The following is a 140419-nucleotide window of genomic DNA, read 5'->3' as shown; positions in this document are numbered from 1 at the left end:
CACCTTACTTGCAGGTTCTTTGCGTGCTCAAACATGCAAGCGAATTCTAAATATTTTTCCAGATTTGTACTCAGTTTTGAACTCGTGCGAACAAAAAGCGTGGATATAGTCTCATATTAATCGTAATAGACTTTTTAATAACAAATAAATTGCCAATAATACGTTTTTATAATGCAAAAATGTTTTAAACGTACCGCAAGTTTGTCCAGTGAAACTAATATATAGCCAGAAGAAGTAGAGTCAACGAAAAAAAAACTTAAGTTTGTGTATCGCAAAAATGATGAATTGTTGTCTGTCCTACAATAAGTTGTTAAAATTGTCAATTACATCAAGTCGCGACCGCTGAACTCTCATCTGTTTAATGCAGTCTGTCAGGAAATGGGAACAGATCATCGGTCACTTCTTTTTCATACAGAAGTACGATGGCTTTCTCGGGGAAAAGTTCTATCTCGGATTTACGAGCCTAAAAATTAGACCCAGACGTCTACATCTACATCTACATCTACAATGTATATTTTACATCTCACATATAGATTATAGATGTACCATTTATATTCTACATCTCCTCCGCTAGGGGTTGCTCGCGCACTGAACGCGGCAGAGTGTGCGAGCGAGAAAGAGATTGGTAGCTGGTCTCTGTCAGGAGGGGGCGGAAGAACCAACAGAAAATTAATTTCTTCATTCTAGCTATAATTATGATCCGATCTAATTCAGATTCGGCAATCTGGTAGATATGGGCATTCTCTACGATACTGCGCTTCTAGTTTTATCGTATCTTTCAAAATGTGCCTGCCACAGATTTTCGTCCTTTGGCGGGGCGGAAAGAGGCGGGACGAAATTTTGAAATAAACTTGTAGCAGTGTGATATCACATGAGTCTGGAAATTAAATTTGGTTGCCCTAGCTCTTATAGTCTTTGAGATCCAGGCGTCAAACAAGACGGACAGACGGTCAGACAGACATGGCTCTATCGACTCGGCTATTGATGCTGATCAAGAATATATATACTTTATGGGGTCGGAAACGTTTCCTTCTCTGCGTTACACACATCCACTTTCACCAAAAATCTAATATACCCCTTTTTGAGTACGGGTATAATGAGTACACACTGCTTTCAAAACGGGCTGTTGCGACTATATTACCATTTGCCACAACGTACTTATGCGAACTTGGATTTTCAACTCTCACTACAATCAAATCGAAAAAAAAAAACGCCTGAGAACGATAAATGAGGAGATGCGAGCAGCCCTATCTACGATTTGCTCCAAATTTTCATCGCCTGTGCTCAGTTAAACAGGCTCACATTTCTCACTGAACATGTATAATTTTTTTGACATTTTTGAATTTTACATGTAGTAAAACTGGAATTATATATCAAGCTAGCACAGCCGCGCGCTTCGCTGCTTACTAAATGCATTTAGAAAAGTAAAAACTTTTTTTTTATGTATCTGGACGTTTATATGCAATGACTGCACCATCAAGTGGGCCATACGACACCAATCAGAAGCCTGTTACGCGCGGAACCCAGGCAGAAACGCAGCCCCTTCTCTTGCCCAACCGACCGAGGGGCGCTGCTGCATGCCGCGCGACGCGGGTTACCGAACCGATCGCGAACATGCAGGAAAGGTAGGGGTAAGACTAATATTCGAAGAAAAACACAACTAAAAGAGCTAAACATGCAAAGATAGCGAAGAAATAGTACTAATTACCGGAAAGGTATGTTTGTTTTAGTGATTTATGAAGAGGAAGGGAATTAGTAGTGGATATTATACGGTAGAGGGAATTTTAAAAGAAATCTACGAGGGTAAGATGGCAGTCTCACACGTGCATCCCAGGTAAGGCCACGCAGAGCCAAGAGTAAATAGTTTTTCTGGACTGATTCTATATGGTCCTGGTGTACTTTGTACTGGGGGCACCATACACAAGAGCCGTACTCTAAAATCGAACGAACAAGCGAGATAAAGAGAGTCTTCGTTATACAGGTGTCGTCAAATTCCTTTGACCACCTCTTTATAAACCCAAGCACGCCCATGGCCTTATTTATTTATTTTACCATGGTAGAAATGTGTTCAGAAATCTTTAACTTGGGGTCTAGTTTAACACCAAGATGATCATCAACCAAGGTAATTCTCTCAAGAAAACCGCAAGGCTGTAAGGAGCCAAAAAGGGGCTGGAGCGATGAAATGTCATTACTTTGCATTTCGAGGCATTTAGGTGTAACATATTTGCACAACACCATGACTGAAAGTTATTGAGATCGGATTGCAAGCGAGAGTGAAATGAAATGTCCTTATACTGGACACAAAGTTTAACATCATCCGCATACATGAGTGTTCGAGAGTTTGTTAATACTGGCAGGTTATTAATAAAGAGTTTGAAAAGTAGGGGGACTAGATGGCTGCCCTGTGGTACTCCAGAAGTAACCATAACAGGTGAAGAGAAGGAGTTTTGGAAGAGGACTCTTCGAGACCTAGAATGAAGGTAGCTACAAATCCATCTCAAAGATGGCTGTCACGTTTATCTGAGAGCGTTGCTAGCAAGAATGTCCAGAGTTGAGGCAAGAATTCAATCGAGAAAAGAAAATGGAAAATAGCACCAATACAAACAAAGATACTAAGAATATATATACTATAAATTTGTAGAAAACGAGAAGGAACGTGTGAGTCGCTTCTAGGGACGCGACTCTACTTATACCGGTACTCAGTCAGTATATACATTTTTGAGCATATGATTTTTTTTGAATTTTAGAAAAAAAAAAAATTTTACATTTTACATTTTTTTGCTACATCTGTTATCTACATCTACATATATTATGTATATTCTACATCTAATAGTAGATTATATATGTACCATTTAGATTCTACATCTCCTCCGTTAGGGGTTGCTCGCGCACTGAACGCGGCAGAGTGTGCGAGCGAGAAAGAGAATCAGAAGCGTCAGCAGCGCTGGAGAAGGAGAGGGAACCAACAGAAAATTAATTTCTTCATTCTGGCTATGATTATGATCCGATCTGATTCAGATTAGGCAATCTGGTAGATATGGGCATTTTCTACGATACTGCGCTTTTAGTTTTATCGTATCTTTAAAAATGTTCCTGCCACAGATTTTCGTTCTTTGTGTGGGCGGAAGGGGGCGGGGCGAAATTTTGAAATACACTTGTAGCAGTGTGATATCACATAAGTCTGGAAACCAAATTTGGTTGCCCTAGCTCTTATAGTCTCTGAGATCTAGGCGCTCAACAAGACGGACAGACAGACAGACAGACAGACGGATAGACAGACAGACGGACAGACAGACATGGCTATATCGACTCGGCTATTGATGCTGATCAAGAATATATATACTTCCTTCTCTGCGTTACACACATCCACTTTTACCACAAATCTAATATACCCCTTAACTCTTTTTTGAGTACGGGTATAAAAATCTGTGTGCAATCGGCTATGTCCGCAACGCGTGCACCAAATTGCATGTTTTTTTTTAAATGATGATGTGACATGGTTTGCACAAACAAATTTGTACTTTTCTATAAGTAATATCCTCAAGAATTAAAAATTAATCAACAAAATCTTAAATTTGGTCTAAAAGGGTCTGTTTGAACGCCTATTTCATTTTATTTTTCCGCAACGCGGGATCTACCATCTCTACTTCCCAAGATGGGACACCTACTGCTGACTGTCCACCGTAACCAATGTCCACTGTACTGGACATGACAAGACAAGGAAGGATAGACAAGGAAGGAAGACAAGGAGAGAGAGAGATAGGGATCGACATATAGCAGGAATATTTAAAAGAGCAATGACAGAATAAAGCATTACTTTTAAAACTAAAACGATACAGATGTACAGATTTGTTTCGGAAGAGTTGTGTTTATTATTTGTCATAGCAAATAACGGTAATAATACGCTCCCATAAATGGTTTACAGAATCGAATGATTTACTGAAATCAGTGTAAATAACAACCGTCTGCAAGTTACCTTGGAACCCTTTAATGATAAAAGAGGTAAACTCTAATAAATTTGTGGTTGTTTATCGTCGCTTTATAAATCCGTTCTTAGATGGAGATATAAGTGATTTGCAGAGATGTTGCAAGTGCGGAGTTAAAATTTTTTCACAAATTTTAGGAATATCGGATAACTTAGATATGTATACCTCTATAATTATTTGCATCAGACTTGCTTCTTTTCTTATGGAGCGGAATAATAAAAGATTTCTTTCAGATTGGGGGGAAGCATGAAAAGTTAATGGATAGCGTGAATGCTTTAAGCTGGGATCCACACAGAGCTTCGGCGAAGTACCTGAGTACACAGCCGGGAACTCCGTCAGGACCTGGCTTAACTACATAGTCGAAGATCATGAAGCCGTGAGCTTTCATTTAACAAGGGGCTGGAAATGCCGTTCGACCTTGGTAAACTGTATGGATACGGCAGCGATCGTTGCCCTTGGAGTAGCAAACGTAATCAACTGCTGCACTTAAAGAGTGGTCGGAGTAAGTTTTTCGGATGCTGGCGGACACAAGGCAGTCGGCACTTGCAAGTCGCGCGGAGTTGACTTCTTGCACCTCGGAGAATCTGCCAGCAGCTGTTAACTGCTGAACTGAGGGTCCTTGGCCAAGAGCCGATCATATTGCTGTTTAAAGCCCAGCTCTTTGAAGCCATTCCGCGACTGCCTCATGAACGAACGCATGTCGTTTTCCACAGCACGGCATTCCTCACACCTATAATGCAGGCAGTTGTTTTGGGAAATGGCATCTCCTACACAGTCCGAGATCCCTACACATTTTGCGTGCACTACGCTTTCGCAAAGCCATATTGGGCTGGTCATGGGTGATATGCTTCTTGGAGGTTTTTTTGGCACAGCCGACAGCAAAATCCATAATAATAAGTATTCTAATTATACCCGTACTCAAAAAAGAGTTAAGGGGTATATTAGATTTGTGGTAAAAGTGGATGTGTGTAACGCAGAGAAGGAAGTATATATATTCTTGATCAGCATCAATAGCCGAGTCGATATAGCCATGTCTGTCTGTCCGTCTGTCTGTCTATCCGTCTGTCTGTCTGTCTGTCCGTCTTGTTGAGCGCCTAGATCTCAGAGACTATAAGAGCTAGGGCAACCAAATTTGGTTTCCAGACTTATGTGATATCACACTGCTACAAGTGTATTTCAAAATTTCGCCCCGCCCCCTTCCGCCCACACAAAGAACGAAAATCTGTGGCAGGCACATTTTTAAAGATACGATAAAACTAAAAACGCAGTATCATAGAGAATTCCCATATCTACCAGATTGCTGAATCTGAATCAGATCGGATTATAAATTTAGCCAGAATAAAGAAATTAATTTTCTGTTGGTTCCTCCGTCTACTTCAGCCAGAGATCCGCTACACTATCTCTTTCTCGCTTGCACACTCTGCCGCGTTCAGTGCGCGAACAACCCCTAGCGGAGGAGATGTAGAATATACATAGTAGATGTAGATAACAGATGTAGCAAAGAAATGTAAAATGTAAAATTTTTTTATTTTTTTTTTTTTTTAATTCTAAAAAATCATAAGCTCAAAAATGTATATACTGACTGAGTACGGGTATAAGTAGAGTCGCGTCCCCAGAAGCGACTCACACGTTCCTTCTCGTTTTTTTCGCGAAAAAAAAAGTTTAAAACAATTAGCAATCAGACCAACGTGCATAGCAAATGCTTAAAGCGATGCTTAAAGCGAAATCGGAAAAACTGAGATGAGAGAGGAGAGTGGTTATACAGCTTATAAGTGAGAGCGTTACTCTACAGAAAGTTACGAGAGCGAGAGAAAAAGAACAGTTATTGAGATATAGGTGATAGAGAGAGAGTGATAGACGGCAATAGCTACGACAAAGACTGCTACAACTGTATTTCAAATACCCCACGGATTATGGGCCTTACACTACTACACAAACGACCAAAGAGGAGGTGAAGAAAACTAATGGACCACGCTTAGAACTGTATGCAGCAGGTCTCGACAGTGCATTGTACAGTCTGAAGCAGCCGGTTCAAGAGAAAAAGAATCGCGGATACCAGGACTGATACGGTCGCCTGCAATGACTTTTGATGCGCTAATTTTTCCACAAATGTCACGTGGTTTAATGAATGGTTTAACACTTTTGAAGCATATTATTACCGTATTATTACCGTTATTTGCTATGACAAATAATAAACACAACTCTTCCGAAACACATCTGTACATCTATATCGTTTTAGTGTTAAAAGTAATGCTTTATTCTGTCTTTGCTCTTTTAAATATTCCTGCTATATTTCGATCCCTAACTCTCTCCCTCCTTGTCTTCCTTCCTTCTCTATCCTTCCTTGTCTTCCTTCCTTGTCTTGTCATGTCCAGTACAGTGGACATTGGTTACGGTGGACAGTCAGCAGTAGGTGTGCCATCTTGCGAAGTAGAGATGGTAGATCCCGCGTTGCGGAGAAATAAAATGAAATAGGCGTAGCACTAGCTGCGCGCTTGACGGCAATTATTATGGTTCGCGTTTGATGATAATTTGAGCAGCGATGCGATGGGTTAACAACTGAAAATTAATTTTATTATTTTGACTATAACATTAATCCGATCTGATCCAGATTCGGCAATCTGGTAGATATGGTCATTCTCTATAGTCTCTAAGAACAAGACTGAAAAACGGACGGACGGACATGGCTATAGTATATCGACTCGGCTACTGATGCTGATCAAGAAAAAATATACTTTATGGGGTCGGAAACCTTTCCTTCTCTGCGTTACACCCAGCCACTTTTATTAGAAATACAATATACCCCATAACTCTTCGAGTACGGGTATAAAAATCTCGCACGCTGGAAGACATACATAGCAAACTGGATTTAACAGCATCTGATGGAAGGATCTTAACCTACTGTCATGGTGTAATAAAAGTAGTTAGCTGTTGCAATTTTTAAAATTTATTACATTCATTTACAAAATGAACGACGCCGAAGTCGGGTGTGTACGGTAATACGGTATATGAGTAAGTGTTGCGTATTAGCATAGTTTTAATAGTGTGTTACACAAACGTCAAGAAGGTTATCTAAAATATCATCGCTGCGTCCGAACTCAGCGGTGATAGGCAGGTAATGAAACGGCTCATCAATGCTATCCATTAGGGGTCGAAAATTTGTGTAGTCGTAATTTATAGTAATGCTACTTGGATGTACAGGACTACAGATATCAGATGTTATTAAAGTTCCATCTAGTTCCTCATGAACATCTAAATTTGCTGATGTGGAAGCAAGCACTGGTGTTATATTAGACGCAATGTTTACGCTTTCATTAAACGTGGGAATGTCGTCCTCACTGTATATCTGATGAAATAGAGACTTAGATAATACCGTTAGAATTCAAAGATATGTACATACAGCAATAGTCTTACCATGCTAGTACTTCCTAATTTGTCAGTTATAAGGCAATTCAAACCATTTGACTCGTCGATAATTTCCGTAGTGCTAATAATAATTGTGCCAAGCTCAAATTGTTGCTGACAAATGTCTTCGTCAGCAATGGTTGTCATTGGGACCATATTAGATCGAAATGAGGTAGTAACCATATCATCCACATGAGAAATAGGACCAGTAGATAACGAAAGGCCTACTTCGGTCAGTGTAAAAGATGACGACCCAAGATTCTTCGGTTCCTTCATTTCTGTTAAGGCATTTGGTTGAGGCATTTTACAACTTCTTCTGTAAGTATTTTGAATGGATTCCCCATGCTGTATTGGTTCCAGTTGAGTATATTCGCCCGAAACGCTTTGAATATTGGGGTGAGGGTTATTCCAGTGCGCCCAGCTTCTTTTTGGAGTTTGATTTATTTTTTTATGTGACAACTTTCGATTTCGTATGCGCTTCCTTTCACATTTTTTTGGGTCCACTCCCAGTTCCCAGTAACCACCTTTCCCTTTCTCCTCTCGTTTTCGATTACGAAAGCAGTGGTGAAGCGACAAGTTGTGCCGAATCGAGTTCTAAATGACAATTTCTATTATTATATTTCAGATTCCTACATAACTATGTCAATTACATATTACAACTTACATTCCACCTTTTTCGCACTCGAAAAAATGCAAACTTGGATTCAATCCATGCACATATTTGCTGCAAAGTGACCCGTCCATTTACTAGCATTGCCATTCCAATTATATGTGAATAGTTGAATGGTGGCTTTTCCGTCACGTCTGTTTCATACTTTGATGCAAACTTTTCATATTCTGACAAATCTCTAGAAAAGAAACAAAAGTAAAAAAAAATAAAGAAAATAAAATAAATATGGGATGAGTGTCGCATTACTCACCGTTTAATTTTGTTAATAAAGATTTCATATCGCTCTGCTGGAGTAGGGCGCTTCGGTAATGGTGAGGGTGGTAGCATTTTGAACTCGGAAAGTATATTCGACTTAGAGACAGGTTTTTTTTTTAGCGAGTTCTCTTCGAAGTAAATCTGTTTAATTTGTTCATTTTGAGTTCGGAAATGTATCCCTTGTGTTATTGCTTTCGAATTCGCATTTGTATTAAAATCGTCCTCGGTGATTGTGTCAATTGTTTTCGGCCATGTTAAGTTTTGATTTCGCAAGAGCCAGTTGAGATTTGTTAACTCGCGCTCTTCATCAGAGTCGTCTTGTTTTTGCACTCTAGTGCTGCATTTCATAAGAGCATTGCTCTTTCTTTGATATGTTAACATTGTGTACCTGTGTGAGCTTATTGATCTCAGTTAATATTAACCCAACCTCAAAATATGGATTTTGTATCCGAGCGTATATACGCATATACTTTTCACCATTTTATAATACCCTTTTTGCAAGTGTACACAAATTCAAGACAGCTTTAGGACGACAATGTTAGTAGTTTGACTATTTGTTTGCCAAAAAAAAATCTCAAAACCTATAGTTCATTACTTGTATAGATTAAAATAATGAATTAACCGTAATTTATTGAATTCTATCGTATTCTCCAAGAACACCATTAGCTACACCTTTATACAATTTGGAGTAAATCGAATATTCACTCATCGGCATTAAATGGATTCTATTTTTTTCTAATAGCATGAAATGCGCGGTTATTTTCACGGTGGCAAGTTTGTTTATCAATTTCAAATAACCAGAAAACCCTAAATGTTTTCTTGGAACTGCTCCTTTGTTTCTTCTATGTAAGGACAACGATGTTGTGATTGGCTCTCGCGAACTTCTATGGAACAACATGATTGGGGCCAAGGAAGAAGTTGCGATGAGTAAGCGAACTGGGGTGAAGAAGTCCCTGCGCCATTTTGAAATTAGAATTCCGAGTATACTGGTATGTATTTATGTACATATGGGCAACACGCGAGTGAGTCATGAAAGTATGAGGGAAGTAATTTTTATTTGGTCCAAATAACATGTATAAGGATGTAAGTCTGTTGTATCCACCGCTTGAATTGTTGCAAAAACATATTAATTTGGTAGCACATAATTTTACTGAAGATCTAAAGATACATGTACTATACATATATACATTCATATACGTGTATAAATATGTAAATAATATCTTTATTCACTAAACAGTAATGAATGTTCGAGTCTAGTATGACATCATACTCGTATCACCTAGTTTTGTTTTTATTCAATATACATTTTGTTTATTATTTGACCAAGTACTTTTAACGGCTGCGACGAGTTAATTTTATTTAACTGTTTCGAACGGACAGCTAGAACTGTACTGCATTGGTTGTCGTTGCCTTTACACCTGTATATCCACTTAATGGTCTACAACCAACCCTCTTTTTTCTACTATATTGGGAAAAATTGGTAGGTGTTATTGCTTGGCCACGGCCACATACAAAGGGGCAAAGTGGACGGTAGCTCAGGTGTTTCCTTTCTGCAAAACTCAGTTTAGTTTTAATACCCCAGGCTCAACATAGCGAGTTGTACGTTATACCGCAGTCTAACGTCTCCGAGTGCTTAAACTATGCCGACAATTACCGACCGACCATCGACCAACGTCCACGAACTATTTGATTACCCAAAGGTCGCAGCAGCAACCCCGTTTTCACCCCATTTGTGCCGGACATAGGCTACCAGTACGGCTACCACTACGGCTACCACTACGGCTACCACTTGTCAACGGGGTCGGTTTCCTCCCCTAGGTTTACAATCGTCCTTTTTGGCGGGTTGATGTTACATATGTTGTTTTAGGGGAATGGGAATGAGCACAGCCTGTATAGCCGATTCAAATATATCTTTGGTTATCTAATTTCGCTCCGTGAGCTATCGTTTACAAAAAGAATCCTTTTGACAGCCACCAGTACTGGTATTTATAAACAAAAAAATTCAGGATGACACATTCACAATTTAAAACAGAATTCGAGAATTGGAATAAATTGGGACACCGAGAATTCTTAATTTCCCTAAATTCTGAAATCATATTGGGATTTTAAATTCATGTTATTTAACAATGAATAATAGAAATCAATTCCACATTATACTTGACCACGTCGCCACAGTGGGGCCTCAGCCGCAAAGAGGTGGCAAAAGTTGAATTTATTCAACGCTTTGAATAAATGAAAACACAAATCCAATAGAAAATTGGCCAGAGCTTTCAAAATTTTAAGTTTCAAGAAAATTTGACTTTTGGTTCAGGATATATGAGCACACAAAGTCGAAAATTTTTGGTATTTTTTACTAGGTGTATTCAATTTGATCAATATCAATGAAAAACTGGCACGTTGCATAGACAGTTATAGAGAAAAACTTATTTTCCAAACCATCAAATTTTTGGGTAGTTTTTTAACTTTAACTTGGAATTAAAAATATATATCCTTAAATTTTCCAGAGATTTTTTTGTACATGCTCTTTTGAGTTGTTCGGCTTCTTCATCGATAACATTGACGCTACCTCCCACAACAAATGGTCGCAGCTCTATTTCCCATATAAAATTAAAATTTCGTGTAAAGATTGGAAGATTTTCCTTTCAAATGCAGTTTATTTCATGAAAATATGTTGATTTGTTCAGAAGATATGAATTTAGCAAGATGAAATGGCCGAAGGCCCCACAGTGCGTCGCCTAATCCAGAGAATATAAAATATATAAAGTATTTAAAAAAAAATTTATTTTTATTAAAAAATAGCTTTCATATTGTCATAAAAATGTTTTCAATAATTTTATAATGAATAATAACAATTTGCGTCAAAATAGAATCTATTGAATGTAATTTGCACGAAGTTAAAATTAAGTTGTCTTATAATTTGAAACCCTCAAAATCTTTAAAAATTCGACAGCCGCGATTTGGTGACTATGCGCACTCTTATAATTTTTACTCGGCATCTGAAAAGACCCATGTAATAAAAACAAACAAAAGTTTAAAGAAATGGCAAAGTCGAAGAAACATGAAAAATGTGAGAAAACTTAAACTTTGGCTCGCTATATATCAGGTATTACCATTCTTTCACCACAAAGAAAAAATCCTGGAGCATACATTTTTGTGGATGCCGAGATGCGCTGCAGATTGCGTATAAAAATTCACAAATTCGAGGTTTTATAATTAAACAACCTTTTTTAAGCATATTGCAAATTCGTCCAGGCCTATAACCCAATTTTTGTCTCGTGCAAAGCAAAAAATAAGTTTTGAACAGTGTTATAGCAGACAGCGGCATTCTGTACATTTGATAAAATATACTTATTATAATACATCGTTTATTAGAAAAATATTTTGACAAACTTATTTAAAAAAGCTGGCACAGATTACATTCGAGTACAGAAATTTTCTATATACAAATATATGTTAAGTTTCAAAAAAATGGTTTACCCTTTTTTGTACTTTTTGTATTTAAATTATGAATACAATGAATACCTAATTTATATCCTACATGATGATTAGCTCGCTGAAAGCAATTAAAAAACTTAAAATCTCAAAATATATACTCTTAGAGTACAAAGATACCTTAAGTTCCTGTATTTCTGATTTCTATAAGTATATACAAAATTCATTAATGCAAATGGCAAATGGCTTTATGATTTCGATCGATTTTGATTATTCGCGACAGCATAAAGTACGAGTATGTATATGGATAGGAGTATGTATTATATGTTATTGATTAGTATTAGCCGATATAAACAATCCCATTCTCGTTAAAATACAAGTCGGAATTGGCAAGATCGAATAAAATCGTTGAGAGCACTTGTCTGAAGCGGGGTTGGGGTTGGCTTGTAACATATGCAAATTCCCGAGTCAATTTTCTACTTATATAACAATTGCAGTGATTGCGCCAACTAATAATGACTGCTCCCAAAATAAAAAAGCGTGCGCACCGCTAGCGTAGCATCAGCTTTTTTTGATCTTCAGTGATACAGAATTCTGTTATTTTTTTCCTCCCTATTTCGTCGGCTTTTCAGGAGGAGATGTATTAACTTCCCAAATATTCCATTATATCATAGAGCTAATATAGAAAATATGCCCGAGAATGTGGTTATGCTTTTTAAAGGTGTCCCAGCATTTACACAGAATCAAATCCAGAAAACTCACTAGGTATCTAAAAGAATTAATTAAAATTAACTATTCACTTAAAATATTTTATAATTTCACAAACCTTTTCGGGCTTATATAGATGCGTATGTGGCAGCAGAAAGGTTGAGCCCAAATCTCTTTCAGCCATTGTGTTAACTTCCTAAATATTCGATTTGTGTTTCCATATATGTAAGTACATTATAAATATTTTTCTTAAGCTACAAAAAATGTACCTCATTTGTATGGTTCTCAATCTGCATGCTTAATTTGAGAAGAGCGGGGATAGTTACAGCTTCAACTGTTGTTTCGTCAAACGAACGTACGCCATTCGATCTAATAGAGACCACATACAATTGAAAAATTGTTGTTATAAATACATTTAATATGAATTTTCCTGACCAAATGTTTCACCACAGATTGATTTTCGATGATGGTTTTTTGTTATACTTAGTTTACTCACTCAGAATCTAGTTTTACATTTTGTTGTGATTTTAGTTCAACATTCATGGCTGATACGACGTTGACAGGTTCGGCGGTGGGATCGTTTACAATTGCAGATACTTCATAGCCAGCGGAAACTAGTGCACTAGTGGGTGTGATGCGTTTCTGAGCGGAACGCTCGGTTGCTTTTATAATTTGCTTCGACGTGTCCATAAAAACAGATCGATATTCCAAGCCCCCCTTTTTATGCAAATCTCCCCGAGCTTCTTTATTTTCCAAATATAGATTATTATTCAGCTGGGAATGCTTTAAAATATACGGTTGGCGGAATTTAGCACGTGGTATCATAAAGGTGAGAGAACGATCGGCTTGGTCTGTATCAGCATCAGTAACACCTTCATCCATGTTATATGATGGAAAGTCCTGTTCTTCAATTGGTTCGCTTAAATCAAGTACGTCATACATATTCCGGATTGAAGTAACTTTGTATTTTTGAGCTGCATTCGTTTTTGGCAGTACTCCTGGTTTCACCTTTGACTTTTTCACCCCATGGTCTTTCTATACTTAAGGAACGAGACAATAAGTGTATCCAAAAAAGTAATTATGGGATGTTACCTTATGCAAAACAGATCCTGAGCTATAACTTGATTCGCTATTGGAATCATTTATATATTCTACTAGTCTCGATTTTCCAGAAGACGTCAGTATGCTAGGATGTATATTTGATGCTGTAATAAATATGGAACTTGCAGGAGCGCCCTGGTTCTTACGCTTTGTGTGTATAATCAATATGCAAAACAGGAGCAAAATAAACAGCACTGTACCGATGGCAATCAGGCAGATCAAAAGTATCTTAAGATTTAGTTGGCACCTCGTTCCTGCATGCCAAGGAAAGCACTGGCATACCGTAGTTAGGCTCGGCACTTTATCCAGCGTCGTTGTAATACATTTCCCGTGGTAATTGCACTTTTCACAGCCAATTATGTTATCTGAGCATTTTCTACCCGGATAAATGGCGTTATCAGATATATCCACATAACCATCCAGGCAACTGCATGTGTAACTGCCACCCAAGTTAAAGCATTGAGCGTTGGTAGAACAGTCATGAAAATTTTCGTGACGGCATTCGTCGAAATCTGCGTAAATAGAAACAAGTTACACACATATGTAAGTACAATGTACTAGTACTAGACAAAAGTATCACCTTTAAATTCTAATGAATTAATTCCCTCTTTAGAAGTATATAACTCAGTGCCTCCAATGCTAAAATTGCTTTGCCGCAAATATTTTTTAAAAACGAATGATAGTCGCTTTTGATCGCTGTTCTCGGACAACTGAAATTAACACAGAAATCATTCAGTATTCAATATTAAAAATATGATTTTCCAAGCTAACACCGATACACCGAATTAAGTTAAGAGTTAAGGAGTATATTAGAGTTGTGGTAAAAGTGGATGTGCGTTACGCAGAGAAGGAAACGTTTCCGACCCCATAAAGTATATATATTCTTGATCAGCATCAATAGCCGAGACGATAGAGCCATGTCTGTCTGTCCGTCTGTCCGTCTTGTTTGTCGCCAGGATCTCAGAGACTATAAAAGCTAGCGCAACCAAATTTTGATTCCAGATTCATGTGATATCACACTGCTACAGGCACAATTTTAAAGATACAATAAAACTGAATCCGCAGTAACGTAGGGAATGACCAAATCTACCAGATTGCCGAATCTGAATCATATCGGATCATAATTATAGCCAGAATGAAGAAATTAATTTTCTGTTGGTTCTTCCGCTACTTATCTCTTTCTCGCTCGCACACTCTGCCGCGTTCAGTGCGCGAGCAACCCCTAGCGGAGGAGATGTAGAATCTAAATGGAACATGTACAATCTACATGTTAGATGTAGAATATACATTGTAGATGTAGATATCAGATGTAGCAACCACATGTAAAATGTAAAATTTTTGTTTTTATTCTAAAATTGTAAAAAATCATATGCTCAAAAATGTGTATACTGACTGAGTACGGGTATAAGTAGAGTCGCGTCCCCAGAAGCGACTCGCACGTTTCTTCTCTTTTTATTCTAAAATTCTAAAAAATCATAAGCTCAAAAATGTATATACTGACTGAGTACGGGTATAAGTAGAGTCGGATCCGGAGAAGCGACTCACACGTTCCTTCTCGTTTTATATATGTATGTACGTTATGAACCAATTTTGAGGTTGGTTTAAAAAAAATATATTTATAAAAAGTGCACAAGCTCAATTGCCCTTGTAATGGTATCAAATTCATGTCAATCCATCAAGCCATCTATTTTTTTTTCTTTTTCAATTAAGATTCGATTTGTTGTATAAAAAGCCGCCTACTTTTAATTTCGGTGATAAAATATGTTGCCATTTTGAAAACCGAAAAGTCTTGCGTTTTACGAGGGCGGCAGCGCCTGACTTTTCGTTTTAAAAAGTAAATCAATTTTTTTGTGTGAAAGTGAAAACCGGAGCCTGCCTCATTATGTATGTATGTGGTACAGTGGGCAGTGCAAATGACAAACAATTATTGCAATTACCACTGGCTATAATCTATGTATTACTTGCAATATCTGGCTGCGTAACCAAACAATTTTATTTGTTAAAAATCGACTAGTGGTCAACATAGTCGATTCATCCCAGAAGCAAACATTTAGCTTAAACCTAACACGTCAAAATAATGAAAAGCTCTTTAAATTAATGTCCACCTACAAAGCCAAATTTATTATACATATCTGATTTGATCATCCGATATTTGAGACGAACAGAATACAGTATTGTACAAGGCTTTATACTAGGGACACATACATTTTCAGTTTTATGGCTGAAAACTTGTCTGGACGTTGATATGCAATGACTGCACCATCAAGTCGCCCATGCGACACCAAGCCGAAGCCTGTTACGCGCGGAACCCAGGCAGGAACGCAGCCCTCCTCCCGCCCAACCGACCGAGGGGCGCTGCCGCATGACGTGCGACGCGGGTTACCGAACCGATCTCTCTTTAAATTAATGTCCACCTACAAAGCCAAATTTATTATACATATCTGATTTGATCATCAGATATTTGAGACGAACAGAATACAGTATTGTACAAGGCTTTGTACTAGGGACACATACATTTTCAGTTTTATGGCTGAAAACTTTCACAGCCCTATTATTTTTCTGCTATTACGTGCAGTGTCAGTCGGACGGAGGGGCCCACCTAAAATTTAGCTGCAATAGGAACATTGGGTTGAAAACTCACCTGGAGCAAAAATTTACTAATACTATTATCTTGCTTAACAGTAATGCTAATTAATTGCTGCAATAGGAACATTCGGTTGAAAACTCACCTGGAGCAAAAATTTACTAATAATATTATCTTGCTTGTTAGCATTAATGCTAATTAATTGTACACCGTGATAAACGTCCCGAAAGTCAGATTGCATTATCATGCGGTCGACGGCATCTAGTATAATTCCACTAAGGTGACGATATTCGTTTGACGCATTACTTTTAAGTCCATCGTTGAACTTGAGGATATAGTTTCCAACTCGGAGAGTTTCCATTTGCAATTCGTAGGTATATGTGGCTGAAATGTGAATATTGTTATTAATTGTGGCAGTACACAAACAATTGAATTTGAAACATACGCTTGCAAGGTCGGTCCGGAAACATCCGCCCAAAACTTGGTCGACACGCACAGTGGCTCACAGATTCATCTCCATTGCTCATTATAACACATATTTCATTTTTTTTTGACTTGCACCCTGGACTGCAAGAGCTATCTGAGCTTAATTTGTTGATATGCTTAGTTTTTGAAGGTGTATCAATCAGTATGCCACTTAGATGTATACTTCTGGAGTCGATTGGGGAATACATTTCCTCATCCTGTACTGGATGAGTTAATAAAATGGGCGAAATATTTTGTTGGTCCATAACAGACGTTCTTTTGGAGATTTCTATTAGCGTTAGACTGTTTATGGAATCTTTAGTCGCAATCCTTTGATACAAATCTGGTCTCGTCTTAATTACAGTGCTTACATTTATGATTTCTGGCTTGAATCCATTTAAATTTTGGGGCGGTTTGTTTGTTAATGGATTTGAAAACGTAGTCTTTATTTGCGGGAAGCTTGAAGTATATACTTTCTGAGATATTCGCGCGATATCGGGCGGCACTGTCTCATTTTTTCTAGACATCGCTAATAATGTTACCGGTTCTTTTGAACTCTTTCGGGTAGGGAAAATCCCCAAAGATGATTCAGATTTAGTTCCATTAAATATGGAAGGGTGGTTAGTTTTCGTAGCGTTAAGAATATGTGTGTTGGCAGGAATTAGTGCACTGCTCTGTATGCCCTGATCGGGATGCCTTGATCGAAAGTGCTTTTTAGTGTCAGTAAGCTGAGACAATTTTCTTAGGTCTTGCTTAATAGATATCGAATATGTTGAGCTCCAGTTATAGACACTTATTGTATAGTTTCGAGTAGGTATCAGAGTGACTTTGAAAATCTCGGATGAATCCAATGTACTCATATTTGAGAGTAACGGCACATCTACACTCAGATATTCTTTTGTTTGGCTTTTTTTTGTTTTTGTCGGCTTCAATAATAAAACATTATCTACTGTAGAGAATAATAGTTGCGTAGACTTTAAAAGAGATTTTTTCATTGTAGTGAAGCTAGTATCCGAATCCAGTTTATTTGTTAATTCAGTTGTTCTTTTTAAAATAGTTTGAGAATAGTCATGCACTAGTTCAGACGGCTCCAATCTTTTTAGATCGTGTGTAAGCGGCTGGGCGGAACTATTTTCGGAACGGTTGATTTGCAAATTTACTGTTTCTAAGTCAGAGCTGAGCTGTCGAGTGTCAAACTGTTGGACTCCTGCCGACACGAGTGGTGAAGAAATGTCAAGCGATGCATCGTGCGTCTCAATCGACATTGTAGAATTTTGGTTATGTCCTATGGTTCTGAATGGCGGAAATGTAGCTTGATAATTTTCAGCGGTATTTTCTGTAGTCGATGTTGTATTAACATTTGACCTTGGATTTGAATGTTTTAAAAGAGTCTTTGTAGTATTAACGAAAACACTCTTTTGATGCGTTGCAGTAGAAAAGGGATTCATAGAAATTGGGATATGAGTTAAAAGTGTCCTTTTAGACTTATCAAACTCAAACTGAAACTCAGATTTGGCTAAAGTTCCCAAATGAAAATGTTCTCCTGTTGCTAGAAAGATCTTATCTATTCCCCTTGTAATCATGTTCGAATATTTTCTCTCTATAACCGTAGAGCTATGAGGAGCAGTTATAATTGGTTTACTTTGGTGCATAATTAGCCACATGTCTGAGGAGCTATCAAGATTGTTCTTATAAGATGAATTGTAGAATCGAAGGGAATAGTTTGAGTAATCAGCTTTTTGATCCTGTTCTGAGGAGAAACCAATGTCGCCTTGACGGAACCCTTGAGCCGCCTTTGTTTGATTGCGGTATAACATATCTGTATATCCGAAGATCGATTCATATTTTTTCGAAAGTTCATTCGTTTTAATGGTCGAAGGCGTGTAGTTGTTTGCAAAAAGGTTTTTGTAATTTTCGGACGCTTTTTTTTCAGAATGTGATTTGTTAGCAGGTTGACCGACTGCCAAATTGCTTAGGTTTTGATTACGTTGTTTAAATTTGTTGTCAGTTGAATCTGTACTTAAGTTTTTGTCAGGTACAAGAACTACTCTGTTTATTTGGGGGGACACTCGTACATCTACTTGAGCTTCGTTGACCGGAATTTTTATCAAAGGCATTGACAAATGAACAACATGGCCTCTAATGGCAGTTGCATGCGGATACTGTTCAGCTTCTTTTCTAAATGTAAGTGGAGGTGCATGCATGTTAACTGTATGACTAAGCATTTCCTTTCTTAGATTAACTTGATGAAGTCCCGAATATGTAGAAGCAGATGATGACGATCTCTGTGTCCCAGTCGGCTTTAATGGGTATATCAGAGAATTTGGAATTTGAGAATAAAGATAGGTGTTTGATATCGCCAAATAACTAGTAATGGCTGGCAGTTTTGTACTAAATATTTCCGGTATTCGCCTTATCTCTAAGATCTCATTACTGTGCAGCTCCGAATTCAAACTGGCGATTTGTTCTGCAGCATAATAATTATCACTCGGATTCTTGTTCTGCTCAATAGGAATCGGGAGCGGGTACTTTAATCGACTTTGCGTTAAAACTGATTGTGCAAGCACAGGGGTTGGATACTGCAGAACATTTTTTGGAAATTTACTCGCTGGTTGGTTACGTATGGGCGGTGGCGGCTTTAATATGCTTCCATACTCGTCAAGAGCTCCCCGGTTCAACTTTAGAGAATCTAGGCGATCTTGGTTAGACTTAGGGGGATGTAAAAATGGAACACTGGGGTATAATGTTTTCGAACGGATTAATTGACGGTAAAACTTAGGAACTAACAAGTTATTTCTCATTTCGAGTAAGTTGTGTCGTATAGCAGTATCCCTTAGAGAATCCTTCATGCTAGGTCTGCCAATTATAACATCAGCATTGGCCGTTATAACTTCACCCGGACGTATAGGAATACCCGTCCTAAGCAAAGAGCTTCCATAAGCATCCTTCGTATCTTCTGCGTGTCGAGGAAACAAAACATTCTTCGCAGTTTGTTGGTTGGAATTGTGTTTTTGTACACTCTTTATCTTTGCTTTAATGACCGCATTAATATTAACCGAACCAGCCGTATTCTCGTTGCCATCATGAGAGTGCCCGTTTGTAAAATGGTCTTTCCCAGATTCTTGCAGAGGTATATAGACTGGTCTCTCAACAGTTCTAGTTACAATCTGAATTACATTCGTTGTTGTTATATTATTTTTAAGATTTCCTTGATTATAAGTTTGCCTGCTGTGATCTGTACGATGCTTGTTTGCAATATTTTTCTTAATTAAGTCGGCCATAACATTTAACATTGGCCTAAATCGTTCTAGAGCCAAAGGTCCAACAATTTGCGAGACATTGGAAGATACTGGCAACTTTACTAATGCAGTCTGCCCTAATGAATTGGTTTCTACATAGGGCTCTGGATATACATCAACATTTTCAGACTCCGATAAGCTGAGATCTTCGTAAGTTTGAGGATACATCTGGATTTTTTCAGTGGATTTGATTGAGATTTTATTTATTGTGGAAGATTTTTTTGTTGCAGAAACTTTAAGTTTTTCACCATGGTTTGCCATGCTGATCGGCGAATTATTAATATCGTTTACTAAATTAAAGTTCAGTTTTGATTGGATGTCTCCTAAAATGGCTTTCTGACTTGTGTCCAATTTGGTCATGGTTTTCAAAGCGGTTATTTGCATTGTTTGGCCATCTAACAAAGTGACCATCGTCACAATAACATTGCGATCATTTTTCCCCTTTTTCCGCATAAGTTCTGTGCTAAACATAGAGACTAATTCTGGCCTAAGCAACGAATCAGCCACTGTGCTGGTCACGATATTTTCTATTACTTGAGTGTGAAGCTGGGCATTGATGTACTCTTGTTTAATAAGTACCGTGGGACTTTCATTTTCATACACCGTCATGGGTATCGGAATCGGATCATGCAAACTAATTCCACTTATGCTCTTATTCAACAAAGTGGTGTAAAAAGTTAACGTAGTTAAGAGAGTTTTTGTGGCATATATGTGAACAGCACTCTGTTCTTCTTGACATATCAATGCAGTGGGGAAATCAGTGTTCAGGTCTCCGTTCAGAAACAACCCAGTTTTCTTATTATTATTTTTTATCTTTATTTTGGGATATGTCGGTGTGATATTTATGGGTGTTGGCAGTGACTCTTTAATAGTTACTTGAGTTAGAATATCTTCACTGGTGACGGTATTTATCTTTTGCAGTTCATCTTTAACTGTTTTCGTTAAGAAGATTTCACTGATATAAGTGTTTGTATTTTGGGAGGGCGTAACTTCCTCTGATGGATGCAGAAAAGTTATGTAATTATGTGGTCCACTGATTATATTTTTAAAGGAAGTCTTAGATGTAATTACTATTGGCCTCACTTGCGTCTTGTCCTTTGCAAGTGCGTTCAAAAATTGATAAGTGGTTGGTAACATTCCCACAACTAGCTCAGGCGTCTAAATATGAGTTGGAATAACAATTATTTATTTACTTTATGCAAATATTCAAATATCTCAAATACTTACTCCTGAAAATGTCAAATCTGTTGCCAATAGGGAGCTGTCAAGCAAGTAGTTTCGCTCTTCCGTATGGCTATTTGATATAACCGTTTTCTTTTTTTCAACACTGGTACTTCCATTCGCAACATAAGTCGTGCGATATGTGTAGGTGGTCAAGCATATTTTTGTAATGATCTGATTATCATTGATAGGTATCGTAAATTTTTCCTGTGACATTTCAACATATTAATATGAAACTGCTGAGCAGGATTGTAATTACCTGTTTTTCTAAAGGCATCGTCAAAATCATCTGATTTTTTAGTGTACTTGGAGCAAGAGTAAGAGGCTTATGATGAGATTGCGTTGCTGATATCGTACGACTTCGAATATTTGATAATATCTGCGATGTTATCCCTTCTTGTTCTACATACTTTCCTTTTTCGCTTGCAATTATCAATTCAACTCCATTCATTACGTGAGTGGCCAGATTATACCTCGCCTCGTCTAATGTCTTCTGCGATACAGAGCCATCTAACACGACGACTCGATTTTCATAGCTCACTATGTTCCTTGCCTCAATCGTTTCGGGGCTGATGTATTCTTTAAATTTCGTAAACTTGTTTCTATGATTGTTCCCTGCATTTACATATATTTCAAAACAGGTTTGATTAAAGGCATTTATTTCAGAATCAAAATATTGGATTTGATATTTAATACTCCACTATAAGGTACAATTTTAGGCCACGAAAATATAAATTTCGGGTAAATATAAGTAGAAGGAAAGGTTTTTGTTAGGTAATTTATCTTTATTAAGTCAAAATAATTTTATTGGCGAAAAAGTGTATAAATATTTGAAAAACGAACTAGCTAGTATGTAAATTTTTTATGAATTATTACATATATATATATATATAAAACCAGTAATTATCTCTATATGTATATGTATTTACATACTGAGAATGTAAAAATAATATACCCATAAAAAATACTCTGATATTCATACACATGTATGTATGGATGTACAATGAACATGTACATGTACATATTATGATATTCATATGTACATTTAACATAATTAATGGCTAAAATTAAAACTATGTAATTTACATATATATTTGTATACGAATTTATATTTATTTAAATTATATTTCCATACGATATACAATAAGTGTGTGATAATTGGCAAAAACTACCTTCCCTCATAAAGATATGGTTTATTTCATCAATTTATATAAAATATTAAAATGTATCAATCTTCGAATGTGGTAATTTTTTATTTTGTTTCCCTGTCATTGACTCCAGAACTGGAGACAGAAAAAAACGTTTCAATATAGAGAAACAGCAAAGCAAACGCCGAGACAGAAAATATAAGGCACATCCTCAGCTCTTTTACTTTTACTATGGACACAAGCAAAAAACCTGTGTAAATGATATTGATTCTGGGAAGTTTAGTAATTGTATTTTTCCTTAGCATTAGACTCCGTTTTTTTTATTTATTTCATTTTAATCATAAGTCTAGACACAAAATTTACAAAAATAACCAAATAAAAATGAATAAGTGTATGTACATTTTCTTATATACGAGTATGTAGGCATTCAATGTTAGGTGTAGAGGCTGTCTACCATTTCTGTGGGCATAACTGAAACATTAGTAGTTCGGCTGGATGAGATAGTCAGTGTGATATCGAAAGTTTTGGTAGTGACTCGGATAAAGGTAGAGTGCGTCTGTACTTCGTGTTGGTTGTTTTGTACGCGATCAACGACGTATGTGAAGGTGCGTGTAAGCACTTCCGTTCTAATTGTGGTAAGGGTCGATAGGTCATACACGGTCTTGGGGTTGCTTCTTTCTGAATGAGTTAATATAATTGGCTGGACCTGGCCATGATTTTCCTCTTGATTTCTCGGTGATTTATCCTCTATGTGTTTGCTAGGCATGATTTTTTTCTGGGATTTTCCCTGCCTAACGGGAGTCAGTGAAACATCACCTAGAGCGATCTGGAATGTGCCTGTTTTTTCTAATGCAAATTTTAGGGTATCTGGTAGTCTACGTTTCAATATTACAACACGAAAATTCTTTGGGTAAATAGTCTGGGATGAATGCGACTGTGGAAGAGGACTGCCTTTTGCATTTGTTGTTTTATTGACTAGTGATTGCAATTCTTCCAATGGTTTCCGGCGAACAAGTACCTTTCGCAAGAAGCGATTTGTTATATTTTTAGATGTACCAGAATCAGTGATAGAAAAGTTGGTATGAGCTCCACGTCGTGATCTTTGATTTCCTATTAAGGAAATGGAAGTGAGTTTCTGAGGATAAACTATGACAGAATATAGGTTTGTGACCTGCGACTGTAGCGGGGATAGCTCAGTGAGGTCTTTTAGGCTAAAAAATTAAACGTACTACTGTTATCAATCGCAATGGAATCTGTTGTCGAGGACAGAATCATTGATTGGCTGGAGGATTTCGAGTACCAAAGGTCTACATCACCCACAATGCTCTCTAATGATGCAGTTCGACCCCTTATATCATCACCAAAAACTTCTGTTGAGCCAACACCATGATATACATCCAACAATGTGTCGAGCGTATTTTTATCGAGCTGTGGGTGATCTTGTTTGGGTGATACAAAAAGTATGACATTTTCACTCTCTTCGGCGTCATACATATCATTGTCTTGCGTCTCTCCCAAAGCAACCGTTTGTCGTATTTGTGAATGTGCTTGTCTCTTTTGCAGGGCAGCCGAATGATCGTACCCATTCTGCACGGTTGACAATACTGTGCTAAATTCTCCGGGCCTACGGCCCGATACGTATAATGTCACTACGCTAGTGTCCTCTAGCGGAATATCCAATTTCTGTTGCTTGCTTCGTTTGTGTCCCTTACTCGCCTTTCGGGACTTCTTTCGATTGGGATTGCGATTCGTGCTCTGCATTTCACTGTGGATCGGCAATAACTCATCGTCAATGACACCCAGTGCATCCACTTGTGTTGCTGTCCGGCCAGCATCGTCCAAATCCTGAAGGTTCTCACTCAAAAACAATTGTGGGGATTGAGTATGGGATAAGCCCTGAGGCAACGAAAATGGCTCCTGCTGTTGCTGAAGAAGCAACTGCTGCAACAACAAACTGTTTACCTGCGCTACAGGTCCAATTGATTGTACATTTTGAGGAATTATAGGGGTGTTCACTATAGTATCTACACTGTATTCCGTAGCTGTTATTGTTTGTGCGGTAGTATCGTAGACAGTAGTCAGAATCTTTTTCCCTTGAAATGTCAGTGGGAGTATGGTAGACTTTCCATCGAAGATGGTAGTTACATATGTGGAGGTGTGAGTGCGGTACTCGGTCACAGGCTCAACAGAGGTGGAAACTATGGCTGATATCACACTCTGTTGCTGTCCAAGCGCACCAATTAAGGGATTGGCCGGCAAATTAAGATTGCCCAAGAGCAACTGGGAGAGCAGTATATTGGCGAGCGGAGCGTTAGCAGATATTTGAGGTTGTACTGTGGATATAAGATGCTCTACAGAGTACACAGTAGACGGAAGAATGTGGGAGAAGGATGTCTTTCGACCGCGGATGGTGGTCGGTGTAAAAGTTACTGTTGTTGTTAGAGAATCATGCAACAGATATCTAGTCAGCTCTGTAGCACCTGCATTGTTAATACTCGATTCTTCTCGCGTAAGATATGTCGACGTTTGGCCGTTTGTTCCCAAAGTCTCCGTGTATTGATTTGGTCCCAGCACCTCGGTGCTGGTCTTCGCAGTCACTATATTCTTATATTCTGTTATTTGGCCATTTATAACAGGCACCGTGACCTCGGCTGGTATAAGATGAGTAACCGTGATAGTTTGACTAACCAGCTCAATTGACTGCAAATCTGGAGCATATTCATTTCTGTTTCGGCCACGCACAGATCCTCTTCCCCTATTCAACCCATTTGAGTTTCCATTTCTTGATCGAGACGTACCTACTAAGCGCCCGCTGTCAGCATTATTGTTGCTGTTATGACCACTGTAGCTCTTCAGTCTACGACTGGTGCTAGTTCCAGCACCTATAGTGCGTCTTATAGAAGGACTTCCGGTTGATGGTTGACGTCGAAAATTTGATGATGTACCTGAACGCTTAGCTCCATTTAATGTTGCATCTTTCTCTCTTAGTGTAAACTGGGTGCGCGGCGTAGTTGGCCTTGTTGGACGAACAGTTCGATGATTTGCAGCGGTGGAACTGGGCTGAGCTTTCTGACTATGCGCCTGTTGGCCACGTGGCGATGGAAACCTTGATCCGAATCGAGAACTTTTTTTACCGCGGGAACTGGCTGTGGTTTCATTTATATCGTCACTATTCGAAGTGCTTGGCTCTTCTAGTGAAGACATCGTTGACAAGTTTGGTCGCCGAAATCGAAACCGGCTCCTATTAAGAGCATCTGCTTGCCGTCGCACCCGGGAGAGAGTTTTACTCTTTTGCGATTTAGAATTCGACCGTCTACTACGATTTACTTCGTCTAATGCGTCATCTTCCCCATCATCATCGGCATCATCGTCATCATCGTATTCAGAATCATTTTCGGACTCATTTTCGTTTTTCTTCGTTTCTTTTTGAGGTTCATCTCTTTGCTGTGTCTGAAAAAGCCCTCGTGGTGGAAAGAGGCTGTTTTGTGGCCTAGAGCGTGCCTGAAGGCTAGAAATTGTTGGTCTCTGAAAGCTGCGAGTGCGGGGCTTAGCAGTCGTTGTAGTGGTAGTGGTTGTAGATGTTGTCTTTGCCCGGGCTGACAAAGGATTTCTTCGAAGTGAAATGGCAGAAGAGCTGTTAACACTCGGACGTGGGATCGGTGTAAATCCGCTTGGCCTATTAATAGGTCGACGGAGTCGCAGCAATGGGTTCTGATTGCGTCTTGTGCTTTCTTCTTCGTCACCAATCTGTACCATTTCGTCAGTGGAATTTTCATCTTCAACACTGATATCTGAACTCAATTCTTTTGAGAATGTTTTCGTTGTCGTCCGCTCACTTGTTGGTGATCCCGATATAGTTGGCTTTACGCGAAATTTGGAACTTCCACCAAGTATTCCAGAAGCACGAAAACCTGGGCTATTAGATGGGCGATACGAAGAGTTTATGTTTTGTTTTCTGCTAGTTACAATTTGTGTAGTACGTGAAGAAGATGCAAATCGATTTCTAGGGGGTACGAATGCAACATTGGACTGGGGACTGCCACCAAGTTCGCTTAATACAGAACTACTCGATGACTTTATCGGGCGGCCAAAAGTTCGTCTCGACGACTGAGGGAATCCCAATTCATTTTGATTTATTGGTGCGTTTGAAATAACACCTCGTCTTGAGCTATATCTGCCAGATGTTTTTAGGGCAGGAGTTGCCGTAATGGTTGGTGTTATATCTGACCTTGTTATAATAGTAGCACTACTTGGACTTAACGTTTTTTGTTTTGGCGCGAAAGTAGGCCTATTCCGTGAAGCAAATGGTCTTATCACGGGGGCAAATGTGCGCGTTGATGTTTCAAATGGGTCCAAAGCTGTTGAGTAATTTCCATCATTGGTAGCTCCTGTTGTATTTTGATCGTCTTCATGCTCGATACTAGGGTCCGCAGGGACATTCAAATTAGCCGTTTGTGTTAGCATAACTGTCGGCAATAGCGCAGTATCTTCAGTTGTTTTCTCAAAGAGAAAACTAGACGTACTTTCAATAATCTGCGCGTATCGATTGTCTATTACAGTTCCAATAACCTTAGACTGGTATAAAGTAGTTGTACCGTTTCCGATTCGCGTACCTTCAATTAGACGTACCAGGCCAGTTTTGAAAGACCTAGAGCTAGATAGGCTTTCATCATTTAATATCGTCATAGCTAAACTAGACTTTTTCATTTCGTCAACATGCAAACTCGATGTACTACTTGTGATTTCTATTTCAATTCCCTCGCTGTTAAGCGTTGATGCCACTTCTGTTGTAAAGTACAATGTACTTACTTCATCCGCATCAACAATGTGTTTATAGTCAAACAAGACCAAATCAGATGGACTGGCTATTATATAATTTAGACTTCCCGTAAAGAGCTCGCTTGGCTGAGTCATCGCTGGAGTTTTCAATATAGTATCTGACATCAATGTGCTAACATCCGTCGGTGTAACCACATTAGTCACGGTTTCGAAACGAGAGTTTGTAACAGTCTCATTTACTTCATATGATGTGGTATAGTACGTATATGTTGTGTAATAAGTGGTAAAGTCAGATCGTAAGCTCTGATCAGTCATACCGGAAGTTACAATACTTTCTGTATCTGTTATACGACGTTGCTGGATATCTTCATCGCTTGGATCTAGGGAGCTATAAGAATTGCCTGCCGTCCGTAGTGTTTCGTCTTCATGAATTGACCCGTGATTTGTCGGTTCAATTATATTAGATAATGTTTCTTCTCTGCTTAGTGTAGTAATCTCACCATCCTTAGCTAACTTAGTCCAATAGGTAAATGTAGTAAAATAGGTAACAGGGAAGGTTGCTTCCTCTACGCTTAACATTTTTGTGGGCTTAAGCGTTTCAGTTGCAACGTTAGTAACTGTCTCGAGGCGACTGATAACGTTTGTTTCATCGCCGATGTACATAGTTGTGTAGAAGGTAAACGTCGTAAAGCTTGTTTGAAGAAGCAGAGTAGCTGATGGTATTATCTCATCGGTATTACTTTCCGAGCTCACTTGGTCGTCCACGGGATCTTTTTGGTTTAAAATGACTTGCTGGTTTCCATTACCATTACTTGACCGCACATCCATGACTAAGGTCACATGTTCTTCCTGTTCGACGCGATGCTCTGATGATTTAAATTTAACCAGATTTGACGTCTGCAAGTGGGTAGTGTTTTGAGTGTCTATGTAAGTTGGAGTATCGGTAAAGTAATTATTTAACGAATTTGTAGTTATATAATTTGTTACAACCTCAGTACGCGACATTACATCTGTGTCATTATCGGCGAATATCGACGTATAGTAAGTGTAAGTAGTAAACAATGTGTTAGTATACTTAGAGTCATTAAGATATTCAGTTTGCTGTTTGGTACTCATACGTTCATCAACAACTACACTTATTTCTTCCCGTTGTTCCCTTTCTGGCTGCAACAGACTGACAATCTCTTGCGGAATTGTATACTTGGAAGGCAAAACTGAAACTTTAATTTCCGATTGTGACGATATACTTGCAGTATCCAATCCAATCTCTCCAATCGAAGCGATAGCATCTGTTGGTTTTGTTATCTGATCTACTTCAGTACGAGCCGTAGAGGAAATAAGATTGGTGACAATCTCCGTATGGCTTGATACCGTAGTAGAAGTGCCTTGAAAGAAGGTCGTTAGGTATGTATAGGTTGTGTACAGAGTCTTATAAATTAGGTCAACCTCATTAGAACCATTATCAGTATCGTAATCATCATCTTCACTGTCATATTCATTATCAGTCGTTACATCAAAGTCCTCCGACTCGTGAACTGTGGATTCCTCTATCTTATTCGATATCTCTGTTAATTCTTTCTGTACCTCTGTTGTTGCATCTTCACTTACTACGCTCACTAGTTCCATTTCGGGCTTTTCGAGCTGCTGCACCTGTGTCGCCTGTATGCAATAGTATTTAGTGGTCTGAACAATATCATATGCCGAGAGTGGGTTTTCATCGCTTGATGGACTTGATGGATCTTCTTTCCCAGTATTTAGAGGCAGAGATCCCAATGACTTTGGTAATTGTGTTAGGAACACTTGAGATGTTGTGTGATCACATGTTTCTGTGACATTTTTGTTATTATCATCTATGGGCAGGGATGGTAAGGGTTCAGTAAGGGGACTATCAGACAAATCTTCGGTTAAGTTTTCAGTTGCTACCGTGGTTGTTAGACTATCTTCTTGGTCTTCTTCAATTGGCACAGTTGATACGTCTGTGCCTTCAGAGTTGTCACTGCCTTCAGTAACTGTTTCGTAATCGAGTTGATCTGTTGATAACGGAATAGAATGGGATACTCCCGTAGGATCTACAAAGTTGGCAAAAGGATCGTCATCAATATAAACGGTTGTGGCACCTCCATGTACTTGAACGCTTGATACATTTAAAATTGTATCATCGCTGTGTACTATGGCTGTGCTGTGTGATGTGTTCTCATTATCGACTATTGATTCCAATCGATCGCCAGTAGACAGTAGGCCAGAAGCCATATTAATTGTTTCTGTTGTTTTAGATTGACTTGACAAAGCCTGAACTGACGTAACGTTGATACCGTAATTCAGATTTGGTGCTATGTTTATTTCTGGAGTGGAAAACTGATTTGAATTGCTCGTCTCATCAACTAAATTTGATGAAGCTGATCTGGTTCTTGTGTCTTGGTCAAAGTTCCATTGATTAATAGTAGTGGATAAAATTGGCATTTTTTCGGAAATAATTGAACCGGAAACATTTGAAGACTCGGTTCTTAAAGTAGGCTTTCCTTTAATAGACGTAACGTGGCCATAGTTTTGACTGCTTTGAATAGTGCTAGGAGAAAAAACAATCACGCTATCACCTACAATCGTTGTGAAATCTGCAAAGCCGTAGTAGGTTACTGTCGCCAAAATTCGTTTTTTTGCTGAAAGAGCTGGAGCTTTCGAAATAGAGGTTCTTTGCTCTATCATTGGTCCACTATGTTGTTTTTGTTGAAAGTAAGATTTCGGAGTCCGCCCATCGTCCACACTATCTGCAATAATCTCAGATGAATCTCTATCAGTTGGCTTGATTCCCGAAATTTGCTGGAAACTCTGTTTACTCTGTTCGAAATAATTTTTAACTGTGATGGTTGGCAAATATCCTCCAGACAAAACATGCTGGTTAGAAAAGGTTTTTTCTCTGTTCTCAGCTTTTAGATCAGATTGCAATATAGCTGCATTGCTAGACATATGTATCGATTTCAAAGAAGAGGTAAAGATATTGTCTAGATACGAGGCGGTCTTTATTGTCTCCAACGCTATGCCTTTTGTATTTTGTAGGTTCACAAAGTCTGTGTTCCCCACAAATTCTCCTCGATGAACACCTATATTATCGTCAATATCCTGCCAGTCAGGGGCTTCAGCATTAAATAGATCGTTGTGATTCTGCAGAAACGAACGGGTTTGTAAATAATCACCACCACCACCCACCCAACTTGTAACAACAGAAGGAACGACACGGTCGTTCTCATAGAGAACCCTTGAACTTTTTTTTAAATACTGGGCATAGATGCGACCATTATGTAATGTTGTACCCACAACCTGGGTAGCGAACTCTGTTGTAATTCCATCCTGAATAAATGTTCGCGCTGTTGAAGTCAACAGTCCAACCTCTGGACGCACTGTCAAGAACCGTCCATGACTATCCCCCAATCTCCCAGCCCCATTATTCACCAAGAGCACAGTAGTAACATCTAATTGCAAAATATATAAATATACATACAACGGTACAGAGATTGCGTGAAATAAATGCGTCATATTCATTTTCAGTAGGAGTAATAGAAAGGAGTCAGATTGCCAAATATTTACATTATAAGGAACATAAATATACATTTACATTTACAGATGTAATCATTTGGTGCAGAAAAGAATTGAAAGTTTAAGTAATTAGTTCATATTTCCAGAATGTACAGCCAAAAAAGATGGTGAAATCATATACATAGAAAGATATAAAGAAAAGTAATGTAAAGAAAATTTAAGTACAAATTTTTTCATGATATAAGGATGAATATATGTTTATGTATATAAGTCCAAGCTTATTTAAATTGTGAATTTTGTCCTATTCCAAATTTTGTTTAAAACAGTAAAATAATATCAAAATAAGGAGTAATTCCCTCAGTGACTTCGTTTAAAGCCCAGTCCTTGGGCTCAGAATGTTAGGTACTAAAAAATCTTACCATCAGCGCCTACTACCGGTAATGTTGGTGTTGGATTCACTACGTAAGGTTCATCTGAAATTATAGGTTTCCATGCTAAATTAAATCTCATAATTATTTCATCTTATTTCGTAACATATCCTATTGATGTAATCTAAAAAATGCAATTGATAAACGGGACTTTATTGTGAGATACATATGAATGTAGCTTTCAACAACAATATGATTATTCCCAAAAGCTCTATTAAATTGCGAACAGGTTCGAATAAAGCTAAACTAGTTTTAGTTGGGTTTTGTACATTTTATAAAGTCTATCGAAACAGAAATACATATAAATATTTACATATGTACATACACATATGCATGGCTTTCAAAACTAAATACATAATAAATACTAATACAAAAGATTGCCAGAAAAAAATAATGGTCCCACAAGAAAGAAGAAATCAAGTCTATTATCTGTACATGGAATGAAGCAGTTTTCTTTCTGGCTTTCAGTCAGTGGAAGCTTGAGTGAATCGAATGAGATATATAAATGTAAATATGGAGAGATGTATTTATGTATATATGTATATGTATATATGTATGTATGCATACATACTTGTGCATGTGTATTTGACACTGCTTCAGACGGTAAAAGAAAAGAAAGTGGTAGAAAAACTCTAAATGTGTATGTGAAAGCCGGAATGATGTCAAGCCGACCCATCTCCCTTTTCAACACTCTCTCATCTTAATTTTAAATCAACTTTCAGCAGTGTCACTCGGAACGATGGCGATTGCCATGCACAAATACTACTATTTCGCGGGCATAAACCAACAGGTATTTTTGAAAGCTTTTACTGAGAGTCATATATGAAAATACATATGTATGCACATACATTCAGCAGGCGAAGACCTGTCTCTGTCTTCATTTTGTGTGCACTATACCAACAAAATCACATCCGCAATTAGCTTTAAAAGGATGCAATTGCTCTCACAATTGCTAGTTTTTAAGACACAGTGCCTAGCCAATTCTTGCTGTACACAATTATATTTTTGTTAAGTCCAACAGAGCATATTCTGTCAAACTTTTGCGGGCTTTTAAATGTGAAAGCTGACATAGCCGTTAAGATATGTTACGCTGATGAGCTGGGTAATTCACTTTATTTTATTCTTAACTGTGCAAGGAAAACATATGTACTATATGTGTCTGTGTTCAGTTTTCTATTTATTTGTGACATTGTTTTTTTAATTGTATACCCGGCACTCGGTATTCTTTTCGTGCATGTGTACAGAACCAAAAGCACATATAATTATCGGTGACTATACTCGTGGGAGTTAGAGTAACTGATTATCACATACTCACAAAATAAATTTTATTATTGTCTGACTCACCAACAGTTTGGGCAGCTCCAAATTGTACCAAAAACAAGAAAAACGTGGCTAACAAAGTTAGGCTCAATATTTTATCTTTTGATCGAATGACAAACGTCTCAGAAATAGAAAAAAGTCCATCCTTACGTTCCTTCCAGTACATATTATTGTTGCAGTAGGTTTGTGATTTGGTGAAGTTATCCTCGAAATGTTTTATCCTCCGTGTTATACGTGGTTGCAGCATTTTAAACTCCCTTAAAACAGAGCAGACAAGGAAATATCCACAGATAAGCTTAACACATACAGATATGCATGTTTGCAACGGCACAATGTTTACAGTTTTGTCCTTATTTCGTCGTTTTAAACTCCTATATCAGCAATATATTATATAAGCACATACACATACAATCATATGTACGTACATATATTTTTAAACATTATTTAACGATATTAATTGATCATAAGTATTGTGTTTAAAGACACACTGCAACAATTTATTGAGCGCTAGTTTCGTGTACATAAAAATGTGTACATATATACTTGCAATATTTGTGTAGGTTAGTACACCGCTTACTCTTTTAAGGAACACGCACGACCATTCATGCAAACGAAAGCCAGGGAACTGAGTTGGCCAGCATAACCACTTCGCTGGTTGTTCAAAGCCAACCCCGAAGAGCTTGAGAGAGTGGTACGATCGCATTTGCAAAGGTTGTTTGGCTAGTTTAGATGGGCCAAGCGGTACAAAATTAATTCCCACAGCTTTTCATATGAAAGAGCTTGCTGCCCGTTAACTTGAACTTACTGGCAGTCTTACCCACAGTATCATCGCTGATAGAAAACTGAACGGGTAACTTACTAAACTAAACTCAATAGTCTTTAATTCATTATCAATCGAAGATGCAAGTTTTGTAGCTCTGGAACAGTGTGTCTCTTTTGTACCTCTTGTACCAAGTTCAGGCAGGCTCTGGTTTTCACATTCACTTTGCATTATACCTTTCAGCAAAAAGTCATACTTTTCATTTCAAGGCGCTCTGGAATCCACAAAAGTCGATTTAGTTACTCCTTGTACTGTTAAGCGTAAAAGTTACTGCTTTTATACCCATGCCAGTGCCAGCTGATACAAAAAGGCCTCTGTTATGTTTTACAAAGATTTATCAATAACCAAATCGGACTGCTTCACTATTTGTTGTTGCGCTGACCAATTTTATCCGATCCAAATTTGAGGTTGAGTTAAATAAAAATTATTTATTGAAAGGGCACAAGCTCAAATACGGTTTCAAATTCATGTCAACGCATCAATTAGTCATCTATTTTTGTCTTTTGAAATTAAGATTCGTTTTGTTGTATAATAAGACGTTTGCTTTTTTTGGAAGGCGAGGAATTTTTTGCACAACACAACTTTTTGAAAACGGAAAAATTTTGCGATTTACGAATGCGGGAGCACCTAACTTTCCGTTTTCAAAAGTAAATCGGACGTTTTTTGTGAATGTGAAAACCGGAGCCTGTCTGATAGTATTATCCTGTATTGGTAGTATACTAACAATAGAGCTGACTTGTAGCTTTACCGTTTCATATTTCGATTTGAATGCAGTGCTTTTGCCCACTCATTACAAGCAACATAGACAAAGATACATACAAAATTCGCCTAGACCGTAGCTCTTGTCTTCTCCGCGATGTTTTTTTAACACGGAGAAATATGGCTAGATGGACTGGGAAACAGAATACGAGGGCCAAATTGTGTATACAAATAAACTATGACATAAATTCATAACGATTTTATTCAATCAATCGAAGCGTATCTAATCCATGAAATCATCTATATATAATACTTATTATAAAACAAATAGAATTATCTGGTAATGTGCTTTTTCCGGCCGAAATCAGAGGTAGTATATATTACAAACTATATATATATGCATATATAGCATCGCCGTACATTTTCACAACTTCGAATATAAGAACAAACTCTGCATGTATGAAAAAGATATGACAAAAAAGTAGCTTATAATAAATTCCCTACTACGAACACAACTATAATTAGTCACCTATTAATATATGTATTCCTATTTTAATTTTTGTATTCAAACACAATTATTTACAAAGAAGGATGATTAACTATTTGGATTTTGTACAATTTCATATGACTTAAACGTTACTGTTCTACAGAAGGGGTAGATGGAGGTTGTTTTATATTATGAGCATTATTATCTGATGAATCAAAAAATCCTAGGAAGGTGTTGTGTTGGGTATCAAGGCTTTGCTCAGCGCACAAGCTAACATATGTTGGCCCTCCTTCCCAATCAGTGGACTCGTGGGGCTCGTATACTTCAGTTATAGGAGGCCAGTTATCATTTGTGGTAATATTATACTCCAGGCGCATGTGTTGTTGCTTCGATGTAGTCCAGCTTTGGTCACGCCGCACTTGATATTTTTTGAATACTAGATATTCTACAAGAAAAGACTCCACAAATACATGAATAACAAAGGCTGCAGCTCCGTAAATAAGCATTACATATCGAAAACTCATCACTGGAGGCACAACCAGTTGAAAAAAATTAGCTACCCACTCGCTTGGGTACACAACCAAATAGACTATGATGACACAGTTTACAATAAATGTTAAGCATAGTGGCCAATTGGACCACAAGGGTTTCCGATAAGGAGCACCCTTCGAATATACAAAAGCGAGTATAATATACTGAAAACTGGATATTGAAAACATGGTGTAGTTCTCATAGCAACCTAGGTGATTCTCATCTGATGATTTAAACGGCTGAAACCAAGGCTGTTGCTGCAGCTGAAACCAACCTAGATCACCGTGGTATTAAAAAAAAGGTACATTTTATTATTATTTGAAAACTAGATTAAAAGTTTGTATTACTCACCAACTACCTGGAACACCGTCACCACGACTAGATGCAATAAGAGCGACGCCAATGGCGTGGGAGATATCAGCGAACTAAGCGGTACCTGCTTTACAAGGTGTCCATCAAAAGCTTCAGTTTTACCAAAGAAAAATGCAAATATTGATATCAAGCCTAGGTCAACATAAAGATACTGTTTGTCTGTTAGATTCGAGTCGATCGAGTACAGTATCATCACAGATATGAATTGTACCAGCGAATATGCAGCCATATACTTAAAAATGCCAAACGATGTGACTAAAGCAGCTCGACCTTCCTTTATAACATTTGGAACAGCCGCAATCGTGGGATTGCGCGAAGTGAACGGTGAGGCAATTGACGACTCGGTCTCACTTAACGAAATACCAGCATGTGCCACCTTCAGTGCACCGCAATCATTGGCACCATCACCGCACATGGCCACGCAGTAATCCAATTTTTGAAGTTCCATAACCAGTGCTTGCTTTTGCTCGGGCGACATACGGGCGTAAATAGCTCCACGCGTTAAAAGAATTCCTAGTTCCTCAGGAAATTGTTCCTTTATAATTTGCCACGTTTTACCATCCATTGCAAATATATAATGGCGCTTCCAGTTATCGTCTTGAGTGAATTCCGTTCCGAGCTCAACGTCGACTTCAATCGCCTCGTTGTGGGTCCATGTGTCCACGGTTTTTACACTAGCCAAGCTATCACTGTTGGGAAAAATGCTTTCGGCATAACTAGTGTTCGACCCATTAGCTAACGAATTTGTAGACATCAACCGGTAAAGCGTTGGTGGACAATTGCCACTTAAGTTACTATCTTGTGTTACAGTGTTTCCATTGCAATTAGATTTCCATTGAGATGACGTAGTGTTCCTGCTCCCCAAGTCCAGTGTGTACTGAAGTTTGTATTGCCTATGTCGATATTGTTCGGACGCGCATTTTGTATCACCAGGACTAGTTTGACTACTGTGAGCATGTGTTTGTGTAACTGCAACCACATCAACTGGATCGGCATGCACCGTAATTACCGCTTGTGAAGGAGACACTATGCCACAGTCCCGTGCAACACTCGTGGCAGTTAAAATATTGTCTCCAGTCACCATTATCGTCCTTATCTTGGCTGCGTTTAGTGCATGGATTACTGTTGTAGTATCGGGCTTGAGTCGGTTCTCTAAGATAACAAAGCCAAGGAACTCCAGATTAAGTTCAACTTCCTCGCGGGAAAATCGCTGAACTTTTGTATAATTAATCTTGGGTGCGAGAGATTTGAATGCCAAGGCTATAATTCGGTATCCCTTTTTGGCGAAAGTCGACAACTGTTGAGAATAGTTATCTGGTAGGCTCTGAGGTCTGCACAGCTGTTGTAACATTTCCGGAGAGCCTTTACAGTATACATTAAATCCTTGTGCGCTGAGACAACGAGTGATGACCGACATTCTCTGAAGACTTGAGGTAAATGGGAATTCTCGTACAATCCCATGATCAAAGCTTTTCTGGGTTTGCGAAAGGCCAACATTAGCCAATAAATCATCCACTGATGACTGTCGTCGAATCCCTGTTTTAGTATGTGACGAAGTATTAGAAGAGTCTTTTGGTTGGCGCAGAATGGTTGGATAAATAAGCCCATATTTCTCATTATCCGGTATATCTGAAGAATCCTCAAGTATCCACCCCGTTGACTGGAACATTTTAAGATCCAGTGGGTCACCCATCATCGTACCATTCAGTACAGTAATCGAGTGACACGTTACCATGCCAAAAAGAAAGTGATCATATGGCAGACGATTCACGTTCTTAAAGGGTATTTGAAATTGGTTAGTGGACGACTTAGGGACCACCCCCCACATATCCAGCCCATCCTCCGTTAAGGTACCAGTCTGAAATTAGTAAACGAAAAATAAGAACAGGAAATAATTTTATTATTTATGTGAGACAGCCCCTACGGAGTGTCATTGGAAATGTCACCCATATTCAGGACATGATTTATAATGTATGGCACGGTAATTGTAGATATAAGATATGAACAAGCAAATGTTTTATTAAATGTCAAACCTTATCAAAGCAACAGCAATTAATGCTTCCTGCCACGTTAATAGACCGTGGAGAGATACAAAAGATGTCGTTAGCCTTTAAACGCTTCTGTGCATAAAAGCGACCGACTGTCATTGCAGCTGGGAGGGCGGGAGGTACAACAATAGTAATTAGGTCCAGAGATTCAACTGCTATTTTTACCGGATCCGTTCCCCGCATTATCTGAAAGTATTATATTGAAATAATACAATTATACAAGAATAATTATATACTTTAAATATGTTTATACTATCCGTACCTTTGTTATTAGTGTGTAAATAAATCCAACACAAGCAATTAATGCCAAGAACTGAATAAATTTATATGAATCTTGTTCAAACTTATAGTCCACAGGTGGAGGATAAAGAATGGATCGAATTAGTTCTCCTTTTGCCGTTATGTTACCGGTGTTAATTACGAATGCCAATACTTTTTTAGATCCAATATACCTCGTCTGAATAACCTTTGTTCCACAAAAGAGTATGTGTCTGGCATGTTCTTTCTTGTCAAAAATCATATCACGTTTCGGAGGCAACGGAGTTTTTGTTACCGGAACACTTTCGCCCGTAAGCATCGATTCATCCAGAATACAGTTGCCTGATAATAATACTGCATCACACTGCATTGTACATCCTGATGAAGGTATTTCAATTATATCCCCCGGTACAAGAGTTTGGGTTGGAAACTCTTTGGAAACACCCTTTGAGTCCAAAACCAAAGCATTCCCAGTATTGTGCACTGTTTTTTGAAGTACATCTTGATTCTAGAAGACAGAAATCAGAGAAATTGAATAGTTGTCGGAATTAAATAAGAAAAGTAGCAAGTCCTACAGATAGCCTGTGCTATGTGTGTTATATTTATAATCTAGTAGTCCGATTTGGATGCTCTTTATTTCTGACTTATTTATCTTTAATCGCATATGTATCTTTCCTACTGCTAGGGATATCTATCGACACGGATTTTCTGTCTTGCCATTAAGATCTCGAATATATGTTGGTACCATAGTATGATATAAAATTAAATTCGAATATAAATAAATAAATTATGTATTTTTGTATTTTTCGTTTCACTGATATCAATTAAATTTTCTCTTTGTTAATATAAAAAACTCTGTTGATCATAATTATCTATTCACGTGTCGGAAGTTGCGAGAAATATTTAATTACTTTATGCGAGTTTCAGAGATTTAACTGTTTTTACGAACAATTGGACTTATACATGTTTATATTTAAATATTTATTATACAAATTTATATTTACAAAAAAGTGGACACACCCTCATTCTGTTCTTTGTTAGTAAATAAAATTACACAATTTTTTTTATCAAATTTGTATTTTTGGAGTTGGTACCAAGTAATTCGTCGGTTTTTTTAGAAATAATATAGATTTATATATGTATGTATATAGAAATTTAAAAACCAGTTAATATTGATAATAAGGTATTTTTTTTATTTACTCTTAATGAATTTACGATTAGTGAAAATCATGATGATGATATTAATGCAATTTTACTGCAGATTGAAATTAATGGAGAAAAAAACATTTTTGAAATTTTTTAGTTGAACGTTTGTTTTTAAACTCCGTAGCAACATCTAAAAAAATTTGTTGAAGTAAAAATATAAACATTGGTATTACTATCTAAACCAAGACAACAAAACAAAGGGGTGTCCCATTTAAATTAAAAAAAAATTTGTTTGGCTCAGCCTAATATATGCATACATACATCCAGCTACTGTGTTACTTAAAATACAATGGGAAAATTGTAAAAATGTAAATAGCTGACTCACTTACCTTTTTCGTTTGCAAAATGGACATGGTTATTCCAAAGATAGACATTAAGAGGATAACACAAGCATAATAGTAATAGTCGTAGGTAAACCACAGGACAACCGAGAATATTTGAAACACATAGAACGGGTTGAGCACTTCGAGGAAGAGTAACGTTTTGACATCTCGCAATGGCACAGTTATCTCATTTTCACCAAAAACTATGCGCCTGGATAGCTGCTCATTCACTGTTAAGCCACGCTGCTGATGGTAGTATGAACAAGGCACGTTAAGGTCGAGGCCATTCACTTTATTAAAGCAATTCAGTGTGCTATCCCACGCATATACCAATTGCTTGCACCGGAATATCCGAATGGACGAACAATCTAAGTAAATAGAATTGGCAAACCTTTATTTGACATCCTTTGAGATGAATTATAAATTTGAATATGAATGTATGCATGTATTTTTTATTAATTATTCGCATGAGCCAATGCAAGTATGTATAATTTCTTGTAATGTATTAATTTTGTACCATACCACATACTTTTGAACTGGGCTGATGTAAAATGCACTGAGATTTGCAAATTATTATCCTCGACTTCACTACTTTTTGGATATCCTTTTAGTAATAATGACCTGCAATTGAAGATTATTGGATGAAGAATTAATATGCAAACAGCATTATTTTCCTTAACTTACTTCAGGTGATTTATATTTAAAACGCGAACGCTCTTCACGTGATACAGCTTGTGCTTGCCTTGATAGTCTTCTACTATCAATACCTGATCTGCCTCATCTAGGGGGCACTGATGGCAGGTGGCGAACAAATACCAATGGCGCCACCAGTGTAGCACGAGTCGCAGTAGACCTCCAGTGAGGACAATGCAGACCCAGCAGAGAACACTGCGAACATAACAGCGCCGATATCCGGATAAGTTCATCTGGTCTTCCTGGTCTTGATTTAATAGACCATTGCATGGTTTCGGATCTAAGAAACAAAAAACAAACAAATATGAAATGCCTAACGCCGAAATGGCTAGCTAAGTTTTCAATGGTTTCCACTGTCTCCGTTATGATGTTATGACATCAGTGCACCTTATTTTCTTTGTTTTATTCCATACCTCTCAACACGTTGCAGTTCATCGTCAGTTTCGCCAATAATGTGACCGTGAAAACAACAAAAAACAGAATAGCCAATAGCCAAGAATTCCAAGCCAATTTCAGCGTCTGCGATAATCCATAACTCGGATCTTTTTTGATCGATTTTTGTGAATTATAGCATCCAGCTATCCAGCTACTCGAATTAAGCGACTCTTTACCGATTCATCAAGACGTACATACATATAGCTCCACTAGGTTATGTACAATCAAATATATATACAAATGCATATATGTATGCACATTAAGATGTACATTTGTAGTACATATAAGAAACCTCGTGGTCCCAGCTTCTTAAAGGTCTTTCGAAACGTTCTGTTGGAGCGTATATGTACATACACATAAGCACGTAAATGTGATAAGGTCACATACAACAGCTGATTTAATTTTTTAAAGTTGTATATTTGTATGTATTATATAGTTCATCGGCTTAACACCGGAATAAATATGTGTATGCAAATTTAACACCAAAATGACCCAAATAAGAAAGAAGCAAATATTAAGAGACATTTACGTATTCACTTTGCGATTAATCAAATAGGTAAAGCTACTCGAAGGGACGGATCAAGACAGTGAGCTGCTACAGTACCACGGTTGGCTGTTAGCTTCGAGAGTTAAACGCGTAATCGAAAAGCCAACAGCCAATATGTAGATAAAACAAAATGATAAGAGGCACGAACGTCTCGGTCGCTATTGTTTGCCAAGAGAGTACGAGTCCGCCTGGCTTTTGGGCTTTCCCGATTCGTTTATTTGTTTATAGAGCTTTAATTATACATATGTATGTATATGTAGGTTTTCACAGACGTACAAATGTTTTCATGATACTGCTCAATAGCTTTAAGAGTGGGACAGCGCATTTATGAGCAAGTGGTGTGCCAAACATAAAACAATAAACTTATACAGATGTCCAAAGTGTGTGCATTTAATGTTCTTAATGTTTAATGTTCAATCGTTTCATACAAAATCATTTATGTTCTCAATATTAAACATGGTCTTTTAACCCGATTCCCGTATTCCTGCCTTGTAATTACTGCCGACAAAATAATATTATTTGAACATTCATATTCACCAATACCACGATGGGGCACAGCAAGCGTCAATGAATAAACAAGTACATTGATAGGCATGTGTGCATGACATTGACACATTGACAAACACGCGTACGAATACCGTTTGGACAAGAATACGAGCACTCAGACGTACGTACATACATACATAGAGATGTACATATGTATGCAGAAATCTTCAATTGACGTTTATACATATGTACATATATTGTAATAATCTTTCTACGCACACATTAAATTGCAAACACCCACTTCGGAGACTGCTTCTAACTAAACCTGCTCTTTCAAATTTGTATTTACACATTAATACATTCATATGTACATACTAGATGCATCATACATGTGTATATGTATATGGACATTTCCTTCTGGCATTACGTTACATTCGTTTGATTTTAAAGAAATAAGCCAAAATATAAATATTACGTTAATAAAAACATAATTGGGGCTTGGGTTACGAAATTGCAAAACTTTGTGAATTGAGTAGGATGTCTGTAATAATAAATTAATTTAGTAATAAATTAAATATGAAAAGCTACTTTTCAAAGTTATTGAATGTAAAAACCGTTAAGAACCGTTACGTTACAAAATTAGCTATACCATTGGCCCAGACTGGGCCAATTTTTTGCGATTTTTTTTAGATAGTTTAATTTGTTAGACTTTGTCGAATAACGTTTATCAAAACGAGATTGGCTTACATACATTTTATGTTAATTTGATTTTTTTTAGTGCCTTGGAATTTTTTAAGCGTAGATATTTATCTAATAGAAATAAATACAAACTCATATGCGTATAGATATTTTTGTGTACATTTTTTTTCTCTAATAAAATAATACAGGAGAAAATTAAACTTTTTATTTACGTTTCGAACCAAACCTAATTGTTCTGATAGACTTGGCGCTTTGAATTTTTTGTTAAGAATTATGGTTTTGTTTATATGGCAGAAGTTTGTTTTAAAGAAATTAAAAAGGTATTTTTATACCCGTACTCAAAAAAGAGTTAAGGGTTATATTAGATTTGTGATAAAAGTGGATGTGTGTAACGCAGAGAAGGAAACGTTTCCGACCCCATAAAGTATATATATTCTTGATCAGCATCAATAGCCAAGTCGATATAGCCATGTCTGTCTGTCCGTCTGTCTGTCTTGTTGAGCGCCTAGATCTCAGAGACTATAAGAGCTAGGGCAACCAAATTTGGTTTCCAGACTTATGTGATATCCCACTGCTACAAGTGTATTTCAAAATTTCGCCCCGCCCCCTTCCGCCCCCACAAAAGACGAAGTATCGTAGAGAATGACCATATCTACCAGACTGCCGAATCTGAATCAGATCGGATCATAATTATAGCCAGAATGAAGAAATTAAGTTTCAGTTGCTTCCCCTCCCCCTCCCGCCCACGACAACGCAACTCATTTTCCTTCTCGCTCGCACACCCCTAGCGGAGGAGATGTAGAATATGAATGGAACATATACAATCTACATGTTAGATGTAGAATAGACATTGTATCTGTAGATGTAGATAGCAGATGTAGCAAAAAAATGTAAAATGTAAAATTTTTTTTTTTTTAATTCTAAATAATTATATGCTTAAAAATGTATATGCTGACTGAGTACGGGTATAAGTAGAGTCGCGTCCCCAGAAGCGACTCACACGTTCCTTCTCGTTTATGCTGTTTTCAGAGTAAGCCCTTTTTCACATAACTGAAGTATCGTAAATTTTGTTGTAATGAATTCTAAAAAGCTAATATGCGCAGCTATTTATTGGACCTAAGCTCTTTGGGGTTTCAGCTATCACTTTCAAATGCAAAACTTATCATTTAAGTGCGGTTCTTTTTTTTAATTCGACTTATAAACTCACGAAAAGTCGAAAAGGCATGCACATTTTAGCGGGATCTATTCTTAATAAAATAAGCTACTAATAAATTTGTCAAAAAAATGCCAACGGTACCATTTTTATAGAAAATGTGCCCCAATTTATATATCACAAAGCAATGCTTGTTTACTTGATGTGTAATTCCAATTTTGCTACATGTAAAATTAAAAATTGTCAAAACAAGCATTGTGATTACAGCCAGATTCAAAATACTTGAGTTGTGTGAAAAGCGCTACCTCTTTAAAAAGCTCTAACAGAATAACCATTTTTTTTATTCTTTAAAAAAAGTTTGACATAGAAAAAAAATATTAAATATTTGTAATGCCATCTAAATCCATTAAAAAAAAAGTTGGATTGGTACGAAGAAACTAGTAACTGAGATTAAAAGCATTGATTCAAATCCGTCCTAAATTTTTTATCTTGGGCTAAATAGTAATATTAATGTTTTTTTATTTTAAAGAATTTTTTAGAGGTTGAAAAAATTGAGTAATTTTATTTAGTTTCAAAGAACAAATACAGGGAGTGCCCGCTTGGAACGAATGGATTAATAGCCCTACCAATTTAGAACACTATACTTATATGTGTATGTGTACATCAACTATAAAAAAAACAAAAAACAATAAATAAAGCTATAAAACAGTACTGGAAGCTTCAACAGAAAAAGCTATAATTTTTCTTCAGAGGTCATGTGTAACATCTGCATATTGGTGTACATACCATAGACAAGTCGTTGAGAGTCCTTCATGTTAAATTCTTCAACGCCCGGATCAAAGGGAGTCTCGTTTTTTGTATCGCCTGTGAGCAGTTTCTGATCTCGATCGGGCTGACTTCGTTGAAGGACGGAAACTAACTTTGTTGGCGTGTTAAGGCAGCCATGAACTACGGTATTATTATTATCCACAGCATTTATTATATTTGCATGTCCATGTCCTCTTTGCTCCCTTCTCTCAGGCTGCAAGAATGCTGCTTCCACATCTTGAGGTTGTGTGGGTGAATGCCACCAATTAAGCTTTAAGCGATTGTTTTTGGTAGCAATTCGTGAAAAGGGATAATATTCCTCTGTCTCCAAATCCGGCTCTCCCGAGTTTACAGTGGCGTTTGACATAGATTGCAAGTGCAGCGTCTCTGGACGAGAGGCTGCGATGTCTGCGTCTTCACTTTGACTAACAGACATGTTTTCAACGAGGAAAGAACTCGGTAATTCAGAACTTAATTTGCAATGCGCTGATATAATATGTGGCTGTAATGTCAGCTACGAAACTGTTGCGTTTCACAATCAATCACTGTGATGCAACATGAAATCCTATAGAATCTGACTGATGACATTTTCGTTTGTCCGATAAACTGGTCAATGGAAAAGGAAAGGATAGACGTTGATGTTGGATCGCCAATTATTGAGCTCTGAAAATTTTAATCGCGATTTCTTGCGATTTCTTTGTCAGACAGCCAACTGAAGATGTTATCTATGTGAACATGTGAGCTTATAAGGATGGGTGTACGCTGCCAGGCTGATACCCCAAATCCTCTTTAATCATCCAAAGTTCGAGAAGGCGCTGGACAACCGATATTGTTTTGAAATCTCGTACGCTCCTCCGCTTCCAACACGCTTTTCAAAGAAGAACTGCTTAACGTAATCCTTCTGCAAAATGTCCAAGTTTATCCTTGTCCCGCTGGGCAGGACGCTGACGCCAGTCCACCAGTCAACTGACTTTGACACTGCTGACAAACTGTAGCACCGTTTGAGCAGCTTTCTCTTTAATACCCAATTTGTCTCCTGCTGCTTCTTTGTAGCACCTTTAACTGAATTCATTACGATATTAAAATCCCAGGGATAAACGTATTGTGTTGACTGTCCCAAGCAGCTGAGAATGCCAAGTATTGTAATCAAAGCTTGTGTGTCGTCGAGACTTTATTGCGTTTGTAAGCACAACAACCTTACAAAGATTTTCCGCAGCTTTGACATGCAGTATCAAGGATTGCGGTTGCTTTTATAAATGATTTTGAAAGTTCAATAGTGTTCACATGCCACTTTGGGAAAATAAGTCTGTGTTTGCGGTCGGTTTTTTTGTATTGGGCGATTATAGAAGCGGCTTCAGGTTCAATAGCTAACAGATAATTGATTATACATTTCAAGCTCATTTTTCGTCGAACAGCGATCAATGGCATATTCACAACGACGCATGCAAAAGCATGCCTATGTGGTTATAGATCTAGATCGACTTAAAATTGTATCTTTGGAGGTGCTTGATCAACGTATCTGTAACGAAAAAAATACTTGTTCAATACTTTTTTATTGATTTTCAATATTGTAGACAAAGATATATGCCAAGTTAGAACCAATAGTTATAGCCATAGCAAAAATGCAGCCATGCTTTTAAATGTTGACCTCTACGAGTAAAGCAGGAACAATATTTCGAAGTGTTTGTACGTATATTTGTTCAAGAATATTTTTGCAATAATTTTGTATGTTCAGTTCAGCTTTAATGGATATAATGTTTCAAGTTTTGATGCCGTGTGTGCTAGTTAAGTAAATAAGTATAAATATTCTTGATCAGCATCAATAGCCGAATCGATATAGCCACGTCCGTCTTGATGAGCGCCTAAATCTCAGAGACTATAATAGCTAGAACAGCCAAAATTTCACCCCGCCCCCACAAAAGACGAAAATCTGTGGCAGCCACAATTTAAGAGATACGATAAAACTAAAAACTAGAGAATGCCCATATCTATCAGATTGCCGAATCTGAATCAGAACGGATCATAATTATAGTCAGAATGAAGAAATTAATTTTCAGTTGCTTCCCCCGCCTAATTCAGCCAGAGACCCGCTACTCATTCTCTTTCTCGCTCGCACACTCTGCCTTGTTCAGTGCGAGAGCGCCCTCTAGCGGAGATGTAGAATATAAATGGTATATAAATCTATATAAATCAAAAGCTCAAAAATTTATATACTGACTGAGTACGGGTATAAAAGTAGAGTCGCGTCCCCAGAAGCATACTTGATGCCAAGTACGTTTACACCAGAGAACTGCAAAAATCACATTTTTATACCCGTACTCAAAAAAGAGTTAAGGGGTATATTAGATTTGTGGTAAAAGTGGATGTGTGTAACGCAGAGAAGGAAACGTTTCCGACCCCATAAAGTATATATATTCTTGATCAGCATCAATAGCCGAGTCGATATAGCCATGTCTGTCTGTCCGTCTGTCCGTCTGTCTGTCTTGTTGAGCGCCTAGATCTCAGAGACTAGAAGAGCTAGGGCAACCAAATTTGGTTTCCAGACTTATGTGGTATCCCACTGCTACAAGTGCATTTCAAAATTTCGCCCCGCCCCCTTCCGCCCCCAGAAAAGACGAAAATCTGTGGCAGGCACAGTTTTAAAGATACGATAAAACTAAAAACGCAATATCGTAGAGAATGACAATATCTACCAGACTGCCGAATCTGAATCAGATCGGATCATAATTATAGCCAGAATGAAGAAATTAATTTTCAGTTGCTTCCCCTGTCCCCCCTCCCGCAAACGACAGCGCAACTCATTTTCCTTCTCGCTCGCACACTCTGCCGCGTTCAGTGCGCGAGCAACCCCTAGCGGAGGAGATGTAGAATATGAATGGAACATGTACAATCTACATGTTAGATGTAGAATAGACATTGTATATGTAGATGTAGATAGCAGATAGCAGATGTAGCAAAAAAATGTAAAATTTTTTTTTTTTTTTTAATTCTAAAAAATCATAAGCTCAATAATGTATATACTGACTGAGTACGGGTATAAGTAGAGTCGTGTCCCCAGAAACGACTCACACGTTCCTTCTCGTTCTTGATCTACTCATGAGCTAAAGTTTTTACTCAAATGCAATCGCTCAAAAATACTCAGCGTTGAATAAACTCAACTTGCGCTGTCAGACGCTTCGTTCGAATCACTTCTTGCTTAGGGTGTTTCTTTATCACAACGGGCCGAAGCCGGCCTAGGTGTGTCGGGTTTCTGACGATCCCGACAGCCGCTTTAACCTAGGGTGTTTCTTGCTGTACTCATATATAATCACTCAAAAATACTCAGCGTTGAATAAACTCAGCTTGTGCTGGCAATCGCCTCGTTCGCATCAATTCTTACTCACTTACACAAATCGCAGCTTCGTATACAATACAATCATATCCAACATTTATGTGAAAAGGTTTACACGCATACATGCAAAGTCTATGCAGATCCAAAAACTGTTTGCTAGCAAACAAATGTCATATATTCTTCCAGCGGCCAGTTGTGTGACCAGAGATGTGCTGCTTGGTTTTGTTTAAAGTTAATAATATGCACTTCTTCGGCTGGGGTCGCTCTTCCCCAGGCATATCCTGGGCTCCCCAATATTTTATTGGCAATGTAATGTGTCCGACTATCAGCAGCCGCAGATGGCGAAGCCTCCCGTGCCTACCACCGTGAAGACAAAATGTTTTAAAAACAATATTTTTTTATATTTATGAAAATTAATAAAAATAATATATTATAATATCCATATAATTGCCCTTCATATAATGCTGCATTAGTTAGATTCTATTTGTCTTCATTATTTAAATATTTCATTTGGTTTTTTGTTCTCATATTGCAATGTTTGCTTCGTGTTTGCTGGAAAAATATATCAAGTTGATATAACTTTCGAGGGGGGTCGAAACATACCAGCAATACAAGCAAATACTTCGGATACTTTTCCAGTATATACCGACCTTTTTTTTGTTGATCTGAGTACTGCCTTCCGTACAAAGCCTAGAAAACAGTTTTGGCCCAGTTTCATACGAATTTCAAACATGATTCTGTTCGCGAGGTGTTTTTTCGGATCTGAGTACTAGGCAAAAGAGCCGAACGCTGTAAAATTCCAGCCGAAGAGGTCTTCGGACACATGTGCATGTCTGTGTGCCGACCACTTCTTCACTTGAATAAAATCATACGAGCTGAGCTTACTCATTTGCGTCTTTGCTCATAATCAATTCGCAGATGATTTTAAATCACTCAAGCAGTGCCTTCTTTTATTCTGGCTGAGTTTTATGATTAAGAGCAAAGACGCAAATGAGTAAACGCAGCTCATATGATTTTATTCAAGCCGTCGGCAGTTTTTTTTGCAGTTTTCTGGTACTCAGGCCCGTGCTTAAACTATTCACCCTATCCATTAATTCTTCATGCTTTCTTGCTTGTTCGTAAGGTACAGTACACCTCAAAGTACACCAGGACCGTATAGAATCAGTCCAGAAAAACTTTTTCTGAGTGCCCCAAACTGGGATGCAAGTATGAGACTCTTAGATTGCTTTTAATAAACGAATTTTAGCTCCAAAGTCTCTCCATAGATTTTAATGAGCGATACCTTAAACGACGCCAAATTAATGCACAAAAAAATAGAGGACACAGGATATAATTTTTTTTCGACTTTTCTGAGTTTTTAAAGTCAAAATTTCGTAAAAAATACCGCACAAAAATCATCATTTTTGCATTTCAATGCTTTATATTTCCCAGACGGTAAGCTGAAATTACAAAGTGTTTGGGCTTAACTTCTAGCTGTTTTAATTATCTTTTCAAAATAGCAAAGTTCTTTACAACCAGACGTAAGATACTAGAGTTATGTGAAAAAAACACACTAGCCATACACGACGCCGGCGAAGAGACCTTCCCACCCAGCAATAATACTTAGCTAGGGACGTACTCTAAGTAATTAAGTGTAATTAATTAAATAAATATATTAGGCTAAGATTTTTATACTTGTCGTAAGTCTCTAATAGGGAAGATTCGATAAATAAAATCCAGTAATAATAAAAATAAAAAAAAACTAGTCAACACGACATTTAGGCTGTGGCCCAAAATTACTTTTTCTTATAGATTTCGGGGTTTAAATGTTTTTAACGAATTATGGTTTTTTTTTATGGTTTAGTTTTTTTTTAAAGAATTTTTTAAAATCTGGTATTTTTTTAATGTTTTTTTCAGAGGTAGTGCTTTTATTTTTCACATAACTTAAGTATCTTATATCTGGTTTGCAGTTCTGACAAATGCAGCTATAAATCTGACCCAGACACTTTGTATCTGCAGCTTAATGCCTGGAAGATATTAAGCTTTCAAATGCAAATTTCATCATTTTTTTCCCAAAATTTTTACTTTAAAAACTCGTTAAAAGTCGAAAAAAAATAATTCTTGGCATGCATTTTTAGTTTTAGATAGACGCATTAATTAGGCGTCGTTTAAGGTATTGTTAATTAAAATCTATGCTTTAGTGTTTTAGTTTTATAGTATCTTTAAAATTGTCCCTGCCACAGATTTTCGTCCTTTGTATGGTCGGAAGGGAGCGGGGCGAAATTTCGAAATACACTTGTGATATAACATGGAAAAAAGATTTGGTTGCACTAGCTCTTATAGTCTCTGAGATAGCCTATGCTGCCTTCCGTCTTTCGTTTCATCTCGCGCGTTTTTTTTCTTTCGCTTTCGAGCGAAACGAGCTAACCAATCAACTGTCTTTTCTTGCTCTCGTCGTGAACTGAAATCGAATCGTTCGCTATTCTCTCGACTCTGTATCGCTGTAACGCCCTTTAATAAACTATATGTTCATTAAAGTGAAAAATGATCGAGTTGTTACTAAATAGATCGCAATAAATACTGTAAAAGCTTAGTAGCTCAAGAAAGCTCTATATATATATATTTACGTACATATACGTACGTTCCTATATTACGTACATAACGTACATACATATATAGATACGTACATACATATACAAAACGAGAAGGAACGTGTGAGTCGCTTCTCCGGATGCGACTCTACTTATACCCGTACTTAATCAGTATATACATTTTTGAGCTTATGATTTTTTAGAATTTTAAAATAAAAAAGAATTTTAGAATTTTACAAAGTACATTTTTTTGCTACATCTTTTATCTACATCTACTATGTATATTCTTCATCTAAAATGTAGATTATACATGTACCATTTAGATTTAACATCTCCACCGCTAGAGGGCGCTGACGTACATAACGAGGAAGAGTGTGCGAGCGAGAAAGAGAATGAGTAGCGGATCCTTGCAGGAGGAGGCGGGGGAAGCAACTGAAAATTAATTTCTTCATTCTGGCTATAATTATGATCCGATATGATTCAGATTCGGCTATCGTCTCGGGTATTGATGCTGATCAAGAATATATATACTTTATGGGGTCGGAAACGTTTCCTTCTATGCGTTGCACACATCCACTCTTAACACTTTTACGGGTATAAAAATAGCATTGGGCATGCTGGGCTGAGCCCTATGAGGCCCAGCTCATATGGTGTTGTACCTCCTAGTCTTGCGTTTGAGTATTGAGCAAAACTGTATATGTAGGCATACTTTATAATCTTTCTAAAGGATAATGATCCGAAACACACAGGAACGCACGCTAGGAATGGCGTTTCATCTGAAAATATCGACGTGTTGATATGTCCAGCTCAGTACCTGGATCTGAATCTCATAGAAAACGTATGGGGGAATGTCAAATACATTGTAGCAACTTCAAATCCGTCAATCAGAGCAAAGTTTTAGCAAGTGGTCAGAGGAGAACATAGGTTGTAAATTTATTTTCGTTATGAAAAACAAGAAAATGGAATGCAAATGCATCTCGATTTATTTTGCTTTCTATTGTTTACATTCCTGTCTATACAAAAAGGTATTACATGTATTACATGGAAGTGTCTCAAAAACAGTCCTGAAAGTGTTGAGGTGCGGCACTACTATTTCAATGACCACAGCTGTATATACGTATGTATATTAATTTGATAACATATTCCATGAGCCATGACAACGTTGAGTTTCTATGTTTTTAGATAACATATACGAATTTGTGGAAAATCCGACTATGTACACATTAGCTTTCCTCAATTAATAGTGTGTTTTTAGGTACAGCCTATTTTTGCAGCCTACATAAAATATCGAAACCGATTGTATGTAGTATATTTCTGAAAGCGAATGGGTCTTGTGTTACTTTTCGTACTCCAAAAGATCAATACGAAACAGGCTGAAACTTTCGTCCTCTAGATTCTTCCAATTTTACAGTCCAACTAGTCGTCAAACACAAAACCGAATTGACAACTGCATAACCTTCAGGAATATTGCTTAAGAACACAAGAATAAAATTAGAATACCGTGTGGAAACGGTGTAAAACAAAAGCCCTCTTTATAATTACAGCTGTATCTCACTAGTTGTATCTTGCTTCAGGGTCGTGTCCTCTCAGATGATATTTTATGAAGCTTACAAAGCAGAGACGGAAAGAAATATACACACACAATGTTGATTTTTTATTAACACCAACGCCAGGTCGATATGCACAGCCACTTCTAGTAATATTTGATGACTATATAATACCTACTTTAGGAACAGTCTACAATCTACAGCTCTGAACGATTTGACATACCCAGATATGTATGTACATATAATCCACACATTTCCAAATGCTATATATCCAGTGTTTTTTTTCCACACTATACCGGAAAAAAAATCGTTCTTTATTCTAAAAACAGTCATACTTACATATCTGAAGTACATACACTTACAAATATAAACGTATGTATGTATGTATATGCTAACAAAATGTATATGGGATTATTCACCATATGAATCTGTATATATGCCTGTGCATATGATTCATGCAGGAAAAATCAATCTTATTTAATGCTTATGTTAATGATCTAAAATATATCAGGAACATTTCTGTTAACATACATTTATGTATGTATGCAGATGTATTTATGTACATCTCTGTAGTTGCGTTAAAATTCACAGATAGTACTGAGTTGCTGTCATATGATGCTTTTGCGTACAAATATTACTGATAATTTACACAAAGTCGATTAAAAATTTACAGATTCTGCATCCAGAACTTTATAAAGCGTATTATATGTCCACTTTTACTTATGTTCATCATTATTTCTAAGATTTTTTACTTGCACGCGGTTCTGATTTTAGTGTCGTTCAGTGAGATAAAATATATCGCCAGACCCTCAGAAATATACCAAAATATACCTTGTCATAATCAAAATATACCGTAAATATTCTCACGGACACGACAAGATGTGATGCATTGCTATTCCTCGATTTTGATATTCGGTTTAATATTACTAACAAGCCAAGACTCTGAACGCTGAAGATTTGCTAACTATAAGTACTCATTTTCAATTGAATTTTTCATAAATAAGGAAATGTTCTTCTGATGGAAAATTTAATGTTTTACATAGTAACTACACGCTAACTACAGATTTGATACAAATTAACGACATTTTAATGTAATATTGGACAAAGACTCTAGCGAGGAAATGTGTACGTTTCAGATCTAATTTGGCCAATCGATATATATATAGATATCAAATTTTTCGGTGTTTTCATATTATTGTTCATGTTCAAACGCCAACTCTGAGCTGTAATCGTACTGGAACTGGCACAAAATTCACAGTAAGGAATATGTAAAATATTTATGTAAAATATTCATATGAAAAAACCAAAGCCACGAAATAAAACATCGAGCCACTATCGATAGTATCAGGTATCGAGGTTTTTTTCCGATAGTTTAATAGTGGATAAAGTGAGAAACGCAGAGATTGAAGCCTAGTACTCAGACGCGCTAGATTTTCGGTCAACCGAATCAAGGAGAATATTCGGATAGAAACGATAAAAATGCATGCCTGTTTTTCGGTCGTCCGAAAAGTTCGCAGCAGGTGACCGGTATTCAGTTCCGAAAAAGGGTCATTCGATACATACTAGAAATACAACGGATAGTATTTTCCCATCTCGAGCGGAACATAGAAAGATTCTATCTTTCGTCGTCCAAAATGCACATACACAAACACTCTCATTTAAAATGCAAGGAAGCCAGCTACAAAGTGCAATAATGAAGACAAATTAAATTAAATAAGGTAGTCAACTAAATACAGATTATATGGATATTATTATTTATTAATTTTATTTTAATTATTTAAAAGGAGATACAAAAATGTTGATGCATATCTGTCCTGCAGGATCGGATTTATCCAATATTTCAGTGTGTATTATCTTCCCCCAGCCCCACACCGCCCACAAATAACACAATTATGCTTGCTCTAATACAAAATTTGAAATTTAAACAGGTTTCTGTTTGTAAACAAACACTAACCACTTTGGTCGCACTGGGCACCGAACGGAATATAAAGCACTTTCTGAAAATTTAGCGCGTCTGAGTACTACTTTAAGCATAGGGCTCTAGTGGTGGCAAAAGGTTGCGTCGCTTTCGGATGCATGTGCGAAAATTCGATTGCTTTTGCGCTTAACAGCACATTTTTGTGCTGTAAAATACGTAAAATCATTAAATAAAATACTTGAAACTGATTGTATTATTATCATACGACATTTTTGGGATCCCTGAGACCATTAAGACATTTCTGGAGACGATAATTTGAAGAAGAACTCACACAAACTCTTCAAAGAAATGTCTGAAAATAATAAATAAATATGAGAATCAATTCTCTTTCGACCATTTGGCCGTCGTCTTTCATAATTCTGTTGATTTCCCAAAATGTGGTTACTTTCCTTGTCATCAAGCACACAAATCAGCTATTCTCAAGACGCACGTTGTCAAAGTGAACGACCGTTCTGCTTCATTTCGTCTATTCCGATATCGATAGGAACCGCGGCCAGTGTAAAAAGGCTATAAGATAATCAGGCAGTCTTTCACTTACTTTTGTCACTAACCATACAGTATACTGTATACTGTATGGTTAGTGTCTATATACTGTATGGTTAGTGCTTTTGTGTTATACGTTTTCAGCCAAAAGTCATACTTTTCACTTCAAGGAATCCACAAAAGTTTAGTTACTCCCTGTACTGTTAAGCGCACCCACGAGTTAGTGTCAGCTGATACAAAAAGGCTTCTGTTATGTATTACAGAGATTTATCGATTAACAAATCGGGCTGCCACAGCTGTTTGAATGAATCCACTATTTGTTGTTGCCCTGACCAATTTTTTCAGATCCAATTTTGGGGTTGGTTTAAATAAAAATGATTTATAGTAAGGGCACAGGCTCAGGTCATAATTCAATTTATCCGCATCAGTATAGACTCAAAACTTGCCTTGATATCTAAACAACCTCACTTATGGAGCCCGACGACAGCTCCAAGAGTAGGAGCTGGTATATATTGTACAGAGATAAGGCTTTAATATAGGCTAATGGATCAATGCACCATATTTTCGCAATAAGTAAAGTAGCAACGTTTGCTTTGCGTTCGGGAAAGGTATCCTGGCAGTGACATTTTTCCCGATGCTACTAGGCGTTGTGTCGCGTTTTCTGCATTCATTCTCAAATAACTAAGGTAGTCGTGTCGCCCACCAAATCCCACAGTAAATGCGACAGTACTTCACCCTTGGCTGTGCACCCGATACAACTTATGAGGTGCTTTATCGAGAGGTTGATTTCGGTCCTTTATTGCACTAGTAGAAACGTTTTTTTAAGTCTCCAATATATCTACAAATACTCTAAGAGCATACTTTTTGCAGTGAAGGGTTCTCTCGATTGTTCCTACAAGCGAGTGCAGTTCCGCCTCCACCGATTTCCCTTTGGTGCAAGCGTGCAGGCTGGGATAAGTCGCCACATATCATTCTAGAAGTTTAGATCCGGCAGAGTTTCCTATGTTTTGATTAGAAAGGAGCTGGAGGCTTCTCGGTCTATAGTCCTTGGTGCACATATGACTCCACTTTCCTTTTTTAGGAAGGAGGATAATTGGATAGGGATATAGGCTGTGCCTAGGCACGCAGTGTATTGGGGAAATCATGGGTTGACCCCGTATTCGTCATCCGTATGTCGGGAATATTCAGTATAATCCTGGTGCTTTTATACCCGTGATGGAGTTTATAGCCCAATGGAGTCCTTTAGATGTCATTAGATCTATTGACGGCCACTTCTCCTCGGTTGCTAGATCCCTGGTTCTTTTTAGCATCGGTGACCTCAGTGCACCTGCGAAGTAAGCTATCATATACGCTCAACTGTACGATTTATACTAAATTAAGAAATTCGCCTTTCTAGACCATGTCTTCGCTTTACATGACTTAGCTATAAAGAATCCCAATTTATTTAGGATAAGAATTAAATCTTTTCGATATTTACGAGTATAACCCACATGGCATATTCACAACAGATACATCCATTTTCGCCGTTTCAAGATCAATGTAATGTTGTTCTCTCGTTTCGATAGAAGTTTAAGAAGAATGGATTTTCATAATTTAACAATTTATTTGATTAGTATTCACATTTATCAAAATGTTTTAGAAGTTATAATAGATCGAAATATATACCAATTTATAAATGACCGTTAAGCCAATTATAAATCGGAGTTCGAATAGTCGAAATTAGAAGTTATTGCTGTATACAAATAAGAAACGAATACATTGGTAAATATGTAAATAAATAATAAATATACGATGCATCACGGGGAATTGAATCAAAACTTTAGTTGTCCTGTGTATTTCCTGTTGATCTATTTACTGATTCATCAATAACAGAATGTCCACCTATTGGAATACTTGAGGCATCTTTCTTCAACAAAATGGACTGAACTGTTAACCCCTTAGAGATTTCAGTTACATCAATTGGCTCATTGTCAAACTTATCATCCCGTGTTTTAAACGAATCATCTGTTATAGCTGCAAATCGGGAAAAACGCAAATATCTTAGATTTATTTAATAGGATTTTCTGTCTCTTATATTCTTACCTTCATTCCGTTGATGAACATATTCTTGCGCTTCTCCCAGCAACTGCATTGTGTGCTCCGACACCATTTCTTGTATGACTCTCATATCGCAGGCAGATTGAGGATTAGTTTCGTCTTCAATTGGAGTTGACGGTGGTGTGGCACAAAAATTACCTATTCATGAATTAGTACAAGGGCAGTTTCTACAATTTAATCAAGTCAGAACCACATTAACTTAGCGTTAAATGACCCTACCATCTTCCATTAGTGTTGCATCTGGGCCAGTATATGTACGGATAAGCGGAAGAGACTCATTCTTCCTCGCTGTAGTCAAATCGAGTTCCGGCTTATCAGTGACAGACTCCAAATTAGACATGCACTGATCTATAATGTCGGCACGGCCAATTCGGTTTAAAGCTTGATATAAGATTTTTGCTGCGGAGATGCCTTGTTGCTCTTCTTCCAGCCGGAGCTGCAACATCAACATGCGCTGCTCGGATGTAAGATCCCCAAGGTTCTCAGCTTTGAAAAGGTCGATGTCGGTCTCGGGTACACCCAATTCTTTCACCAGCTGTGGCCAGTCACTGCCTATGAGGCTGCATATATCCAACAACCTTATGTCGGCATGATTAGAGCGAGCCCTATTCAGGTTTTGGTTTTTTTGTTGTTCAATTATAACATTCTTATCAATTGCTGTCGTTTCTGTTGTATTTTCTTGTATATCGGTGTTTTTTAAAGCGTTACGATTTATTTCCTTGTACAAGATATTTCCATGGCCAACGTTGTCCAATATTCCATTTTCGTTATGCGTCGAAATTTTTTCATCCTGCACTGACACATTCAGAGCGCAGATTGGGGTTTGTGGAGCTTCTCTGGGTCCCACCTTTGGTTCAGTCATAAAAGAGATGCGACTGTTTGGCAGCTCTGGGTCCTTGATATGAACAATAAATGAAAGACGATTTTCCCGAAAAGCTTGAAACTTCGTATTCAATTGCTCTCCTGACTTTAAAACTGGCACAAGATTGCCAGAAAATTCTATGTAAATAGTCTGGTCCTGCAGCACCTCAATATCCCTACTTTTGGCAACCTCAGTAAAGTATTCCTGCTGCTCTAGCGTCTTGTCCTCTTTATCATCAGTCATGCAGAAGACTGAGAACTTTGCTTCCGTATAGGAAATACGTTTAGCAAAGACAACAAACTTGACAACAAATGGCACTTGAGCCATATAGGTGTACAGCTCTGTAGCCATGCGTCCCGCGTCTGCTATATTTCGGCAATCCATTAACCAGAAACGTGCAGAAACTGTTGTGGTAAATGTTACGCTATCTTTAACAAAAGCTAGCGGAGTTGATCCAGTAACGTCTTCCCATGCGGCGCGTGTCTGACCACCAGTAATAGAACATAGTAGTCTAAGTGTGGGTGGATTTCCATTTCCATTGCCATAGGACGCATTCACCATGCCCTTGGTGCATGCCTTTGGTGCAGGAATGCTCAGTGTTATCGCTTTATGAAATTTGCGACGACGTGGTTCCACAGTTACCACCGGTGATACAGCCACGCCCTGACCGAGCAGCTTGGAACAACCAACCAGGTCTACTGGCTGTGCCTGAAGACCGACTCGAATTTTCTTAGTCAAGGCATGAGGTGGAAAAATGGCTTGAACCTGTGGTACAGCTATCGAAGAAACAGTTCCGCCATCGGGCCCGATCGCATGCACCTCCTGACGCACACGCGATACAACAGCAAAAAAGTGCGGAACGTTCTGGGTAACGATACGAACTATGCGACTTGTATGTAGTTCCTCCAGCGGATTAACATCCGCATCAATACCGTCGTTCAAGGCGTCTAGAATGTGCTCTTCATTCTCATACAAGCTATGTTCTCGCCAGCTCTCGCCATTGTCCGAACGCAGTATGATAATTTCGCGCTCGTTCTCTCTAAGTGAGCCAAAATGGGGCACCTCTAGTGTAATTGGGCTTGAAAAGAAAAAAATTACATCTGTTTCGATCTCTTAAAAACGATTTTTCTACAATTCTTACCTCAAAAACTTTCCTTCCACGGGGGACATTTCCAGAATACGACTTACCAGTGCCTCGCCCTCCATCAATGGCGGAGGGTTTGCTACTCTTTGGGGTTTGACATAGCGGCAAGTTATTCGCGTTGGCTCAGAGCATGCCTTTGGGGGAACAATGATGCGCACTCCACTGTGTCGATACCCGCGCATAGATCCACCACGGGCGTCTACTAAGAACGATACGAGAAATCTGTAAATGTAGAATAAACACTTAAAATTAATTATAGTCCATTTTGATGTACAGAACAGTTTTGGATGAAACTTACCCCAAATGAACCGGTGGCCGGACAATGAGAGCATTATCGCATTGACGTCCTATCGTAGATGCATTCAGCCCTTGCTCTTTATGCATGATCATTTCTTTATACATAAAAGCATAGTTTAAAATTTTCTTAATTAATATTTTCGACAATTAAAAAATAGAATATGTATCTGTACGTAAAATACAAAAATTAAATAACTTATCTTGTAAGGCATGTGCATTTGTCCATATATTATAGCTACAAGCAATTTAATCTAAAATATAGTTCCACTGGTTGCTAACTTCGAAATGGACCGTTATACCATGGCATCAAATATGAGCGAATCGATTTGTATTTATATTTGTTACATTTTCAATATTTTCTAAATTCGAATAGTGGACTATTTTTTTTATTCTTAAGACCTCATATTAGCAACATTTGCTTACTTGAAACCCCCTAATCAATTTTCTTGAGAATGACCAACTGATATCTGGTTGAGCTTTAAAAACAGCATATAACTTATCGTATAAATTCGAAATTGAATATGATTTGTCTCTGGTCTATGACTGTAGCGCGTGTTATTACCTTTTTGTACAACCGATACATCCATTTGATCATTTCCAGGATTTGTGGTGTCGAAGTTTTGATGGTCATGGTCATGGCCATAGTTTGCTTTCAAATCATCGGTAGCCATATATTTGTATTGATTATGATCTAAAAGCTCGTCCCCGCCTTCGTCTTCGGAATCAGAGAGTAAAGTCTCATGCATAAGTTCCGGCGACACAACCTTGTATTTTTCTTCCACCACTCCAGTGCTCGTATTGGTGATGGATGTTTGGGTGACGACCTTAAGTGTCTCCACTGCTGTAACGTAGCCCAGGTTGCTTGCAATATTTAGGGCCGTTTTACCATTCTGAAATAGTTTAGTGCCACATCTAATTATCTAATTATGTTATATATATATGTATGTTAGTAATATTAATTCTTTCAAATCTATTAAACAATCTTTAGAACGTTTCAACCATTTAAACTTTTGTGCCAAAGCGAGTGTAGTGAAAATTGGAAACAAACTTTCTTACGTGATATCATGCAAATATGCAAATTAGATTTGGTAATTAACTTCTATATTCTAAAAAGATTTAATTTAAAACCAGAAACCGCTTTAAAACCGAAACAAGTGAATGTTTCCGAGCGATAATTATTGAGCTGAATAGGGCCTGCCCAAATACACAAAACAGAAAGTATACAAAACTATACAACGCCCAAATTTAATTTTTTTTTACACTATTGCTTTCACAGATGATCACAAGTCACAATATTCAGAAGTATACAATACATACACAAAATGTGGATAGCCAAAATAATTACAAGTTGCCAGAGGACAGAAAGTCGGTGAAGAGGCTAACCAGTCGAATTAACCCGTGCATTTGCACATTTCCATGTAGATTCTTTTTGGAAAACATATGGGTACATACAAACATACATATATACTCATAAATAAGTATTCATGTATCCATACCGGAAAAACTAAAATAAAATATTTAAAAATAGAACCGTTCGGTCAGTATCTATGCTACACAAACAAACATTGTTCCGGATGTTATGCCTTTGGTAAACATTTATTTACAAAACTCTGTACTTTAGAAAATGCTGCAATTAAATGCTTCGTTCAAAACTGCTCGAAGATTAAAACTATTTGTTACGGGGAACATCTTCGACCTATAAAACGTTGCTGTGTGTGACTCACAAGACACGAATCGATCTCTGAGAGTATAACAAAGAAATACAACTCTCTATGTAACAACCCTGGATATTATGTTTATTAATATATGTATTGAATAAGAACTTTCTATTACAAAATAATTGTCCCCTTTAAAGTTAAGCCACGTGCTCGGAAATTCAGTGCGTTGTGATTTTGCAGAGAGTAAATCCCTCTTTCAAAATAAAAATCTATTTAAAATAAACGGCAATAACTTTGAAGAAATATAAATATCGTTCGTACAGTTATAAAGCTTTATTTAAACCAATCAACTATTTGTAGACTGTTTTGTCGTCCAAAAATCCAAAACAACCAAATGGTCTTTTATGGTCGTTTTCATTTGACTTCTCTTAAGCTTTTAGTTGTGTTCCGCACCGATTCAGAGGTTCACATTTGTTTTGATCATAGATGCATATCTTAAGATCAAAATAAAACCTGAATTATCTGCCGTTAGCCCCCTTTCGTAACAATATGTTGATCGTAGTGCAAAAGGTACTTGTGTCTATTATTTGTTTTTTTTTTTTTTGTATTAATTGCTCTTTTATGTATTTCCTATTGTTTATCTATCCTATTGTGTTTTAAATGTCAAATTTATATTTTTATACCCATACTCAAAAAGACTTAAGGGGTAGATTGTATTTGTGGTAAAAGTGGATGTGTGCAACGCAGAGAAGGAAACGTTTTAGACCCCATAAAGTATATATATTCTTGATCAGCATCAATAGCCGAGTCGATATAGCCATGTCTGACTGTCCGTCCGTCCCGAGGAGCACCTAGTTCTCAGAGACTATAAGAGCTAGAGCAACCAAATTTTGTTTCCAGACTCATATGATTTCACACTGCTACAAGTGCATATATGAGTACAGCAAGAAACACTCTAAGCAAGAAAGTGATCTGAAAGAAGCGTCTGACAGCGCAAGCTGAGTTTATTCAATGCTGAGCATTTTTAAGCGATTGCATGTGTGTAAAAACTTTAGCTCATGAGTAAATCAAGAAAAATGTGATTTTTGCAGTTTTCTGGTACTCAGGCCCCTGCTTAAACTAATTCACCCTATCCATTAATTCTTCATGCTTTCTTGCTTGTTCGTAAGGTACAGTACACCTCAAAGTACACCAGGACTGTATATAACACTAGTCAACACGATTTTTCCTCAAGGAACAAAACGAACTTTTTCTTAAAGATTTGGGGCTAAGAAATGGTTTGATGATATTTTTTTTTTTCTATGGCAGAACTTTTTTTTGAAGAATTTTAGAAAACTGGTATTTTTTTTTAAGCTTTATTCAGAGGTAGCGCTTGTTTTTTTCATATAACTGTAGTATCTTACGTCTGGTTGTAAAGAACTTTGCTACTTTGAAAAGATAATTAAAACAGCTAGAAGTTAAGCCCAAACACTTTGTGATTACAGCTTACCGTCTGGGAAATATAAAATATAATATAAAATGAACAAAAAATACCTTTTGGAAGGTTGCGGGCCCAGGTCCAGGACCAAGGCCCTGAGGCACCGTTTAAAGATAAACGAAAAATACGTCGGATACAGTAAAATTTGACAATCGCCCAAAATCTATTGGCTCTTGTAAAGTGATGAGAGTCGATGTTGCGGTAAACAACAGCCACGGTTACCCAAGCCACGATAATCTTAACAGGTGACGAATCATGGATATATATATATATATATATATGAAACAAAACATCCATAGACTGTATGAGCGTAGGAATATCAATTCCGAATTATAAATCCACAGGCCGGTTTTGGCCGGAAGTTTTATTGAGAATGGACGGATCCTAATATCGGATTGTGTTTACTAGGACAATTTAAGCTCTCAGACATCGCGCAATAGTTTTTCGATGGCGAAAGAGGCTTATGAGATTTACTCCTTGTGAGTCATCCAAAAACGGATGACTGTTCATATATGTGAATGTACCTGAAGAAAGTGGAATGAAAAGCCTCAAACCCTGAAACTAGTTTAAATTATAAAAATAAACTTGGTTTTCCGACAGGGCTATATGTTAACTATACATATAAATATACCATGCATATAACAAATGATTCGACTAATCATCACTGGCTAACATATGCCAAATGTAAAAGCAGCTTCTGCTTTAAATGGACAGAGTAGGTATAGATTGATATGCATTAAAAGTGACTTTGACTTATAGGAATATTTAGTATATATTGACAATCAGTATAACTCACGTTTGTTAAAGCATCTGGATTCGCCTTGTGGCGCAACAAGAGATTAATGATCATTATATGACCCTGCTGTGCAGCCTGATGTAGTGGTGTATAGCCAATGTTGGTGGACATTTCAATGTCAGCATCATTTTCAAGGAGATATTTTACGAGATTGATTTGTCCGTAGTGGGCGGCAATGTGTAGCGGAGTATACCCATTTTTGGTGCGCTCTGAAATGCTAGCACCGTTTTCCAGTAGAGTCCGAGCGACAGGGACATGGCCTTCTTGGGAAGCTAAATGCAATGGTGTTAGGCCGTTCTTAGCAGCAGCACTAGTGGCGCCATTTTGTAGCAAAAGTTCGACCATAGGCAAATGTCCCTCTTGGGCAGCCAGATGAAGTGGAGAAAAGCCCGACTTGCTGATGGCCCCAACATCAGCACCATGTTGTAGAAGGTGCTGGGCCATTTCTGCGTTGTTCTTTTTTGCAACAATATGCATGGCACTGTGCCCGTTGCGGGCGCATATTTGCGGCGATGCACCCTTCTCCAGAAGTACCGCCACTACCGGCTGATGGTCATAGTGCGCCGCTACGTGCAATGGAGTCACATCGTTCTTGCCTTGACAATCAATAGAAGCACCCTTTTCGAGCAATAGGAACACTACCTTTTGTTTTCCGTATTTGCTAGCTAGATGCAATGGTGTAAACCCCTTTTGTGTGATTGCATCTAGTCGAGCGCCGCTCTCGAGCAATGCTAAGCACACTTCCTCCTGACCTTCCTTCGCCGCAATGTGAAGCGCCGTGTACTTGTCCTTAGTTGTAGCGTTTATCTCGGCTCCATGCTGCAACATTAGCATAATTATATCAATGTTGCCCAGTCGGGATGCCACGTGTAGCGGTGTTTGTCCTTCACGAGCGACTGCATCCACCTGCGCTCCGTTACGAAGCAAAATTCGAATTATGTCCGTCTGAAAGCACATAAAGGTAATAAATAATCTAATCCAGATAGAAAGATAGCAAAACATTACTTGATTGGCCCGCGCTGCTAAATGTAATGGTGTTTCTCCGCGTATTGTTGGTATATCTGGACTAGCGTCATGCTGCAGCAAGTATATGACAATGTTCATGCAGCCTGCAAATAGCCAAATTTGAAAAGGATGTCAGTATCGACTAGAATATATGTTCTATTGCTTTAATGTCTTTAATGAATCGAATTTGACGAATTAAACGCGTCGATTTGAACTTGTCTATGTACCTACCCATAAAACTAGCCACGTGCAATGGTGTAAGGCCAGATTCCGTGGTTGCACTAATGGTAGCCCCATGCTTGATGAGCAATTCAGCGACTTTGATGCGATTTTTCTTACAGGCAATATGAAGGGGGGTGAAACCGTTGAGGGCACGTGAGTTTGCATTTGCACCGTAGTCGAGCAGCAGTTTGGCCACCCTCACATGGCCACAGTGTGCGGCCACGTGGAGTGCTGTCAAATAATCAACGGTTACCTCGTCTACTGGAGCCTTATGTTCCAGAAGAAGACGCGCCGCTTCATCGTGTTCGCCTTGTGCCGACATATGCAAGGCTGACAATCCATTTTTTGTCTTTGATAATATTGGAGCATTGTGACGCAGGAGGAGCTCAATAACCTCAACATGGCCTGAGCGTGAGGCACAGTGTAGCGGTGTCAGGCCGTCACGAGTCGGTCCATCTATGCGAGCTCCATGGGACAACAATAAGCTGCAAACTGTAGACTTTCCCCACTTGCAGGCTACGTGCAACGGCGATATATTGTGTTTGGCAACATAGTTGACATCAGCACCGTGGTCCAGCAGCAAGGTGGCTATGTCCACGTTCCCATAATGAGCGGCAATGTGCAGAGGCGTAAAGCCAGACTTGGAAACAATGTCTGCATTGTGATCATGCTGCAGCAGCAGTGTGGCTGCGCTTACGTCGTTCTTCTTGGCTGCAATATGAAGTGCCGGAAGACGCACCTTGCCACGAACATCACTTTCTAGGAGCACTGCCACCACCTTGTCGTGACCTTGCTGCATTGCCACGGCCAATGGTGTAAAGCCGTCTTCTGTGGCCAGAGACGGGTTTGCTCCTTTTGCCAGGAGCAGTCGGCAACAGTTGTCGTGATTCTCCTGAGCTGCCATATACAGCGGTGTAAATCCATTTAACGATTGAACGTTTACATTTGCATTCGACTGAATAAGTTGCTTAATAACATTTTGCTGTCCCGCCAGCGACGCTATATGCAAGGCTGTATTTCCCTTTTTGGTTGCGTTGTCCACTTTGATGCCTCTCCTCAGTAACTCACTGCAAATATCGACATATCCATCCTTTGCCGCAAGGTGTAGAGCGTTTAGGCCGTTCTAAGATTATTTAAAGTTATCAATACGTATAAATGTGCCTCAATGAATTCAATTATTTACCGCATTGCAAGTATTAATATCCGATATCTCTCCACTTTCGATAAAATCAAGAAGTTTTGTTATATCTCCACTGCGGGCAGCACGTAAAAATGATATCGTTGAATCGATCTGTCAATAAACAGCACGTCATAAACAGAGATACTATAATACCTGGTACTTACTACTAGTATATGTAATCTAATTCATGTAACTTATACATTATATTATATACGTAAATGCCTGAATTAATATCGAACCCGATGAGTGCTATCTTCCACTATCTTTGGTATCCTCAAGCCCTCCGCTCAGTTCTGTAAGACCCTCAGCCAGGGTAAGACAGTAGACGAGAGACACAGGTAATAAAATCATTCACTATGATTCTAAGCTTTCCGTTTTCTTGTATCTTCAAAATTGTGGATGGCACGGATTTTCTCCTTCTGTTGGCGCGGTTTTCAATATTTAATACTCTTTGAGTACCAGGTAATTACCAAAACATACAAAGAATGTAAATATGTATATATTTAAAAAATTGAGCCAAAGCTCGCAGCTTCTGGCCCATGTAAATTGTATTATTGTTTATTTATTTTATTTATTAATATATGTTAAACTTAATTTTTTAAATAAAATAAAATATTATACTATATTTATAATACCTTGTTTTCAGGTTAAAAAATTAAATCAATACAGTGTAAAAGCCATTTCCGTACATACAAAGAGAAAATATGTTCACAAGCTTAGGGTATGTACAAATATTCAACTGTTAAACAGTATGTACTTGCATGTATATGTATATATATTTATGTTACATTACCTGCTTTTCGTATTTTGTGTTTCCATTTATTTTGTCTAGAGATATCCCGTTATCTAGAGGTTTATTATTCGTTTTTGTTGTCATTGTGTCTTCGCTTAGATTTATTTTTTCGGTTTGTATCTTGTTTTCAATTTTTAACTCTCCTAGTGTCATGATTTAGCGTCAATTTAGTGCCTGAAAGTACTAACAACACAAGGAACATGTAAGCAAAGAAAAACACACACCCATAGTTGCACATTAATGTTACGGTTCTCATATTCGTCATTCGAATGATCACAATGTTTGTTTGTATGTATGCATGTACTAGGTGTATACATACGCACGGTCAAGTGTATGTGCATTTCTCTACATGCCTTTTAATTAAAGATAATTAAAAAATTTAAAATGTTAGCTAATTGAATTGGCAATTGTAAAAACAGAGTGGCACATAGTAAAATAGCTTAGTTTCACTTTTATTTAAATATTACGATTTGTCAAGAAGGTATACAATTGTTGTCAGTATGACGTCATAATAATTTGCATTGGTATTCTATTCCCTTGTCTTTTGTTAATACAAGTGCCTAGAAATATATTTATAAATAAAGAAGACGATTCCGTTAGACAGTTCACATTATTTACATATTTAAATCTTCAAATTATAAAACTTTTTTTTACATACAACAGGCAAAAGTTATCTTCTCTTCTAATTATTTTGAGAGAAAGTTATTAGCCTAACTCAGTATTTCTTTACTTATCGCTTCCGCACCATCACTATATACATAATTTGTTAGTGAATAATAATCAAGTTCCAAACAGCACATCTATGAGAAACGGTGGGAATTTTTGACAGATGTGAAACTCCGATTCCCACTGGCACCATCCACCATCCGTAACAAATAGCTAATGCACACAATTTGGTACGGCGGAACATTTTTTTCTTTTAGCATAGTATCCAGCACTGCGAAATCGAAAAATTCCTGTCAAACTCCATATAAAAAAACTGTGACAGGAATGTTTCGTTTATGTATTTCTGGAGTGTGTATCTAGCAACACGAGCGGAATCCACAGATTTATATTGATAGCTGCCTATCGGGACCATGTGTGGACTGATGGGCTGTTTACATTGGGACTGCGTCATGCTTCTTTGCGTCTTGGCGAAGACGCAGTTTTTTTTACATAGGTTAAGCATAGGGCCCTAGTGGTGGCAAAAAGTTGCGTCAGTCTCTGATTTATTTGCGTCTATTCGATATATTCGATTGCTTTTGCGCTTAACTGCACATTTTTGCACTTTTCTGCCTATCAGCGCAACTATCACCTCTAAGAACAACAAAAACTTGTAGTTAAAAAATCAAATTTTGGCGCTAAAATGAATGGTTGTGCAAAAAGGTGAAAATATACATAAAATAATGAAATAAAATACTTGAAACTGATTGTATTATTATCATACGACATTTTTGTGATCCCCTGATGCCATTATGACACTGCTGGAGACGAACTTCGATGGTTTTCATAATTTTAAGAAGAACTCCCACAAGCTCTACAAAGAAATGTCTGAAAAAAATAAAAAAATATAAGAATCAATTCTCTTTCGTCCATATTCTTGTCGTCTTGCATAATTCTGTTGATTTCTCAAAATTTGTTTACTTTCAAGACGCGCGTCTGCCAATGTAAACGCCTTTTCTGCTTCATTGCGTCTATTCCGATATCGATAGCAGACGCGCCCAGTGTAAAAAGGCTATGAGAGAACAGCTGATATCCAGCTCAGGAATATATATTTTACAATTCTTCCTGAAGTGAATGGTGCAAGATGAAGGCAAAAACTGTCCGCAAAACCAAAAAGAGAGATGAAAATTAGTCTGTTTTGTTTTGCAGCAATATATTCCGCCACCAACACAATCACTTCATCATCAGAGTGCAATTTTTTCCTTTTTTAATTTTAGCAGAATTTTACAGTTGCATCTGTTTACAAAACACAGCTGATTCATCAACGCTGTTGTAGCTATGTTCCACACCCTCAGGGAATAACTAGCAAATTCCTTGCCGCAATTTTCCGCGGTGCTGGATAGAGGCCTTTTATAATTTAAATGTATATTAATAATATTGCAACGGTACTGAATTTGAGTCAGCACCAAAATATATTCTTGCACAATCTAATCATGTTGCTGGACATGGATGATGATAATAATGTGGTCAACATTGACGAGGAGAATTTATTGGAATGGATTTGATTTGAAAACACTGAAGTTTTGGGAGGAAGATGTACCCGAAAAGAACGAGGAGTTTTTTAAGGAAAGTTGTATAGCCATAGCATTGTATTCTTTGGGTTCTTTTTCTGAGTACAGAACAGTCGGAAGGCTGTTAGCAAACAACGTGTGCAATATACTGCATGAGTTTTGCAAATCATTCATAAAAGAGTTCCCAGAGGATAGTCCACAAACCGAGTTTTTCTGCCTGAGACAATTCTGACATATCAGATATTTTATTGTTGTTTTTACCATTTTCCTGTCTGTCATTGATTACATTTTCGTAGTAGATTCCGATTTTTTGTTGTGAATGTCAAATATTTATGGTTGCATATGACAATAATCGAAAAAATACCGCACAGAAACGTACGAATTAGGAACTTACCAGATGGATTGTGGAATAACTGGTAAATTTTCGGAACGGCAAAACCTTATAGCCTTTTCCCACATAGCACATCTATGAGGAACGGTGGGAATATTTGACAAATGTGAAACTCGGATTCCCACTGTCACCATCCACCATCCATGGAAAACAGCTGATGACAACATTGTGCTCTTGATTGTGACTTTATAATAATTTAATATGGATTATTTGACAATTTTTTTAGCCGTGGTTCGACAACAGAACATGTTGTTGCAAAAATTGTTAGTGGCGTTGGACAGAAAGCAAAGCAAAATAGATGAATTCGAGGAGGATGAGTTCATTGCAATGCTGAATTTGTTTAATACAAAAATGTCAAGAAGGGTGTGGATGGTTGTAATAATATTTGTAATCCAATCCAAGGAACGAGATTAGCGTATATCGTCGATCTTCTCCTGCCAGACATCTATAAGCAGGTTCTCCATCTCGGCAGACCACTTCAACCTGCCACCAGCTGTACTTTTATTTGTTGCATTGTTATGTAGTATTAATGATATTGTTATAAATTAAAAATACATCTATTAAACTTACCACCGCCATTTTCTGCCTTTTCCATTTTAAATTAATAATTTTTGTTTGCATGCTCGGGTTGCTCGGGTGCGAATGGGGTTTTTTGTTTTTTTTTTTTAGCATTTTCCTGTCTGTCATTGTTTACATTTTCGTAGTGAATTCCGATTTTTTTATGTGAGTGTCAAATATTTATGGTTGCATTTGACATTTATCGAAAAAATACCGCACAGAAACGTGATTCATGGCCCATGCTGTCATATGAATCGCTTATTGCTTTCCATTAAAGCTGGAAAATGTACAAAGCTTTTTTCAAAAGATTTCACCAATGAGAAGACGACAAACGTCGATGGATAATATATACAATATATTGAAGAAGAAATATTGATCATGGTGGACAATCGATGGGCACTCGTACTCTCGTCTGCAGAGCAAAACATTCACATTAATGTTGAGTTCTGCACTTCAGTGAAATCTATCTATGTCAAATCTATCTGACGAGGACCACCGAGAACAAAAATTAAATGTCTATAAAAACACATTTGCATATAATTCTTTCGTGATATTATAGTCTAAATTTATTGAACTACTACTAATTTACCCAATTAACATAAAATTTCATTAACTTTGATGTGAAAACCTAATCAACCAAGCAAAAGTTCACTTTTTCGGTTTTTTTTTTTTGGTATTTTGTTATACTCATGTTTTCTATTATTATTATCCCTTATAAAAAAGATGATTCTTGAGAAAAGTTATTGCACAAAAGCTTTGTAACATATCAACTATTTCAGAAAAAAAACGAGAAAAATGGTTCAATCCCGACTAGCGGTATATTTTGAACTGTTATTAACCTAGGAATTTTTTGTCTCGTGGGACATGCCCCGTGCGAATATGGTCTTAATTAAATTTTAACTACGAATCAGATTTGCGTATGACATCATTGCACAACATGTACAGAAATTCGCATCAGCATGTTGCTGCGAATAACTTGGTTTTTTTTTTTACAAAATCTCGAAATAGAATAGTTGCTCAAATCGACCTTGGCACCACTTATAGAGCTAGTAAAGAGGTGTATCATAAAGGTAAATTAATTTTGAAAATCCGTCCTATTTTGACCTTTCTATCACTTGTAATGCGTACGACCACTAACCATACAGTATATATATGTGCCAGTTCATACAACGAATATGGCGCAGCTGAAGTGTCAGTCCCAGGTCCTTAGGTCTTCGGATCGTGGACCTGAGATTTTCGGGTCGAGAACTGGGCCATTTGGCATTTTTTCGACATGTTCGATTCATGATAAGATGCGAAAGCAAGCCGAGAATTGCAAATGTACGTGTGTGCACAGACACCACACAATATTTGCCAATTTTTATTTTTCGGAACCGCGGTTTTGATTTTTTAGTGTTCAGGTTACGTAAATGTGTGTGTGAAACGTATTGTTACATGTGCATGTGTGGGTTCTACAATTTTTGGCCGCTTGAACCGAAATTGGGTTTTCGTTTTGTTTTGAGGGTGCCAACTGATATAGCAACATAAGATGACCTGCCGCATCATAAATGAGGAATGGGCAAGGTGGGTGGGGGTGGGCGTGGGAAATGAATAAAATATAAAAATAAAAGCTGTTATTGGTTTGATTTATTTGAAATTGCTCAATGAACAATGAATCTAACAAGGGCTGCAAATGTAATCCGATTCCATCGTTCTCAAAACGGTAGAATGTATACTTTTCTGCTATCGTAGTCCCAAAATGATGTACATACATAGGCAACACGCCTTTTCCATCTCTAAGTATTCTTTCACAAACGGCACACGTGTTTGTAATTGTTTTTTCCAATCTTGCAAAACTTGTCTATATTACTGAAATGGCATTTGGTCGACCTCGTGGTGGCGGTGGCAGTGGCGGCAGAGGATTTCGCGGCGGCGGTGGAAGCGGTGGAGGATCATTTAACAGAGGCGGTTTCAACAGGGGTGGTGGTGGTGGCTTCAACCGAGGTGGTGGTCGTGGAGGAGGAGGTCGTGGAGCATTTGATAATGGTAAGTCCGATTTTATAATTTATAATACATACATTTTCGATATAGATTGTAATATTTATTAAATTATAGGTCCGCCTGAGCGTGTCATTCCCATAGGAAACTTTGCTTATACATGCCAGAATGACTTGATTTGTAAAGTCTCGATAGAGGATGTTCCTTATTTTAATGCTCCAATATTCCTCGAAAATAAGGAACAGGTTGGCAAAATCGATGAAATATTTGGCACAGTTCGTGATTACTCCGTGTCCATTAAATTGTCGGAAAATGTCTATGCAAACAGTTTTAAACCAGATCAAACGTTATTTATTGATCCTGGCAAGCTATTGCCTATCGCAAGGTTTTTACCAAAACCCCCACAGCCAAAGGGACTTAAGAAAAAGGGCGCATCAGGTGGACCTGGTGGCCAGAGGGGCGGTTTTAATCGAGGCGGAATGGGTAATGCTTTTAAATCAAATATATTTTCTTTCATTTATATTGTAATAATCTAATACATTTATATATATTCAAATTAGGTGGACGGGGTGCACGTAACAGCTTTGGAGGCAGTGGTTTTAGAGGAGCCGGGCGTGGAAACGGAGGATTTAACAGAGGACGCGGTGGTGGTGGCGCAGCTGGAAACGGTCGTGGGCGTTGGTAGTTTTCGTTTTTAGGTTCCAATATAATATTTTGTCTAGCCATACGAGCTCATCTTTTCTACACCAGACCATAGCTTTTAAGTCGAAAAAAAACAAGGCTTTGTTCGCCATAGACGAAAAACGGCGCTGACTAATAAAGAACAATATTTTAAAAGTATGAATCATTGTTAAGTTTATAATCATAATGCTGTCCTGAAAACACAGCAAAGAGCGCAGGAGAATACATACATACATGAACATCTCCAAGAGTACAGAAGAATGCATAATATTGATTCCACAGCATCAATGGTGTAACATATTTTAAATTTAAAAAATATACATGTTTATATGTCTGTATATGACGTCTATTTATCCGATGTCTATTCTGTAAATATGTATATATGATGTAAATGCTTATAAAGACAATATTAGTTGTGATCAAACGATGAGTTCAATCATTGAAACTAGCCATGTTGTGCGGTTCATCTTGATGTAACTACATATTTATGTATGTTTACAATTTTTGCCGCTGCTGCAGAAGGGTCTTAAACTTGTGAAAACCATAATTTAAATAACTAAATTTTGGTCGAAAGACAAGAAGAAGACAAGACATGGCAATCTGATGACTTAATCCCACAAGTGAGCGCCACATCACATTCGGTTGCTTTATTATACGTATTACTATACACAGTATGTATATTACAGACTGCACAGTATATTAAATTCATGTATATAAATACATATGTATATATTCTTGATCAGCATCAAAAATCGAGGTAATATAGCCACGTCTGTCCGTCCGACCGTCTTGTTTATCGTCTAGTCCTTAGAGACTTTAAAAGCTGGAGCAACCGAGTTTGGTGTTTAAATCGCGAAAACTTGTGTCATCCACAATTTGGAAGATTTCTTTTATCTGAAGACGCAGCATAATAGGAATGATCATATCTACAGGATTGGGACTGGATCAGATCGTATCAAATGATAATGCAATGGCTGGCATGGCTCACCTCCCACGTGCTCGCTCTTTCTTTCTATTCCACGTTCGGTGGGTGCCAGAGCCCCCTGTAAGTGAGGGATAAAAATTTTCATAAATCTTAGCAAACAGAAGATTAGTACCGGATAGAATAGTGTCGCGGAAGATGTTCCTTGACTAAGCTATTGAGGCTAATCAAGAATATTTAATATATATATATATTTTTTTTTTCATTTATTATTGGGTAACAGTAGGGTAACAGTAAATGGAAGAAATCTTATAACTAAGGGTGAAAATGGGGGTGGCCAAAAACCTGCGAGACTGCCGCCAAGCTTTGCTTCGCAGGGGACTGGCAGGTCGGTTAATATAATGTACATATACAGTTGTGTTCAATGAAATAGTAGTGCCGCACCTCATCACTTTCAAAACTATTTTTGAGACACTTTCAGTTATCCAAATTGAACAAACTATACCTTTTTATATAGACTGGATTGTTAGCACTAGAAAACCGAAGAAATATCCATAAATTTGAATTTCATCTTCTTGTTTTACACGACATAAGCCGAATACCCATGAAATATGTAATAAGAATGTTATGTATTCTAAAGTATGCCACATACACAGTTTCGTTTAAAACCATACTATACTCAAACGCCAGGGCCCATAAGGCTCAGCCTAGCCCACCCTGCCCAATGCTATTTTTGTCATGATTTTCGGTGGTAATCGGATTTCTATGTATGCCAAACATATTCTTTTGAGTCTATCTTACCATATAATATAACTGATGATAGTAACATCAGTCAAAAGCATTTTTGTCACTGTGACACAGGCCTTTCCACATGTGTTTTTCCAAACTGAAGTCGTGCACCCATGTACTCTCAGACCCAAACGCGGAGCTTTGTGGGAATTCTTGCATTAAAATATTGTTTAATCAACCGTCTACGAACGGTCACATCACGGGCAGCGCGATTTAAAATTTTGTTCATAATTTTTGAGGATATTGAAGGCATGGTCTTGCCTTTGACCATCGCCGACCATCCTCTAAAAGAGAAGTTTTCGTATACAAAATCGATTTTCAGTCTACTTTATGTAGTAAAATACAATAGTGGGAGTCATACAACTTAGTTTTCAATTCCATTTTACCTCCTGCCTTAACTTTTTAGTCTAACTCTTAGGTCTCCTCTTCTGGACCGAGCAATGTCCAAAATGTTTTTTTCTACATTGAGCTGACTGGTGGTGAGTTATTTAAATTAATTGGTTTTGTTTTTCGTTTTTTTCATTTTTTAAATTAATTTAACCCACCACTACTATTTCATTGAACAGCAGATATCATGGATAGTTGTCTAAAGTCATGAAAAACAAGAAGATGGAATGCAAATGTAACGGGGTTGCTTCAAGTTTCTAGTGCTTACATTCGAGGCTTTCCGTAAAGGTATCACTTGTTCAATTTAAAAAGGCTAGAAATATCTCAAAAAGAGTAGTGAGGTGCGACACTACTATTTCATTGAATACAACTTTACATATGTAACGAGGGGGAACGTTGAGTCGCTTCTGTTGCCGCGTTGAGTCTGAAAAAAAATGTCGGCGATAGTTCTTATAGTCTCTGAGAACTAGGCGACAAACAAGACAAATATAATATAACCTTAAACTCTTCGAGTACTGGTATAAAAAGATGACAGTGGCATCGAATATGACACACATCTTAACGAATACAATATACCCCAGTACTCTATGAGTACCGGGTATAAAAAGCTTAAGACGCACATTTGGTAGAAGACAGGTAAATTGCAAACTTGAATCTGGAACCAAACTTGAAGCTTTAAGCTGTACAAGAGTGTTAAAAGAAACTCCAGTTGGTTAAAACCTGCCATCAACAACAACCAGCCCCGTCAGTTGTTTATCGTTCAGTGGGACATATTGATCAATTGGAAAGAGTTATAATACATTAAATAAATTAGAAACCCGTTTACTTAATCATGATTCGATATTCATTTAAATTTAGTTGGCTAATTACGCTTCAGTTTGCACTTCTTCGTGTTAACTTTGCGAATAGTGTTAGTTTGGTTGAATCATTTAATGCAGGCTACGGCCATGTAATGCAGCCGAGTTCTCAACAGCGTGAAAGTCAGCTAAAGATTGTAAATGAATGGAAATATTTAGACTTTGAATATCCAACTTTTGTCGAACGCCAACAAGCCATTATGAATGGGTAACGTAACCAGCAAAAAAAGTTTCATTGTAACCTTGTAGAGCTTATAATGACCTTGGTCATAAGCTTCCAAAACAGAGAAGGAGGTATCTGTGACCCATTAAAGTATATACCAGCATCAATTGCCGAGGCGATATAGCGTCTAAGGTAGACATATGTACATATCTCCCATCGTAACTCCATTCTATCTATCCGACTGTCTGTTTCTTACTGAAACTTACTTGTCCTCCGTATGTGAAAATTTTGTAGAAATAAGAGCATTCATACTTTTAACCTACAAAATATAGTGCGACAGATCAAGTATACATTTTCATACCTGCTTCTCTGTTCAAAGATTAGTTTTAAAAGTAAGCTTAATTGTTTGCATTTGATCAGCCACAACCTGTACATTTTATCTTATACGCAGAGACTTTATACCGAAAAATAACCTTCCTCTTGGCATTGACATTGACGTGCAAAAAAACCGACTATTTATTACTACGCCTCGTTGGAAAGACGGCGTACCCGCAAGTTTAAGTACGATTCCGTTCCCGACGAGGGAATTAAGTCCAGCAATTAAACCATATCCAGATTGGAAAGCTCATGGAAATCCATATAATCCAGACTGTTCTAAACTGATATCGGTATATCGCACTACCGTAGACTCATGTAACCGACTCTGGCTTATTGACTCTGGTATTGTTAATGCCACAATCAACATTAATCAAATTTGCCCGCCGAAAATAGTTGCTTTTGATCTAGACACAGACCAAATGATCGTTCGATATGATTTGCCTAAATCGCAGGTTAAAGAGGATTCTCTGCACTCCAATATCATTGTTGAAGTGGGGGAGCGCTGCGAAGACGCACATGCAATTGTAGCAGACGTATGGCGGTTTGGTCTCGTTGTTTATAGCTTGGCGAAGAATAGAAGCTGGCGAGTCACTAACTACAATTTTGCACCAAATCCAGTGGCTTCTGACTTTAAGGTATATGGATTGAACTTTCAATGGCTGGATGGTGTGTTTGGGATGAGTATAGCTTATGATCTTCAGAGTAAGCAGCGTGTGCTTTATTTTCATCCAATGGCTAGTTTTAAGGTAAGCTATTTGAGACATCCCTCTGTATCAGTATTTATACCTTTGTTGAAGCTGTTTCAGTTTTAACAAGAGAAACTACTTTGAAGAAATCATACCTTGTGAATTTTATTTATTTATTTATTTTCATTTATTTTATTTTCATTAGGAATTTATAGTATCGACCGAGCTCTTGCTAACCGAATCATTATGGGAAACTAATAGTCAGGACAACGCCCAATATTTCTTTTCAATTGGTGATCGCGGATACAATGGTCAATCCTCCACATCTGGTATTGCTAGAAATGGTGTAATGTTCTATACACAAGTTCACCGAGATAACATTGGCTGCTGGGACACAGCCAAACCATATACGAGGGCCAATTTGGGAATGGTCCTCGATCCGGATGTCTCCCCAACGCTCATTCAGTTCCCTAACGACTTGAAGGTGGACGATGAAAAAAATCAAAGCGTGTGGATAATGAGCAATCGCTTGCCCATTTACTTATATAGCCAATTGGACTATTCAGAAATAAATTTCCGCATTTTAAAGGGTGATGTCAACATGATGATTAATAGCACTATGTGCAATCCAGTCAACATATACGGTAATGGATCTAAATCTGCTATAGTTTCAATAGAGGAAGGACAATGCTATTAAACAACCTCGAGTTTAATTTAATAAAAATATAAAAGAAAACAAAATAAACGTAAATATGTACATTCTACATACATATGTTTTTACGAGATTTTATGCATTTTAAAGATGCTTCACATTATTTAGAAGGCAATTATGCAGATTTTCGTTAGTGAATTTATCTGCCTTTGATATTAAGATATGCATACATAAATATTTACTTGCTCAGATTATTTGCTTACCCGCTCGTATAAATATATTAATATTTGCATAACCATAAAAAATGTATGTGTTTAGGTTTTCCTGAAGGTACTGCCAAGACAAGATAAAATTTCAGCCTTGAACTCCACTCTCCAGTACTCTATTGTTTGGTGGTACAAATAGAGTATTATATTCATATGTATGCATACATATGCATGTACTATGAGCGTATGTACATAAGTACTCTTATATACGTACATATATATGTACGAGCGTGTGTAGGTGGCGGGGGACCTCCTACACACTCCGTTCACCCGAGGCCAAGACCGAACTATTCTTTGTTCTAGAATTTTATCTACGCTAATCCCAATATAGATGTAGCTTCAGAATCGTTGGCTGCACATGTGCTAGTGATAGTGCTAGTGCTAGTGCCAGTGTCTGAAGCAATGCGGACAAGTCTACGCGCGCAACGTTCATTCCTATTTTCCATAATTGTCTGGTCTGTTGAGGTCGTAAACAGCTTCCTAGCGCCCTATTAATTGTGACATGTTAAAGAAGTCAGTGATAGATAGAACAACACCAGTTAATATGATTACGTCGATCAAATTAGGACAAATATGGTTTATGATTTGTATATTGATGGTTTGGCACAATGCCTCAGAAACCTTGGCAAGCGGTAAGTACATTATAAATTAGTATTATTATTATTAACTCTTAGCTGCATACATTGTACTCGGTTAAATAAAACCACCAATCGGTTAACTTTACAGTACATATGTACATATGTGTGTTCATTATGGGAAATGGTGCAAAAACTCAAACACCTTGCATTAACTTCATCCAAATTTAATTCTATCTGTATGCTGCTGTATTTATGTACATTTAGTATGGTACAGATTAAGGATGATTGAACGTTTAATAAACTCTTTTCTTCCATAGAAAACATTTCCGATTATATTAGAAAATGTTGCATAAGTGGGCTACGGCATGCACGAACTATGGATTCCTGTGAAAATATTGATTCCTCCGTATCTATTATACCGCCATTGTGGCTTGGACTATGTCACTCCACCCAGGAAGTGTGCTGTTCGCGAGAATTGGAGCAAAATAATTGTGATTTGGGTCGATTAGCTGCTCTCAACAGAACGCGGTGCGACAAGGAAGTAAATTCGAACTCTAATGCCTATGCGGGCTGTTGTCGAGCGTGTCAAGTTGGCTTGGCAGTCAAGGCAAGTAAACAGAACTGCAGTGATCCATTATTTTCATTTCTTTCTGCTATTGAATCCTATCGGGCTTGCTGCTACGAAGACAGTAATTTAAATTCTAAATCTGATGAAGGATCTCATGTAAGTCGACAATTAGAAAGTGACTTGCGACCTGAAGAGGATCTTGAGAATTCATCAGATGGTACGATTGTACTAACAGACGATGGTAAGTCCTAAGTGGATGCTCATCAGTGAATGCTCGAAAAAATGTAACTGATTCTCTATTGTAAATCTAGACGACATTTGTGGAAAAATTCCAAACCTGTGCGCTCACATATGTGAGAACACATTTGATGCATATCAATGTAAGTGCCACTCCGGATTTAAACTGGACAGCAACAACGTGACATGCTCATCGGAGAAAAATAGCATATGTCCCGATGGATACTATCTGGATCAGCACCATGCCAAATGCGTTGACATTGATGAATGTAGCGAGAAGCTTCACGAGTGCTCGTTGACCCAGTACTGCCACAATACGATTGGCAGCTATCATTGTCTAAATATAAAATTGAGCAAGTGTCCATCGGGATATCACTATGCTGCTAACGAACTAAAATGCAAAGGTGAGTCTTAAGTCTTTCCTATACAGATGTACATAAATCGTATGTAATGCTGAAGGGTTAAGGCAATAGGAATGCAACACGATTTCAGTTTCACGCTTATTAAATTCATATTAATGGCATACTTATGCTTATGTATGTAGATGACAATGAATGCGAAGAGTCGCCGTCGCCATGTGAACCTGACCAACAATGCTCTAATTACGCCGGCGGCTTTAACTGTACCTCAGCCGAGAGCCAATCCTGCGACACAGGTTTTTATCTCGAAGGGGGCACTTGCTCTGATATTGACGAGTGCATGAATAACACAGCCCACACGTGCCATGCTCATCTTCAGGAGTGCCTTAACACACTGGGTAGTTTTTCCTGCCAGTGCCAGATGGGGTTCCGTCTCGATACCACTCAAAATGAGTGCGTCGGTATGTTGTACGACTCTCAGTTTATTTTTCTTATATAATTTTCTTACAATACACATACACTTGCCTACCTGAATAGACATTAATGAGTGTTCTATTAACAATCACAACTGCCTACCAACTCAAAGATGTGATAACACGATCGGTTCATATATTTGCACGGTACCTACACATACACTTATTATTTCTTAAATGTTTATTTAATTCTTCTTTGTTTTGTAGCGTCTTCAGAGTTGCGGAACGGGCTATACATTGAACGCTGAAACAGGGATTTGCGATGGTAAGTAATCTAACTTAATCTAACTAACTGAATTGAATTATAAATTGCACTATAACCCACTTACTGAGTCTAGCAAATAGTTAAAACGAGAAGGAAGCCGTGCTCAGTCAGTATATACATTTTTTTGCTTATGATTTATGTAGAATTTTAAAAATTTTAACAAAATACATGTTTTTTCTGCATCTGTTATCTACATCTACATTTGCAATGTCGATTAAACATCTAAAATGTAGATTATACATCTACAATGTAGATTTTACATCTTCTCTGCAAAGTTCGCGCATTGCACAGGGCAGAGTGTGTGCGAGCGAGAAAGACAATGAGTAGCGTCAGCATCGCCGAAGTAGGTGGGGGAAGCAACTGAAAATTAATCTCTTTATTCTGCCTATAATAATGATCCGATCTGATTAAGATTCGGCAATTTGGTAGATAAGGTCATTCTCTACAAAATGAGTCTCTGAGAACTAGGGGATCATCGGAACGGATGGACGGACAGACGGACATGGCTATCTCGACGAAAACGTTACACACATCCACTTTTACCACAAATCTAATATACCCCTATAGTGATCCGATCCTTTCGATTACGAGATATTTGAATTCGGGCAGTTAGGGCGCAAAGTTCGCGCATTGCACAGGGCAGAGTGTGTGCGAGCGAGAAAGACAATGAGTAGCGTCAGCATCGCCGAAGTAGGTGGGGGAAGCAACTGAAAATTAATCTCTTTATTCTGCCTATAATAATGAACCGATCTGATTAAGATTCGGCAATTTGGTAGATAAGGTCATTCTCTACAAAATGAGTCTCTGAGAACTAGGGGATCATCGGAACGGATGGACGGACAGACGGACATGGCTATCTGGACGAAAACGTTACACACATCCACTTTTACCACAAATCTAATATACCCCTATAGTGATCCGATCCTTTCGATTACGAGATATTTGAATTCGGGCAGTTAGGGCGGCCACTTGATTGAGTATTTATTTAGAAACTAGTCCAAATCAATAAAGAACCAAATGAATGCATACATACATATGTATGTATATGGGAATCGAAGGGATTTTTATACAATTATGTACTTAATATCAAAATACCGATATAAAATACACTGTACCCTCTATCTGTGCGAAAAAAACTTCTGTCACATATGTATATCCATGTACATGCATACATATGTATCCAACATTAAAAAAATGACATATAATAGAGTATCCGATATTAAAACCTATCTTTGAAGATGATGATGAATGCGAACTCAATACCCATAACTGCCAGCCGAATTTTGATTGCTACAACACGAAGGGATCCTTTCGCTGCTATAGGAAAACAACAACAAGTACAACGACAACGACCACAACATCAACAACTTCAACAACGGCTGCACCCACTTTCACGGAGCCAGTTTCAAGAACTCACTATTCCAAATATCCATACCCACTTTCTTCTCAGCAAGGCTACTATGGCTCCACCATATCTCGATTGCCCTGTTCCATTGGCTTTCACAGGAATAATCTTGGCGCGTGTGTCGGTAATTATACATACAAATTCCATGTTTCCCAGCATTTACAGCTTGAAGCTTAATATAATCTTTAACGAGAAGGAACGTGTGAGTCGCTTCTAAAGACGCGACTCTACTTATACCCGTACTCAGTCAGTATTTACATTTTTGAGCATATGATTTTTTAGAATTTTAGAATTAAAAAAAAAATATATTACATTTTACATTTTTTTGCTACATCTGTTATCTACATATATTATGTATATTATACATCTAACATGTAGATTATACATGTACCATTTAGATTCTACATCTCCTCCGCTAGGGGTTGCTCGCGTACTGAACGCGGCAGAGTGTGCGAGCGAGAAGGAAAATTAGTTGCGTTGTCGTTGGCAGGAGGGGGCAGGGAAAGCAACTGAAAATTCATTCTGACTATAAATATGGTAGATATGGTCATTCTCTACGATAATGCGTTTTTAGTTTTATCGTATCTTTAAAATTGTGCCTGCCACAGATTTTAGTGCTTTGTGGAGGCGGAAGGGGGCGGGGCAAAATTTTGAAATACACTTGTAGCAGTGTGATATCACATGAGTCTGGAAACCAACTTTGGTTTCTCAAGCTCTTATACTCTCTGAGATCCAGGCGCTCATCGAGACGGACAGACAGACGGACATTGCTATATCGACTCGGCTATCGATGCTGATCAAGAATATATATACTTTATGGGTTCGGAAACGTTTCCTTTTCTGCGTTGCACACATCCACAAACCACAAATCTAATATACCCCTTAACTCTTTTTTGAGTACGGGTATAATTAGTGGAGCAGGAACATGACAGGCAGCCATTCAGAAATTTAAAAATAAATTCCGCAGTTATGAAACTCTGATTTGGCATCGCCGCGATTGATGGTGGGATCATGTTGTGGGTGGGAATGCTAACTATACCCGTTTACTTTTTATTTCTTTACATATGTAGATATAAACGAATGTGTTGAAAACAATCCTTGTGGTAGCCATCAACGATGCATCAACACCAATGGTCATTTCCGCTGCGAAAGTCTTTTGCAGTGCAAGGCTGGCTTTAAGTCAACGCCAGAAGGAACATCCTGCATTGGTACGTGGGATGTTCTAAAAATCATATAGTTCAAGCCAAATTAGAATTTTATCAACACAGATATTGATGAGTGCGAGACGGGCGAACACAACTGTGGCGACAGACAAATATGCCGCAATCGGAACGGCAGCTACATCTGTGCCTGTCCGACGGGTCATGAGCTGAAACATTCATCTAAAGGCGCCAGCACCTGCCAGGATATAAACGAATGCGCACAGGATCAACGTGTGTGTCCTTCGAATGCTCATTGCTTTAATACCATTGGCTCGTATTATTGTGAATGCAAGTCAGGTTTCCAGAAGAAGACAAGCGACGGGGACGACAGTAACACGGCCTGCTTTGATGTGGATGAGTGTGAAGTCATTCCCGGTATTTGCCAGCAAAAGTGTGTTAACTTTTGGGGCGGATATCGATGCACATGCAATTCAGGATACCAATTGGGACAGGACAACCGCACGTGCAACGATATTGATGAATGTGAAGTTCACAAGCACTACAAGCTGTGTATGGGGTATGCATTCTAGACAATTCGCCTGGTCATCCTTAGGAAATTCTTCCAAATCATGTGATTTATCATTCAGAATATGTATTAACACTGCGGGATCCTACCAATGTACCTGTCCTCGTGGTTACACTCTGGCCTCAGACATGAATACATGCCGCGATACTGATGAATGTGCTGATTCCGTCAATCATGTATGCACCGGGAGGGTATGTTTGTTCTTATCCATTAACTTATACATATTAACAACACATATGGGCATTACTCTGAGGAGGTCCACCAAGACCAAAAAAATTAAATTTCTTTAAAAACACATTTCCATATAATTTTATTGCGATATAATAGTCTAAATTTAATAAACGACAACTAATTTACCCAATTGACATATAATTTCATTAATTTTGATGTGAAAATTTTCGGTGTTTTTGGTTTTAGTCATTACTATTACTAATATCTCTTTTAAACAAGTAGATTCTTGAACAAATATATTCAACAAAATCTTTCCAACATATTAGACTATCTAAAAACAATGGTTCAATCCCGGCTAACGGTATATTTGTAACTGTTATTAACATAGGAATTTTTGTCCCGTGCGACATGTCAAGTCTGAAAATGATTTTAATTAAATTTTAAAAAAAGTACGAACCATATTTGCGTAAAATTAAAACCAAAACCATTTAAAAGGAGACAAATGCACAACATTAACAGAAATTTTCATCAATATATTTCCCCAACTTTCGCTGAAAGTTAAGCTAAGTTAAGTTAAGCAAGCTAAGCTAAGTTTGAATTGATCGCCGCGAAAACCACTTCCCGTGCGAATGGCTTGGCTTTTGCTTGGCTTTTTACCAAAAATCTCGAAAACGATTGAGCACCAGTTATAGTACTAGTTAAAAGATGTGTCATAAAAGTAAACAAATTTTGAAAATTTTTGACCTTTCTATACGACTGTCGCGTTTGCCTTCAGAGAAATTCCCATATGGGCAGTTCCTTCAAAAAGTTCTACCAGGCCAAAAATCAATAAATCAAGCAATAAAATCCGATTTCCATATATGTACTTTTCCACGATCTTATTTTCTAAATATATTGAAAGATAACGAATTTAAGAAATAGACATATACAGCAATGCTCCGGCTATCGCAAATCGCAAAAAAGCGTGCTCCGGTTTTCGTAAAACGCAAGATTTTTACGATTTGAAACCGGTTGATAATGAGCTCAAAATGCTCAATGCACAAAATATAAACATATTTGCTGATGTTTTAATGTTATGTTTATATAATTAAAAATTTATTTTCGTACAGCCTAATATATTTCTTAAATTTAATTCTAATGTCACCCAAATTTTACCTCAAAATAAACCTAAACAAAAACGTCGTCTGTTCTTCGTTCACGCAATTTTGGTTTTGTTTTGCAATGATATAATGCGATTGCCAAAACGATGGTTTAACTAAAATATTTCCATTTCCAACACAAACAACGATTTTTTTCAAGATAAAAACGCAAACAAATTTTTGAATAAAATACTATTGATGGCAAAAAGTTACGAAAAATGGAGCGCACACAATTTCAATTCGTACGAATTGTTTCAAAATTGTAATCGCAAAAATTTACGAAAACCGGAGCATAGCGGAACTGAGCTGAACATTTTGAACTATCTAAGCAAATTAACAGAAAAATTACCCAGTCTGGGCTAACGGTATATTTTTAAGCTTTTATTGCCGCGGAATTTGGTAACGTCACGCCAGTAACGTTCCTCAGATGCATTCGCGGACTTAAAACAAACACCCGGAAAGGTTTTTTACATTAAATTACATTGGAAGTGAACACCACATATTTCATGTACAGTATCGGGGACACAGAAATCCGGACACTCAAAAATAACTTAATTTTTATACCCGTACTCACAAAAGAGTTAAGTATATTAGATTTGTGGTAAAAGTGTATGTGTGTAACGCAGAGAAGGAAACGTTTCCGACCCCATAAAGTATATATATTCTTGATCAGCATCAATAGCCCAGTCGATAGAGTCTGATAACGTCTGTCTTTCCGTCTGTCCGTCCGTCCGTGTTATTTGACGCCTGGATCTCAGAGACTATAAAAGCTAGAGGAACTAAATTTTGTTTCCAGACTCATGTGATCACACTGCTACAAGTGTATTTCAAAATTTCGCCCCGCCCCCTTCCGCCCCCACAAAGGACGCGTTCAGTGCGCGAGCAACCCCTAGCGGAGGAGATGTAGAATCTAAATGGTACATATATAATCTAAATGTTAGATGTAGAATATACATAATATATGTAGATGTAGATAACAGATGTAGCAAAAATAATGTAATATATATTATTTTTAATTCTAAAATTCTAAAAAATCATATGCTCAAAAATGTAAATACTGACTGAGTACGGGTGTAAGTAGAGTCGCGTCTCTAGAAGCGACTCACACGTTCCATCTCGTTTTTTTTATACAATTTTGGTATGTTTCTCAAGAATTAAAGAAGAATTATTAAACTAAGCTAACAATATGAAAGGCACGGGAAATACATAAAAAGTTTAAACCCAAGTGTCATTGCTTTCAAAAGAATCCTTAAATCAATAAATAGTTCTTTTTGTATTCACTTTAATATTTGTACAGAAAAATTCACTGTATGTTTTTGATCAGGAAATAAAACTGTTCTTGTATAACTTTTTTATCTATTTGGATTATTGAAGAGTATGTAATGAAGTAGTCATAATTTTTTTAACATCCCGTGTGTTTTAGAACTAGTTTTCTACGCGAAAGCTTGGTATATACTAAATTTCAGATAATAGTAATAAGATAATAACAACACTAGTCAACACTAGAATTAGGCTGTGGCCCAAAATTTAGATTGTTATAGATTTCGGGGTTTAAAATTTTTTAACGCATTATGTTTTTTTTTAGGGTGTAGTTTTTTTTTTTAGAATTTTTTAAAATCTGTTATTTTTTTTTTTGTTTTTTTCAGAGGTAGTGCTTCTATTTTTCACATAACTTAAGTATTTTATATCTGGTTGCATAGAACTTTGCAGTTCTGAAAAGCTGACAATCGTTAAAATGTTAAATCCCGAAATCTATCAGAAAAAGTCTTTTTGGTTCACAGCCTAAATCAAAAGTTCAATTTTGTCGAGTAGTGTAATAAGAAATAAGATTCTTCAATTCAGATAAAGTTTTGTGTGTCTGCTTTCATATAAAAACATTGATGATGTGCTTAAGATTCTCGATCGGACTGAGATCAAGACCATTTCCCCCATGCACTGTGGTAAGGAGCAGAATCTACCTAAAAGCTAAGGTCATCAGTATGCGAAAAGTACTGCCCATTAGACGGTATGAGGTTTTTTCTAAAATTTTGTTTGATCTCTATAATTAAAACGAGAAGGAACGTGTGAGTCGCTTCTCGGGCCGCGACTCTACTTATAACCGTACTCAGTCAGTATATACATTTTTGAGCTTATGATTTTTTAGAATTTTAGAATTAAAAAAAAAAAGTTTTAAATTTTACATTTTTTAGCTACATCTGTTATCTACATCTACAATGTATATTTGACATCTACAATGTATATTATACATCTAAAATGTAGAGTGTACATGTTCCATTCATATTCTACATCTCCTCCGCTAGGGGTTGCTCGCGCACTGAACGCGGCAGAGTGTGCGAGCGAGAAAGAGAATGAGTAGCGCTGTCGCTACTGGCTGGAGGGCTCGGAGGAAACAACCAAAAATCAATTTCTTCATTCTGGCTATAATTATGATCTGATTTGATTCAGATTCGGCAAATAGAAATGGTCATTCTCGATACTGCGTTTTTAGTTTTATCGTATCTTTAAAATTGTGCCTTCCACAGATTTTCGTGCTTTGTGGAGGCGGAAGGGGGTGGGGCAAAATTTTGAAATACACTTGTAGCAGTGTGATATCACATGAGTTTGGAAACCAACTTTGGTTTCCCTAGCTCTTATACTCTCTGAGATCCAGGCGCTCATCGAGACGGACAGACAGATGGACGGACATGGCTATATCGACTCGGCTATTGATGCTGATCAAGAATATATATACTTTATGGGGTCGGAAACGTTTCCTTCTCTGCGTTACACACATACACTTTTACCACAAATACAATATACCCTTTAACTCTTTTTTGAGTAAGGGTATAAAAATCTCCAGACCATCCTGCTGCCTCCATGCCACACCGTTTTTTTTGGGCACTCATCTTTAAAGCATTCACCGACTTTACGGTGGTCATTCGTCACACTATCAAAACCAAACTGGTTTATCTTGCTATTATTATAAACATTACGTTTTTTCAAACATTGACAGTCCAAGTTTTATTCATTTTGACGAATTTGAGCTTTTTCAGGATTTTTTAGTGCCAAAAGTGGTAATTTTTCTGGCTCACGACCGTTAACTCCTGTCTTCTGAAGACGTCGCGCTTAGTTTTGATGCTAAATAAACTCCGTTCTAATATCTTACGCCAATTTGAACCGATCTTCGACGCTCAAGCGTTTACAAATACGATCCTACTTTGAAGGTCCTTTTGGGTGGTCTTCCTCTTACTTCCTGCGTTTTACCGAACAGAGTTTTTCGAAGCTTTTTCACTCAGACTAATTTGCCGCTACTTTATATACACAAAAATTGTTTGTACAGATAGTATTACCCAATTCGCAGAGTTTTGCCCCAACGTCGAAAACTTATGTTTTATGTAACGAAACTTCAGGTCATATTTTAGCTATATCTTTTAAACCGTACGCTCGAATTTTACCATTTTTTTGGGTGGGCTACCCAATTAATATTCAACAAGGATAATCTTTTATTCCGAATTTTTCATTCTGTTTTCAACATTTAAAGTAAGTCCAGAATAGAACTGCCGATATGTAGAATTTTCTAAATTGTGTACAGAATTAATTTATGTAGTAATTTCATTAAATCGTGTCTGTTTTAATCTTATTATTTTCTCGGTTTTAAGAACGATATTTGCACAAATATTAAAGGAAGTTTTAAATGTACAACTATCAATTGCCCTTATGGATATACCAACGACCCAGAGCAAAAAAAGTAAGACCACAGAACAGATAAGTACACTGAAAATATAATAAAGGTATAATTAACATAGTCAAAAATTTCTTTTAATACTTGAACTTAACACTTTGACCCTCACAAACTTTGCTTGGAATGCACATACATACCTATATACCTAAAATGCACAGAACCTGTTAGATCGATATAATTTATATTTTTATTCTTTTTTACAGCCGGTGCCGTCAAAACAGCAACTTTTGCGAAGGAGAAGACTGTTACACGAAACCATCAGCTTACACATACAATTTTATAACTTTTGTATCTAAATTGATGATACCTCCAGATGGTAGAACGATATTTACTCTACGTGGTCCTATGTGGTATGACAATATCGATTTTGACCTCAGAATCGTGAGGATCCAAGCTTCCATCAACATCGAAAGAGCAACTGAGAACCATTTCGAGTTAGTATTAAATTTGATATTGTTGGCGCTGTGCTGTTAATAACTTTAAATTTACAAATAATCAAATTTATAACTAATTTTGTTTCCTTTTTAACAGCACGCTAAAAAGCAACAACCAAGTCAATGTATTACTAAAGAGATCCCTGGATGGGCCGCAGGACATTGAGATGGAACTGAGTATGACAGTGTTTACCAACGGAATGCCTCGTGGAAAGAGTGTCGCAAAGCTATTTCTCTTTGTATCCCAGCACCCATTTTGAAGTTGTCCGATACATGCTATATCAAATAGTATACAATACCAAGATCTTGCTTGAAGGACTAAAAAGCTGTTATACGGCGGTGTTTTCCGTGACGCACCGTAGGGAGAGTCTGCGCGCGGGGTTTTAATTATCCTTTCAGTTATTCTTCGTCTCTGACCGTGGCCCGCTGCATACTCAGCTTCGTTTGTTCAGCTCGTCTGGACAGTCAAGTCGGTCCCAAAATGCTACAAAAAATTCAAAGGAAATACGTACTTTTTGATCCGAAAAGTTCGAGCAACAAATAGTCTTTGGAAACGCGCAGCACTCGTCCCCTCGCAGAAGAAAATGGTTCAAAACGGAATGTCCAAAAAAATGTTTGTAAAAATACAAGAACAAGTTGTATGTTTTGGGCATGAAAAGGAATATTTTCTCCGCGCCGCCATTGACGAACAGACCAAGCAGGCTGAGATGCCGCGGTTAGAGGCGAAGGATAACCTAAAAGAGAATGTAAGTACTAGTTACCCGAGCCCTCGTATTCGTAACGTTGAACGAAAATTTAAATAGAATTAGATCCTGATGCAATTTCTTGGTAATTTTATAGTCTTTGATAATATCTACGTACACAAATAAATACATACTTATTATGAAATAAATAATTTGATTGGTTGATCTGAGACAGGAAGCTGAATTGGTTTGTAGTATGATTATTAAATATTTTTAATATATGCATTAACAATTGGTATGCACCACTTACTGTTATTTCTTGATACATTTTGTCATAAATTTAAATAAAAATTTTCCACTGAAAATATTATTGCTCCACCCAATCGTTATTGGCGCTATTTAAACGTACCTCTCCACAGTTATTTCCTAAATCACAATCATCGACAAATTCAACGTGAGTGAATGGGAAGTGGCCCTTGCGTCCATTTAGTTCCCCCTCCCATTGGCCATTTATATTAGTTTTAGTAACTTTGATAATGTCACCTATTTCCAATTTCAATGCAGTCTTGTCGTATGCATTGGGCACCCTCGATTGTTTTACCCGAGCGAACGCTGGCAGTTTGCGCTAGTTGAAAAAACGGTTAGACACAAAAGATCTACGTTGGGTTTAATCATTGAACTTACGTTTAGGTCGGTCCGTTTTAACGTGTTACCAAACAGATTGCAAGAGACTGTTGGCGGGTCAGATGAATTATTCAATCGTCCAATAGTAGAGCTCGGGTGTCCAAGAACTTGGCTATCGAATCCGTCCTCATCTGTTGCGTCCTCATACTGGCAAAAAATAAAAATGCTGAAGCTAAAACGTTTCGTATTTTTTATACGTAAATATGTACCCTTTGTACATAAGGAACCGGTATTTGTCCAACTTGTCCCGTTGAATTGCGTGCCGTCCACCACTGATCTTCATCCTTTCGGATTACAGTAAGAACTTCTCCTCTCTGGAAGGGCAAGTCGTCTTGATCCTTTGGGAAACGATGATAAGATAAAAACTACGGAAAGCTGACAAAATTTTTAAATGCTCACGCTGCCAACAAAATCAAATTTTCCAACTACTTTTTCCACTTTTTTTTGAGCGGGCCGCCTTAGTGGTGTCGTGTCCAAATAGTGCAGCTTGTAAAATGTCAAGAGTTTTGGCAGATTATCAAACGACTGATCGCCAATGCGATATACTATTTGATCCTGTTGTTGAACTTTGTTGATTATATAGTTGCTAACTTTAGTGTCTTCTCTAAATTAATATAAGTAATAATTAAGTTTCATGATATGATGCTCTTTTCTGTATATCTTTTATTAATTTACCTTACACAGAGCACGTAATCTCCTGCTATCGAGTTGCTGTCACGGACTAAAAACACTCCCCGTTCACGCTCATTCATTAATACTTCGGTAGCGTCTTGTCGGGACATTGGACCAAAGTACCAGCTGTAAAATCGAGACCAATGTAATTGTAATCGGATGTCTAAGATATACATACATCCATATGTTAAACAATTTTAAATTTAAATTAATATCTACAAAGATGCAGTTCACTTTGAAGTTCGCTGCTTACCTGCTCTTATCTGACACATCAAATGTATCCATTTTTGATTTTAAAATGGCTTATATCAAGTTAAGTCGACATCAAAAGAGACACATGAATTTGGATAACAGCTTCGAAATGCACATGTAAAATATGACTTAATTAAAGGTCCTTTGTAGTTTTTATGGTGCGAATGCGAATGTTTTATGATTGTAACATCATGTAACATTAGTTTATAAATTAAGACGAAGAATTGTTTGTTTTTTATTTGTGTGTGTATATACGCATATCATATTCTAGTGTTGTGTATTTTTAATTTTTCGGCCAAAATAGTGTTGGTTGAAACTTCGTTCTCTTTGGTTCATCATTGGAAATAGTTCATCTCTCTTTTGATATTTAGTTTGGGTATTACTAGCTAGCTAGGACCCTCAGCATTGAAAATAAAATCCGAGAAATGAATACATGCTCTATGAGATTGTCAAAAAAGGTCAAATTTCAACAAGACTGAATGGCCCCACAGCACAGAGATGAAATTCTCACGGAGCCCTCTGACGGTCAACACAAAAACAACAAACATGAACTGGATCGATACAAAGTTCACTGAAATGAATATTATATTCAGTAAGGGTGTTTCGTTCCATATTAAGCCTAGTACTCAGATCCGAAAAAACACCTCGCGAACAGAATCAGGGTTGATATTCGAATAAAACCGATACGACATTTTTTCGGGCAAAAACTGTTTTCTAGGCTCTGTAGGGAAGGCAGTGCTCAGATCAAAAAAAATGGTCGGCATATACTAGAAGTATCCGAATGTATTTGCAGATATTGCTGGTATGTTTCAACCCCCTTTGAAAGTTATATCATTTTGATATATTTTGCCAGCAAACACGAAGCACACATTGAAATACGAGAACAAAAAACCAAATGAAATATTTTAATAATGAAGAAAAATAGAATCTAATTAATGCAGCATTATATAAAGGACAATTATATGGATATTGTAATATATTATATTTATTAATTTTCATAAATATAAAACAAATATAGTTTTCAAAACATTTTTTTTTCACGGTGGTCGGCACGGTAGGCACGGTAGGCTGATGCTGATAGTTAGACACATTCCCATGCCAATAAAATATTGGGGAGCCCAGGATATGCCTGGGGAAGAGCGACACCAGCCGAAGAAGTGCATATTATTAACTTTAAACAAAACAAAGCAGCTGTCTAAGCAGTGTAACCGTACGGAATGCAGTGCGCACTCTTTTCACACCACTGTCCGTTAGAAGAATATATGACATTTGTTTGCTAGCAAACAGTTTTTGGATTTGAGTACTAGGCTTTATATTCAAAAAATGCTATTCATTTTTTGTTGTATTTATCTGTGACTCCGGTTTTTACCTTCGCAAAAATGACTTAGTAATGTATTAACGCTTAGCAGACACCATTAACGGAGCAACTTGGGGCGTTGAACAGGAAATCTATATATTTAAAAAAGTTGTGTTCGTGCCTCCAACATCTATGAAAATTACTGAACCGTTTGAGTCCAAATTTAAACACACTATAAAGTCAGCTTGATGTTATGTCAATATAAGGACGAAGCTCGGAAAATCGCGATTTAAGTATTCTTGTATAAAGCCTAGTATACGTACGCGCTAAATTTTCCGTCAATCGAATCAGGTATGATATTTGTATGGAAACGATAAAAATGCATGCCTGCTTTTCGGTCGACCGAAAATTTCGCAGCAGAAATTTCGCATACTGGTACTTAGATCGGAAAAAACATGCGAAAAACAGCGAGACGGATAGAAAGTGCCATAATGAATCAAATTAAGGCAGTTGAATGAATGTTGACTGAATGGATGTTATAATTTATTAACTTTATAATATGACAGCAGACCCGGCGACCGTTGTCTCGCCCTATTTTAACGCCTTCAGATAAACTCCAGAATGATAATAATAATAATGCGACTCTAATTTTATACCCGCACTCAGTCAGTATAAAAATTTGTGAACTTTTAATATATGTACAATTAAAAAAAAAAATTTACATTTTTAATTTTTTTTGCTAGATCTGTTAGAGAAGGATCTTATGAAAGAAGAAGTATTTTTGTATAAAGTAGGCCTTTCCAGGGCTGTCAACGTATGTTTGATTTTTGTATGGAAAGTGTTACATAAATCAAAAAATAAATTCAGTCGGCTTAGAATGAAATAGTGCAGATGAAATAATCTGTTTAGAATGATTTGGCTAAAAGTGCTGAAGAAATCGGAAAATTGCGCGGAAAATGTAGAATAAATGTTTGATCTGTTTTGAAAATTGTTTTGTGTGAGTATTATCATCAGTAATATATGTATACATATTAATGGAAAATAGCAACAGCACACAGTCCAGAAGTCGTTTCAGCTTATATTCTTTTAGAAATAATAGAAATGGAAAAGGAAGAGTATGTTAACAGCCATTAAAAAATAATAAATGGCAGGCTAACCTTGTCTGCTGAAGTGAGGAATATTTTGATTGATTTTTGGCAGAGGGACTTCGCCTCGTCAAATTCATTAATTTGTGACTCATTAATTTATTGGCATCAACATTATTAACTTGTGCAAAAAAATATGTTGCTGTTGAACGACAGCTAGGTAGAGCTGGAAAAAACATCGATGTAACATCGATAGTATCGATGTTGCTCAAAAATGTTCAGCATCGATGTTTTTTCTGCAAACATCGATTATCGTCACTTACAACCGAAAGACAGAATTCGTTATAAGGTAAGGGAATATTTTATGCGAATTTGCTTAAAAAAATTAATCTATTCTACTTACTTAAATAGAGTATAATATAATAAATACAGTTAATTTTGTACAATGTGCACACATATGTAATATGTATGCGAATAAATTTGTATACATGCATATACATACATATATGTATGTATTCTCACTTTTTCGCATACTTTTTTACATACATATGTATGTATATAAATGTGTAAAAAATTATCAAATTAACTATTTTAAACTAATTCCTTTAAAACAGTAACAGGAACTGTATTGGATGACGTTGGAAATAACGAAGAGACATCATATCTAGTCCCAAGCGACCCAAAAAGGACCTCGCTAAAACCTAAAATCAACAAAAACAGCTTCCTATCAGATCTCAATTAAAAATTTAAGCCGCAAACAAATTTTTGTATTTTTTATGTCGATAATCGATTATAATCGATGTCTTCGTCCTAAAACATCGAAAACATCGATGGTGGCAAACATCGATGTTTTTCCATCTCTACAGCTAGGACAATTGCCCATTTATTATCAATTCTTGCTTAATATACAACAACATAGTGATAGTTGCGCTGATAGGCAGAAAAATGCAAAAATGTGCAGTTAAGCGCGAAAGCAATCGAATATATCGAATAGACGCACATGAATCAGAGACTGACGCAACCTTTTGCCACCACTAGGGCCCTATGCTTAACCTATGAAAAAAAACTGCGTTTTCGCTAAGACGCAAAGAAGCAAAGACGCAAAGTCCCAATGTAATCAGCCTATTACAACAACAAAAACTTTTAGATCAAAAATTAAATTTTGGCGCTAAAAATTAATGGTTGTGCAAAAAGATGAAAATAAACATAAAATCATTTAATAAAATATTTGAAACTGATTTTATTATTATTATACGACATTTTTGTGACCCCTGATGCCATTAGCTTCGATGGTTTTCAGAATTTTAAGGAGAACTCCCATAAACTCGACAAAGAAAAGAAAGAATTAATATGAGAATCAATTCTCTTTCGTCCATTTTGTTTGTTTTTCTCTCCATTACATCAAGCCCCCAAATCGAAATTCAAGACGCACGTCTGCCAATGTAAACGCATTTTCTGCTTCATTGCGTCAATGGCGATATCGATAAATGCACATATTTTCCCTGAGTACCCATTATTTTCTATCTGATGTCTATCACCACAACGAATAAATATTTATCGATATTAACTATTGTTGAACGATTAGATATCCGCCATTTTGTGGACATTCTTGTGGAAAAGTGAAAAATCGAGACGTCACAACACAATATACATAATCTTTATTGTTTCTATGCGTCAATTGAAAAAACATTCTGATAATATCGGAGTTTCCCGACTGTGGATTTTGTTATTGACATACGGTTTATTTCGGAGTCCTATACGCCCTGTTTTACTTGCACAATTAAGTACACATATGTATGTATCTTTAATGCACATATGCATGTATATATACATATTAATACATGCATATATTTAGTTCAATGTGCATGTGTTAAAGCCAATAACTTGTTTGATGGATGCACACTCCACTCTGCCTTAGATAATGGACATTTGATCGGCATCTTTAATATCGTTCTCCTTGGAACCAATCAAAAAAATGAAACGGTAAAGAATTTTGTGCAATTGTAATATTTTATATACAAAATTACATACATACAAATGTATGTACGTACTTACAAATTTATGTACATACATACATTATTACATATGTATACAGTGAGAATGGCTTAAAGTAGCTAGTAAATACTATTAGCTTTGAGATATTTGTATACATATGTACATATATTTACGAAATCATCATGTCGACATTACATTGCAAAAGAAGAATTTTGAAGTGCCAAAAATTATATGTGGACACTGAACCTTTTTTTATTTTTGTCCACCATAATAATCAAATTTTAATCTTATCCGTCTTACTTATGTAAATATCGATGAAAGTGATATTCCTAAGAGTATAAATATATCTTGCGAAATATAGCATATCTCTCAAATATGTACATACACATATCCTTTTAAACCGTTTGTAGTGATAGTGGTGTACACAGTGCAGTGGGAGTTCCGACAGCTATAATATGTGTTTTATTTTACATAGTTTGCCACAAACTGAACTGAAACGGGCAATCAATGACAATCATTTTTAATAGAAATCGAGAAAAACACGCATTATAACGAAGCTACTGTATCGTTGTATTTGATTACTATTAAACGTCCCTCTTGCTACATATACTATTTCGTTTCAGAAGCTTTAAACAGGGTCCTAGATTTTAGATTATTTCTATGTCATTTTGTATTTTCCTTTTCTATTATCTGCACGTCTGGTGCCCCCATCTAAATGCCGTACCCCCGACTATATAAAATATTCTATTGTGCATCTACTGCTACTCCTACACCAAATCCATGTTTCATCACCCATATTAGTGGAACATTGTGTGTAATTTTTTAATATCATAAATGTGTTAATGCAGATCAAGGAAGAAGGTGGCGGGTAGATCGATTTAGGTTAAATATCGGGATTGTTCTCCACTTATTGGCTAATTGATGCTCAGGGGCTATGTCAATTTATTTTTCGCCTTTTATTGTACTACGAGTTCCATTGTGCATTCGGATCGTGGACCGAGGGCCGAAATAGGCAAGTGAAAAGGCTTTACTTCTACTAGTTCTAATAAGGCACCCAATCCGAACCATGTTTGGTATTATTGCGCGTTTTACGAATGCAGTATCACAGGAGCTAGATCAGGGATTGAGCAATGCAACCGTTTACAGATCCAGAACCTGTAACTAATGCCTTTTCTTCGAGCAAACAATTTATTTTTCTCATAACAGACCTGCAGATGGACGGGCAAACTTGGACATGTTAATGCTAATCATACCATTTGTAATTTGTCCCTTAAAGGGAAGCATCTTGAAACGAATAACGTACATACATAACACAAGGGAACAAGGGCTTTGTTGATTAAGGACTGAATGTTGTTTTTAAGGTAATCGGGGACGCTGAATGCAACTCTGTACTTGGTTTTTTCCTATCAGATCGAGCTTTCGCGGTATACCGTTATATCAAAAATTAAGGCACTTCCCTTACATATAGTGGACTAACTTGAAAACGGTTAAACGTATTCAGCTACAAAAAAAAATCCAAAACTCGCCAACAATATTGTATTTCAGCCGTGCCTACATTAGTTTTTAATTTGCCCAACAGATTCAGTGATATTAACGAAAACAAAAAATATTTTCTTGTTTAATAATTAATAAAAAAAAAGCCATAAAAATTACAGTTTTGGTCCAAAAAATTTAGTTAAACATATATTAAACGAGATAAAATTTATTTCATTCCAATCGGTAGTCCAAAAAGAAAGTTATAAGTATTATAATGTACTAATCAAAAAATTTTCTTTTATAAGCTTTTCTTAAATTATAATTATTTTGAATGATTTGAATGCTCCAGCAATAGTCCGCCATCATATGGGTATCCCAGTGACCCTGGTACCGCTCCTCAATAGTACGTATATCTTGATGAAAACGTTCACCTCATAATCAAGTAGTATTTCTATTATGTGTACAGCATTTTTTACGAGTATGTTTAAAATTGTTTCTCTCGAAATCGCAGGAGCAAATACAATATTACCATCCACCAGATTTCTCAATTGTGCTTGCGATCGGATCATTATTAAACATATTCAGAGTGAAGAAAATAACTTTCCCAGCTGAGCTTTCTTTCTCTCGCAGTTTGGCTTATCGATTTCTCGTAAAATCACCTTGGATCTGTTTGGTTTGATAGAAAAATTAGTGCATATGTATATATAGGAGATCGGGCTGATAAATAGTCGGCCTATCTAAGAAATTTTTATTCATTTTTCTTTTTCATTTGCTAACATTATCTTATTTTAGCTCTATATACTTTCTCTAGCATTTCTTCAATTTTCTGTATCCCTTCCAAAAATAGGATTTGTCCGATGTCCTCAAAAAGTTTTCATTTTTGTGAAAGACTTCATCATTGAACCCAATTCTTTTCCGCCGAGCCATTTCTTCAGGTTTGGAAACAATAAATAGTCAATAGGGACTTAATTCAAAGAATAGAGTGGAAACTTTGCAAATGAACACCCATGTTAGTTTTCTGCATATTTATGTGTAATAAATTGGACAGTACACAACACTTAAATCTTAGGACTACACATAAAAAAGCTATATACATTATATAATACATACCTTGATCTTTATTTTCCATATAGTCGTAGATTTATTTGCACAAATTTAGCCGAGTCTCAAAACAAAATGTAATAGTTTGGAGCCTGTTTATGGAGGTGGGGGAAGCAACTGAAAATTAATCTCTTTATTCTGGTAAATAATGATCCGATTTGATTCAGATTCGGCAATTTGGTAGATACGGTATCTTTAAAGTTGTGGCTGCCACAGATTTTCGTTCTTTGTGGGTTCGGAAGGGTGCGGGGCGAAATTTTGAAGTACACTTGCACCAGTGTGATATCACATGAGTCGAAACAAAGTTTGGTTGATCTAGCTCTTATAGTCTCTGAGAACTAGGCGCTCATCAGGACGGACAGACGGACAGGCAGACAGACAGACAGACAGAGGCTCGGCTATTGATGCTGATCAAGAATATGTATACTTTATGGGGTCGAAAACGTTTCCTTCTCTGCGTTACACACATCCGCTTTTACCAGAAATCTAATATACCCCTTAAATATTTTTGAGTTTCGACTCCTGAGTTTTTAAAGTCAAAATTTCATAAAAAAAATACCGCAGAAAAATCATAATTTTTGCATTTGAACGCCTTATATTTCCCAAACGGTAAACTGAAATCATAAAGTTTAGCGCCGCATTTCTTAGCTCTTCAGAATTGCAAAGTTCATTGCAACCAAATGTAACATGCTTAAGTTATGTAAAAAAAGAAGAGCTACCTCTGAAAAAAGATTAAACAAAAAATACCAGACTTCAGAAATTCTTCAAAAAGTTCATCCATAGAAAAAAACAATGATTCTTAAAAAAAAAATGTAAAGCTCAAAATCTGTCAAAAAATGTTGGCTTGTTGCGAAGCGGAAAAAAAGTTCAGTTTTGTCGAGTAGTGCTATCAGCCCGGCCACGTATGCAGTATGTATTTATACATGGCATGTATATAGAAACTTACTACCGAATATCTTAAGGCCCAGGCACAAGGTCTACAACGCTGGTATTATTACGAAAAAACTTTCAAAAATGCATACATATGTATGTACAGCTGTGAACATTGAAATAGTACTTAGTGTTTTTTTAGAAAATCGAAAAAAAAAACAACGAAACTTAATTTGGAACTTTTGTTTTAAAGTTCTTTATGTTTCTTGAGGTTGAGGTTGTCTGCGTTGCTAAGGCAATTATACGAAAAAACTTTTAAAAATGCATACATATGTATGTACAGCTGTGAACATTGAAATAGTACTTAGTGTTTTTTTAGAAAATCGAAAAAAAAAACAACGAAACTTAATTTGGAACTTTTGTTTTAAAGTTCTTTATGTTTCTTGAGGTTTAAAAAATGTTGTTTTCAGTACGGCCTTACACCGGGCTGGCATCCTGACAATTATTATTGAGTTCTATTGAAGTAAATTGTTCGCGGGCGATTTGTCTGCGTTGCTAAGGCAATTATACGAAAAAACTTTCAAAAATGCATACATATGTATGTACAGCTGTGAACATTGAAATAGTACTTAGTGTTTTTTTAGAAAATCGAAAAAAAAACAACGAAACTTAATTTGGAACTTTTGTTTTAAAGTTCTTTATGTTTCTTGAGGTTTAAAAAATGTTGTTTTCAGTTCGGCCTCACACCGGGCTGGCATCTTGACAACGTTCCAATAGGATTCGATTCAATAATCCTTTGACGACTACTTAAAATTTCGCTCTAGTTGACGGATTTGCACTTGATGCATAAGATTTCGATGAGAATAAGATTCAGTGACTAAGCTGGACATGGCAAAACGTCGATCTTTTGCGATAAAAACCAATACCCAGCAAGCTTTTGTGAGTGTTAAAGGTGAGTGTTTACTGTTGAAAGATGCTTTTAAAAACCAATTTTTAACTGGTATAGGATTGTAAAATATTCTCAAGTATATCTGCATACACATTTTTGTTCAATACTCCCACGCCAGCCTATAAGATACTAGCTCATATAAGGTGGGCCCCATAGTGCTCAAGTATGCCCAATGATTTTTATACCCGTACTCAAAAAAGAGTTAAGGGGTATATTAGATTTGTGGTAAAAGTGGATGTGTTTAACGCAGAGAAGAACACGTTTCCGACCCCATAAAGTATATATATTCTTGATCAGCCGATTCGATAGAGCCATGTCTGTCTGTCCGTCTTGTTTGTCGCCTAGATCTCAGAGACTATAAGAGCTAGGGCAACCAAATTTGGTTTCCAGACTCATGTGATATCACACTGCTACAAGTGTATTTCAAAATTTCGCCCCGCCCCTTCCGCCCCCACAAAGGATGAAAATTTTTGGCAGGCACAATTTTGAAGATACGACAAAACTAAAAACGCAGTATCGTAGAGAATGCCCATATCTACCGATTGCCGAAGCTGAATCAGATCGGATCATAATTATAGCCAGAATGAAGAAATTAATTTTCTGTTGGTTCCCCTTCTCCAACGCTGACGCTACTGATTCTCTTTCTAGCGGAGGAGATGTAGAATCTATATGGTACATGTATAATATACATGTTAGATGTATAATATACATTGTAGATGTAGATAAAAAATGTAGCAAAAAAATTTAAAAAAGACATTTTTTTTAAATTCTAAAAAATCATTAGCACCAAAAATGTATATACTGACTGAGTACGGTTATAAGTAGAGTCGCGTCCCCAGAAGCGACTCACACGTTCCTTATCGTTGCTAACTTGAGTCGCGCACTCATGTGCTCTATGACCAGTGCGTAGCTTTCTGGGGCTTCTTGTACTTAAATAATGTGTAATCAGCCGTCTACAATCTGTCACATCACTGGCAGAGCGATATATAATTTGTTTCCTAATTTTTTGAGGATACTGGGTGTGTGTTAGAGGCTATTTCCGCAACGCGTGCACCAAATTCCATGCGTTTTTTTTTTTTGTATTTTCTATAAATAAGTTCTTTAAAAATTAAAAATTAGTCAAAAAACTCTCAAATTTGGGCCAAAAATGTGTGGTTCAACGCCAATTTTATTGGTTCATTTTATGATAGATTGTGTTTTTATAACATTTTTCTGAAAAAATTTCAATTTGTGTAAGTTTATTTGTTGCTTTTGATTTATTTGTTTAATTTCGATGAATTCCTAAACATTAAATTTATTTAGTAAGCAGCGAAGCACGATGGTCAGCTAGTTTCTTATTGTTAAAATACAAAAGTGAGAGTGCATACAACTCAGTTTTAAATTCCATTATACCTCCTCCTGCCTTTAGTTTTTAGTCTAACTCTTGGGTCTCCTCTTCTGGACCGATGAATGATTTCTTTTACGCTCCAAAATTAAAAGTACCGTTTTTTCCAAAAATGCCTTTCATTCAAATATTCAATAAATGAAATAAACTTTCCGACCCCAAAAAGTATATACATTCTTGATCAGCATCAATAGCCGAGTCGATATAGCCATATCTGTCCGTCCGTCCGTCCTTCTTTCTTGTCTGTCGCCTAGATGTAAGATACTATAAGAGCTAGAGAAAATTTTTGCCCCCCCCGTCCACCCCCTCAAAAAACGAAAATCTGAGTCATCCATAATTTTGAAGAAACGACAAAACGGTAAACGCAATATCGTAGATAATGACCATCCCTAACAGATTGCCGAATCTGGTAGAGATTGGATCATTACCACAGCCAGAATAAAGAAATTAATTTTCAATTTCTTCCCCCGCCCCTCGCAGCGCTGTAGACGCTACTCATTCTCTTTCTGCCCTGTGCAGTGCGTTACCTTTCGCGAAAAGGATGTAGAAGCTACATTGTAGATGTCGAATCTAGATCAGTGGTGGGCACGCCGTGGCTCTTTCAGCTCCCGCGGCTCTTTCCACTTTGTTTTTTGGGAGGCGCCAGCAAGTCGTCCCAGACGGTCGTCGCTCGCGTTCAGCGATCCGTGAAACTTTACAAAAATAATGCCACTGAAATTTGGTGTCAAAGAGGGGGCAAAAATTCTTCGAAGCCGTGATCTCGAGATTGAAACAACACATCATGTGTCTTGGGCTACGCACATGGTGACTGTTTTTTTTTTTGTTTGTCTGGCTGCGCAGTGGCTCTTCCTGTTATATCTTGTGCCCACGGCTGATCTAGATTGTAGATGTAGAATCTAGATTGTAGATGAAGAATCTAGATTGTAGATGTAGAATCTAGATTGTATATGTAGAATCTAGATGACAGATTTATTAAAAAAATTTAAAATATACAGCCATATCCGGTAATCGCAATTCGCAAAAAGTTACGATTTGACTCCGCTTTTCGTAAATCTCAAGATTTTTACGATTTGAAACCAGTTGCTAATGAGCTCGCGATTTCAAAAGTGAATTGCACAAAATAAAAACATACATATATGTTCATATAATTGAAAATTTATTTTCGTATATCTCAATATATTTCATAAATTTAATTCTAATGACCCCCAAATTTTACCTCACCAAAAAAAAACCTAAACAAAAACGTCGTCTGTTATTAAATCAGGCACTTTTATACCCGTACTCTGGAAGAGTTAAGGGGTATATTAGATTTGTGGTAAAAGTGATGTGTGTAACGCAGAGAAGGAAACGCTTCCGACCCCATAAAGATTCGATAGAGCCATGTCTGTCTGTCCGTCTTGTTTGTCGCCTGGATCTCAGAGACTGTAAGAGCTAGAGCAACTAAATTTGGTTTCTAGACTCATGTGATATCACACTGCTACAAGTGTATTTCAAATTCGCCTCGCCCCCTTCCGCCCCCCACAAAGGACGAAAATCTGTGGCAGGAACAATTTTAAAGGTACGATTCGTAGAGAATGACTATATCTACCAGATTGTCGAATCTGAATCAGATCGGATCATAATTATAGCCAGAATGAAGAAATTAATTTTCAGTTGCTTTCCCCACCTCCTCCAGCACACTTTCTCGCTCGCACACTCTGCCTCGTTATGTACGCGAGCGCCCGCTGGCGGCGTAGATGTAGAATCTAAATGGTACATGTATAATCTACATGTTAGATGTAGAATATAAAATTCTAAAAAATCATAAGCTCAAAAATTTATATATTGTCTGAGTACGGGTATAAGTAGAGTCGCGTCCCCAGAAGCGACTCACACATTCCTTCTCGTTTGTTTTGTTTTCGAATAATATAATGCGAATGCCAAAACGATGGCATATTTAACTAAAATATTTCCATTTTCAAAACAAACAGATATTTTCCAAGAAAAATAACGCAAAACAATTTGTAAATGAAACACTATCGATAGCAACAAGTTACAAAAACCAGAGCGCACACAGTTTCAATTCAAAATTCAAATTCAAAATTGTAATCACAAAAAATTACGAAAACCGAAGCATAGCTGATAATGTAGGTTTATAGTTTCTAACCGTTCTTATTATCTTAGGCAACAAAAATAATGGTTAATTTTTAATAATTGGTTTATATTTAATTGCGGAGACGTAGATGTTTCTGTTTCTGCTAAAGGATTTACAAATAAAACTATCCTTTAAATAAGTAACATATTTTAATAAAAGATTTTGAAAGTTAGATTTATTTTTATTGCCTCCTTAACTCCTGAATAAATCATTTTCTTTTCCAATATTTTCATTTTATGTCTGCAATACGACCCATTGATTTCCGATGCGTCGAATTAAAATTTAAAGTTTATATATTTGTTTTATTATTTAATTAAACGTTATTAATATGCCTACTCGTATATTATCCATCCATTATCTGAATTGTGAAATATTATTATTTGTATGTATTCTTTCTCGATATTATATTCAGGTGAATACTGTACTGTACTCGAAAGCCAGCTATAGAGTAAGACATCGAGCTCTGGATTTGTGTTTTGGGATTGCAATTAAAACGAATAGATGAACAGAATCCCAATCGGAAGCAAAAGGACAGAGTTATGTCATCAATGAACTATGGGTACCGCATTAAAGTTAAAAAGCGAGTCAACACAGGAAGAGGCAAGTACTCTTGCAGTTAAATTCCAAACATTCTATAATCAGCATTTGCATTATTTTTATTCAGACAGCCAAGCCGTTTTCCCAACGGTTCACAATAATTTAAGGCAAAATCATAAGATGTTGAGTTCCACATGTAGTTTAAGGCGTCCCGGAATCAGGTTCCCATCAGTATTATCAAGCGCTCTGATCCCGCAGACATCCGCAGCTTCAAAGACCTGTGTTAAAATAAATAGCTACCACTATCGGTGTCGTGTGATCAGGAAAAGAATCGAAGGACCTTTGAGCGGCATTCTCTTTGATTTACTGTCTCTAATTATGCTTCAACGCCACCGTTTCCTTATGGTGTTTGTGCTACTGATAACGTCACATATTTGCTTATCGCACTCGCTGCTAGTGGAGGAATCGAAGCTGACGTCCCCTGACGAATCGTCCAAGAACAATAATATTTCTCGGGCAAAGCCAGTTGGACACGAACACGGAAGCAATAGCAACTCGACTGGAATTGGAAGCCACGCAAGTTCTGGTTCCTCTTCAGTTGCGGCCAGTGGTTACTTGGAAAAATTGGAACGTAGTGTGGGCGCCGTTCTGATAAAGGTCGCTTATGGCACATCTACAACGAAACGCAGCATACCTGACAATAGCTATGCTTCAGGCCTAACCACAGTTGCTACACCCCTCCTAACGACCCAAAGGTAAGAAATAATTAGCTATACCTACTTAGTTACTTACTACTATTTCCATGAACAGCAGCTTTTATGGGTATTTATCTTAAGTCTTAAATAACAACAAAAAGATGGAATGCAAATGCAACGGGATTTCTTCTAATGTTTTCTAATTCTTACATTCCAGTCTATACAAAAAAATATTCCATAAACAAAGCTGCACATATGTCTGGCCATCGGCTTTGCCGATTCTTTCATTTCGTTTTGCGCACTCCATCATTCTAACTTATATCATTGAATGCCGAACTCTTCCATTCGATTGCATTCTATTGGATTTGTGCTGTGAGTGGTGGAGTCACAAACGAGAAGGAACGTCAGAACATAAATTTATGAGCTTATGATTTATGTAGAGTTTTAAAATATTTTACATTTTACATTTTTTTTCTACATCTGTTATCTACATCTACAATGTCGATTACACATCTAAAATATAAATTATACACACACAATGTAGATTATACATCTTATCCGCAAAGGTCGCGGACTGCACAGGGCAAGTGTGTGCGAGCGAGAAAGAGAATAAGCAGAATAAGAATAGCGTCAGCAGACCCGGAGAAAATGGGGGAAGCAACTGAAAATTAATTTCTTTATTCTGGCTATAATAACAATTCAATCTGATTCATATTTATTCGTAATTTGTCCGATATTTTCATAGTTTATTTTTGCTTTATTATTATCTTCAATAAGAAATATTCCGTATAAAGCGTTTCTGAATACGATATTACTTTGGGGTGATCTTCATCTTACGTTTGAGGCGCTTGGACATTTTTTCGTACTGTATATACTAAAATTCTTTATAAAACTGCTTAAAGAGTATTTCCGCAACCTAACTTTGGTTCAAACAGCGCGAATGTATTGTTATGTTTATGTTTATGTTTATGTTTTTTGAGCGTCAAGCTAATAATGCAGCCTTCGTCAGACAGACGTCAGTCATTTTCGACCATTGTCAATTTGGTATTATCAATTTTTTATTTTGCTTGTAATTAAATCCCATAAGTAAAAAAGTTAGTTAACAAGAATGTCCCACATTAGCAGTCCGCTACTGCCCAGGAAATGTGTATATGTGTACTTTTCCTACTGATATATATATTTTGGACGTTGATATACAATGACTGCACCGTGGTCCTTGCGAACCTAAGCCGGAGACAGTTAAGCAGCCCTCCCCCGCCCAACAAACCGAAAGACGCGTCCGCATGACGCGTTTAAACGAAAGATACATGTTCTATAATATATCACAGGAAAATTTAAACTAAACATAACTTAAGAGTTAAACACCCATTCAAAATTACAAACAAAATAAAACTAATTACGGGTAAGGTACTATATGATTAATTTAAGAAGAGGTAAGGAATTAGTAGTATATATAATATGGTAAATGGAATAATAACTTAAGCATAAGACCCTAAACGGTTGATGCATGTAATAATTTGATCTACAAAGCGAAAGGAACAAAGGCATATAGAATCGTGAAGTTTATGCGGCACAACAAGTCAGGGCTAAACATTTTTTTTTTTACTTATGCTGGACGGTCCTGTTGTACTTTTTATCGATGCATCCATACATAAGGCAATACTCAAGAGAACCACCGCAGAGGTAGTAAGGAGGCAACACAGGGCTGGAACAAAGACAATATAAGTATAAGATGCGTAACGCTCATACATTTCAATTGCCATATGCAAGACAATTTTTCGGCCAGCGCCGAAATTCGCGCCATCTCGCTCGCCCAAATTTGAGAGCGTACGAATCTAAAAATAGAATCCGCTTGCATGTATGAGTACACACAGAACCAGAAAGTGCGTATGTGTGCGTACTTGTGCTAAGCGGACGATTTTCGAGACGGAAACCTTTTTATGAGTTGAGAAACGAAATTATTTACCGGGTTTGAATACGTTGCATGCTAAATACCCTAATGAAAATTATTCCAATGTGAAGTCATGTATTAAATATATATTACATATGTATTTGTATATATTGGGGTGGTAAGCGTCCTGCAAAATTAACTTACACTTATAAAGTGAAGGGTATATTCGACAGCGCTGTAAAAAATGTATGCATGTGCACACATACAGTCGTCGCGACGACTCGGCTCGGCTTTCGCATCGGCAAAGAACTAACTTCGTGTGCCTTCGTATGCTGTGTGCATACAAGAGAGCGGCTGGCTCTAGATCGCTCTCTCTCTAAAAAATTTCAAGAGAGCCTGGAGCCAGCTCTAGAGCCAGCATTCAAAATTCGTGTGCAGAAATTTCGTATGGCGTTACGCATCTTATACTTATATTGTCTTTGGCTGGAACGATGTGTACCATATTTGCACAACACCATGATGGAAAGTTATTGAGATCTGAATGAAATCGAGAGTGAAATGAAATGTCTTTATACTGGACACAGAGTTTATCATCATCCGCATACATAAGTACTCGAGACTTTTTTAATACTGAAGGCAGGTTATTAACAAAGAGTGGGAAAAGTAAAAGGTCCTAGATCGCTGCCGACTTACTTAGACTCCAGAAGTAACCTTAACAGCTAAAGAGAAGGAATTTTCGAAAAGGACCATCTCAAAAGATTGGGTGGAAACCCTAAAATCCAGTTTTCGTGCTAGAAGAAAGTGGTATACGGAGTCTAATGCTTTACTGAAATCAGAGTTAATAACATCCGTCTAAAAGTTACCTTGGAAGCCTTATATGATGAAAGAGGTAAACTCTAATAAATTTGTGGCTGTTGATCGTCGCCTTATATATCCGTGCTCAGCTGGAGATATGTATAAGTGATTTGCAGAGATGTTGCAAGAGCGGAGTTAAAAATGTTTTAAACATTTTGGAATAGCGGATAACTTATACATTAGAGCTGCAAAAACATCGAGCCAGTATCGATAGTATCTACATCACTGACTCGACTATTGAGGTTTTTGTTTCCGATAGTGGTAAAAGTGAGAAACGCAGAGCTTTAGATGCAAATCATGCCGACATGCAAAAATTGTAATAAGGAACGAATGGATTTTTTATATATAAGCCAGATAATGTTTTTTTTTTTCCTTTTTTAAAGCAAAAATATGAAATATTGCTGCTATTTTTATACCCGTACTCGAAGAGTTAAGGGGTATATTAGATTTGTGGTAAAAGTGGATATGTGTAACGCAGACTGCTGTGATATCACACTGCTACAAGTGTATTTCTTTATATACTGACTGGGTACGGTTATAAAAGTAGACTCGCTCCCACAGAAGCGTTCGTTCTCGTTATAATTATACGCGTACTCAAAAAAGAGTTAAGGGGTATATTGTATTTGTGGTAAAAGTGGATGTCTGCAACGCAAATAAGGAAACGTTTCCGACCCCATAAAGTATATATATTCTTGATCAGCATCAACAGCCGAGTCGATATAGCCATGTCCGTCTGTCCGTCCGTCTGTTTTCTGTTGGTTCCCTCGCCTTCTCCAGCGCTGCTGACGCTACTGATTCTCTTTCTCGCTCGCACACTCTGCCGCGTTCAGTGCGCGAGCAACCCCTAGCGGAGATGATGTAGAATCTAAATGGTACATGTATAATCTACATATTAGATGTAGAATAAACATTGTAGATGTGGATGTAGCTAACAGATGTAGCAAAAAAATGTAAAATGTAAAATTTTTTTTCTTTTTAATTCTAAAAAATCATAAGCTCAGAAATGTATATACAGACTGAGTACGGGTATAAGTAGAGTCGCGTCCCCAGAAGCGACTCACACGTTCCTTCTCGTTATAAATAATTTAACAAACCTCAAAAAAATAAATAAACAAATTTAAAGAAATTTTTTTTATTTTCGAACCTATTCTTAAAACACAAAATATATTAATTAATTAATATACTAATAATATATTATAATATATATATTATAAATAGGTTCGTCAAAAATGAAAAATTAATCAAAAAAATCTTAAATTTGTTCCATTTCATTTCTCCGCAACGCGTGCACCAAATTGCAGGCCGTTTTTTTTTTTTATGATAGCCGGAGTATGTGGCTTTGTTTCTAATTTTTTTTTATATATTATTTCTTTTTACTTTTCTACAAATAAGTTCCTCGAAAATTAAAAATGTATCAAAAAAAAAAATCTCAAATTTGGTCAAAAATGTGTGTTTGAACGCTTGTTTCACTTCATTTTGTTACATTCTGTAGAACAGAAAATTGTATGACAGATTTTGTTTCTATACCTTTTTGTATGAAAAATTGTTTTTTTTTTAAATTTAAATTTGTGTAAGTGTATTTGTTGCTTTTAATTAGCAGTGTTTAATTTCGATGAATATTCGAGCTTAACACAACTCAAAGAGCTAAGAATGCAAATATATCTAAGAAATAGTACTAATTACGGAAAAGGTATGTTAGTATTAGTGATTTAAGAAGAGGAAGGGAATTAGTGGTGGATATTATATGGTAGAGGGAATTGAAGTTCGAGCATAGGACCTTAAATGGTTTGTGCAAGGAATAATTTGATCTACAAAGCGAAGGAAACAAAGGAATACATTTTCTAGTTGATCTAATAGGAATCGTAAAGGTTATGCGGCTCAACAAGCCAGGGCTATCTACGTCACCCATGATCAGGTTGTGCATAAAATCACCCCAAGCATTTTTCTACGACTAACTAAGGTTGGTTTTATTTATTAAAAGCAATCTACGAGGGTAAGATGGCAGTCTCACACCTGCATCCTAGTTAAGGCCACGCAAAACAACTATTCTTTGAGTTCCTTATGTTCTTTGTACTTAAATAACATAAATAGATTTCAAAATTTTTGGTTTTAAAAACACTCGGCTCTTAATGGGTTAAAAGAATTTCCAAGTGTCAAATTTTAAAAATTTTGTATGGTCAAAACTGAAATTTTTAAATTTGCTTAAAAAAATCATTTTTGTCCGAGAAACTATCAACAGTTTCTTTTTTTTTTTTGTGAACTTCACAATGTGAAGGAATACGACTCTTGATTTACACATATACCCAAATTTTGGCTTACTTGGCCAAAAGAAAATTTTTTTTACCTCTATGCGAAAGGGCCAAACATTAACCGATAAAAAAAATTTTTGGCCTCGCTTAAGATGAAAAAATTTTGGATTTTCAGCCCACTCTATTGTACATGGATAGTATATCTGATTCTGAGTCTGACCTACATTTCTTCCACAATTTCTTTATTCCAATTAGATATCAGTCCGTTCATCAACAACAGATCACAAGTGGTCGTCAGAGAAACTACGAACTAGACTTGGAAAGAGATCATGCACTGCCCACCTCTGCGCCAAATGCTGACATATTGAAAAGTAACAATAATCCCACTTACCCCAATCCAAATCGTCACCACTCGCATGACAGAGATCGTCATCGTCACACAATGCAGTATAATTCCACACCAGTCCCGCCATCAAGTGAGTTTTGTTCCTTTTCCTGCTATACATAGCATATCTGTATATTATGTATGCACATGCAAGTGCAGTAGAGCTTACTGATAAAATAAATTTATTTGCAGTACCTAACCTATTGAAAAAAACAATTGGAGCTCACTCACCGACAATACCAATGTATCCGGGCGATATTCCACTATACTCTCCGCCATCGCGAACCTTTTTCACGCCACCACTGCCACCGGAATATCAAAACCCGTTTGCGGACAAGCCAACATTACGCGGCTCCAATAATGAGGGCCTCATAGCCATTAATAGGCGACCCATTCCACCTCCCAGCCTAATGCCCAGCCAGGACAGGATTCCCATTCGACCCCCCGAATTGGGGAGCAACAGCAATGAGGCCAACGGCATTTTGATAGCGAATGTAAGTTATGATAATGGTGTGGATACCAAGAGTCCTGTTGTGTCCACAAGCACTCAGGACGCGGTGTTCGATACGGTCGGTATTGATCGAAAAAAAGCCCTTAATACACCGGCCCGACAGCCATCCAGTAACGAAGATTATTTAAGCGAACAGATTGGCTCAAAAAGACAGGGTGCGCAGAGCGTGGATTACAGTGGACCCAATAAGAAGCAAGAGGTGCTTCCAAATATAAGACGCATTCTTGGATCAAATGGTAAAAAAAGTGACATTCCAGCAGTTCTATTGAAGCAGGTGACCCCGAGACCGGTCACTAGCTTCCATCACCCACCGTCCTCTCCAATTGTTCTAATCGAAAACTCTTCCGCAAACGAAGACAACACCGAAGGGGATGGTTCCTCTGCCAGTCCAAACATCAACCAAAGCAAACATCTGTCAGGTCAGCTTGATTTTTATGATAACGCGAACCAGTCCGCACTGACCACACCGGCGGCTGCAGCTGCTATTGGAGATGTGGCGGCAACATCGTTCTCATACGCAACCACAAACGCTGGCCAATCTGGGCAGATGACAGGCAGGACGACAACGACATTTGCTTCGACTATTCAGGGCCAGGGTCAGGGTCCAAGCGGCGGGGCTCGCGACGAGATTGCTGCTGCGGCAGCGGCATCAGCGCACACCACCTGGACTTGGGCCTGGAACATACATATATACCTGTCGGTGGTACTTTTCACAATATTATCAGTGTACTCACTCTACAAACTTCTCACTTATAATAAGCTAACACATCTTTTCGCACAGTCGTATTTTGTTTGCATTCATCTCATACTGATAACGATTTGCATAATGCGAATATTTTTTCTCTGCTACGATGCCTATAATATCCATGGGACCTTTAATATATTTGTCGCAGAGCTTCTCCTGAATCTCCCCTCCACATTTTTGACAGTTGCCTTTTCTGTGCTAATATTATTTCTCTTTCTGAAGTCGTTGAATCACAAGAACAATCGTTACTCGGCTTTAATAAGACCTCTCACAGTCGTCGTGGGCTGTGGCGTTCACGTTGTGCTGTGTATAACCCTGCACTACGTCGAATCGTATACGCTTAAGAACCATCACTTGTACTTCCAGCAGCAGCAGCAACAGCAGTATTTTCGACGTCAGCAGGTGCATTATCAGCAAAGTCAAATTGCTGCGACGATCTCATCATCGGCCAGTCTGGCAAGTCCACCTCCACCTCCACGCGTCCTAACGCTCATTTGTCAGATCATCTACATATTCATATGCCTCAGTCTGGGATTTCTGTATCTCTATTTATATCGAATATTGAAGCGCATCTTGCGCAGCAAGTCCCAGAACTATATACACGGCTATCAGAACCTATCCTACGCCATACACATCACGATTGCTACGGCTCTGCTTTTTGTGCTTCTAGCTGCTCTACAGATATTTGGAGCCATTTGCATTTCGTCGTCGCGTCAAGCGAACATAGTCGAGGTGGACTGGTTGCAATGGGGATACCAGTTTTCCCTGCGACTTATAGAGATCGCGATAATAACCCTAATATCGTGGGTGACTGGCCTAAAGACTAGCGTCGATCCAAATTCACCAAATACTCCAGCTGGCCTAAATGGGGACGTACGCATCGTTGGGCCCGTGGTTTCTCTGGGTGCGTATGGCCAAACTAGCGGCGGTAGCACTGCCAATGCAGTTAGGGAAAAGCATGGCGGAAATGGCGTTCACAACTCTAATGTTACAAACTTCTTTTTACCCTGTACATCGAGCTCCAGCCAGGAGCAGTTTGAAACTGATTATCCGGCTATTTGCAATGCCAACACAAATCTCCATACGTATACCATGCGAACAGGAAAACTCATATACGACGACAGCTATGCTCTCAATCCCATAGGGCCCAATGCTGCATCCCCGAGTGGGCGCAACTGCGAGTACCAGTTGCAGGAGCCGATGTACCAGAGGCCGTATGATACCGGATCAGTTAGAAGCGCTGTTAACCATAATATGGCAGAATACGGATCTCAAGCTGCACAAAGCTATCATCAGCAGCAACAACAGCATCCGAATTTGCATCAGCATCAACATCATATGCGAGTTCATGAACAGACCACATACATGAGCACGGACTATATGACGGATGCTACAACAGATCATTATGAAAACCCAAACTTTGATTTGCGTACGAGCTCATCAGTTGTAGCGGTGGAAAGTATGCAAAAACTGGACAAAAATGTTGTTAGTTCTAAGTCTGGTTCTGGCTCTGCCTCTGGCTCGGGCTCTTCACAACAGCAAATTATGCTGTTGCAAAGCGACACATGTTACTCGGAACCACTAGAGGAGGATAACTCTAGATTTGAATTCAACAACTTTGAACGTCCCGTGTTTAAAGAAAAATCTATAAATAATGTCCAACTGCAACCCAACATTGAGTGCTGGCCGGAGCGCGATCATGACCGGCTCAAGATAGCTAAAAGTCGGGAGAGGAAACTAAACGCCTCGCTCGAGCGTAACGGCTTTGAGAATACCGAGCGTCGCAGTTCCAACTCGACAAACTCTTGCTCCTCATCGAATGGTGGGGGCGGGCGTTATGCCAGCTATAATTCATATGAGCGTGGATTTTTTAACGGTGTGCGCAAAAGTGGAACCTTGAACAGTATTGTTAACGGAGGCATGACATTGGGGGGGCCTACGCCGAGTCGAGCTATGGCTGTGCCATTATCTTCTGTTGTCGGCCAGCGAATGACGGCCAACGGAGTACAGACCTTAGCTCTCTCGGAGAGAGCCCACTATTATCAGAGAAGTAAGCGCTCCTCCAATGGTAGATCATTGCAAGTTGGTACAGATTTAACACCATTTCAAGCTGATCCAATAAATGGTATTCCTCTTAAGGAGCATCAGCTCCAGCAGTTACCGTACGATCATAATTCCGAAGAAGAAGATGAGGAGGAAGACGACATGATATCGGGAAGCAATGTGGAGTGCACAAACTTAATTAACAACGAGAACAGTTTGGCCACTCCGTCCGAAATCAACACTCAAAACTCAATTGGCAATAACAAATCGCAAGCTGCACTTGTTGCAATCGCAAAAAATCGTACCCATGACGCACACTCGCAACACCCCCATTCACATCTAAATTCGCACCTGCAACATCCACATCTGCATGTACAAAATAATGGAAAGCTTCGTTCCGAATTGAGTGCTGCTTCGTCAGCTTCGGTTGCCTCAGCCTCATCCAATTCATGCACGACTTCGAGTGCCTCGGACAGCATGTTAGTGACCGAGCAAGGATTTCTACGTTTTCGGGCTATTGAAGATCCCAATAATTCGCAAATTGACTCCATACCAGATAGAAGCGATAGCAGCGGTGTCGTTGTGCCGTCTCTTCGCCATCCAAGTTGCAGTGCAACTCTAAATGGCATCGATTGCTAAGCATTTTTGCTTTATACGTACGTATGAACATGCTACGTTGCTTTGTATGCCATAACGATAATCATCTTGTTTCGGTTAAAGCCAATTGAATCAATCTGTTTTAATTGTCGGTTTATGCCAATAGTAGTAAAATCACCACTTTCTACTCTCTTCAAACTTGTGATATACATATAAAAAAACTAGCAAAACAAAAACATATATATACAAATTATTGTCAGTCGGTAAAGCATAAACATATTTACGATCCAATACATTATAGCATATATACGTATTTAATATACATATATCAATCTTATTTATTTCATAAAACTCATAATTTAGAGTCAAAACTTATATAAACAATTTCTGTCCATGCAAGGATAGCAGCCCATATACCTTACAAATTTCAATACATACGTAGCGAGTGTCTGGTCTACATTTCGTCGGCCCAAATAATTTGATGTACATATTAAATATGTATTTAAAGGTATTCAGGAACCAGGATCTTTCAAAAGCATTAGAAATAATTGTTTTATTTCCGTATTTTCTTTTTGTACTTATTTGGTTTAGCCTCAAAGTATATTTTCATATATATGGCCGTTGTTGCTTTGTACATACATATATACTTAAATTATACATTTTGGGGCTCCACTAGCCATTGATATTAAATTAGACTACGATTTTTATTTTTCTACTTTTATCTGCGTACAAACTCATATATCCCTTAAATTCAGTTTCACACGGTCCATTTTTGTTATTCCGTTTAGTATCAATTCTTTATTTCTGACAGTCAAAATATGTACAAAAGTTTGGACAGAAATAAAAAAAAGAAAAATACAATTTTTAATTGAACTTAAATAAAATCTCTTCCGTGAATTTAGTTAATTGGCACTATGCATATACACATATGTTTGTATGTGTCTTGTGTAAATACATAATGTGTAATTGGCTTTAGGACTAACCTAACCCCTACATAAAAACATACAAGGGATTTTGCTTTCTTGGTCTTGCTAAGTGCTCAGCAAAATGAATTTTTACTATGTTGAAGAAAATGATTTCATTCAAATTAAGACTAACATTTAAAATAAGAAATATACACAAATGTAATGCTCTTAAGAAAATAAGTAATTAATAGCCTGTTAAAATGACACGTTAATATACATAGTACTGATTAGTTAAGGCTTTTGCATTTTCGAATGTTAAATTGATCAAACATAAATGTATTCTTAACTAACTTATACTGCTCTATTAAGTACGATCAATTTGAGAACTTAATAAGGAAAAGGTTATAGTATTAATCAGACTATGCACACTAAGCACTATACCAACACATCAAAAATAATTATGTGGTTAGACTACCATTAATTAATTTCCATTATAATACAAATTAAATATGTATACTTATAATTCAATAATGTATATGAACAAATTTCGCATGTACGAGTATATGGAATTACCAATTCCCACAATAAAATGACAAAAATATTACTGAACAATATACTATGCTTTGATTCCTACTCTGCGCAATACAAAACAGATTTATGCGGAACGCGTGCCTAAAAGTAACAAAAAAATTAATATCTTCAAAATCCTGATTTTACAATTCCCCTTCGGTATTATCATTTAAATCCATTAACGCCATGTGTATCCTCAGGTGCAGTCGGGACTCTAAAGCGTAATGCGAAAACTTTTTCCTGTGAATGATGCTTGATAATAATGTTTATGGAATTGATCAAGTTACGCATACTTGGTATCCTGTAGCATGGATATGGCTTCATTTTTGTTTAAAGGTACGCAACAAAGGGCGGACTCAACATAAGCATATGGCATTAAAAATAGGTCCTCCTTAATTCCACTTTGTGTTAAGCAATCTTGCAAGTCCCTGAAAAAAATATGTTGTTAGAATTGGATGTATTTTTCTGCTCAAGTCACGCTTACTGAAGAGCTAAATTTGGTTGCTCCATTTGCCTGTAGTACGCCCCACGAAGCAAGAGACAAAGGGCTCGATTGTCTGCGTAGTATAATTGTGTAGTTTCATTGGAGTCCTTGAGCAGGGCTAGCTCCTTATTAATTTTCTGTAGAATACCTTCCGCGATGAGTGAGTTCGCTTTAAACAGTTTAAATATGTTCCAATGATACATTAGCTCGATAAGCGGGAGCACGAGATTGCCGTTTTGGGCGCCATAACGAATGGCTCGCTTAATCATAAACTTCTCCATTGGTAGCGATTTCCCAGATATCTTCTGCCTAAATGCGGGAACTTCAAGCATTAGAGCCTCTATATCAGGGTCGCTACCAGTACCAGCAGCGGTCCTTCTCTGTTGCATACATGCCAATTTCACCGCGGCTAAATGATATGTGTAAATGGTTCGGGACCAACTACTATTTTTCAATAAATATGTTGCATATAGTTCAGCTTCTGCCCAATTCCCCATTAGACTGTTCAACCAAAGAAGTTCCCAAAAGCTCAAGTGATGAAGTTGCGGCCAGGCGATTTGTGAATGCACTGATTTTAAATACCACGACTCGGCTGCAAATAAATTTCCTTTGATTAGCTCAAGTCGTCCCTTTAGAAAAAGTATCCATCCTCCCTTTGGATATTTGGCAAGCTGGGATGTTAGTATTTCATCGCACAACTGTATATCGGAGTCCGAATGCCGATCGCTTAGCATAGCGATTACCATAAGATGATATCCAAGCAAAGACAATCCGCAAAGAACCTGGCGCAATCCTTTTTCTCGGTTTCCTTTCTTTAGATAATCTAGGCCCGCACTCTAAAATAAAAACAGCATGCTTTAGCTGGGAGGTTGACCAAAAAACGTACCTTGCTGCCCGAAAATCCAATGAATTTAAGAATTTTTAGTATACGTCCGGGTAATATAGATATCATAAGGTTGAACGTTCCAATTCCCATATACACTCCACTGTCAAAATGGGTCCTTAACTTTGTGGAGTCCTTGTCCGCGTCCAAGATCCATACACGAGACTTCATTATTTGCTCACATGCTCTGTTGCATAGATACATACCGCTAATACAAATAGTAATCGCAATAAAAGTCACTCTCACCTGAAACCACTATAGCATTGCCGTACTTTGAGGCTACCGCGAATCAGTCCACTAAGATTATCATCCTCAATGAATGTTAAGAGAGCGTTCATTAATAAAGCCTCTGCTAAACACAGCTCAGCATGGCATTCCTGGTCTGTCAGCTGGGAATAGTTTTTCTGAGGAACACTTAGGAAATGAAACATTGGGTCCTCGACTGGATAGCTACCTTCTTGAAAGTGCTGGTGATGGATTCAGTTATAGTGTTCTTTTTCCTGAATAATTGGCAAAGGTCTATACACTTTTTTATTTTCGCTGACGCACCTTCGACATTTTCGAAAGTTAGCACAGCCTCAAGAAAAGAAAATACTGCATATCCCAATGAGTGATAAAAGCTTGTATCGGCTAATGGTTGCAAAATATTTCGTGCTTCGTCAAATTGGTTATTAAAAAAATACTGCAACGCCAATTCTGCGTGCTGTAAAGATGTCTTGAAATCAGTTTCATTGGTTTTCATATCGAATTGATCAGAGCACGCATCATAATATTCCTGGAAAATTTTTATCAATTCAGCTTTCAACTAACAATGAAAAAATAATAAAAGTTGGATGCATGCACATACCTCGGAATCTGACTCTTCTTCATTTGAATCCCGTTTGCGAACATCTTTAAACGCTGCGTGTGTGAGCGACATCTTGGGAAAGTCTAAACTGGTAGATTTTTATATTTATACTATATTTGTAATAAGTATAATAATTGAAATAATTTCGAAAGACAATCGTACAGTTACTTAGACTGAAGCAGTCCGAGCTAGGCACTAGGCTTAGAACAGAACCGGAATGGGAAAATCTAATTTTAATTGGTGATACAATTATAATAGAAATTGTACGTATATTTACGTATACGAGTATATGTCCATATGTATGTATTTAAATACTTTTATATACATACAATAAATAGTTAAAGTTCTAACGCTACGTATTTCGACTATCATAACCCCTACAATATGATTATTTTACAAAATATTTTCAGTTTATATATACACGTGTCCATGTTCCGTAGTATTTCGTCCATACCATGAGAAGCCATCTGATTATTTTACTCTTCAGATAATTTGTTTGTCATAGAATTACATACATACACAAAAATATACCCTACTTTCCACCCTTTTGGGTGTTGAATTTTCAAAGTCGTCTAAAAGAATTGACAACCTAAAGCACAAAACAGCTGATTAAGAATACAATACATGCATACATACGTACATATTATGTACATTTGAATGCAAACATCTGCTCAAAACCATATACCCAGAAAGGGTAGATCAATATACATACGTATACGTCTGTATGTATATATACACATATATATATGTGCACAAAGCTATGTGCATATGTATGTACATTAAGCTTTAAGCTTTTCTGTGGTTCGGTCGTGTTTTTATTGTGTTCCGCATGCATGCAATGCCTATCACATTGTATTAACAGACGCGATTTGTTCTATTTTATACTATTGTTCATATTTTCTTGTAGATTTACAATATTATAAACAAAAAAACGTTCGTCAAACTGATATTTTATCCGTGCCCGCCCCCGCTGTCGTTGGTAAAGTGTGAATCATTTGTGAGGAAGATAATATACGATTACGCCTTAAGCAAATGTGTTGTTGTTCGGTAGTGTTTTATTGGGCTCGTTCTGCATCCATGGTATGCCTCTTACATGCATACATACATATACATACCTGTGTACATAGATACACAACAAATACCAGCCAGGACATTATAATAATATTTGACATGCATAAATATGTACATATAATCACCTAAATAAAAAAACACAAATGTTTCGTTAAGCTTTAACCGAGCGTTTCTAAAATTTGCGATTTCCTGTGCATACGTACATACATACATATGCACGTACATGTACATTAAATTGTTGCATTAATATGAATTTGCAGTATTTATTATAAAAGCTGTTCTATGATATTGTTTTATTTTCCGCAATAGTTTACCTTGTTTTGTTTGTACGTACGTATTTATCTGTCAATATATATATATATATATCCATGTACATATATAAGTACGTACAAAAGTATGAAGTTCGTAAGCTTTGAAAAAAAAGTTAATGTCACAACGTGGGTACAAACATGCATACACATTCACTAACATATGTACATACATGTAGATGTATGTAGATATACTTATGATATAATTAAACAAGACAGCTGATCGGGCAGCCAGAAAAGTGCAGCTTTATTTTGTTATCTGCACTGTACTGACTTTGTATGGACTTAGTAATTTGAACATCAACCATATACAAATTAGTTGCTGAAAACGCAGAAAAGTTTATGTGACATACATATGTAGACATATCTCATGCCTATTATTCCAAAGTTCATATCGGTTAATAATTAGAAGTGGAAACAGTCTAAGCAGATTACACAAGATTCAAAGTCCTCTTGCAATTGATAATCTATCAACTTCCGTCAGCTAATCTGGATTTATGATTGCTACCATCCACCATCCATAGCTGTGTGGCGAGCCGCGCTGTGTTAGATACGTTATCGAATAGGCATTTCATTGGAAACCAAACCAGTTTGCCTCTACAAACTTTATAATGTCGAAAATTCTTGCATTTTTCACCTTATTATATATATTCAGTAAATATATGTATGAATACATAAATAAATATTTATGAAATAAATGTACATAAAGTTGTACATAAATAATATACGAAAATTGCAATCCGTTTTTACTACTACGACCTGTACAATAAAATGTAGATAGTCTGTATATGTATATATAAATGACGAAACTTCCTTCTTACGAACAAATTAAAACCGCTCAGCAGATCAATTAAAAAAAATCTTCCGCCGGCCAAATTATAAGTACATTTTTAAGATATCCGCGATGGTTAATTTATAGTAGCTCTTATCAATTGTTGAAGCAAATCAAAAGTATTTTTTAACGTGGCCTTAAGCAAGAAATTCGAAACGCTATAGACTAGTTCTGCTTCAAACCGCGACGGAACCGAATGACAGCGACGGCTCTTGATTTGTACTATTAAATGCTACTTTGAAAATCTGTTTTTATATCCGTACTCAAAAAGATCTAAGGGGTATATTAGAAGTGTGTAATGTACAGAGGGAAACGTTTCCGACCAGCATCAATAGCCGAGTCTATGTCTGTCTGTCTGTCTGTTAGTCTGTCCGTCTTGTTTGTCGCCTAGTTCTCAGAGACTATAAGAGCTAGAGCAACTAAATTTTGTTTCTAGACTCATGTGATATCACACTGCTACAAGTGTATTTCAAACTTTCGCCCCGCCCCTATAAAGGACGAACATCTGTGGCAGCCACAATTTTAAAGATACCAGAAAACTAAAAACGGAGTATTCTCTTTCTCGCTCGCACACACTCTGCCCTATGCAGTGCGCGATCTTTCGCAGAGAAGATGTGAAATATACATTGTAGAATAAACATGTTAGATGTAGATGACAGATGTAGCAAAAAAAATGTAAAATATTTTACGCGTATAAAAGCAGAGTCGCGTCCACAGAAGCGACTCACACGTTCCTTCTCGTTTCTTACAATATCCTTACTCGTATGAAGTTTGGGTTATCATAGAAACGTGCCGGGTTCTGACGTGTACCACCTACCAAATCCCACTTTTCGCCAATATTTCTGATCGGAAAAAGTGGAACGCTATATTCGATATTCTCTCATATAAAAACCATACATATAGTCAAGAATTAAACTCTAAGATACTCAGATTTATAATATGTGCACTTTTATATACATAAATGTGTATGACGATATTCTGATCAGCCAAATCCGAGTTTTTTGTGCGTTGTAAATTTTCCAAATGTTATTAAATTCCCACGAATTGATATACAAATTTTGGTTAACATCGGCTATACTCTTTGTTAAATTTTATTTTGCATAGGAACCGGAACCGAACCGGTTAATACTTGATAAACAATTCAGTAAAGTGACCTTTTTTGGAAAAAAAATATGCGCTTCTGAAAAATACGCTTAAAACTAAAAAATATGAAAGGAATTAACCCAAATTTACCACAAAAGTTTGGTCAATTTCCTTAGCAGAAGGTGCAGACAGATGATACAGAAGTCCTGATCATCGTCAGATATGCCTTCCGTCCACGCTTATTTTGGGGAGAAGCATCTTTCTGAGCTGCCTTTTCCTTCAAAGAAAGAATGCATTCAGTAGAAGTAAGCACAGAGCTTTCCATCGGCTTACTAACAACAAAGAAGCCTTCGTCTTTGTGTAGCCGTACAACAAAACCAAGGTGTCCACAACGTGTCACCACTAGGTCCCTGTCCACAACCAGGCCCTCTCCCTTACCTATTTTGCTTCTCTGTTTCTGTGCAAAGTAGACCCTCAATTCGAAGATATTTGGTCGTTATTTTCCACAGATCCAAAATTTTGCAGTATAGATACATACATATACAGTAAGCCAGAACCACCAAGATCGGACTATGTACAAATCAATTGTACGCCATAGGAACAATCGAAAAAATTGTTTCAAAATTAATGTTTTATACCTAAGCACTGAAGGGATTTTCTATAAGAATTATCGGGTGGAAAACAAGTCTGTCTGGAAAAAGCTTGTTTGAAGATAATTAAATTTTTATAGCTACGCCTGGCATAGGAAGTTATTAGAAAGCTTCGGAATCCGAAGCGAGCTTCCCTAGCTTGTGCTTATTTTCTAAAAATATTGTTTTCTTACATTTATTTCGATACATTTTTAACAGACGCACCAGGCATACTATATATTGTGTAAATATGACCGTTCTATCCAAATACGTTGACCGTATAGCGGACAAATGTGAACAGAATGGACTTACAAAGCACGCTTTTAGCTGCGTGCTCGTGACCAGTGCTATAGTAGCTCTTACTATTAAAATCACAATTCCGTATGTAATAAATACGCAATCACAATCCCCAAGAAAGATTCTAACGGGAAAAACAAAAAGCAACACAGGGGGACTAACTCCATCACCAACAGATGGCTCCGATGAAGATTTGAAGCTCGCAGAAGCAGAAAAATTATTGGTCGCACAGAAATTAAAAAATAAAACCAATAAGCAGATGATCGAGCCTGGTTTAAACAAAGAGTTTTTGAAGCAACTGGGAATGCTGGTCAAGATTATGATACCTAATTCCCTGTGCTATGAGACAGGCTTGCTCAGCATACACACGTTTTGCCTCATTTCCCGCACCTTCCTCAGTATTTATGTGGCCGCATTAGAGGGCGCACTTGTTAAGTTTATAGTGCGGAAGGACGTTAAGCAGTTTTCCCTCGTTCTGCTTAAATGGTTTGGTATTGCTATCCCCGCTACATTTGTGAATTCAATGATACGTTTTCTAGAAAGTAAACTGGCACTCGCTTTCCGGTAAATAATAAAATTGTGTATTGAGAGTTTAACTCCACTCTTAACTCTACTTAACTTTTTAATTATAGAACGCGTTTGGTACGTCACTCCTACCGATTATATTTCAAGAATCAAAATTACTATAGAGTATCAAATTTGGACGGACGTATCGAAAATGCGGATCATAGGTGAGCTTAAATGTCTATAAAATTATACAGGAATTGTCATTTCATTTAAAACAAAGATACTGGCTGTGTGTATTTTCATTATTATTGATACATTTTTTAACCTACCTAAGTGTAACCGTGTCTAAATTCCTGGGCCAGAAATACATGTGTGTATACGTGCGGCTATTAACTGGCTGAATCCCTTAGATGACAAATGAGTACCTTTGTCTTTCATTAGCTACAAAACAAACCTGAATATAAATATTGAGTTCGCTAAAATATACAAGATAATATCTGCAAATATAATTTTTATAATCTTTATAGGCTCACTGAAGATATTTCCGTTTTTGCCAGTTCTGTGGCTCATTTGTACAGTAGCCTGACTAAGCCTTGTTTCGACTTGATGCTAATTGGGTTAGCATTGATGAGATCGTCCAGAAAAATGAAAGCTAATATCCTAACAGGTTAATGGATTATATATGCGTTAATGCTCTTATAACGTATTATATCCCACTATTCAGGGCCGGCTTTGTCTGTAAGTGTTATTGCCCTAACCGCGCACATCTTACGGATTGTCTCACCAAAGTTTGGACAGCTGGTATCGGAAGAGGCAAACCGCTATGGTTACCTTAGGCATATACACTCACGCATCATAACAAATGCTGAAGAGATAGCTTTCTATGGAGGTCATAAGGTCAATTTTTATTTTCCAAATGATTATAAAACATAATTAATAATAATAATTAATTACATTTTTAGGTGGAGATGCAGCAGCTAAGACAGGCATACAATCGCCTTGTCAATCAAATGAATAACATTTTTAGCCAAAAGCTTTGGTTTATAATGCTTGAACAATTCTTTATGAAATACGTTTGGTCCGGTACTGGAATGATTATGGTATCCTTACCTATTCTGACAGGCAGCGCCGGCGATTCATCAACTCTTGTTGATTCTTCTACCACTGAGTCCAATGTTAGCGAACGCACTCAGTATTTGACAACAGCTAGAAATTTACTAATTTCTGCAGCGGACGCCATTGAAAGATTGATGTCTTCCTACAAGGAGATTGTTGCTCTTGCTGGTTACACTTACCGTGTAGCTGGCATGATGGATGTGTTTGAGGAGACCGCTCAGGGAGTCTATTGTAAGGCAACAGTGGTAGAAAACGATGAGATGAATGGTATAATTGAATTCCGTGATGGCAAACCTGTTGCTAAAGGCCGCATTATATATACGGATGATCCCGGAAATATGTCCATCACCCTACGAGCAGTTCCAGTAGTGACACCCAACTGTGATATAGTTGTACCAAGCCTAACGCTTTGCATCGAGCCGGGCGTGCATTTGCTAATAACGGGTCCAAACGGATGTGGAAAGTCCAGCCTATTCCGTATATTAAGTGGACTATGGCCCATCTATGCTGGGGAATTGCATATTCCACGGCCTGTGGAAGATAAACCCTGCATGTTCTATATTCCGCAACGCCCGTATATGTCCATTGGCAGCTTATGTGACCAAATAATATACCCCGATACGCGAGATGATATGAAACGCAAGAACATAACAGAAAATGAGCTAAAAGACATTTTAAAAATGGTTAGCTTAGAGCACATTGCTCAACGGTAAGTACTCCTTATTACTTATTACTCCTTACTACTTCAAATAATATTTTGTATTCTACTTTTAGTGATAGTTTTGATGTTGTTCGCGATTGGAAGGACATTCTATCTGGAGGAGAAAAACAACGTATGGCGATAGCTCGCCTTTTTTATCATAAGTACGAATAATTTACGTGAGAAAAATCTGGTATAAATTCTTTTCTTTCATAGGCCACGTTATGCTCTACTTGACGAATGTACCAGCGCAGTTTCTATAGATGTTGAGAGCTCGATATATGAAATCGCGAAAAGCATGGGAATAACGCTTTTGACAATAACACACAGACCGACTCTATGGTTAGATCTGGAAGTGTATTTTTGTATCTCGATTTTTATTTAATTTTTTCTACAAATTAGGAAATATCACACACACATTTTGGAGTTTGACGGTCTGGGAAGCTGGCGTTTTAGAAAAATGGATTCAAATGAGCAGCAGAAAGAACAGTTCCTTCATTAACTGCCGTTTTAAGTATTTCACATGTATATTTATATATTTACATATAAATATTTAACTAAGTTGTTCTCTAAGGAAAAATGTGCTTTTTGTGTCGGAATCGTTGTCATTGTCGTAAAAATTGATTATAAATTTCATATGAACACCTAAGCAGTTAGAATTCTCTTATGTTTTGCTATTTTATCACACCACAAAATAAACAAAGGTCAGTGCACGACTTTATGTATGTTAAACTATACAAATTTGTTTGGACAATAGTGACATTTGTTAAAAATTCGGTTAAAACTTAACCTGCTGGTGTTACTCGAGGTCGGGCCATATCCCTCTATTTGCGCACATGGGAAACCAGTGCCGAACTGTTTCGGTCCACCGTCTGAGGACAGCAGGCGCTGCGATGGTGAGCCCGAAAAGGCAATCGGGCCAACTCACGTCGGGGAGCCCCAAGGGCGAACCCGCTACCGGGGTGGCTACCGAGCTCAGCGTTACCAAGCGCTCAGAAACTAAGGAATCTTTGGCAACCCCCGCAGGCTGCTGATGATTCGATTGCTGCCTTAAAATAATAGGAGAAAAAACGCTCGGAAGCGCTTTACAGACTCACCCGAGCCATCACGGGACACTGGCAAATTAGTAATCACTCACAACGACTTCTGTAGGAGTTGCTGGGTCGAGGAAGAAAAGGCGGTCCCCTACTTCTTCTGTCACTTTTCGGCCCTGGGTAAATATAGACTACGGCTTCTTGGGGCTCCTTTCCTTATGGACATTTCGGACCTTTCCGAAACCAAACCAGCGATCTAGTCCAAAAAATCCCATCCAAGCCACCGTATGGGACTGCCCTCAATTCGCAACATGTTGCTTACCTCGGTTTAATGTAATGCGACCATTCACGCTAGTGATCCAGATAAGCAACACTTGGTTCACACGCTCACTTGCAGAGATGATTGCGTATACATCGTTCAATCTCGGTAAAAAGATTCTGCCCCGCGTATGAGGTCTAAATTGTCACAATGTACGCTTCGCTTATCTCGAACGGAAATTTCGAAAGTTTCCTGAACTCAAATAACAATACGTCGAGTTTATGGAGGACTACCACCTGCAACGAGGACACATGGAGTTGATTCCTTCCGCTACCACCACGCTGTGTTTAGACCAGATAGCACCACCACGCGATGCCGAGCTATCTTTGATGGATCTGGAGACGACTGCAAGGGATATTCGCTCAGCTCACGTCTACACATAGGACTACCTATTCAACGGGATTTAATCGGAAAGGAAAATCATGCATGGAGATCATATCGATTTGTATCCGAATGCTGCTGCGGTGCTTATAAGTGACGCAATATCGCCGATCTCATTACAGTCAAGGATTAACTGATTTTGGTATTGAGCCGAGCTGAGTTTAAACTTTGAAAACGCAGTTCAAACTGTTGTGAGTACCCACTAGAACTAGACAGCAAAACTCGATACGCTAAGGACCCTGCTGCAGACGATATTTCTGATTTTGCTGTCTGAGTTTACCAAGCCCTATGATTTCTAAAGGTTCAAAAGGTTCTAATTAAGAAAGTGTGCTCAGCTCGGTAGAAGGGAACGAACCACTACACTTGCAATTATCTGTACGTAGGCAACAGTTTGTATCTGAAGTTCATTTATTGGAAATTTGCAGCATACCTCGCTATCTGTCATCACCGCTTCAAGCAATGCGTTGCCGATGCGTCGTCTTACGCATACGCAGATGTTATTTACAGTCAGGTGGAACTTAATAATATACTTTATGAGGTCTGAAACGTTTTCTTCTCTGCGCTACACATATCCACTTTTACCACTTAATTGATATCACACTGTTAGAAGTTTATTTCAAAATTTCGGATTTTCACACACTTTGGCCTCAACAAAAGACGAAAATCTGTGGCATCCAAAATTTTAAAGATACGGGGTGTCGTAGAGAATGCACACATCTACCATACTGCCGAATCACGATCAGATCGGATTATTATTATAGCCAGAAATAAGAAATTCATTTTCAGTTGTTAGCCCACTTCCTTTATTCTCTCTCTCGCTCACATCTCTAGAAAACAGATGTAGGAAAAAAATGTAAACAGATAAAATATTTTCAAATGTGTTGTGTTGTTTTCGCCTAATGGCATGAGAGAGAAGAAGAAGAAGAAAAGTCACAGAAAATGAAACATCGTGCAGAATGCCACTGCTGTACTAATAACTACTTCTAATAACATTACACGGATGACAAAGTCATCAATGGTATTCATTTTTTTTTTGGTGCTATTAGCTATTTTTATTTTGTCATCCATTTCAGTATCAATGCAAAACTATGATGTGATTATAAGGCGCCGCAGTGATCAGAAGAATGGGTATGTGGGTTGTGTGAGCGAGAGAACCTTGGATTGGCACTTGATCGAAGCAAATGCGCAAGGAGCTTTCCTTCTAGTATATTTATATTTAATATTAGCATTTAGGATGCTGACGTGCGAAATATGACGCAAGCCAAAGCGAAGTCTTAATGCACTGATAATGGTCGGAGATTTGTATAAATAAAGCGTATCAGTTGGCGTTAATAGCCATATGACATTAGACTTAGACAATTTTGCTGCGTAGAGAGGGATAGCAGTAGAGACAAAAGGCAACATTCCGTCTCTAGACACGTCTAATGGCTTTTAGTAGAACAACTGAGACACTACTTGACCCACAATGATGTTTTCCAGCAGAACACAGACACCAAGCCAGCAAAATTGTATCCGCAAAGTAAAATTTTCGATAAATTCTGCCGCAGCGTTGCTCGCAGCTCAACTGGACAGCCAGCTTGACGCATATAGTTCTCTCGCTCTGACTGCAGGCATTTCCCATAAGGCCATCTTTATTTTTCCAGCTAGTCAGTTAGCAAAGTCTAATGTCATATGGCTGTAAGTAGAAAGGCCCAGCAGTAAGAAAAAAGCAATATATAAGGGCAGAAACTATTCAAAATGATCCAACATTTTTTTTATTCTTATTCGCCGTGGCGAGAGTCGTCTCCGCCGAGAGTGGCATGGTAGCGTGTGGGTCTTTGAGAGAGAGCAATAGAAGGAGGATAAAAAATAATTGATGACAGAGAGCAATGGCAGATGCAATAGCATATCAAGTATTGCGTGAGATAAGATCAGTTGGTACAGAAAATAGTTCTTTAGTTTGCTGGCAGAAACATCCTAATACAAAATATATAAGAAAAAAGGAGATAAGGTTATTATAGATGAATCTGAACCAAATTTAAACATTTTCATTAGTACCACTATTAAAATCACCTGGAAAAAATTTATTCACGATCAGATGTATTTTATTTTTTTATTAATCGTCAACTGGCTTACCCAAATGAAAGAGAGGTGCACGAAGACATAGCATCGTAAATGTGTCCCTGATCTATGTGAATTAGCAATTCTGAATCAGACCAACAATCGAATTTGCGAAACCGTTTTAAGGGGTGTCGTGTCGGTGCCATATTCAAGTGGCGGTGAGTGTATAATGGTATAAAGAACAAAAAGCAGTTGGATGAGTACCTCTAACGTATGATAAGTCAATAGATAAAATGTATCGATTTGCGTTATCGAAATGTAACAAGAAGAATTAAGCAAAAGTAATGTAAAGAAAAGTTTTTGTTTATAAGATGGGCGCAACAATGGTCAAGCCGTTGGTAAAGAATGGAAACTTGTTAGATGCATTGCCGTCCCAGGTAGTTTTTCTGAAAATATTAATGTTATCATTTAAAAAGGCTACATTATTTACATTTCAGGGAACGTTGCATGTTGTCATGTTAGGCTTAGACTCTGCTGGAAAAACAACGGCACTATACCGACTTAAATTTGATCAGTACTTAAATACAGTGCCCACTATAGGATTTAATTGTGAAAAGGTTATTAATGATTCATAAAAGTAGAGCATGTCTTTTAACTAAGACCTTGTTAACTTTAAGGTACAAGGTACGATTGGAAGAGCAAAGGGAATTCATTTTCTAGTTTGGGATGTTGGAGGACAAGAAAAACTGAGGCCTTTGTGGCGAAGTTACACACGGTATGATTGATTGATTAATACGTACTTAAAAATGAATGGTGGTTTAATTAAATTTTTTGATAACTTTCAGATGCACGGATGGCATTTTGTTTGTTATTGATTCCGTCGATACGGAACGCATGGAAGAGGCAAAAATGGAATTAATGCGTACGGCCAAATGTCCAGATAATCAGGTGAAAACCAAATTTATATTTTGTGTAAGCTATAAGATTTAATAATCCAACGATATAACCTTGGTCAAGGTTTCCGTAGTCAAAGCAACGCTTGTTAAACTTAATTTAAAACTGAATTTATTAATGGATTATAATTAATTATTTATTGCATAACAACGTTAATAAATTGTGATCTTTTTTTGTTTTGTTTGTTAAACAGGGCGTTCCTGTACTGATACTAGCCAATAAACAAGATCTTCCCAACGCATGCGGTGCTAAAGAGCTGGAAAAGCTTTTGGGACTCCACGAACTTCATAATCCAGTGCCAAACATGCCAACGATAAGTTCAAGCTCTTCTTCAACGGGCAACCTAATTGGTTATAGCTCTTCAAACCAAAGATACACAGAGAAAGCAGTGGATTCGCATCTACCAAGCCAGCTCTACTCTCCAATAGCTCCCAAAACGCCTCTCGATCAAACTTGCGAAAGCAATTCGTCAATGAGTGGCGCGTTGGCCTCATTTTCATATATGCCTTCTCACACTGATTCGGCTGAAGACAAGAAAATACATCACGAAACAAAACAAAACTGGCATACTACAATAAAGCATAACAATACTGAAGCTTCAAATGCCTTGCACATGAAAGGCTGGTATATACAACCGACGTGTGCTATAACTGGCGAAGGTCTCCAAGAAGGTTTGGACGCATTATATGAAATGATTTTAAAACGTCGAAAAATAAATAAGTCCCATAAAAAGCGACGGTAATAGTATAAACAGCGGGTCGTACCTCTGGGAAAGTGTTTAGAACGTAAACTCTATTTAGCACAATTAAATAAATGAAAATGCACAAAAAAAATATTAATTATATAATACGGCTATCCAATCTAAAAAAAACCGAAGCTGGCGTCAGCGCATTGGAACTACATATTATTATCACATACAAACAACATTTTGATGGGCGATTCTTTCGATTTTAAGATAATCGTATTTTTGGCAAGGCCTTGTATGCTGTTCATTTTTCCGACGCATCTGAATTTTTGGTTACCAGATCGCTTATGCTCTGGGGCGAGTATATTGCAACGTTTTTTTTTATATATCGGACCCACTGTGCACCTACTGCTCGCTTTGCAGCAAGAAATTCTCTGGTTGAACTAAGCGAATGTATGTATGTATATGTGAGTTTTAAATTTAAATTTTGTGAAAAGTTCTTCGTGAGAACGTTGATTATATACCAAATAGACAAAATGTGGACAGTGTGGAAGCTATCTTTGATGTGCACTCATATTCTTGAAATCGAGCGGCGTATGTATACTCTCGCTCATTCGAGGTCATTATTTTAGTCAGGACGGCATTTATTTTATTATCATCTTACAATAGTTCGATTGTACTGCCTTGTACAAAATTTAAATTATTTGCTCCGCTGGAATATCTGGTATTTAATAAGTATACATTTAAATATCAATTAAATTTTTTTAGAAAAATGGAAAATGGAATTATATATATACATTTGTATTAATAAATGTACATGCATGGGTACATATGTATGTATGTAAAGTTGTGGATACATATATGCTTATACGATGTGAATAATTGTTAATTGTGTAACGTGCAAGTTAAAGTGAATATCAAATGAGTTTTGTTTTATTCTAATCGGAAGAACTCACGTGGGATACAGATACATGTACATATGTGAATGTGTGTACATGTTACGAGCTCGAGATAAAAGTAGAAATACATTTTAGCACCTGTTGCATGTGGATCGGCGTTTTTTATTATGACAAACAGCAAAAGGTTGTGCGCGATGGCCGTTCCTTCTAATTATAGTTTCTATTACTTTTAGATACCTCATTAAGTACGGAATTAAAAACAAGAAATGGATTCAAATTCTGAAGTTGTGGTACGTAATTTTTGTGTAATATTTTTCTTTATATATATAGAATGGATTTTTAAAGCCCTCTGTTTCAAAAATGCAATTAATTATTGCAACAAACAAGCGACGAAGGCATAACATAACATAACCAATTGTGACATATGTACATACATCCATACATTCATAAATATTCTTAGATCTACTACCACTACTTAGTTTAACAGAGCCTTCAGATCTCCTTCCATCTCTTCACAAATTTGCAGAAACATTGTACTATTTTAATTTTTTTTACGACAACAGCCGCAGACTGAAGTTGTAGTGACGGATATGGCTCCCGAAGAAAACGCCGAACGACTCGTAACATCTGTAGAAACCAGTCAAAGTGTTAATAGTTCAATTGATGAAAGCAATGTCGATTCAAGCTCAGTCGTTATTGAGAAAGAATCTGATCAAGACGCTAAGGTCTCGGACGAAATTCCCAAAACTACTGTTGCTATAGTAGATTTGATTGTGGTAACGGATACGGAAACTCCGACTTCGGAAACAGCGGAGATGGAAATAGTGGAAACGGAAACAGCGGAATCGGAAACAGCGGAAACGGAAACAGCGGCAACGGAAACAGCGGCTATAGCAGTGGTGGAAACTGAGGTTGAAAATTTAGTTACCACTGAAATAGATGCAAGCAGTTTCGCAAATCATCAAGATGTTCCTACATATGAAACATCCAATAATGCCATCGATTTGGAAACAGAACCTCAAGTCAATGCCAAATCACAAGACAAGGAAGTGGAAGAAACTAAATATGCGGAAGAAACGGAGTCAGAAGATGAGACAGAATCTGTGACAGAAGAAGTATTTAATAACGCTTTATATTCACATTATCTGATTAAGCGCTTCCAAGCTTTTCGATTGCAGCAAAGCTATCTGATCTATCTATAGATCTATAAATTAAAAATGCATACTACGAGTGGATGGAAATACGAGCATACCAGTAAACCAAAGTATTTTTCAATCTAGAGCTATTTAATGCTGAGAAAAGCAGCATTCGATTTTTAAAATTTTCCATTAGATATCATTAAATCTCAATACATATACATACATACATCTGAGCTCTCCGCATAACAACAAAAACTGTTACTTAATGAAACTTAACCAATTGAAGTAGATTGCTTAAAGTACTGTAGAATTTATTTATAATGATAAATTTCTGTGGAAACTAATAAAATGAAATATTAACAACTTGACTAACAATCTCTAGTTTGATTAGAAAGCTAAATCTTTAAAACATTTCTAACAGGATATCGTCGAAAATGCTATCGACTTGCCAGAGAAATCTGAAGTACCATCTGAAGTAATCGAAAGCCAAACTGTTTTGGTTAAAGCATCTGCAAATGAAAAGGTAACTTACTAGTCAAGCAGGTATAATAGATACATATGCAAACTTTATTAAAATTGTTGTGTTCCTTTATGTTATTTTTAATTTTTGCACTAGGGCACAGAATTAAAGGAAAAATCAAACGAATTCTCTGATATATCGACTCAAAAAGCTAACGAAGTTGCGGATGTGAGATTATCAAATGATCAGGTAAGCGTTTGGTTAATTTTGGTTGAAATATGCAAATAATTGTATAAGATAACAAAGTTTAATGGGTATAATTAGATTCAAGACTAATTCGCAGCTGATGTAAAAAAGCTGCTGACTATACCACTCTTAAATCCAATTTAGATATTCCGTAAATTAATCATAAATTTCTATACTACTGCTTAAAAATTGTTTTACAGTGTTGTAATGTTGTGCGAGGGTGCGAAATTTAAACCATTTAATCTTTATAAGCCAATTCATTTTGTTTATTCTCTGCAGAAAAACTTTAACAATCAAATTCAGGACATTATATCTGATATAGATATTAATATAAAAACACAAGAAAAAATTACCAAGCTTAAGGAGCAAGAGCTGAAGCTAATTCAAAAACAGAACGAACTGACAAACCAGATTCAGCAGCAGCAGATTCTGGCTCAGCAGCTGACTGCCCAAAATCAATTCAAACAAAAACAGTGGGAACAACAGCAAATTGAGAAACAAGAGTTCTTAAGCTCAAAAATAAACCAGCAAGATGGGTTATGCTCTACGCAATCGCATTTACACACCGCCTACAATCAAAGTGATGATTCGCATAATAAAAAAGTACGTATAAACACAAATGCGGATTGCTTTTTTGACATAAGTTAGAAACAATTTCAAACACGTAAAAATATAGCAAGTCCAATCTTATCTACATATGTGACATACGCTCTAAAGCTTATGATATTTTATTCGATCGATTAATCGCCATGATTGGTAGCTGTAGGATAAAGCAATCTACTTAAAATAAAATTTTATTTAGCTCTGTATGTATAGAAGTAGTATGTGTATATTGTGGAGTCTAGTTGGAATACATATTTTAAAATTTACAAAATTGACCCACAATTTTCGCATTTCCTACGTCAGTTATATGAGAATAGGGTCATTATGGCTTTTTCAGTAATTTCAAAAGAAAATCAACTGTACATTTTTATAAAGATAAAGATCGAAAAGATTTTTCGATCAGGCGTTTTTATGGTTGGAGATTTCTTTATTGAGCGGCTGATGATGCTGACCGAGAATATATGTATGCACATACTTAAAGAGTTGGGTATTAGCTTTTTCGTATAACAACTATCTGGTGTAAGTCTTAATACTATACTCTATGTAAGGGATTACAAATTCAGGGCAGGCAAAGTAAGCTTACATCTATGGTTTTATAACTACATAAACATATTCATGGAACATATTTCTAAACAACTACTTTACTGTTGTTATTGTTGGTGCTACTGCTGGTGCTCTTCAAATGTAATGCCAAATGCAACCGCAATTGAACACGTGAATGGAAAACAACATGAATGATTTCCACTGTATACATACTGTATACATATGTGTTTATATATATGTACCGAACACTCAAAATGAGAGAATATTGCTTATGTATACGTCTATGCATGTGTTTGCCGAAAATCATATAGAATTTAAATTAATGTGCGTTTCGTTCCAACATTTGAAAAGGCATCTATAATTAGCCTTAAAGAGAACTTCGTATGTGGCCATATTTACATACGAGTCATGTGTGTGTGCATACACACATTTTTAATACATATGCAGATATGTTCGTATGTATGCATGTTTCTTCAACGACAAGTGTCTTTTTTAGAATTTTATTTGTGCCGCCCGCTAGTATCGAAAAAAAATCGTCATAATGCAATAGGTTAACGTTCGAAGTATTTCTTAATGCGCAAAAGCCACCACTTAATTTTTTGAAAATGAATTGCATAGAAAGAAAACGCGGGTTTCGGCCCAGTGATCTATACGATCAGAGCAAAAGAAAAGTTTTATTAGAGCTAAGCACGAAGCTGTGGCAAAGAAAAAATGTATGTATCATATGGATCCGAATAGCTAAAGAGCAGAAAACAATGATCGTCTTTCAAATTATTTTCCGTGGCTCAAGCATTTTTTACTTCACACAAAAAACCTTAAATAGATGCTTAAATGGTTTGCATAGAACAATAAAAAATCATATCAAGCTTAGTTAGAACAATCTCTCCTATGTATTGTAATTAAAATAGGAAACAACAAATTTATCGAAGTCAATTGATTTGCGAAAAATATTCACACCTGCGACCGATGCTGTTGAAATATTGCCAAAAAATCGTAAGTAAACAAAAAAAAAAAAATAGAAAAGGTGATACGTAAGCCTCGTACAACTTACAATTAATATATGTATATTCACATGTACATACATATATACGTAGGGCTACCCGTTATCAGTGCTTGAAATGTTTTCGCTTTGGTCAATTGCCATTGGACTAATCTCAGCTGAAATTTCCAGCTTTCACTCACGTTTTATATTGATCGCTTAAGCTGTTTCTAAACTAAAAACGTATCACTAATTACGTATCGCCTTTTAAACGTTATTTTACCAAATGTATACCGTCTAATTCTGTGCTACTTAAACTGATTTTCAATTTGTTTAAAATAGGAAAGCTATATGCATCATCCGCATTTTATTCTCCAAACTTACATCCAACTGTGGAAGACCAGGTTGAGCTAGCCCGAAGAATATCCCATTCATTGAGTGATATCAGTAACCAAACGTCTAAGGGTCAAACAATGTATGTCAATCGCAAGAAACGCTCAGTAAAATGGGTTCATGAAGGTAGTGATAAAGGTAATAGACACTTCGATGCATGCAAAAGTCATCATACTTAACCGTGTTTTACTACCCTGAGAGAGATTTAAATATAGAGTTCCCACGTCTAGTTAAACAACTAGTTAAAAAGAACCCAGCACTTGTTGAAAGACGGCAACCACCTAAGCTCAATAAGTTTAAGATTAATAGAATTTTAATTGGTTCTCCGTGTACATTCTAAGAATATTTTCCAAATGTGATAGAAAGGATGAGATTTGTGCTTTGCATTGCATTCCGAACGGTTTATACACAATGGTTTAAACTTTAAAGGATTAAAAATAAAAACAAACAACAATTTTCAGAAAAAATAGGAAGATAAAAAGATTAGATTTAGATAATATCCAAATACACAGGTACATAGTACATATTGAATCGACACAGGTACATAATCATATAGATTAGCTAGGTACATACAGATACAGTAAGCCCAACATTTATTCGTACACCCGTATCACTCTACTTTGAACACCTATAACTTGGCGTACGGTTAAGTCAAACAGTTGTTGAACTATAGTAGGCGTTTTTCTACTAATTTTCATATCTTCCCGTAAGTAAGGTAACTGGGAGTGGTGGGTTTGAGATGGTTTCAGTGGTAAATGAGACATATTTGATCTAAGTAAGATGCAATTTTGGGGAGGTTTTTTTTTGGCTGGAACATGATTGTCTTCGGATTATTCCCAAATTTACTGGCACATGGATGCAAATTATCACTCAAACTATCATTGTACATATCCTTGTCCATTTTCCCATTAATGAAGACCATTCGTCCAGGTCCAGCAGCACCTATACACGCCCAAACCACTATTTTCCATCCACCATGCCTTACAGTCGGGATCTACATTTTTTCATTAATGGCTTTACTTACTTTTCACAAGACTTTTGGAGGAACTAAAAGCCATATTTATTTATTTAGAATGTGATTTACATTTACATTTTATGAACAGATAGTAGAAAAGTTTATCTTTGATATCAAATTAATTGTTTCTGTGGAACTTAACCGTACCGCACGCCAATTTATACATAGGTGTTCATACTAGAGTGATAAGGGTGTACGAATAAATGTTGGGATTACTGTACATATTTATGTTTTTGAAAATATCTTAATGTTTAATAATTTGCACATACAGAGGAAGATTGCACAAGTGAAGTTAAGACGTTTTATAAAGAAAATACAGATGCAAATTCCATGCTGGAACTAACAAAGCTGGAAAAAATACCGCTAAAGCTCATAATGAATCCAAGAGGACAAGTCCGCGATTATAACTCGGTCAAAGAATCGATTAATGTTGAAACCGGACTGTTATCGCCTGACAATTGCGCTGAACTAATAACCGCTCTAAAACTTCATCAGGGAAGAGGTAACATGACAATTCCTTAGTATTATTGAAGTGTATTGAAATCATTATTTGGATTAACCATTATTTATGAGGAAACCTAAATATTTAAAAGTTTACAATTACAAATGTGTATTAAAAATGTTGCTGTACACGAGGTAATTTACAATGTTCTTTGTTCTTTGAACCAAAATCCAAATAATGTATCGAATCAATACACATTTAACCAGTTTAAATCACATAAATAACCGCAATTTTTTTCTCCCTTGGACTTAATGATTACAATCGCTTTACCTGCTTCGCTACTGCCACCGCTACCGCCACTGCCGTCTCTGGCACCACCGTCTGTGCCGCCGCCGCCTGCTCTACAATCTGCTCAACCATACATGCATATATATATACATGCTATATATGTATATAGGTGCCGAACTGTTTGCAAAACGTCGCAGAAAGGCTGATAATTGGGTAGTCGATGAAACAAATGCAGGGACTCAAAGTCATCCATCTGGTCTTCCAGATTATCAGCAGTATCAGCCAAAGCCGGCAACGTCGCCAAACATTTTGCCGGCGTATTCTGATGCTGGAAAACATCGCGTTCAATTAAATATTCACCAAGATCAATTAATAGAAAAGTATTCTAAGCCTGGACTTCAGGTTGTTAAATCGCCTTGGGAGGCCGCATTACAGACAGGTTCAGCGAGCTCTGCCTTTTTGGAGGAATCCAAACCTAGAAGTCTCACACCTTCGTCTGTACCAAAGACATATTTCCATAGTGGTGGAAACGATTTGACAGATGCAGGGGAACCAGTATCCTACGGCATACCATTGAGTAATCAGCAGGAATCATTTAAAAAGGTAATGAGCTGCACTTTATTTTAATAATATTGCATCTACATTTTGTTTTGTCTGCAGTCTCTAAACCATCAGCAATCATCCATTTTGCCCACGAACCCACAAAGAGAATTGGCCTATAAGCCAAGTGTTGCCCAGGGCTGGGGAGGACGTAATGTGGAACTACCAAGAGGTAAGTTAATCTTTAATGATTAAATAAATTACTGGTATTTCGCGAGTTTACTGTGATAAGAGAAGATGATTACTTTTACGCTATGAATAAACTGTTCCAGAGTATTTTGACTTCAATGAACCGTTGTCATCTTGGGAGGAAAATAACAATGAGCAATGCAACAACCAATACATCAGTGAAGAACATGACATACTTAGGGAAAATGTTCAAATGGGCCATGGCCAAAATCAGTCACTTGATTTCGAAGTTAATGTGCAAACCCGATTGCATCAACTCGAACAATTTCAAAAATATTTTTTGGAACAGCAACGACTTGAAATAGAAATATTGAAGCGAAGAGACGACTCTCGTTTATTCCGTTTAACCAAATTATATCACGAACAGTTCAAGCATGAGAGTCCCAATGAAGAAAGACTGCATAATGAAGATGTACTACAAACAGGTCGCAGTACCGATGAAGAAATAAACGAAAACGTAAATGTACAAGATTTAATATACTCGTTCGAACAGCAGTCATTAAGGGAGCACACAGAATCTGCAAGGCCCAGAAACCAAAACTGTTCGACATATCTATCAAGTGAAGCCACCAAAGCTGACAATGAAACTGGAGGCAAGACTTCTAGATCCCGGAAAATCCCGTGTTTTCTTGTTTAACAATCTCAATCTTATATTGGTATTTGTTCACAGTCCATAGAATACGACTATTTCCTTTATTTCCTTAATTAACCGATAAGTGTTATTATCGTGTGTATAGTAGCGTCTGTCTAAAGCGTTTTAAATTGCTTGAGTTTTTGTTCCCAACCTGTTTATTTTGAATGTACTCGTAGTGTCTATTCAAAGCTTATAATGTTCGTATCAATTTAATTTGAAATTCTTTTTTTCACAGGCTTATACGTTCCCAAGGAAATTTCCTTAGCCAGCTATGCACCCCCACCAAAGAATTTTACAGATCAGCAGCCGGCATATTCGGGTCACAACATTTCAAGTATCAACACAACCTACGAGTCGCATCGGCCTCTGCCCACAGCCTCTATTGCAAATGAAACATCGGTGGGAACTAGTTGGGGCTTTCCGGTGTCTAAGCCCATAGCTAGTGGTTTCAGCACAATACCTCCAAAGCAACAGTTGTCTGCTCCTGCTAGTTACCAGAAAATACCTCAGACCTCTGCACTAGGAGCGCCGCAGGTCAACTTTAACCCATCGCCGTTATCTTATGAGAAATTGTCCAAGTTTGAGCAGCCAAATTTGAGTTACCCGAATCAAAATTATCTAAATGTTCGGCAAACATCCCAAGTACGTAATGCATCGCCTACACCGTTTGCATTTGGATCTAATGAGGCTCGATTTTCCGGGTCACATGCTTCAAGATCTCCTAGTTCCATAGCCTCGATTTCACCGCAACCCCTTCGATCGCCTTGTATATCTACAAGATATGGTCAACCATCTAACAATGCGGTACCGCGGCTAACCTCCTCAAGCCAAGCTCAGACCTTCAACAATTGCGCCCGCGGTTGGGGCACGGAACCAGAAAGTCAATATATTTATCCAGGACCAAACGTTTTACCAGCACCAGGAAATATGCCATATTCTGATTTTTAGATGTGTGCAACTAATAAAGTATGCTTCTCAACGAAAAAACCACGATTTACGAACTATGTACATAGTACATATAGTGCATAGTACATATAGTGCATAGTACATATAGTTCATAGTACATAGATACTTATGTGCTCTATTAAATACATAAATTGCGTTTGTTTATTTGCGTCTATAAAATAATAATAATAATAAATCGTTTATTAAAACTATTTTTTAATTATAAGTACATAATTGATAAAAATTCCAAATGGGAAGCTACGTAAGTACAAACATATGTGCATTCTTAAATACATATATAACAACGAAAAACGGGGAAATATGAATACATAGTACATAGTAAAACCGGTGTTTAAAGATGACATAAGGTGAACACTTTTGGAATAAAATATTAATATTTTAATATTATTAATTAATAATAATATTAATATATTAATATATATATATATATATATATATTAATATATATTAATATTAAGCTATGCATCCCCACCAAAGAATTTTACAGATCAGCAGCCGGCATATTCGGGTCACAACATTTCAAATATCAACACAACCTACGAATCGCATCGGCCTCTGCCCACAGCCTCTATTGCAAATGAAACATCGTTGGGAACTAGTTGGGGCTTTCCGGTGTCTAAGCCCATAGCTAGTGGTTTCAGCACAATACCTCCAAAGCAACAGTTGTCTGCTCCTGCTAGTTACCAAAAAATACCTCAGACCTCTGCACTAGGAGCGCCGCAGGTCAACTTTAACCAACTTTAATAAAATATTAACCAATAGCCATTGCCATTAAACGAATAAATAAAAGGCGTGAAAGGAAAAATGGAATCGGAACTTACGATAACATGTGTGGCGTCAAGGCACATTCAGTCATCCTTGCTAGGAAAGGGAATTTGAGAGAGACGCTAGCATTGATAGAACTAGGTTACAATATTTGGTTTTAAAACTATATGGGAAAGGTGCCGGTTGTGGATATAGTTTTGTTTTTGCGTCATAACTTTTGACCAATTGCATATTATGGAAACATATGAGCACCAATTAAAGACTAGACATCTTAGGTAACTGTCAAGGAGGGCACTAAATTGATTCCTTCATATAAAAGCATATTAACAAATATGAAATCACCACACCTATAACAAGAAAATAAAACTTAATTTATTTTAAGAGCATTCACTGGTTAGGTATGTTGACTTGGCTAAAAACACGTAATATGTATAACAGCTGTGATAAAATACGTTAAGTTTACATCAACAACGATATTAAGCATATGGTCAAAATCGCGAAAAACAAAACCACGTGAAAAATTTTGTTTATACCCGTACTCAAAAAGAGTTAAAAGGTATATTGTATTTGTGGTAAAAGTGGATGTGTGTAACGCAGAGAAGGAATCGTTTCCGGCCTTATAAAGTATATATATTCTTGATCAGCATCAATAGCCGAGTCTATGTCTGTCTGTCTGTCTGTCCGTCTTGATGAGCGCCTAGATCTCAGAGACTATAAGAGCTAAAGAAACCAAATTTTGTTTCCAGACTCATGTGATATCACACTGCTAAAAGTGTATTTCAAAATTTCGCCCCGTCCCTTCCACCTCCACAAAGGACGAAAATCTGTGGCAGGCGCAATTTTAAAGATACGATTAAACTAAAAACGCAGTATCGTAGAGAATGACCATATCTACCAGATTGCCGAATCTTAATCAGATCTTCCCCCACCTCCTGTAGCAAGAAACCACGCTACTCATTATATTTCTTGCTTGCACACACTCTGACATGTGCAGTGCGGAGAAGATGTAGAATCTACATTGTGTATGTATAATTTACATTTTATATGTGAAATCGACATTATAGATGTATATGTAGATAACAGATGTAGCAAAAAAAGTAAAAAGTAAAATTTTTTAAAATTCTAAATAAATCATAAGCTCACAAATTGTATATACTGAATGAGTACGGGTACAAAAGTAGAGTCGCGTCCAAAAAAGCGACTCACGCGTTCCTTATCGTTTTTATTTGTTTTTCAGTCTAAATATAATTTTTCATGAAGTTTAATAAACGAAATTTAATTTTTTAGTTTAATTTAGTACTTCCATCCTTAAGCTTCAAAATATTTTAGTACTCATTAAAAATAGTCAACCAGAAGAGCAGTATTTTTTGAAAGTGTTGCGCAACTTGAAAGCCTACTTCCAAATTTGTGTAACGTTACAGTCAATTTGAGACGTTCATAATTCTTAAATAACAACGCGTACATAAAAAATCTGTATGGACATAAAGTCTCAATACAGGTTTCAAATTTTTGAATGCAAATACAATAAATTTTAAAACAGTTTCATGTGTTTTTGTGACAATTTTCGTCAAAATATGCGTGCGAATGTAACGTAACAGTCATCGATTTCGACCATATACATATGTATAAACAAATACACGCAATAAATAAATGAAAAGAAAAGAAAAAGGAACGTTGTGAGTCGCTCCTGTGGACGCGACTCTACTTTATACCCGTACTCAGTCAGTATATGAATATGTAAGCTTATGACATATGTGGAATTTTAAAATATTTTACATATTTTTGCTACATCTGTCATCTCTACATCTTAATGTAGATTCTACATATTCTCCACAAAAGGTCGTGCACTGAAAAAGGAAAGTGTGTGCGAGCGAGAAAGAAATCAAGTAGGTCTTCATCGCTGAGAGCGGCGGGTTACGAAACTGAAATTTAATTTCTTCATTGATAATTTCTATAATAATGATCCGACATGTACCAGATTCAGCAATTGCGAAATTTTGTTAAGTGTTAAATTTTTATTTTTTTAGCTTTTATATCGCAAAGAAACATCACGAATACATAGCTTACTGTGACTATAATAGCAACCTTAGTCCATAGTAACTAAGGAACAATCGACGGCTAGATTAGGGAACACAATGGTACATGCGTTTCCTCCTATAGCTTCCTGTTGGTCAGGTCGGTTAGGTGGA

At 37.2% G+C, this 140419-nt stretch overlaps 14 protein-coding genes and 3 long non-coding RNA genes across 60 annotated transcripts; 8 read left to right on the top strand and 9 right to left on the bottom strand.

Annotated features, from left to right (window-relative positions):
• Positions 1 to 6912: 6912 nt before the first annotated feature.
• Positions 6913 to 9693, bottom strand: LOC111070808 (forkhead box protein I1c). 5 transcript variants are annotated; one of them, XM_022361764.2, is made up of 5 exons: positions 9596 to 9693; positions 8312 to 8704; positions 8056 to 8239; positions 7401 to 7985; positions 6913 to 7347 (listed from the first exon to the last, which is right to left on the bottom strand). In XM_022361764.2, the coding sequence occupies exons 2-5, from the start codon at positions 8695 to 8697 to the stop codon at positions 7024 to 7026; spliced, it is 1479 nt and encodes a 492-aa protein (XP_022217456.1). In that variant the 5' UTR covers positions 8698 to 8704; positions 9596 to 9693; the 3' UTR covers positions 6913 to 7023. The 5 variants fall into 5 exon arrangements, with proteins under 5 accessions (XP_022217456.1, XP_022217459.1, XP_022217458.1 ...); XM_022361767.2 differs by having other exon boundaries at positions 8312 to 8713; positions 9621 to 9693; XM_022361766.2 differs by having other exon boundaries at positions 8312 to 8713; positions 9596 to 9690.
• A 1708-nt stretch (positions 9694 to 11401) lies between these two features.
• On the bottom strand, positions 11402 to 16668 carry LOC111070827. The gene is made up of 9 exons (XM_022361783.2): positions 16587 to 16668; positions 16350 to 16525; positions 16199 to 16255; positions 14138 to 14267; positions 13549 to 14069; positions 12953 to 13491; positions 12726 to 12825; positions 12575 to 12652; positions 11402 to 12517 (listed from the first exon to the last, which is right to left on the bottom strand). Exons 1-9 carry the CDS (start codon positions 16666 to 16668, stop codon positions 12482 to 12484), a joined length of 1719 nt encoding a protein of 572 aa, XP_022217475.2. The 3' UTR covers positions 11402 to 12481.
• Positions 16669 to 22193: 5525 nt separating this feature from the next.
• On the bottom strand, positions 22194 to 33009 carry LOC111070803. Of its 3 annotated transcripts, none has more exons than XM_022361747.2 (4): positions 32910 to 33009; positions 32357 to 32589; positions 31004 to 31057; positions 22194 to 30520 (listed from the first exon to the last, which is right to left on the bottom strand). In XM_022361747.2, the coding sequence occupies exons 1-4, from the start codon at positions 32936 to 32938 to the stop codon at positions 23481 to 23483; spliced, it is 7356 nt and encodes a 2451-aa protein (XP_022217439.2). In that variant the 5' UTR covers positions 32939 to 33009; the 3' UTR covers positions 22194 to 23480. The 3 variants fall into 3 exon arrangements, with proteins under 3 accessions (XP_022217439.2, XP_022217440.2, XP_022217442.2); XM_022361748.2 differs by having other exon boundaries at positions 32880 to 32944; XM_022361750.2 differs by having other exon boundaries at positions 32876 to 32929.
• On the top strand, positions 31889 to 38361 carry LOC111070814. Its single transcript, XR_002607413.2, has 2 exons — positions 31889 to 38138; positions 38233 to 38361. It is a non-coding gene; the product is annotated as an uncharacterized LOC111070814 (long non-coding RNA).
• LOC111070805 (probable cation-transporting ATPase 13A3) lies at positions 34096 to 52131 on the bottom strand. 3 transcript variants are annotated; one of them, XM_022361758.2, is made up of 9 exons: positions 51684 to 52131; positions 43876 to 45415; positions 39761 to 40049; positions 39606 to 39697; positions 39083 to 39444; positions 37552 to 38055; positions 37275 to 37475; positions 35221 to 37099; positions 34096 to 35143 (listed from the first exon to the last, which is right to left on the bottom strand). In XM_022361758.2, the coding sequence occupies exons 2-9, from the start codon at positions 44330 to 44332 to the stop codon at positions 34488 to 34490; spliced, it is 4440 nt and encodes a 1479-aa protein (XP_022217450.2). In that variant the 5' UTR covers positions 44333 to 45415; positions 51684 to 52131; the 3' UTR covers positions 34096 to 34487. The 3 variants fall into 3 exon arrangements, with proteins under 3 accessions (XP_022217450.2, XP_041449334.1, XP_022217451.2); XM_041593400.1 differs by having other exon boundaries at positions 51876 to 52131; XM_022361759.2 differs by lacking the exons at positions 43876 to 45415; positions 51684 to 52131 and adding an exon at positions 40183 to 40948.
• A 3285-nt stretch (positions 52132 to 55416) lies between these two features.
• On the bottom strand, positions 55417 to 66082 carry LOC111070804 (ankyrin-3). 7 transcript variants are annotated; one of them, XM_022361751.2, is made up of 13 exons: positions 65995 to 66078; positions 65804 to 65896; positions 65337 to 65519; positions 64547 to 64654; positions 63373 to 64486; positions 63142 to 63245; positions 62137 to 63081; positions 58768 to 59095; positions 58207 to 58300; positions 57906 to 58130; positions 56122 to 57842; positions 55888 to 56040; positions 55417 to 55818 (listed from the first exon to the last, which is right to left on the bottom strand). In XM_022361751.2, the coding sequence occupies exons 3-13, from the start codon at positions 65487 to 65489 to the stop codon at positions 55625 to 55627; spliced, it is 5139 nt and encodes a 1712-aa protein (XP_022217443.2). In that variant the 5' UTR covers positions 65490 to 65519; positions 65804 to 65896; positions 65995 to 66078; the 3' UTR covers positions 55417 to 55624. The 7 variants fall into 7 exon arrangements, with proteins under 7 accessions (XP_022217443.2, XP_022217445.2, XP_022217444.2 ...); XM_022361753.2 differs by having other exon boundaries at positions 65824 to 65896; positions 65995 to 66072; XM_022361754.2 differs by having other exon boundaries at positions 55725 to 55844; positions 65995 to 66074.
• Positions 66083 to 70269: 4187 nt separating this feature from the next.
• LOC111070811 (probable H/ACA ribonucleoprotein complex subunit 1) lies at positions 70270 to 71315 on the top strand. Its single transcript, XM_022361771.2, has 3 exons — positions 70270 to 70523; positions 70593 to 70958; positions 71036 to 71315. Exons 1-3 carry the CDS (start codon positions 70352 to 70354, stop codon positions 71158 to 71160), a joined length of 663 nt encoding a protein of 220 aa, XP_022217463.1. The 5' UTR covers positions 70270 to 70351; the 3' UTR covers positions 71161 to 71315.
• Positions 70966 to 76599, bottom strand: LOC111070813. 4 transcript variants are annotated; one of them, XR_002607410.2, is made up of 5 exons: positions 76471 to 76595; positions 76254 to 76372; positions 72145 to 72199; positions 71387 to 72082; positions 70966 to 71288 (listed from the first exon to the last, which is right to left on the bottom strand). It is a non-coding gene; the product is annotated as an uncharacterized LOC111070813 (long non-coding RNA). The 4 variants fall into 4 exon arrangements; XR_002607412.2 differs by having other exon boundaries at positions 71391 to 72082; positions 76254 to 76599; XR_002607409.2 differs by having other exon boundaries at positions 76254 to 76592.
• LOC111070809 (protein yellow) lies at positions 73968 to 76282 on the top strand. The gene is made up of 3 exons (XM_022361769.2): positions 73968 to 74319; positions 74726 to 75398; positions 75544 to 76282. The coding sequence occupies exons 1-3, from the start codon at positions 74087 to 74089 to the stop codon at positions 76033 to 76035; spliced, it is 1398 nt and encodes a 465-aa protein (XP_022217461.1). The 5' UTR covers positions 73968 to 74086; the 3' UTR covers positions 76036 to 76282.
• A 33-nt stretch (positions 76600 to 76632) lies between the features above and the next one.
• Positions 76633 to 88084, top strand: LOC111070807 (fibulin-1). The gene is made up of 13 exons (XM_022361760.2): positions 76633 to 76888; positions 77152 to 77643; positions 77714 to 78043; positions 78184 to 78459; positions 78536 to 78618; positions 78679 to 78736; positions 79975 to 80265; positions 81212 to 81349; positions 81410 to 81860; positions 81931 to 82060; positions 86818 to 86906; positions 87104 to 87334; positions 87432 to 88084. The coding sequence occupies exons 1-13, from the start codon at positions 76759 to 76761 to the stop codon at positions 87592 to 87594; spliced, it is 2862 nt and encodes a 953-aa protein (XP_022217452.2). The 5' UTR covers positions 76633 to 76758; the 3' UTR covers positions 87595 to 88084.
• Positions 88085 to 88144: 60 nt separating this feature from the next.
• On the bottom strand, positions 88145 to 90133 carry LOC111070810 (adapter molecule Crk). Its single transcript, XM_022361770.2, has 6 exons — positions 89627 to 90133; positions 89377 to 89499; positions 89101 to 89305; positions 88911 to 89039; positions 88702 to 88848; positions 88145 to 88642 (listed from the first exon to the last, which is right to left on the bottom strand). The coding sequence occupies exons 1-6, from the start codon at positions 89656 to 89658 to the stop codon at positions 88385 to 88387; spliced, it is 894 nt and encodes a 297-aa protein (XP_022217462.1). The 5' UTR covers positions 89659 to 90133; the 3' UTR covers positions 88145 to 88384.
• Positions 90134 to 91735: 1602 nt separating this feature from the next.
• On the top strand, positions 91736 to 113955 carry LOC111070779. 5 transcript variants are annotated; one of them, XM_022361663.2, is made up of 7 exons: positions 93594 to 93801; positions 93863 to 93990; positions 98274 to 98401; positions 102329 to 102516; positions 102581 to 103208; positions 108399 to 108619; positions 108721 to 113955. In XM_022361663.2, exons 4-7 carry the CDS (start codon positions 102456 to 102458, stop codon positions 112464 to 112466), a joined length of 4656 nt encoding a protein of 1551 aa, XP_022217355.1. In that variant the 5' UTR covers positions 93594 to 93801; positions 93863 to 93990; positions 98274 to 98401; positions 102329 to 102455; the 3' UTR covers positions 112467 to 113955. The 5 variants fall into 5 exon arrangements, 3 of the variants coding, with proteins under 3 accessions (XP_022217357.1, XP_022217355.1, XP_022217354.1); XM_022361662.2 differs by lacking the exon at positions 98274 to 98401; XM_022361665.2 differs by lacking the exons at positions 93594 to 93801; positions 93863 to 93990; positions 98274 to 98401 and adding an exon at positions 91741 to 91919.
• On the bottom strand, positions 112819 to 117253 carry LOC111070783 (tetratricopeptide repeat protein 39B-like). 9 transcript variants are annotated; one of them, XM_022361685.2, is made up of 8 exons: positions 117229 to 117253; positions 116114 to 116196; positions 115721 to 116041; positions 115513 to 115670; positions 115270 to 115453; positions 114384 to 115219; positions 114193 to 114327; positions 112828 to 114139 (listed from the first exon to the last, which is right to left on the bottom strand). In XM_022361685.2, the coding sequence occupies exons 1-8, from the start codon at positions 117236 to 117238 to the stop codon at positions 114043 to 114045; spliced, it is 1824 nt and encodes a 607-aa protein (XP_022217377.1). In that variant the 5' UTR covers positions 117239 to 117253; the 3' UTR covers positions 112828 to 114042. The 9 variants fall into 9 exon arrangements, with proteins under 9 accessions (XP_022217384.1, XP_022217376.1, XP_022217377.1 ...); XM_022361688.2 differs by lacking the exon at positions 117229 to 117253 and adding an exon at positions 116568 to 116642 and having other exon boundaries at positions 116114 to 116201; XM_022361686.2 differs by lacking the exon at positions 117229 to 117253 and adding an exon at positions 116568 to 116595.
• Positions 116919 to 123393, top strand: LOC111070782 (ATP-binding cassette sub-family D member). 5 transcript variants are annotated; one of them, XM_022361680.2, is made up of 9 exons: positions 116919 to 117092; positions 120256 to 120897; positions 120966 to 121064; positions 121368 to 121507; positions 121565 to 121737; positions 121803 to 122665; positions 122731 to 122820; positions 122873 to 122998; positions 123059 to 123393. In XM_022361680.2, exons 2-9 carry the CDS (start codon positions 120287 to 120289, stop codon positions 123156 to 123158), a joined length of 2202 nt encoding a protein of 733 aa, XP_022217372.1. In that variant the 5' UTR covers positions 116919 to 117092; positions 120256 to 120286; the 3' UTR covers positions 123159 to 123393. The 5 variants fall into 5 exon arrangements, with proteins under 5 accessions (XP_022217372.1, XP_022217371.1, XP_022217374.1 ...); XM_022361679.2 differs by having other exon boundaries at positions 116919 to 117193; XM_022361677.2 differs by lacking the exon at positions 116919 to 117092 and adding an exon at positions 118461 to 118543.
• A 483-nt stretch (positions 123394 to 123876) lies between these two features.
• LOC111070785 lies at positions 123877 to 126577 on the bottom strand. The gene is made up of 3 exons (XR_002607405.2): positions 126506 to 126577; positions 126428 to 126442; positions 123877 to 126346 (listed from the first exon to the last, which is right to left on the bottom strand). It is a non-coding gene; the product is annotated as an uncharacterized LOC111070785 (long non-coding RNA).
• Positions 126578 to 126733: 156 nt separating this feature from the next.
• LOC111070784 (ADP-ribosylation factor-like protein 4C) lies at positions 126734 to 128223 on the top strand. The gene is made up of 5 exons (XM_022361693.2): positions 126734 to 126867; positions 126928 to 127047; positions 127108 to 127205; positions 127276 to 127378; positions 127578 to 128223. Exons 1-5 carry the CDS (start codon positions 126802 to 126804, stop codon positions 128124 to 128126), a joined length of 936 nt encoding a protein of 311 aa, XP_022217385.1. The 5' UTR covers positions 126734 to 126801; the 3' UTR covers positions 128127 to 128223.
• A 381-nt stretch (positions 128224 to 128604) lies between these two features.
• On the top strand, positions 128605 to 137654 carry LOC111070780 (myb-like protein P). 11 transcript variants are annotated; one of them, XM_022361668.2, is made up of 13 exons: positions 128605 to 128793; positions 129202 to 129258; positions 129532 to 130083; positions 130529 to 130630; positions 130724 to 130816; positions 131093 to 131416; positions 132868 to 132952; positions 133281 to 133457; positions 134618 to 134848; positions 135246 to 135679; positions 135737 to 135848; positions 135949 to 136458; positions 136735 to 137654. In XM_022361668.2, the coding sequence occupies exons 2-13, from the start codon at positions 129235 to 129237 to the stop codon at positions 137445 to 137447; spliced, it is 3357 nt and encodes a 1118-aa protein (XP_022217360.2). In that variant the 5' UTR covers positions 128605 to 128793; positions 129202 to 129234; the 3' UTR covers positions 137448 to 137654. The 11 variants fall into 11 exon arrangements, with proteins under 11 accessions (XP_022217360.2, XP_022217362.2, XP_022217361.2 ...); XM_022361666.2 differs by having other exon boundaries at positions 128606 to 128793; positions 133281 to 133469; XM_022361667.2 differs by having other exon boundaries at positions 128631 to 128688; positions 133281 to 133469.
• The last annotated feature ends 2765 nt before the right edge of the window (positions 137655 to 140419 follow it).

The sequence above is a fragment of the Drosophila obscura genome, unplaced genomic scaffold (assembly GCF_018151105.1).
Source record: "Drosophila obscura isolate BZ-5 IFL unplaced genomic scaffold, ASM1815110v1 contig_187, whole genome shotgun sequence".
Classification (NCBI taxonomy): domain Eukaryota; kingdom Metazoa; phylum Arthropoda; class Insecta; order Diptera; family Drosophilidae; genus Drosophila; species Drosophila obscura.
This window is presented reverse-complemented; position numbering and strand designations above follow the sequence as displayed.

What these genes read in the sequence shown, in the direction of transcription:
- LOC111070808 (XM_022361762.2), bottom strand. An exon ending in TTTATTAACAAAATTAAACG is followed by an intron (nt 8,240 to 8,311) that starts GTGAGTAATGCG and finishes TTTCTTTTCTAG; the next exon opens with AGATTTGTCAGAATATGAAA. An exon ending in GAGTGCGAAAAAGGTGGAAT is followed by an intron (nt 7,986 to 8,055) that starts GTAAGTTGTAAT and finishes ATTGTCATTTAG; the next exon opens with AACTCGATTCGGCACAACTT.
- LOC111070827 (XM_022361783.2), bottom strand. Translation starts at nt 16,668, where the DNA reads ATGAGCAATGGAGATGAATCTGTGAGCCACTGTGCGTGTCGACCAAGT. An exon ending in TTAGTAAATTTTTGCTCCAG is followed by an intron (nt 14,268 to 16,198) that starts GTGAGTTTTCAA and finishes TGTTAATTTCAG; the next exon opens with TTGTCCGAGAACAGCGATCA. An exon ending in TAATTCATTAGAATTTAAAG is followed by an intron (nt 14,070 to 14,137) that starts GTGATACTTTTG and finishes CTATTTACGCAG; the next exon opens with ATTTCGACGAATGCCGTCAC.
- LOC111070803 (XM_022361747.2), bottom strand. Translation starts at nt 32,938, where the DNA reads ATGAATGGTCGTGCGTGTTCCTTAAAAGA. An exon ending in CGTGCGTGTTCCTTAAAAGA is followed by an intron (nt 32,590 to 32,909) that starts GTAAGCGGTGTA and finishes CTCTGTTTTAAG; the next exon opens with GGAGTTTAAAATGCTGCAAC. An exon ending in ACCGGTAGTAGGCGCTGATG is followed by an intron (nt 30,521 to 31,003) that starts GTAAGATTTTTT and finishes TTTTGCAATTAG; the next exon opens with ATGTTACTACTGTGCTCTTG.
- LOC111070805 (XM_022361758.2), bottom strand. Translation starts at nt 44,332, where the DNA reads ATGTCTGTTAGTCAAAGTGAAGACGCAGACATCGCAGCCTCTCGTCCA. An exon ending in TACATCAGCCCAGTTCAAAA is followed by an intron (nt 39,445 to 39,605) that starts GTATGTGGTATG and finishes CTATTTACTTAG; the next exon opens with ATTGTTCGTCCATTCGGATA. An exon ending in TTTACACACTAATAACAAAG is followed by an intron (nt 37,476 to 37,551) that starts GTACGGATAGTA and finishes TAATACTTTCAG; the next exon opens with ATAATGCGGGGAACGGATCC.
- LOC111070804 (XM_022361752.2), bottom strand. Translation starts at nt 65,489, where the DNA reads ATGACACTAGGAGAGTTAAAAATTGAAAACAAGATACAAACCGAAAAA. An exon ending in GCACGTGGCTAGTTTTATGG is followed by an intron (nt 63,246 to 63,372) that starts GTAGGTACATAG and finishes GGCTATTTGCAG; the next exon opens with GCTGCATGAACATTGTCATA. An exon ending in ATCCAGATGCTTTAACAAAC is followed by an intron (nt 59,096 to 62,136) that starts GTGAGTTATACT and finishes AAACTATTTCAG; the next exon opens with AATGGTAAAACGGCCCTAAA.
- LOC111070811 (XM_022361771.2), top strand. Translation starts at nt 70,352, where the DNA reads ATGGCATTTGGTCGACCTCGTGGTGGCGGTGGCAGTGGCGGCAGAGGA. An exon ending in TCGTGGAGCATTTGATAATG is followed by an intron (nt 70,524 to 70,592) that starts GTAAGTCCGATT and finishes ATTAAATTATAG; the next exon opens with GTCCGCCTGAGCGTGTCATT. An exon ending in TTTTAATCGAGGCGGAATGG is followed by an intron (nt 70,959 to 71,035) that starts GTAATGCTTTTA and finishes TATTCAAATTAG; the next exon opens with GTGGACGGGGTGCACGTAAC.
- LOC111070809 (XM_022361769.2), top strand. Translation starts at nt 74,087, where the DNA reads ATGATTCGATATTCATTTAAATTTAGTTGGCTAATTACGCTTCAGTTT. An exon ending in CAACAAGCCATTATGAATGG is followed by an intron (nt 74,320 to 74,725) that starts GTAACGTAACCA and finishes TCTTATACGCAG; the next exon opens with AGACTTTATACCGAAAAATA. An exon ending in ATCCAATGGCTAGTTTTAAG is followed by an intron (nt 75,399 to 75,543) that starts GTAAGCTATTTG and finishes TATTTTCATTAG; the next exon opens with GAATTTATAGTATCGACCGA.
- LOC111070807 (XM_022361760.2), top strand. Translation starts at nt 76,759, where the DNA reads ATGTTAAAGAAGTCAGTGATAGATAGAACAACACCAGTTAATATGATT. An exon ending in TGAAACAGGGATTTGCGATG is followed by an intron (nt 78,737 to 79,974) that starts GTAAGTAATCTA and finishes CTATCTTTGAAG; the next exon opens with ATGATGATGAATGCGAACTC. An exon ending in TAATCTTGGCGCGTGTGTCG is followed by an intron (nt 80,266 to 81,211) that starts GTAATTATACAT and finishes TTACATATGTAG; the next exon opens with ATATAAACGAATGTGTTGAA.
- LOC111070810 (XM_022361770.2), bottom strand. Translation starts at nt 89,658, where the DNA reads ATGGATACATTTGATGTGTCAGATAAGAGCAG. An exon ending in GATGTGTCAGATAAGAGCAG is followed by an intron (nt 89,500 to 89,626) that starts GTAAGCAGCGAA and finishes TCGATTTTACAG; the next exon opens with CTGGTACTTTGGTCCAATGT. An exon ending in CGGTTCCTTATGTACAAAGG is followed by an intron (nt 88,849 to 88,910) that starts GTACATATTTAC and finishes ATTTTTTGCCAG; the next exon opens with TATGAGGACGCAACAGATGA.
- LOC111070779 (XM_022361665.2), top strand. Translation starts at nt 102,456, where the DNA reads ATGTCATCAATGAACTATGGGTACCGCATTAAAGTTAAAAAGCGAGTC. An exon ending in GCGAGTCAACACAGGAAGAG is followed by an intron (nt 102,517 to 102,580) that starts GCAAGTACTCTT and finishes ATTTTTATTCAG; the next exon opens with ACAGCCAAGCCGTTTTCCCA. An exon ending in CCCCTCCTAACGACCCAAAG is followed by an intron (nt 103,209 to 108,398) that starts GTAAGAAATAAT and finishes TATTCCAATTAG; the next exon opens with ATATCAGTCCGTTCATCAAC.
- LOC111070783 (XM_022361686.2), bottom strand. An exon ending in CAATGCTATAGTGGTTTCAG is followed by an intron (nt 115,454 to 115,512) that starts GTGAGAGTGACT and finishes TCTATGCAACAG; the next exon opens with AGCATGTGAGCAAATAATGA. An exon ending in CAACCAAATTTAGCTCTTCA is followed by an intron (nt 114,328 to 114,383) that starts GTAAGCGTGACT and finishes TATTTTTTTCAG; the next exon opens with GGACTTGCAAGATTGCTTAA.
- LOC111070782 (XM_022361677.2), top strand. Translation starts at nt 118,521, where the DNA reads ATGACAGCGACGGCTCTTGATTT. An exon ending in GAAAGCTAATATCCTAACAG is followed by an intron (nt 121,508 to 121,564) that starts GTTAATGGATTA and finishes CCCACTATTCAG; the next exon opens with GGCCGGCTTTGTCTGTAAGT. An exon ending in GCTCGCCTTTTTTATCATAA is followed by an intron (nt 122,821 to 122,872) that starts GTACGAATAATT and finishes TTTCTTTCATAG; the next exon opens with GCCACGTTATGCTCTACTTG.
- LOC111070784 (XM_022361693.2), top strand. Translation starts at nt 126,802, where the DNA reads ATGGGCGCAACAATGGTCAAGCCGTTGGTAAAGAATGGAAACTTGTTA. An exon ending in TAGATGCATTGCCGTCCCAG is followed by an intron (nt 126,868 to 126,927) that starts GTAGTTTTTCTG and finishes TTTACATTTCAG; the next exon opens with GGAACGTTGCATGTTGTCAT. An exon ending in TAGGATTTAATTGTGAAAAG is followed by an intron (nt 127,048 to 127,107) that starts GTTATTAATGAT and finishes GTTAACTTTAAG; the next exon opens with GTACAAGGTACGATTGGAAG.
- LOC111070780 (XM_022361666.2), top strand. Translation starts at nt 129,235, where the DNA reads ATGGATTCAAATTCTGAAGTTGTG. An exon ending in TGAAATATTGCCAAAAAATC is followed by an intron (nt 132,953 to 133,280) that starts GTAAGTAAACAA and finishes TGTTTAAAATAG; the next exon opens with GAAAGCTATATGCATCATCC. An exon ending in TAATGTGGAACTACCAAGAG is followed by an intron (nt 135,849 to 135,948) that starts GTAAGTTAATCT and finishes AAACTGTTCCAG; the next exon opens with AGTATTTTGACTTCAATGAA.